At 38.5% G+C, this 144,179-nt stretch overlaps 8 protein-coding genes across 13 annotated transcripts in view; 5 read left to right on the top strand and 3 right to left on the bottom strand.

Moving 5' to 3' along the window:
* The first annotated feature begins 9,696 nt into the window (after positions 1–9,696).
* On the top strand, positions 9,697–14,297 carry six6b (SIX homeobox 6b). Its single transcript, XM_079584688.1, has 2 exons — positions 9,697–11,218; positions 12,426–14,297. The coding sequence occupies exons 1-2, from the start codon at positions 10,647–10,649 to the stop codon at positions 12,589–12,591; spliced, it is 738 nt and encodes a 245-aa protein (XP_079440814.1). The 5' UTR covers positions 9,697–10,646; the 3' UTR covers positions 12,592–14,297.
* A 17,976-nt stretch (positions 14,298–32,273) lies between these two features.
* On the bottom strand, positions 32,274–36,113 carry six1b (SIX homeobox 1b). Its single transcript, XM_079584346.1, has 2 exons — positions 35,265–36,113; positions 32,274–34,647 (listed from the first exon to the last, which is right to left on the bottom strand). Exons 1-2 carry the CDS (start codon positions 35,822–35,824, stop codon positions 34,353–34,355), a joined length of 855 nt encoding a protein of 284 aa, XP_079440472.1. The 5' UTR covers positions 35,825–36,113; the 3' UTR covers positions 32,274–34,352.
* A 5,522-nt stretch (positions 36,114–41,635) lies between these two features.
* six4b (SIX homeobox 4b) lies at positions 41,636–48,297 on the bottom strand (the record flags this gene model as incomplete). Its single annotated transcript, XM_079584345.1, has 3 exons — positions 41,636–43,316; positions 45,044–45,681; positions 47,564–48,297. The coding sequence occupies 3 exons, from the start codon at positions 48,295–48,297 to the stop codon at positions 42,844–42,846; spliced, it is 1,845 nt and encodes a 614-aa protein (XP_079440471.1). The 3' UTR covers positions 41,636–42,843.
* A 118-nt stretch (positions 48,298–48,415) lies between these two features.
* Positions 48,416–99,086, top strand: prkchb (protein kinase C, eta, b). Of its 2 annotated transcripts, XM_079584344.1 has the most exons (15): positions 48,416–48,553; positions 49,946–50,157; positions 88,135–88,198; positions 88,887–89,043; positions 89,140–89,174; positions 89,264–89,343; positions 89,450–89,579; positions 89,676–89,806; positions 89,937–90,077; positions 90,209–90,382; positions 91,688–91,842; positions 94,700–94,838; positions 94,928–95,116; positions 97,015–97,161; positions 97,998–99,085. In XM_079584344.1, the coding sequence occupies exons 2-15, from the start codon at positions 50,152–50,154 to the stop codon at positions 98,142–98,144; spliced, it is 1,695 nt and encodes a 564-aa protein (XP_079440470.1). In that variant the 5' UTR covers positions 48,416–48,553; positions 49,946–50,151; the 3' UTR covers positions 98,145–99,085. The 2 variants fall into 2 exon arrangements, with proteins under 2 accessions (XP_079440470.1, XP_079440469.1); XM_079584343.1 differs by lacking the exons at positions 48,416–48,553; positions 49,946–50,157 and adding an exon at positions 84,371–85,149 and having other exon boundaries at positions 97,998–99,086.
* A 386-nt stretch (positions 99,087–99,472) lies between these two features.
* On the top strand, positions 99,473–103,825 carry LOC307012725 (uncharacterized protein). 5 transcript variants are annotated; one of them, XM_079639701.1, is made up of 8 exons: positions 99,473–99,682; positions 99,945–99,975; positions 100,554–101,221; positions 101,319–101,364; positions 102,515–102,606; positions 102,733–102,843; positions 103,185–103,455; positions 103,529–103,825. In XM_079639701.1, the coding sequence occupies exons 2-8, from the start codon at positions 99,949–99,951 to the stop codon at positions 103,742–103,744; spliced, it is 1,431 nt and encodes a 476-aa protein (XP_079495827.1). In that variant the 5' UTR covers positions 99,473–99,682; positions 99,945–99,948; the 3' UTR covers positions 103,745–103,825. The 5 variants fall into 5 exon arrangements, with proteins under 5 accessions (XP_079495827.1, XP_079495828.1, XP_079495830.1 ...); XM_079639702.1 differs by having other exon boundaries at positions 99,474–99,682; positions 100,891–101,221; XM_079639704.1 differs by having other exon boundaries at positions 99,475–99,682; positions 100,996–101,221.
* Positions 103,826–104,009: 184 nt separating this feature from the next.
* Positions 104,010–115,024, bottom strand: LOC307012616 (uncharacterized protein; the record flags this gene model as incomplete). The annotated part of the gene is made up of 16 exons (XM_079639498.1): positions 114,774–115,024; positions 114,488–114,518; positions 113,824–113,984; positions 112,773–112,980; positions 111,846–111,921; positions 111,396–111,649; positions 111,165–111,242; positions 110,916–110,989; positions 109,509–109,675; positions 108,211–108,408; positions 107,852–107,938; positions 106,892–107,145; positions 105,615–105,764; positions 105,082–105,222; positions 104,741–104,864; positions 104,010–104,227 (listed from the first exon to the last, which is right to left on the bottom strand). The coding sequence occupies exons 2-16, from the start codon at positions 114,512–114,514 to the stop codon at positions 104,010–104,012; spliced, it is 2,217 nt and encodes a 738-aa protein (XP_079495624.1). The 5' UTR covers positions 114,515–114,518; positions 114,774–115,024.
* Positions 115,025–118,868: 3,844 nt separating this feature from the next.
* Positions 118,869–140,176, top strand: hif1ab (hypoxia inducible factor 1 subunit alpha b). The gene is made up of 15 exons (XM_079584342.1): positions 118,869–119,282; positions 129,875–130,065; positions 132,919–133,064; positions 133,151–133,235; positions 133,330–133,439; positions 133,749–133,951; positions 134,508–134,614; positions 134,777–134,924; positions 135,028–135,254; positions 136,273–136,508; positions 136,642–136,764; positions 136,855–137,186; positions 137,377–137,464; positions 137,716–137,833; positions 138,862–140,176. The coding sequence occupies exons 1-15, from the start codon at positions 119,251–119,253 to the stop codon at positions 139,014–139,016; spliced, it is 2,301 nt and encodes a 766-aa protein (XP_079440468.1). The 5' UTR covers positions 118,869–119,250; the 3' UTR covers positions 139,017–140,176.
* Positions 140,177–143,090: 2,914 nt separating this feature from the next.
* Positions 143,091–144,179, top strand: part of snapc1a (small nuclear RNA activating complex, polypeptide 1a) — a 3,644-nt gene continuing 2,555 nt past the window's right edge. The window contains exons 1-2 of the mRNA XM_079583564.1: positions 143,091–143,276; positions 143,357–143,495. Coding sequence (XP_079439690.1) covers positions 143,267–143,276; positions 143,357–143,495 — 149 coding nt within the window. The 5' untranslated portion in view covers positions 143,091–143,266. The remainder of the gene's footprint in view (positions 143,277–143,356; positions 143,496–144,179) is intronic.

Genomic DNA, 144,179 nt, shown 5'->3' with positions numbered 1-144,179 from the left:
CTCTGTGTGCTGAGCTAACTTTTTCAAGAAAACTCCCAAAATAAACAAATAACAGTCTCCGTTACTACTACATAACACATTTTCGATAAGGTTGTGTGTGGTTTGCTTTTAGCCTCCTTTGCAAGGTACAGTATCTGCAGAAGTGATTAGGCTATAATGCCCCGTTTATGGGCTTATGCCTTGAGCCACTTGTGCATCTGCTTAAGAACCACTGATCATATTAGCAAGCAACGTCTCCACTCCCTCCTTACAATCAATCCTTAAGCCATGGTTTCCATGTACACACCATTGTAAAGTGACAGTTTCCAGTCCAAGTTGACAAAAGGCATGTTTTGTGGATGTAATCCATTACAGCCACATGCACAATTAAAGGCCAGCAAAAATAAATACCACCAACAACTCTTACTGTTTTATATTTTTCTCAGTGTGCACTGTGCAGAATTATTTTATTTGTTTGTTTATTGAACTTATCTGTGGAGTATGACCATGTCCAGGGTTTTAACCATATTTTTTTAAATGGTCATTTTAGCTGGTGTGGATTACCAGGTTCCTTTCTGATTCCCATCTCCCCATTGGCCTGAACTTTATGAGTTTATAAGAGGCTCAGCAGCACTAAGATGGCATTACTCTAGGCCGCCTGGACATGTGTCACACATGAGTTCAATCTGTACAGCGTTAACAGAAGGGCAGCCAGCCACCCGAAACAAACTATTAAACACTTACTCGGCCACTGCAAGAGTCGTGTTGATGTTTTATGTTTATTCATAAAAGATATGAATGTTAAAATGTAAAACTAAATTAAAGTGCATCTACATATTCCAAAAAATGTGGGAGAACGTATCAGGATATGTACACATACTGTTTGAATTCAATTATTGTCTGAAAATATCTAGCAGGAATTCACATACTTCTTTGTGTCACAACATAATAGTTCTTGACTGAATGCAGTTGTCATGCACTTTAACTCCTTTTAATGTCATTATTTCCTCTAGCTATAGCAAGGAGCTTTCAGGGTCTCATTCTTTCACATACTGACACTCAAGGATGTTTGGCTCGAGTAGCCAGAGGTCAAACACATAATGGCCGTTCGTATAAACACAGATAGGGTATATTTGATCATTCCCTGAGAGACTTAAAACCTACTCCTAAAACACCTGGGTTTACAGTGCAGATTAGAGAGATCAACAGTGGATTACTCATGTAAGTAAAACAAAGTTAAAGCAACCTGACAAGAGGAATCTGGGATAAGGTCAGTATTGTTTAACATGCCGTTGTCTGTATTTGTGACTGTGTAGTGTGTATATATGCATATGGCCTCACATGTTTAGGTTTTTTTGAGGAATCTCACATATAAAGATCTTTCTAGAATTTCTGTCTACATTATTTTAGGTCTATAGCATCCTTGCATAACTGACACATTTCACTGATAATATCTAAAAAAGAAATAAAATGAAAACTTTATGTGTGTCCTCTATGTGCAACGGAAGCGTGTGTTTTCATATGTTGCCTGTAAGAGATCCAGGTTATGTCTTGCTAAATTCATAATAAGTCCGAGCTCATTAAGAGCATGACACACAGCAGAAAAAGAGCCAAGCAAGCACATTTATAATGTAGAAACAGGTAGCGGCCGTAGTCAAGTGGTGTGTGTGGGAGAGTCTGCCAGGGGCAGAAAGAGAGAGAGAGAGCAAGAGAGAGAGATTTGCTCATTGAAGCAGAAATGAAAGTTCACTTGTCCTCTCAGCCTGACAAGCTGACACCCGCGAGATGCTTTCGATGCTCCCTGTGCACGGACATGGAGAGCAGGCATCATGAAAGTTGCATGGGTGCCATTGGCCTTCTTCATTATTCAAAAGCTTCATATCCACACACACGGCACCTTGGTGACAGCACTTTCTTCTTTGTATTAAACATGCACACTAGATCACTGCATGGGAAGAGCATATCACAGGACAACCACAGCTTTCAGCAATCTGAAGATTTATTTGAACCCAATGAAATCCTAAAATTAGACTACACATTTATCCCACACAGACCCATGTTAACGTAGCGCGAGGATATCCTCTGTTATTTTAACGTGTTGTATGTTTCAAAAATGTCCCATGACTTATTTGTAGTGGGAAAGTCATTCCTTCCTAAAATAGATGACTTGAATCTTACTTGGTGCGGCTCTTTAATCCTGACCTATTCTTGGAAATTGGGATGTTCTGTTTATAGAACAGTGCAGTTCTACCATACAATATTTATTTATAATTCATGTCATTCACTTGAAATATACCAAACATTGGTAAATAAATCTGTAGCAATATTTCATTGCAAATATGTATATTCACCATTTAACAGCTCCTCTAATAACAAAACAAACTTTAGATGTTACTAAATTGAAAAAAATTATAGTGTATTGTATATGAAATGTAAATATTACAAATTAAATATTTTCATTAAAAGTCCATGTAAGCGATGTTTTATTAATAAAATTCGTTCTATATTTAAAATGTGTCGTCTTTTTCTTCTTCAGGTGATATTTGTGGTCGAGCACAACAAACTGTTTCAAACACTATTTATACCACCTATCATCTTTCTTGGAATCCTCAAGGGCTGGATATAACCCTAATCCCGTCTGCTCACTTCATCGACAGGCATCAGATTTGGAAACAAGGCCCTCTTCATAACATGTACCTTAGGAGTTGAAAATAGAGCATGATCTACTTTGGCGAACACCTCTCAGACTCAGCTTCCTCAAGGCTCCAATTGGATCAGCGGGCTTCGTGCGGAGTCTGAGGATGACACTGAGCTGTCTGCGTGGGTGTGAACCGTAGCGGTCTGTAAAGGTCCTGTGACCTTCAAGGTCAAGCGAGCGTGTCATTAATCTTGAGGGCAGCTTTGTACAGCTTGAGTGTATTAGACATTTACAGCTCCAACATCAATTAAGTGCTGATCTGTGAGCAATGAGGTTGAGTGTAATGGAAGAGATTGTCGCTGAGCAGGTCATATCTGAGTGTGATTCTGACTCTTTGCGGTCCACTATACTAAAGAAACAGCTTTTTTTCCACGTAATATTCCTAAATTCTAAAAGCATCAAACTAACCAAATTGTACTTAATGCAGTTTTTTAATTACGAAATTATTAGGAAGAATTAAATACTGAATAACTAAGTATCAGCATACACAGTACAGAGGTCAAATGCTCAGGTGTGTGTGTGTGTGTGTGTGTGTGTGTGTGTGTGTGTGTGTGTGTGTGTGTGTGTGTGTGTGTGTGTGTGTGTGTGTGTGTGTGTGTGTGTGTGTGTGTGTGTGTGTGTGTTATATTACTACCTTATTATATTTTGGCCCGTTGAGTAATATCTTGTATTGTCAGGTTGTTCCTCTGCACAAAATAATCACTTGATTGTTGATGATCTAAAGAACATATATTGAACATTGTAAGAATGTAAATAAAAATAGCAGTTTGCTTAGAATTTAACTAAGAAATATTCTTAGATTTACTTAATCTAAATATGCAATTATAGCAAAATAATACAAAGCCATGGCAACTTCAATTTTACATTCAGTGAAAAAACTTTTTCAGTGAAAAACACAGTTATTTTTTTTGCAGTGTATGAGTGATGTGTAATATGATTGGGTGAAGCACTAGGTCATGTTGCCTTGCACATCAAAACAACTTAACACACAACCCTTGTCAGCTTTTGCCATGGAATTTAGCCTAACTGAACTGTGGCACAGAGTCAATGCTAAGAATTAATGTAGGAATAATCAGATACAGCGCAATAAATAAAAACAGAAAGAATTACAGATTCTGATACCAATTTCACCAACACTGAACCATTAAATGAATTAGTCAGCCTTGTGTAAAAGAAGATCCTAGTCCCAACTAATCCAATCATCACTTCTTCAGAAACACAAAATCTCTCCTGCATAGAATGATAGCTTGACCCTCCGGCCAAACAAGTCATATTTACAACTGCGCCTTCTGAGCCGATTTAAAATCGTTCCCAATAAGCCGATTAGCCAGGGGAAGTCCTGAACTCTCTTGTGTCTTGATCATGACGTTAAAGATGGTTATGTAGTCATCACGCACAGACTGCTGGGAACTCCTGCTTCCTCCCACCTTCCTCCCTTCTGGGCTCCTCCAACCTGCTATTCAACAGACTGAAAGCGCACTCACTTTCACCTTGGGCTGCTTGCTTGTGTGTGTGTGCAAATGTGTGGAAGCTTGTTTCCGCCACTGTAATAAAAAGAGAAAAAGAACGTAGCCAAATTGCGACTTTCTATCTCACACTTCTTGTCCCCTCGCAATTCCGAGTTTGTATCTCACAATTCTCCGAAAATGAGTCAGAATTGCTAGCTATTTAAACTCGCAATTTCGAGAAAAAAATATCAGAATTGCGAGAAAAAAAGTCAGAATTGCGATAGGCATATAAACTCAAAAATTCTGAGAAAAAAGTCAGACTTGTGAGATAAAAAGTCCCAATTATCTTTTAAATTGCTTTATTTCGTGGCGGAAACAAGCTTCCATATATCTAATAAGGTTAACAATGTGTGAAAAGATTTATGCAATTGCCTAGGCTACATGATGTGCACCCCACGTCACTAATCTTAACCAAACGTATAATGCACACGCACCCCACACCACTACTAAACCTACCCTAACCCATGCGTATCATATGCACGTAAAAACTCATTTTCGCGTATAAATTGCACGACAAAAACACTGCGTGCTACATTTGTGACCGGGTTGGTTAGCGGCTCTTTGGGCATTTAGAGTTTTGCTCATACATGTATCAAAATAATTTAATTTTATGTGAAATCGATTAGGCTATGTAGAATAGTAGGCTAGCCTAATTTTATTTTTCTTCTTCGTTAAAAAAAAAACTAGATAAAGGTCCCTACGGAGTGGATTTGATTTATAATATTAAATTAAATTATCAGTAGGCCTATACCACCGGTATCCCTATTATTTGTCATTGTGGGTCTGAAGGTCAAACAGTGATTCCAGGGACTGCAGTTTGTTCACACTAGACGCGACACAATAACAATTTACATTGCAGCCAATCAGAAGAGCGTGTGGGCGAGCTCTCGCTCTGTAAACCGAACGAATAAATACATAATTTAATACAAACAATTGTTATCACTATTCAAAATACTTAGCCTACTCAGTGACTGATACAATCTTAGTTAAATGAATACCCTCGCGCTGTAAACCGAACGAATAACATATAGGCTTGTATTAATAATTAATACAATAATTTAAAGAATAAATACAAAACAGCTTTATTTTAAAAACATTGTTTAACAAATTAATAAAAGAGGCACAGTGTAGATCACATGTGGCTTGGAAGACGTGGGTAATATTAATCCATTTTGCAACACGAACTGGTAAGCAACAGTAATTTGCAGCTACGCTAGGCCTACAGAACTTAAAGATCCCTCTTTTCGTTTTCTTTCTTGCTGCAGATTAAATGGTTAAACTTTCTGTTTTCGCGCAGGCGCAGTGAGGAAAAAAACACTGAGTTTAGGGCAATCGGTTCGTTACTCTGTTTGCTTCAACTGTGCGATATGGCAACACGATCTCATGAAAGTGCTACCACGAATGTTATTTCTCGTAGGCTACCATTTACCTTTTTTTTGTTTGTTTTTTTGCGTGCATGTGCGCACTGAAAACCCTTGGGTTGGATTAGGGGTGCTGAGTAGCCTACACACCATAAAGTGCATATCATGCACGCGAAAACTATTTTTGGCATATAAATGGCGCGAGAAATATCATTCGTCGTATAGATAGGCTACGTGAGATCCTTCATGAGATCGTGCTGGATATAGTCACGAGGAGCGACCAAAATGTCTGACATGCCAGAAATTCATCCGATTAATTAGGATGCAATTGACCCTTCGCAGTGAGCTTGATTGACAGGTGATCTGACCAATCATACTTCGCCATCCACCATTTTGTCCGACAAAAGCAGTCAGGAGAGTTAGCAGATTAACACGGGAGGATCTGAACTTGAAAAACGGAGCCTTTCCACGGTTAAAACAACATGTCATTCATGTTTATTTGATGCTAAATGAACTAGAAGGAAGAGATGATCGGTTCACGAGCAGCTTTAACTGAGGCTCTACAGCGATCTGTCAGACACATTAAAGAGGCACAAAACGGTATTTATTGTTTAAATTTCTTTTAAAAAATGACCAAATTTGAAAGATGAAACTTTGTTTAATATGTTTAATATCAAAAGTAACCAAAACGTAACCTGGTCTGTCCTGTCTGTCAGCGTGTAGTCAGTGTCCTCTATGCTCCAAGATGTTTTTTTCAGGTGTGAGAGCTGCGTGGCTTGTCGGACATAGCGACAGTAACTAAGGTAAATATGTAAATATGCCCTCCTTAAAAGGTAGATAATTCATACCACCTCACTCTTGAATTATTAATTCAAATTATGTAAATTATTTGGGAGTTGTGCCACAACCTTGTCATGAAAAGGCCAAATTATCTGATATTTCTGCTTAGGCTTTTTTTCTTAATTTTTTTCTTTATTTTGATATTGACATGTTGATTTCTTAATTTTTATTTTCACTGTTGTCACCCTGATTTTTGTATTTATTTAAAACTGCCCCCACACACAAAACAATACACACACACACACACACACACACACACACACACACACACACACACACACACACACACTTTTTAGTGTAAGCCATATCTGCAAAAAATTGCTGTAACATCACTGACCTTTATAAAGGTCTGGGCATGCAGGATGACCATTAATGTTGCTGTAAGTGTGAGCCTTCGTGTTTTTCAGATGATGAATGTTTCCGCTGGCCTGTGGATATTAGATATTCTCTGTTACTGTACATCCGTAGATTATGGTTTATAAAAAGACAGAAGCCAGCTCTTCTAATGCTGTATGGCACCATCCAGAGCAGCAGATTTATCCACTACATTATCCTCAACTGTCCAAATGATCCTGGGATCCCTGTCACTCTAAATGCCCATTTACAGCTTTACCATTGCATATTTAGATCACCAGAGGGGTTGTTAATATGACTGCTGGCATGATACCTTAATTACAACATAATCCAACCAGAGCAATTGCTCTCTGGCCTCTGAGATTGTAGCCTGCTTTCTGAAAACGCCATGGTGCCATGACAAAATTAGGCCTGTGTTTAATCTCCTCCCTTATGGATATTTCTAAATTCACAATCTAATGGTCACTGATCCAACATGTTTGATGAATGATAATCCTTAGTTTGACTAAACAAAGCCAGACATGCACTCTAGGCCATGTGAACAAAAGCATGATACTGTGACACTAGCTGGAGGCATGTAAAGACAGGGTGGTGTGAACGAGTGTAAGTGAAAGGGATGTTTATGATGGATTCAGAAAGAGGGAAACAGAGGTAGAGAGAGAGAGAGAGAGAGAGAGAGAGCAAGAGAGAGAGCAGCCTGTGCTCACACTGCACATCCAGAGGAATCTGGGGCATCTAATGGCCCCTCACCCACAATTCCTGCTCTCTCTCTCTCTCTCTCTCTCTTTTCTTTTTTGCTTTTTTGCTGTGGGGCATGCTGTGACCCCACACCGTGGGAATCCGTGGTCCACAACGGATGACTTTAACTGTCTCACAAGAAAAAGGTTGAAGAGATAGAGCAAGGATCTGTCTCTTCCTTATTAGTCCTTTGGTTTTAAACACACACACACACACACACACATACACACACACACACACACACACACACACACACATATATATCTTTTTTTTATGGTCATGGCAAAATTATACTAGTAATTGTAAACATGATAAATTAAATTAAATAGAAAATAAATTCAAACGATAAGTTACTGGAAAACTGGAGAACCGTTTAATAAGGACCATTAATAATGTCCGTGTTGCTTGGCATTTTTCTTTATGCAAAACTCATCACAATAGAAAAAAACACGCTATCAATGACAAACAATCATCTTGCTCAACTCATGCATGCATGAAAGTAGGCCTATATAAATGTATGACTTATTTTACGTTAATTGGAATGACGCACTTGATAGGTAATATAAATTTATACCGCGCATTGAAGCGATTTTAATTATGAACTTGTGAATTTGACTGTTCTTTTTAATAATTTCAAAATTTCATCCGTCAAAGTATCTGTTTAAAATAACCTATTATAAAATGTGAAATGATTGCAGGAACGTCTGTAATTGTTCTTCTTTGAGTCTGAACGCCAGGCCACAATGGCGCTTTTTCTCATTCTTTTGAGCAGCACAAAGGCAATTATTCGGCTATTTCAAACTAACAAGACAGAATATGAAATATTAAACGCCCTTTAAATGTTTGAAGCCTAAAACATGTAAGGCCACTAAAACAACTTTTTTTCCTGTTTCATATGCCTCGTACAGCCCGCAGTGTGGAGTACATGGCAATAAGCCCACTAAGTCAACATGTCTCCGATGAAATCTTAAATGTTTTCCAGATAAGTATAGCCAACGAACCCCCCCCCCCCCCCCCCCCCCCACCCACCCCGTATTGTCTCTTGATATAAATGGTGAAATATTAATGAACCATCGAGTAATGAATAAATGCATCCGAAGACCACATGATATTTGATTATCTTTTGGCCATATTAATCATAGCCCTATAGCCTACCTCTTTTATTTTGAAATATTGCCCACATAAAGAAGTAAACGAAGTTGCTTATTGCACATTGTAATGTGTGATACATTTTTATTGTTATTATATTATTATAGCTATATTTTGTATTATTATTATCGTTTTTATTATTATTGTTGTTGTTGTTGTTAATATTATCAGGCCTATTATTAGCCTAGCTAGATGTTTGACAGATATTAGTTTCGAGTGTAACTTGTTGCTAATGTGCAGGTTAAATTGTGATTTATCATGCCATTTATACGCCAAAAATAGTTTTTGCGTGCATATGATTCGCACTTTATGGCGTGCAATACGAACGCACTCCCCACCTCTAATCCTACCCAAGGGTTTTCAGTGCGTAGCATATGCACGCAAAAAAAAAAAAAAAAAAAAAAAAAAAAAAAAAAAAAACATTTTTGGAGTATTAATGCTATGAAATAACATTCGTGGTATAGATACGCACTTTCATGAAATCGTGTTGGCAAATCTAGATGTTGATGTTGTAAAGAAAGATCAGTCTCTGTGTCATGACTGCAGTGCATGAAAATGAGCAGCTTCCCGTATACAGACGGTAGTTCTATAATCGGAGCTACGGGCAGCTCATACATCATGCAAAATGGGCCCGAAGGGTTTTCTTCAAATGAACTGTCTGGGTCTGTGGAAATAATATCAGGGGCTTTCCGTCAGAATGAACTTTTCCAATGTAGCCAGCCGTGAAATAATCTGACCCGACACTTTAAACCATCTGCGCTATCCATCCGCCTTCTTATTTATTGCGAGCTGTAGCTGATACTATTCCAGTTTTTTTTTTTAAATATATGATATGGCATCTTCACAATCTGCATGGCTGACAGGTTTGTCCATTGATACCCGTCGCAATTCCTTATCAATTCCCAAAAGAATTCAAAATATTTCAGTGATGCAAATGACAGCTTAAAATAAAAATGAAATACATATGCCTATAAATAAAAAGTAGACTAATTAAAATATAAAATAGACAATTTGTTTTGGTGAATGACCATGAAATGGTCGATTATAACTGATTATGTAAGCTGTTAATAGAGTATTTAGCATACTGGTTACCAAAGATCAGACTTGTATCCACGTGCAGCTGGAAGGCGGAATGATTTGTCCAGTTAAGACTCGTTTCATTCTAAACATCACGATATTAAATTTGACAGGCCAATGACTGTTCCGCTGAGTTGTCAGATGTTTTTTTTTTAAATTTGTTTCCTTTTTGTGTCAGTGGTCGTTATTCTTCACAAGCGAGAGTCCGGAGCTGACGAATAACTTCTTCACTGAAAATCCATGCATGATCTTATTTAACATTTGTCATTTTAATCCGAGCCATTTTCTTGTCGCACTACGCTGCGGGAACGTAGATATTTGGAATGATAAAAAGCCAATCATGTCCTCTCCTGTGCTTAGACTATAAAAAGGCAGACGAGTGAGACCTTAAAAATAACATTTCGTATAAGACAACACTGTAGCCTACTTTCTATTAGGCTTTACATTTTTCGAAAAGTTGACTTAAAATGTGCGTAAAACGCGCAGTCGAGCGTAGTAACTCGCGGGGCTTGAGTAAAAGCAGAGGTCGCTGATGTTTACATTCTGAAAGGCGCTGTCGAGGTCTGGGAGGTGCTGAAATCTACTCGAGCTCCGTTCCGCGTGATTGGCACGCTTGACAGTGATTGACAGGCGTCCGTGGAAACTACGCAACCAATCTGCCAAGTCCAATAGAAAATCAGAAGCGGGCATCACGTCTTTTCCCTCCTCAAAAAATATCTTCATTCTTGTGCTGTAATCTCGTGCCCTCGAAATCTCCAACGGAGGCAGCCTCAGACCGACAGAGCGACATCTCTATTTCTCTGCATCGTCAAGCGTTCCATCAGCTGACTCTGGAATTGCCTTTTCGCTTGGATTCGACTGGGGGGAGAGAGAGAGAGAAAAGCCACATAAAGCAGGAAGCTTTGAGGTAGAAAGGACTCCGAGAGGAGAAGAGAAGCCTTCATGTTTCAGTTGCCAATCTTGAATTTTAGTCCCCAGCAGGTAGCGGGGGTATGCGAGACTTTGGAGGAGAGCGGAGACATCGAGCGTCTCGGCCGATTCCTTTGGTCGCTGCCCGTCGCACCAGCCGCCTGCGAGGTGCTGAACAGAAATGAGTCTGTGCTGCGGGCTCGCGCCATCGTAGCCTTCCACACTGGGAATTTCCGTGAGCTTTATCATATTCTGGAGAACCACAAGTTCACCAAAGAGTCCCACTCTAAACTGCAAGCACTTTGGCTGGAGTCGCACTACCAGGAGGCAGAGAAGCTCCGAGGCCGCCCGCTAGGGCCAGTGGACAAATACCGGGTACGGAAGAAGTTCCCTCTCCCTAAAACTATTTGGGATGGAGAACAAAAGACGCACTGCTTTAAGGAAAGAACCCGACATTTACTTCGAGAATGGTACCTCCAGGATCCTTATCCGAATCCAAGTAAAAAGAGAGAGCTTGCACAAGCTACGGGACTCACTCCCACTCAAGTGGGGAATTGGTTTAAAAATCGAAGACAAAGGGACAGAGCCGCGGCCGCAAAAAACAGGTGTGTTTTTCCGATTTTAACCATTGGGGCTATATTGAGCAAATATTTTATATTTTAGCAATAAAATGGTTATTTACTAAGATGAGATATGTCGATCAAATCTAAAGGAAATTCTAGCCTACATATTTAATAAGCGAAAGGCTAGGCTAATGTAGCCTATAACATAATCTGTCAATGTCATTTGTCCTGTAACAAACACACAAATAAACAAACAGTCTTTAAATGGAAAAATCTCAAATGGGTTACTCAAAAAATGTGAACGGTTATTATTTGTAACGGAAGCCTTTAACCTAAGCGATGTATTTTTATCATTAAAGCCGAAATGTGCAATTATATTGGACATCTATCTTTATTTTTGTTTAACTTTTAATTTCGGGAAGAAAAAAAGCGTAAAAAGAGTCTACATGTAGCCTATAAAATACTGTTATTTGTCCCTTTTGACCAAAAATCAATGGCTATAGCTTTTGTGTTGTGTTATGGTTTGGGCCTTGCCTGCATCAAAAGTCCTTACAGATATACAATATAACAATTAACGAGAGCCTAAGATGTGTGACAAAGATTAAATTATGATTATGAAAAGCTTTCTTGGTTTCGACAGTTAAGCTGAAGAAATTCTACCTTGATGTTATAGGCTTTTTATTTTGTTGTAAGATGTTTGCAAAAAATGACCGTTTCTTACAGACAATAATTTACCTACTCTATCAGATTGTGTTCTATATTTTGTTGTACATTTCAATATAAAAGCTGTTATAATAACCTACCATACACCAGTTCAAAACTGGTAAAAACCGATAGGCCTGTTTTAAAACCAGCATATTGTTGGTTAAAACTGTTTAGGCCAATTCACCACGAACATATTTTTTTTTCTAAATTTGAATTATTTTTATTAAACATAGACCAGATAATAAATATAGGCTAGAGAATGCGCGAATTGGCTGCAGCCTATAGATTTTATGTTCTTCCGGGGCATTCCGTTAGTAGGCTAAACCTGAAGCCTGAGCGGAGCATCATTTCATAATGTGCAGATTTCATAAATAGAATGTGCAGTTAAATATCTTGATTTAGCCCAAATGTTTTAACATTGATTGCACGTTCTTATTTAAAAATCAAGCGGTCTGAGAACCTCTGATTTAGCTAATTTAAGAGTTTTTATTTTTTATAGAAACTCCTTCATCTAAAACCCAGCCTTTTTCTTTTTTTTTTTAAGGTTGCAACAGCAGGTGTTGTCTAATGGCTCGGTTCGGTCCTTAGCTGGAGAGGATGGTGCTGTAGACCGACTGGGGAACGCGTCGAGCCCTGAAGCGAGCCTGTCGAGCAAAGCCGCTGCGTCGGCGATCTCCATCACTTCAAGTGACAGCGAATGTGACATCTAACATCGCACCGCGGGCTATACGGGAAGACTATGAGAAAATTAACACATACGAAGGAAATCGAGACAGACAATCAGCAAGATAAACAAGCACATTTGTGCCTGCCTTAACGTATCAGAGGCCGTGTTTTTATTTTATTTTATTTTATTTTTATTTTATTTTTTTATTTGTAGGCTGTTAGCCTATACCAGCCTGGAATCTTTGGATTTATGGAATGCTTTATCTTCTTTAAAAATGTATTTATCTTTTTGTGAAAGCAAAGTGGGGGCAACCATGAACTGGCATGAGAAAAAAATATCTGAATTAAAACTACTTTTGTAAGCAAAATCGACTGCCTCAAGCAAACAGGCCCTACGGAAATGATATTCACACTTTTTGTTCATTTTGAAAAGGACTTCATGGTGAAACATTTTACCTCCCAGGTTTTCTAAAGTGTTTACACATTAAATTGTTGCTCTTATAGAATCTGAATTTCATTTGCTTGGTCATTTCAAGTCTGGTCATTTTTTGGTGGTAAACGATCGACTTTTAGAGCATGTGTGCGCCGATAGTGAAGATGAATGAAAGACTCGCCGCAAATAAAATTTCGATGATCAAAAGTACCATACAGACTTATTCTCATCCATCAAAATAGGGTATTATTTCAAATATGTGTTTATTTATGATATACATTTTCTTTATAATTAATATTATTATGATCAAAGTGTGTTGGATTTTGTCATCTTTTCTCCGGACGGCCTATTTTGTTAGCCTCAATAGCATTAACATATGTGAATGCATTCACCCTTCATTTAGGCAGACAAACCACTTGAACTTTTGCCTCTGTATTCCTGGTATAAATGGTGTGAGGTTCATGCACAGCCAGTAATCGGTAAATGTAGGCTATAGTGGTGTGTTTAACCTGATCGCTTGCTGCGTGTCCAGACGCGTTAACCGCCCCGTGTGATTGGCTTTGCCGTCATGTAATGCTTTCTGACAGGAGAAGGTCAACGAGAGGGCGAAGCGCATTGGTTTCAGAACGAGCAAGCCAGAGAGGAAAAGCATCTAAAAGCTATAATTTATTCATTTACTTGTTAATTTAAGCTTTACTTGCTTACAGAGATACTGCGAAACTGTGATCGTTTAAGAAACTGCAATATATATATATATATGCAGTCTAATATAGGCATCTAATTATTATTGTAATTATTATAATCATAAATATACTAATTTGGTGCTATTGCGTATGTTAATTGCGTTTTTTTCTTTCTTTTTTTTCTTTCGTTTAGTGTTCACCGTTAAATTCCTTTAAGGTCACTTTTGTTCAGGGAAGGAAGGACAAAGTATGTTTAAAGTCTGTTAATAATGCTTGGCTACTGTTATTGGGGGGAAACGAGGCATAGATTGGTAGGGGAAAGGAGAGCAGGCTATTGAGTTTGTAAAGGGACAAAAGCGGAAAGATTAGGTGAAAAGAGTGTTTCTGACAGTCAATAAGGTTGTCAAACTCTTCAGCGCTAATCAGCGCTAATGACCGCTTCTCAAACCCAACTGGAACAATAGTGAGCTCTTCAAAGCTCTGTTGGGGTTAAGGGGTGCTTTCTCCCCAACGAGCTCCGAAAATCCATTTTCAGTGCATATTTATTACAATATCGGAAATGTATAAATAAATGTGTGTGAGTAGCATTATAGTATAATTTTCCTTGATATCATTTCAGTTACAAAGACAACGCGAAAAAATCGTTAAAAAAAATGAAAATAAATATGGCTAATTATTTTATTTACGAAAAAAAAAATCGCTAGTGCACTGGCTCGAATTAAATTTTCATTAAATATCACTTTTAAAAATGAGCAGGGGCCTCCATTCGGTGACACAAAAATGAGGCCATTGAGGCTAAACTAATGACTAGGCTAGTGTATTCAGAATTCCTGGGTACCTATACGGTACCTATATAACCATCGCCATGGGTTTTTGTGAACATGACACAATGCAAATTTGTCATATTCAAGGCCAATCCACGAAACTGATATAGCCTACTAAAATTATGTTTTGAACATCAAACGTACATTTTATTACCGTCACGTTCTCCGCAATTTTGTCTTAAAATATGTTAAAAATATAATAACAGTTATCGTGGCAAGTATATTCAAACAATACCAACTGCATATGAGACGGGGTGACGTGATGCATAATAAGAAGCATCCCTAGAGTCCCATGGCCCGAGTAAGATGAGTAAAAACTGGTGCATACTTTGAAGATCCTCCTGTTGGCTAAAAGAGATACTGTTGTATTCCACTCATCTCCAAAAGTCTAAGATCAGATCACATGCAAACCACACAATCTCAAACTGATGGACCAAAAGTCACAAAAATAGACTACAGTCAAGTCACCTTCATTTATATAGCGCTTTCATTTATTTAAGCAGCTTTACAGTGATAATAGGAAATTAAAGTAACAGAGATTGTTTTGACTTTACATCAGCTCTACAATAAAGGTATTGTCCAGCTAAAATAAACTATACACAACATAAGCCATTATTGTCTATTCTAGGTCAAACTGGAGGTTATAAATACATACAATTTGCTTTCTTTGTATTTCACTGAATTCAGGCTGTTTTTGTTGTGAAAAGCATGGAAAATACGAAATTGTTTTCAGTCCACCTTTTTTCTTTAAAAATCGTAATTGATTTAAAGCACAATAGACGGTGTTCTGGTGATTTTTACAGGTAAAGTCGCTTGAGTGTTTTTGTGGGAAAACAATTACACCCACATATCATGTCACAGTCATTTGACAGCCCATGTTTGCCATTTGGCGCTGAAAATTGAAAACGTTTTGTCCAACGAATTTTAACAGAATTATTTGTTTTTCCCAGAACATTGTCTTCCTTTATGAAGAGTGAAACAGAAAATAATCCAAATACATCAATACAACATTGCAATAACATACTCATTACAGTGTTTATAATATGCCTGTCTGGTGATAAAAACAAGTTGTGTGCTGGCTACTGTAGGCTATATGATAATTGTTTCCAATGGGTTAAATCTTGGATCTAGATGTAGATCTAGGCTATGTCACTGAAATGATCAATGCAATGTCTCCATTCATTTTATTTATTTATTTGAAAAGGACAAGGTCCTTTGTGAGGGAATGTATTTTTCTGTCGAAATGGAGACAGGAGATGTAAATATGCTTGGATTTGTTAGAGCTGAGCGCCCTCTGCTGTTAAGAGTTGTTTGCCAATCTTCCCATTCCATGGCTTAAACAAACAAACAAACAAACAACCAACCAAACAAACAAATAAATAGGCTGTGCTTAAGAGCAGATATCAATTAGAGCACAGCCACTGCGAACACATTTTCGTTTTTGCTTATTTAGTTAGCCTAAAACTTTACATTGTTGTAGCATTCATTTGAGTGATGATAGGCTATACAAGTGATGTTAATTTATTGTATGTAAAACAGTTGCAGGATTTCATTTCTTGTAGTAGGCTAATAGGCTGCAATTATTTATATATCATCCATTCCAATTGGTCATGGGCTAACTAGTTAGCCAACCTACCATAATGTCTAGGCCTAACTTAGATAAAGGCCGCGGCATAAGCGCGAGCACTGTAGAAAATAACTCACTGCAGTCAAGTGTCACACGAGACTGACTTCAAGAATATCCATTAGATGCTGGTAAAATCATGTTTGATGTATGGCGGAGAAGAAGAAAAAAACATAAAATATGTACAGAGGTAGAGGTTAGTAAACAAACTTCAATCATTTACCCCAATATGTGTCAGCATCCATTAAAGCTTTTTGGGACGAACCGTATTTATAAGAACCAGGGCTGCGTTTCCCGATAACGTTGTCTCTTAGCGCGCTACGAAGACTCTTAAAGCCAGGTATAACTTAACTAAAGGTATAGCACTTCTAGGCGTGTTCCCCGAACCATACCTTAGGAAGCTGCTTAAGCTGCTGCACCTGCTTACGTGCGACTTTACCTGGCGCTGTCCGTGGCGATGGTGCTGAATTTGTTGATATCGATGGCTGGAGAATCAATTATTCTCTCGTGCAGGGGCTAATTCACTGCATTATGTGAGAAAGCGGTGTTCTTTAGAAAAAAAGCAATTCAGAAATTTTGAAATTGCATTTATTAGGACTCGTGGGATATTATAAAAAATAATCCAAACTATAGCCTATATAGTCTACATATTTTAAAATTGTATCATATATTGCTGCCACAATACATTTTTTACGTGCTTTCTTCTCTTTCCCATTTTTGTTCGCTGAGGTGGAGCTGCAATGACATATTGTTCTTGTAAATACTTTCCAGCATTTCAGTAATAAAATTGTAGCCTACATCTTAAGTACGGTGCTCGGCATTGATCAAAAAGGATTTAAACAGTGAGTTTTGACTTTTGAATCTCTTCTTGTAAACTCACAGATGCTATGGCATAGCCTACAGCGAATAGTTGTGCTAAATGAAAGACGACGCTGTCTACGGAGTCCTTTCAAAGGCCAGTGAAAGCGTCATTTTATCCCTATTCCGACGCTAATTGTTTCTCATGGCGCGGGTCGTACGGTATTTTAAACATTTACAGGGGTTAGTCGGTAATTGTATTGCCGTCCGAATCCACATCTCTAAGTTTACAAGAAGAGGTCACTTCAAACTTCACTGTTTAAGTCATTTTTGATCACTGCCGAGCACCGTACATACGATGTACCTTTTATTAGGCTACTGAGGGTGCTGGAAAGTATTTAGCCTACAAGAACAACATTTCATCACAGCTCCACCTCAGCGAACAAAAAGGAGAAAGAAGAAAGAACGTAAACAATTGTAATGGGCCGTTATTGTAGCAGCATCCTATATACTTTTAAAATATGTAGACCACAGTTTGGATTTTAAATAATATCCCATTAATCCTAATAAATGCAATTTCCACTATTTCTGAAGTGATAAATTTATAAAGAACACCGCTTTCTCTCATAATGCAGAGATTCTCGGAGAAAGGCCTAGCGCAAAATGCGGCATCGACATCTCCAGCAGCCAGGGACTTTCTCTGGCACCTGCCTGTACACATAGACAGTATATAAACTGGACACAACTTTCAACGGAGAAAAGTGAAGTCTGATGGCTGGGCGAACTGCGCAGGCTCAAACTGAGCTTGACGACGTAGATGTGACGTGGGCAACTTATCTGACAGCTGTAGGTCTTCTAGTAGCTGTGCCGAGGGAAATCTGAATCATTCCCTTCCGAATCTCGCAGAGACGGAGAGTGTGAGTATTAGCTGTCCATGAGCTAGCAGCATGATCAACTTTATCACTCTCTATGGGCTTCTCCCTTGACTTTAACGCACTTTATGCCTCCACGTTCCCCGATTGCTTTATAGTCCGGATAGCCTATATAGCTATAGAACAAACAATAAAAGCTGGCTGAAAAAGTCCCTGGCTGCTGGAGATGCCGCCGGAAGTGCCGCTGAGAGGGATTCTTACTAGGACTTGAGACATCAATATTAACAGATTCAGCACCATCGCCATGGACAGCACCGTAACGTCGCACGTAAGAAGGTAGGCCTATATCTTAAGCAACTTCCTAAGGTATGGTCCGGGGAACACTATGGTATTCCTTTAGTTAAGTTATAGCTTAGAGTCTCCATAGCGCGCTAAGAGACAAAGTTAACGGAAACGCAGACCTGCTAAACAAGCAAAAATGTTTTACATACATACGTTTTGTATTTTTAGAGTGACCACACCTTTTTATTGATAAGTTTTTTTTTTTTCAGTATTCGATGAATAGATAACGATAGGCCTGTAGGCTACTTTAGCCTATACGATGAGACGTCACAGAAAAACGTGAGACGTGGATTGCAAATTCGTTACCCCACAATTTTAACTCGTCAAATGACCTGTATGAGTATAATTCAGCACTTGTTTTATTAGAATTAGATAAAATAATGAGAATTTAATTGATCAAACATAACTGTTACGAAGTTAAAGTTCAGGGAAGAAGGAGGTGGACGTCAAAGTAACTTTAATCGTAAAATAAACATACACTGCTCAACAAACGACAGGAACTCTAGCGGCCTCGTTCTGCTCCCATGGCTCTCGGTTATGCCCTGCTTCATACTAGGCTACAGTAAAATTGATAAAAACTAATGTTAATAATACATTAGCTCATCCATGAGCATGATTTCTGCTCGATTCCTGTCTGATTGCTTTCCATCAGCTCAGCTGTGGAGGTGAAGACAACAACTCCCATGATTCCACGCTCATTCACAGCGTCATCAAGCTACGCCTTTGTAATTGTTTTAAAAAAGCCAACTCTACATACTAGACGTCCTCTTTACTTTTCATTTCCATCTTGGCCATAGATGGCGCTAAATCTCCATAAGCAATTTTACTGAAAGGCTTTTCTCCTCTTAATTTCGACTTTTCATCTGAGCAACAATTGTGAGATTTATTCTATTTGACACAGAAATTAATTTAAATGTAAAGTTGTACGTTGCAGGTATTTATTTAACTGTAATCCTGTGTTGTTGTTTTTTTTATATTTTACACTCACTTGAAAATGGACATGATTGCATTTCTTTACTCTATTAAAACATTTTTTAATCATCATCATCATCATCATCCAGTAAATGCCAAACTCGTATCTAAACATGTTAGTATCAGTAAGCGGACAATGTTCTTAAGGGAATCTTGTCCCTGCTATAAATTTACCTCTGAATGCAATTGAGTGCTTTACTTGATAGGTAGACATTTTGGTGGTTGTTCCCATTTTTCTTGAGCTAGAGCTGCTTCTTCAATACTTTTCTCACTTCAATGAGCTCCAAGTGGCACCTTCGTTCTTTAGAAAGTTGGTCAAAGCTTCACGGTTGCTCGCTCAGTGATCTCTTAGCTGCAAGGTTGGCCTTGTCCTTGTTAAGTAATGTAAGAAATAAGTCAAGGTCATGTTAAGAATTATAGATGTCATTTTAGAACATTATTGATGGGACTTAGAAGTCACATTGACTCCGCAGTTACAAATATAACATATGTATTGATTATCCTTCTACTGCAATGTGAAGCCACATTTATTTAAAACGTAACCCTTCCTGTAAATCTGCTCTCCCCACTGTTCTAGTTCTTTAGTCTTGTACAGTTTCAGCACCATGGCCAGTGCCTTGCAGTCTTCATATGCTTTTTTACATTTGCTTTTAAAACTGTTTACATTTGTCTAACGGGGCATTACTTCTCTTTCTGTGAAGAGGAAATCCTTGCTCAGTCAGTATTTTGACACTAAGTTTTTAAAAAAAAAAGACTTTTAATCTCTTTTGGAGAGTGGTTAGACAGAATTGTCTACTGTGTAAAAGTCCCTTAACTGTTAACTCCCAACATTTCATCTCATGTAAATCCAAACATAGCCTGCGCTATATGTAATTGATCAGGTGGGTATTACAGCAGCTTTTAAATAGATATATGCCCTTTATTATCTCTTTTCATTTTATGATGCAATATTTTTTAATCGATTACAGATTAGGTTAATCATAACTAGGGACGTTCTTTTTTTTGCTTTTCTTAAAATAACTAGAATTTGTTATATTAGATCTGGTGTTGTATATGATTAATTTTCCCCACAACTGCAAGCGTTTAGGCAGATTGTGTTGACTGGTATACAAACTCTCTCCACTAGAGGGCAGCAAATATAGCAAAATGCTTTTACCTTTTACACAATTTATTCTCGAACAAGCCTGGGTCTTTTATTGGCGTGCGTAATGTCAGTTTCACATAATTAATTGAGTGCGCAGTCAGAATACTTTATAAACTACATGGTTTTGGATTGCATCAAAGGTAATGAGTCACTTTGTTACATTCTAAAATTATATATATTATCAAACTCTAAAAAGCTCTGACTCTTGTAATGCCCATTAATAGCCAAAAGATGGAGGTCTACCAATGACTAATACACTATAACTCTTGACTGGGTATTGATGGTGGGGGATGGGAAGCTTAAAATCACGTTGCATCTGTATTGGTTACATTTTGCCAGTCTATAATTGATTTGCTAATGGTATCATTCAAACACATAAGCATTTTTGTGAAGTTTTTTTATTTTTTTATTTTTTACACACTGACTGTACTGACTAACCACATAGCCTACTCACACAGTCAGACAGATATGAAAATCCTAAATGCCTGAATGAAAATAAACAAATAGCTATTGGGGGAGAAAAGGCTGGTTTTCTCTGAATGCCTCATGAGAAACAAGTGATCCACAGTAATCCCACCTGTCGATTGCTATATTATCCAATGACAGGACTCCCCTAAACAATCATTTATATTCATGCATGACATGCATGGCGCTTTGCTCTTCATGAAAAGATGTAAAATGACTCTCTTTTTTTAGAGTGATGACCAGGAGACAAACAGTTCCCCCTTTACATAGAGACCTACCTCAAACCTGCAGTCCAGATGGCATGGCTTTAGTGCTCCTTGTTAATATGGCAGCGCATGAATGATGCAGTGACCTGTCCTGACAGCAGAATTGATCCCACAACAGATGCACTGATGGGAAATAGAACATTAGCATGCTTTTTTTCTTGTTTCATTATTGGCATTATACGCATGCACAAAAAAATGTCATGCAAGCTAATGACGTTTTTTTTTCTCTCTAAGCAAAATGTCTAGATTCCTCATGTAATGAATGGCACCAGTTAATAAGCGCACTTGTCTGAGGAGGGATGCTGACTTGAAATGTTACAGTAGAGGTTTTATAAATAACTCTGGTCTCTGGTTTCTGCAGCTGTCACCATAGTTAATTCCTGTTCCTTGTATCTCTCTGAGGACGCTCTATAACGTTCTGGGGCTCTGGATTGCTTGTATATTCATTCGAGACCAGAAAGCATGCTGTTATAATGGAAAGGCCACTGAGAGGCATGAAGAACTGTGCAATAAGACTATTTGTTGTGGGTTTGAACTTTTTTTATTTATTAATAAATTCGATCTTTGAATATATTCAAAGATTCTTATAACTGGAATCTATGTTATTGAATAGAACACTTCAATAACATCCTGCTTTTAAATTTTGAATATATTCAAAAGAGATTCAAAATAAGATCATGAAATAGGAAGGCATGGACATCCTAAACATTGGGTTTTATCTTTTAATTTTTTCTGCTTTAGATTAAACAGTATTTCTTTGCAGTCCCTGAATAGAATTGTACTCGACTACCTTTCATTTAGTTTCTTCCTGTATCCATAATTTGAAGCTTATCTTGCAATGTGAAACAGATCCTGGTTAAGGTGTGTTAAACCCTCTTGCAACCCAGTAATTCTGGTTGAGGAGCGACGGATGCAGACTGAGCCACTGAATCTCTGTCCTCTTCATTATTATCCCCGTCCCACACACTGAATCCGACGGTCCTTTAGATGAGACCGGGTGCTAATGAGGCTAAAGCGGCCTCTTCCGTGGGGATCTGAGTGAAGAACATACTAGGGCGCCAGTGGCCTGGTTTCATTCTTCTGATATTACAGTGAAGCGGCTTCCATAAATTCAGTCCCTATGATGTTAAACTATGAGGACATTGGAGGAACTAAGAATCAGATGAGGAAGTCAATTTTTTTTTATTGACATGTATTTAACAAATTGGCAGAATTTTTTTTTTTTTTATCATATGCAATCCCACTGTAAAAAATATTTTCATTTACATTTACATTTATTCATTTAGCTGACGCTTTTATCCAAAGCGACTTACAATTGCTATATATCAGAGGTCGCACGCCTCTGGAGCAACTAGGGGTTAAGTGTCTTGCTCAGGGACACATTGGTGTCTCACAGTGGATTCGAACCCGGGTCTCTCACACCAAAGGCATGTGTCTTATCCATTGCGCCATCACCACCCCATGATTTGTTCATGGGGTGGTGTTTTCATGATTTGTTATCACAAAATTTTTTTATTTTGTCAAATCAACTTAGATCATTTATGTGGTTCAGATAACATACTAATTTGAGTTTGTTGATTAAACCAATTTCCATTGTATTAACTCTTTTGTAATTAAACTTTTTAATTACAATGAACTCAAAATTTTAAGGCAACCATGTTATTTTTTTTTAAGTTATTACAGTGTATTATTAATGACAATGAAATAAATGTTGAGTCAATATAATGTACAATGGGAGGGATGCAGGTGGTTGGGGTTGTGGTTGACATTGGATGAGGTGTAGGGTTGATGGCAGGCCAGGGGATGAACAAAAGGAATGGGATTTTTTTTTTTACTGCTTTTTAACAATTAAGAATAAAAATAAATAATAGTGGAGGGGAGAGACTTAAGTGATACAATTATATTAATATGCTATAAATATATATATCTTTTTATTTAAAATAAACAGTTTTGTAACATGGCTTACAAATTTCTATTTATCTTAGAATCCTGAAAGAAATGTTTCATGGTTTCCACAAAAATATTAGGCAGCACAACTGTTTTCAACATTGATAATAATCTTTCTTGAGCAGCAAATCAGCATGTGAGAATGATTTCCGAAGGATCATGTGACACTGAAGACTGGAGCAATGATGCTGAAAATTCAGCTTTGCCCTCACAGGCATCTTAAAATAGTTTTGTTTTAAATTGTAATAATAATTCTCAATATTTATGTTTTTACTTATTTTTTTAAATCTAATAAACACAGACTTGGTGAGCAGACTTCTTTCAAAAGCCGAAAACTGAGAAATGTGGATATGTGTGATATAGAACAGATAAATAATGTAACACTGATGGCACTCAATGGACTGAGATCATTTTTCTGCATCTTTGAACTGGCTGTTGCATTTTCAACTATTGAGCTTATTTATGAAGACTTTGGGGCATCAGGCCAAACGTTTGTTACAGACTTCAAGTATTAATAAGAATTATGAATGCATAAACTAACCTTTTGGAATCTCTAATTGTCAGAATAATCCTTAACCATATTTGGATTCGGATCCAAGAGATTTTCTTTTGAGCACAGGATGATAAACTCAGGATAGTGACTGATATTTTAAATTGTTTGCCATTTCTATTAGTATACAATGCAGAGACGATGAAGGACTGGTGATGATTTTATTCCTTACACAGATCTGTCCAGGCTTGCCTCGGCAAAAGAGACGCGGGAGGACATCAAAGGTGTTTCCAGTTTGTCTTACCTTATGACTTTATGCTTTGTCACTCATTTAACTCTCACGTTATGCTTCGGTGAAGCATGACTAGCTCTGCAATGAGCAGTGACAGACAGCACTAAACATTCCAAGCAGTGGGGAACGGGACAGCTGCGTGGACGAACAGAAAAGAGAAAGAGAGCTTGCTTGGTTTCGCGACATGTGACTGCTAAAGTATTTAAGCTTTATTGCATGAAAACATCTAAATGCATCCCTTTTTTTTCTTCTTCACTTTGTCACCATCTCCCTGAGTCACCTCTCCATCCGGCATCCATTCCTCACTCCTCCATCTCACTCTTCCCTCCATCATCTGTTAGGTGAACAGTATCCGCCAGGTTTGTGAGCCTCTTTTGTCTTGGAGCAGGAGATGTTGGCGCAGCCGGATCATGTTTCAAACTTTCATTTCCTGAAATGTTTGAGGGAACATCCAGGGTTTTATCAGTGCCCGTTACACTGAGTGGAAGGGGGGAAGGAGCTCGAGTTACCTGGCCGGTCACTTAGCCATCAATGAACAAACGGCTCTCTCTTTGAGCCGAGATCAGGGGGCTCATACAGGCCCCCTCCATTATGATTCATTTTTTGCACAGCGCTTACTCTGCAAATGCAAAATGTATCATGCACCTACTGTAATAACAAGATATATGCTTGAGTTAGACATTTCAGAGCAGCAGTCAAGGTTAATAATATGGTTCCTCGTCTAAACTATTGCTTAATTTAGTCTGTGAACCCAACACAGACAAGAAGCTGCACAGTATCTTAAAGGGACAGTTCACCCAAAAATGTAAATCGTCATCATTACGGTACTTACTGTCATGTTGTTCCAACCCTGACTTACTTTCTTCTGTGGAATATAAAAGATAATATTTGGAAGAACTGTTTTTTTTTTTTTTTTCCTGGGGTTCAAAAACAAACACTATAGACATTTTACACATTATTATTTTTTAATGTTTCACAGAGGATAGAAAGACATGGAGGTTGGGAACGACCTTCTCTCTTGGACACAGATCAAGATGTTATGACAGGCCGTCTGTCAGCACTGATCACCTGTGAGTCTCCTCCCACAATGCCCCTCTTCACCTCTGTAATTGTGCATGTCTTCACCTCTGCTCTCCACAGGAAGGATCTGTGTTTGTCAAGTCGACTTTAAAAAAAAAAACCAGTGTGGAAATGTCCAGCGTGAAAAGACCACTTGGTTTGTTCAGTTTAGAGCTTCAAAATATGTGTGTAAACAGTGTTCTCACTCACCTTGAATGATCTCTTGGTGCGTCCCAATTTACATACTTGTGCACTATTCTATGACGTTTTTTGTGTAAATAGTGCGAGTAGTGTGTTCACACAGAAAATTACAAATAGAAAATGTGCACCTTAAATACATAGATGATGCACTTAATTAACTGAGAACAAGGAAGTGTGGAATGTTGGACACGTCTTGCACTCAACTGTCGCAGTTTAATAACCGGTAGGCTATGTAGCTTCAGACTACCAAGGTGAATGACAAAATAACCTTATAAAATTCATTACTTGAGTAGCCTACATAGTGCATAAGTACATTGAGAGTCATTTGGGTCATTGTCTTTGTGAGATTTTCTGAGATCATCATTATTGTTATATCACTTCTGAATGGATCAAGACCTTACTTATGATTTTAATACACATTATTTAAATTCTGTCCATGTTATGCTGATTACCGATAAATGGCCAATATTTAAAGTGTCTATAGCCTACTATTTTATTTAACATTATAAATAAAACACTGGAAAAATCAATAATTTTAGACAAGAACATTTAAGCATCACAAAATTATAATGTATGGAATAAAAAAAGAATAGCTATTCACTTCATATTTACTAACAATTCAATTTAGCGGTTTTACAGTGTTATCATGTTATGTGTCCATTATTTAAAGTCTCTAATGCTCACAAAGGGTTCATTTATCGATCAAATATACAGTAAAATTGTATTGTGCTGCCTAATATATTTGAGAAAATCTCAATACATTTTCAGGATTCCTTGATTAATAGAACGTTCAAAAGAACATCTGTATTTAAAATTATTTTTAACATACATCTTTACTGTCCCTTTTGATAATTTTACTGACCCCAGACTTTTGAACAGTGGTGGTGTGTGTATTTATTTTCTAGAAGTTTCCTTCCATTCTGCCCGTGCATGAATTGTATTTTATGGATATATATGACATTAAATATATATATATATATATATATATTAGTAAATATAGGCTATGTATATTTACCGATAATAAATTTGGATCTATTCATCACACAGACAATTCATACGCTTCAATCAAAATATACAGTAGGCATACACACCAACACACTAATGTATAGCCTATAGTTTATATTTTATATCAACTCTCCTGTGCAGGACAGGCCTTGTATTCTTGAAAACTTCTGGAAGAGAATAATAAATGTGTGGTATATAATATATGTGTGAACATGAGTGTGTACATATTAATGTCAATTTATATTAGCCTGAGTGTGCACTCTACACATCGGCGGCTCCTCCGTGGTCATCACCCTTAAATACCTGCTCTATGAACCCTGGAGCGACTGACGCCAGGCTCACAGCAAGTCTGTGAAAAACCCCTGCCCTCTTACTCTTCAGACGCTGCTGATGGAGGACTCCCTGCCTGGGTGACAACTGCCTCCACTCGTTTATCAGTGGGGCTTGGCTTTGAAACCTGAGCCTCTGTGACCGTTTGGAAGTAATCCGTTACCCAGCGCTGCAGAACAGACCATGACCATCGAGGGTGCTGGGAAAGCGTGTGACCTTCCAGTTTTTACTGATAAAAGCGTGAAGTCATGCCAAATTGGTGGAGTAATATTGCTGTCTTTTTGACAAATCTATAAAAGATAATAGCTTCCCCAGACAGGAGGCTCATCTGAAATCAGCTGTAGAGAGAGATGACGCACCGGCAGGTGTGCGGCACGGGTTTAATCGGCCTTTTATGGCGCGTGTTTGCTCAAGTGCAAGTGGTTTTCAATGCATAGGGGAACGTGGCGTGTGATACCTCTTTTTTACCTCCTACATTGACAATAATTGCCCTGTTGAGTGTACCGAAGTCTGAAGCTCTGATTATGTTTTCCCCCCACACCTTCCTACATGAGAATTACAACAATTATAATTGTATTGTTAATGTTAACGTTGATGTCATTGTAATGGAAAACAATGCTGGTTGATTGGCAGTCGTAGAAACGCGCAGTCACTGTGGTGATGCCATTAGTCACGACTTCCTGTAAGGTGATACAATGTCCTGCACTCTGCTCGTTCATCTTGCTTCATTCTTTTGTTTAGTTCAGGGGTGCAAAACAGGGCCACAGTCCTGAAGTTTAGTTCCAACTCTGCTCCACACACACATACCTGTAGGACTTGATTAGCTGGTTCAGAAGTGTTTCATTAGAGTTGATGCTAAACTCTGCAGGACTGTAGCCCTCCAGGAACTGAGTTTTGCACCATGGGTTTATAGTATGTTTGGCTGGAGAATGAAAAGGTGTAAAAAAAAAAAATAATACTAATTTAAAGCTGACTACTAATTTTTTTAAGTTGCGAAACATTTTTTTAATTATGAAGGAATAGGTCACCCTTTCTTCTGTGGAACACAATTTTTTTATTTTTTTTTATTTGGGCAATGAAATTCAATGGGTCCAATGTTGTATGGACTTTCATTGTATGGACAAAAACAGCATAAACATTCTTCAAAACATTTTCTTTTGTGTTCCACAAAAGAAAGTCAGTCATACAGGTTTGGAATGAAGGTGCACACATGACATAATTTTCTTTTTTCTTAGGAAGACTATTACTTTAATAATGAAATAAGAAAATAGAATATTATTTAATAATATTGATGGATCATATGTTTCTTTGATTTATGATTGTGTGTGGCAATAAATGTTCCATTGGGATTTCAGGGTCCACTACAGTTAATAAGGGATTCTCAGCGTCTCTCCAAGGCCATATTCTTAGACACACAACCATATGGAAAACCACTTTCACTTTTTTTCACTTTTTTGTGCAAATGCCTAACCATTCCTGAGCTTTCCAGTGATTTATTATAAGCTGTTAGCACAAACTAACATTTGCCGTCCAACACAGAACCGTCTTAATCTTCTAAATTCTAAGGTTTGTTTAAACAGTTTATGTCTATCTTTTCTCAACCATCCGTTTGTTAATTTATCATATAGCTGCTAGTCACACAGATTCCTCCATTTGATATTTCAAATCTGTTCGGTCTGTACAGCTTCCAAACATTTTATCGTGTGTGTGTGTGTATGCTGTTTGTTTGTCCCGTCTTGTAATCCTATGATGCCTCACTGAGCCAAACCTCGGGGCGAGGGATGACCTGAGCTCAGGTGACAAAAGGTAATACGGGGAAGGGCAGGGAGCCATGAAGCCCACCTGTTCTCCCTTACCCCCCCTTAACAACTCCCAAAAGTCTAAACTATTATCTGTGAAGAAAATAGCACTCAGTCATTCCCCCTCCTAAACCCCACAAAGGCTGCTCACATTACAGCCGAACCCTTTTCTTCCCACATGAGAAACACTCTATTTGTCTCATTCACGTTCAGCACAGGCCTATGCTTTGTGTGTTCACCTTGGTTTACAGGGCTGGAGAGCTTGTGCTCCAAGAGGGAATGGGGGACTGGAAACCTGAATCCTTTAAAAAGCAGCCTTAGTCCGCTATAGACCTCCAAACAACCTGCCCGCTTTTTGCGAAGTGACTATAACAGCAAACCTTGTTTTGAAAGTTCATACCATTTCTTACCATTTTTAATTTACTTACTATTACTTTTTTTCTTGACTCTTAAATGGTTGTGGCGTATTGAAAAATATCTGTACAGGTTTACTCTTTCTGTTTGGGTTCAGTGTTCAGTACGGGTTAGTTCACCCAAAAATGAAAATTCTGTCATCAATTACTCACCCTCATGTTGTTCCAAACCCGTAACAATACACAAATTAAGGTATTTTTGAGGATTTGATGATCCGAGAGCCTTCTGACCCCACATCGGCTGAAACATACTCGAGAATAAAAGTGACGAGTATACTTTTTGTGAGGAAAAAAACAACAACAAATATAGCTGCAAGCAGCGATTACGGGCCCAAGCCGGTGGCACCGCCACCCTGGTGCCTTTAGTTACACTAAAGGCACCGGGCTGGCGCTGCCACCGGCTTGGGCCCTCCATCGCTGCTTGCAGCTATATTTATATATATATATATATATATATATATATATATATATATATATATATATATATATATATATATATATATATATAAAGCCGCCACCCCGTTGCCTTTCGGGTTCCTGTGCACGACGGGCAATAACGTAACCCCGCTTTGACTGTCGAGAAGAAGTCTGCTTTAGAGCTTGTATCAGTGTGAGTCTTTCTGCTCCCCTCCAAACACACACAGAAGGGGGGGGGGGGGGGCTGTCTGTGTGTGTGTGCCCCCCCCCCCCCCCCCCCCCCCCCCCCCCACACACACACACACACACACAGAGAGAATGGCAGGGGGAACTCTGTCAGAGAGAGACAAAACCACATTCAAACCAAAATATCTGACTTCATGTTGGTCGGAGCTTATGACTGTAAAAGAGAAAGTTGTCCGGATCGATAAGCATAATATACAGACCGAGTTTTGTGACTGTAGGTAAAAATAACCCCCCCACTTTAGTCAAAAGTATCTTGAAAGTAACACACTTCCTGCTGCCAGTTGGTGGCGCTATAACTTTGACTCACAATAGTCACATCCATGTGATAGCCCTCTTACAACAAACACACTGCTGAAGTTTCATCAACATCAATAAATGTATGAAGACGTTATAACACTTTGTGTTTTTCTTTTCTCGCCATAACTTCGTTTCCTCGCCACGGCCAAACCATTCGAGATATCAAAAATCCGTCCGCAATTTAGCATCCTTAATGTCTTGACTTCATGCTGACCGAGTTTGGTGAAGATCAAATTACATTTCTTGGAGGAGTATATAAAATTCCAGGGGCGTGCGTTTTCATACAACCCATAATAGCCGACTTCCTGTTGGGCTGGCGTAAAACTTAGAGCACGAAAGTTGTTCGGCCCGATGAGATCTATATGTGTACCGAGTTTCATACTAATTCATGCAATATTCAGTTTGATATATGGACCAAGTTTTCGGACCCCGTTAAAGGGGGCGCTGTTGAGCCCCCCTGCCACGCCCGGGTACCAGCTTCAGCCCGGCCCTGATGGCCGCAGGTTCTGACCTGTGTGCAAAGTTTCAAGAGTTTTCGAGCACGTTAAGGGCCCCAAAAGTGCCCGAGAAGTCCCACACAGCAGAGAAAGGGTTAAAATAAAGCCCCCCTCCTCTCTCACACACACAGACACTGAGAGAGACTGGCAAAATTCCCATCAAATCACATTCAAACCAAAATATCTGACTTCCTGTTGGTCGGAGCTAATGACTGTAAATTAGAAAGTTGTCCGGCTCGGGGAGATAAATATAAATACCGATTTTTGTTACTGTAGGTAAAACTAATACTCCATTTTTGACTAAAGGTGGCGCTACTGAGCCCCTTACCACGCCCGTTTCTGAAACTTTGCACAAGTGTACTAGGCAATAAATGTAAAGTGTCTGTCGAGTTTCATGCAATTTCAAGCATGCTAAGAGTCTCAAAAACTTTAAAAAAGAATATTAAAGTTTGCTGCGTTGCCATGGCAACAGTATTTAAGATATCAATAATCCTTTCACAGGTCTACATCTGCCGTGTGTTTACATTATACACATAAAGTTTGAAGCAAATCGGGTAAAAATAAGAGGGTGATTTTAAAGCATTTTGAAAGTGACACACTTCCTGCTGCCAGTTGGTGGCGCTATAACTTTGACTCACAATAGTCACATCCATGTGATCGGCCTCTTACAGCGAACACACTGCTGAAGTTTCATCAAGATCAGTTAATGTATGAGGATGTTATAACACACTTCCTGTTTCCAATATTCGCCATAAATTCGTTTCCTCGCCACGGCCAAACCGTTCGAGATATCAAAAATCCCCTGGCAATTTTTCATCCTCAATGTCTTGACTTCATGCACACCGAGTTTCGTGGTGATTGGTTGAATTTTCTAGGAGGAGTATTTTAAATTCCATTGCATGTGTTTTTTAAACTACGCCAAATAGCCGACTTCCTGTTGGGCTGGGGTAAAAAGTCAGAGCACGAAGGATATATGAACCGATGAGATCTATAAGTGTACCGAGTTTCATATTATTACACGCAAGCGTGTTTGATTTATGGACCAAGTTTTCGGACCGCGTTCCAGGGGGCGCTGTCGAGCCCCCCTGCCACGCCCGGGTACCAGCTTCAGTCCGGCCCTAATGGCCGCGGGTTCCGACCCGTGTGCAAAGTTTCAAGAGTTTTTGAGCACGTTAAGAGACCCAAAAGTGCCCGAATAGTCGTAAGAAAAATAATAATAATAATAATAATAATAATAATAATAATAATAATAATAATAATAATAATAATCCGGAGGAAAACAATAGGGCCTTCGCCTTTTCAAGGCTTGGGCCCTAAAAATAACGACTTTATTCAACAATTTCCTCTCTTCCATGTCAGTCTCTGATGTTGTTCACATTGTAAACATAGTGCAGTGCTTCCGGGTTCTAAGTTAGAACGACGGCTCAGTATTGGCCGGCTCCTGCGTCAGCATGACACGCTTACGTTGTGGTGCTCACGTGAATAGCGTTGGCCAATACTGAGGCGCCGTTCTGACGTAGAACCACTAAACAGAAGCACTGCACTGTTTACAACGTGAACAGCCTCAGAGACTGACACAGTGATTATACAGTCATATAAAAAAGTCGTTATTTTGGGGGGTTTTTGCACACAAAAAGTATTCTTTAAGTATTCATAAAATTAAGGTTGAACCACTGTAGTCACATGGACAATTTTAACGATGTCTTTACTACCTTTCTGGGCGTGGTGTTTACGTTGCAGTCTATGTAGGGTCAGAAAGCTCTCTGATTCCATCAAAAATATCTTAATTTGTGATCCGAAGACGAATGGGTCATATGCGTTTGGAACGACATGAGGGTGAGTAATTAATGACATAATTTTCATTTTTGAGTGAACTAACCCTGTAACATTTATTAAAGTGATAGCTCTCCCAAATGTTACATTCACTCATACTCTCCCTCTTGTCATATCAAACCTGGCAACACGATCTCATGAGAGTGCGTATCTATACCACGAATGTTATTTCTCGTACCATTTATAGGCGTACGCCAAAAATGTTTGTTTTTTTGCGTGCATATGCTACGCACTGAAAACCCTTGGGATTAGGGGTGGGGAGTGTGTGCGTATTACACGCCATAAAGTGCGTAGCCTATCATATGCAAGCGAAAACTGCGTATCATATGCACATTTACTTGAGAAATGTTGATGTCTAAATTGGACCCCATTGGTTTTCACTGTGAATAAATAAATAAAAACCCACACAGGTTTGGAACAACATAAGGGCGAGTACATAATGACAGAATTTCGTTTTTTTTTTTTTGTTTTTTTTTTGGAGTGAATTATCTAAGTAGCATTTTTAGAAATGTTGATAGGTTTTCTTTGATTGGTGACTGCATTTGTTAAGAGCACAGTAACTTAGAATATTGTGTATATTTTCTACAAATAGGCCTAATTTAATATTTTTTTAATATCCACAAATATGTTCTCATATAAACAATGTTTCAATTAGTTTAAATAATGTATCAGTAAAATACATGAGACTATGGTTCCTAAGCCATTGGGTTTTACATGTTTTTTTTTTCTTTGTTTGTTTTTTGACATGAACAAGGTTGGAATATCCATTATATCAATATTTCGTTTTAAGAGACATCTCTGAACAATTAACTCGATTAATTAATTTCAGAAACACATTTATACATACGAGATAATAATGATTATTTTTTAAAGTTGGTCTGAGTAGCCTAATTCGCTAATTTGATTATCTAATCATTTAAACAAAATACAGAGATTAGATAAAATTTAAATGGTACCCGCGGCTGTCAACAAATGTTGCATTTAATGTCAAAATTGCACGTTTTGGTACCCTGGGGGCAGAATTGAAGTTCCCCTCTATGGGCGGTTCTGGGCCTCCAGTGCTCTAATGCGAACCTATAGCGCAAGCAACTGGTTCCGATTAGCGACCGGAAATCCTCGGTACTCTCTGTTAAAAACAATTACACTGACATGCGTGCGTGGAAGATGGGTGGGAGACTGCCTGGCTACTCGACATGTCGCTGGGCTAACGATCAGAGGTCCTTGTAAAGTATTTTTGTAAAGCCTTCAGTTTGACCATATTTTAAATAAGCCAACATTGGCCAATGCCAAATAATGTAGCCTAGCCTAGGCTATTCTGTAAGGGTTAAAGTTCGTGGAGGACATTATTATTACATTATATTATTATCATTGTCTTATGATCATTATGCCAATGAAACAACAAGAACACATGTCAGCTGGTCCCGAAAGCCATGTTTGCATTTTTGCTCAAAAGAAACTTATGAATGAAGCCACGTGAGTTTGCCTCCCGCAGCTGGTATGTCTTCTCTTTGGCCCAGAACCACCAGAACAAACATTGGGAGAGCGCAAAGTAAACACCCCACTACAAACCTAACGATGCACTGCGACCACAAAAGCAACACGCGCCTCCTGAGGCTAAAGGAAAATCAACAACTCCCCGCTTTTTGTTGACCCACAATATTAAGAGGACGTTTGTGACACGAGTAGCCTACATTATATAGAGAATTATATGAAGAAGGGCTATTATCATAAGAGGATAAATAGGGCCATCCAATATGTATTTTATATCTACTCATTTATTTTACCATGTTTTTTACAATTCGTTATTTAGCTATTGTTCCTAATTCAATTTTAAAACGAATTATTTGGTATTGGGTTTAGCTTTAATATTCAAGTTAGTCTAGGATTAACACAAAGAGCGGGAAAAAGTTATTATTTACAATCATTTCCAAGCTACTTTTGTAGAATAGGCCTAGGCTAATGTGTCAAAAGATGGATATATTTTGGGTCTTTGGTCTGATGCATGAAGATAATTCGATTGTGTGTTATTTTCACCCTTGATTTTAAATTTGACTTAATTAGCATTTGTAGCCTACTATTTAAAGGTAATGGTGTATTATATTTTGAACTATTTAGGCTACGTGTTGTGATACAAAGACATGACGCTTCATCTGTGAATATTTTTTCACCATTTAATTTTGTTATATATCACAGATTTATGGCGAACTTGTATTTTAGTTTCCCACTTCATCTTCGTATTTTATTGGTGCAAAACAGTGTGATGAAATGCTAGAAGAACGTCTTATGAGTTTTGAAGAAAAGAATCGCTTTATTAACTGCTTTTGGTTTGTCTTCTGACCAGTTTAACGACTTGGCAAATGTCAGTCCGTAATAGTCTACCACGGTAAAGCGTACCACTGAGTATTTCTCTGAGAACCAGAGAAAAACTAAGGATTTTTATTTAGATTTATACTGTTCATTTTTCCTTTATATATATATATACAGTAAAAGTGGCAGATCTCAGTCTATATTTGGTACAAAATAAACAAAAATAAATAAAAGCTCAGTCGTAATCACTTAAGAACCGAGGTCCACTAGGCTTGAAGTTAAAGGTCCAAGTAAAGAATCCTGGAGTTGATGTGGGTGTCCTTGCATGCCGTGTACCGACTGCGCGGCGCCGAGGCCGGTCATGGAATACGCGGACGCGCCAGGGTGGCTCATATTACCCTGGAGCAGGAGCACGGAGTTCTGGTCAGGACTCTGCGGGGGCGAGAACTCGTCCTCCGAGCTTGACATCAGGGACTTCCCGCCGTCCAGCGGTGAAAGCTGGTTCTGTTTGTTAGCGCCCGTGTTATTGTTTTCGCTGTTCTCTCTGTCAAATATAATGAGATGAGGGTTACGCAGGCACATTTCACAGTATATTGTAGATCAAATACGCTGTGTAAAATATAATTTCGTAGTCTTCTCAAATATAAATCTAATTTGGTCATGACGGATGACTGTGCAAGAGAAAGAACAAATTGTCACACTAAAATGTATTTATACTGAATGGCCATCGCTTCAATTTCATCTGAAAATATTGAGATTTTATAATTAAGTTGAAATGATTTTCGACTGCTGACAAATATAAAAATGTAAAAAGAAATGATCTGGTAACTCAAAAAATGTGCTCCATCTGCTAACATATGCTAAAATAAGAGGTTTTATCCAAGTCAACAAATAGCAACCCGATCGTGACATCAACCTATATTTTTCTAAGAGTTATATCAATCAGAACTAGATCCTTAATGTAACAACTGTACGTTTTAACACTGATACGATGTTAATATTTTAAGGACTGACCAAAAGCAGCGCTCTTGGAATCAAACTATAGCCTAGATGTGTCAACAATAGCATCAGCAGCAGTCAGATGTAAACTAAGTGGAATGAAGGGCCGATTTGGCTGTATGAAACGCGTTTTTATTTTGTTCTCAGGTGACTGGGGCTTACCTTTCTTTTGCCTCCGCTGCGCGATCCCTCTGCCGTCTGTTTTTAAACCAGTTGCTCACTTGGGTGGTGGTCAGCCCTGTGGCCTCAGCCAACTCCCTCTTTTCCCGAGGAGATGGATAGGGGTTGTGCGTGTACCACTCCCGCAGCACACCGCGGGATTTCTCCTTAAAACAGTAGCTGGTCTCCTCGCCGTCCCATATTGTGCGTGGCAGAGGAAATTTCCTGCGCACTCGGTATTTCCCCACCGCTCCCAGCGGTCGCCCCCTCAGCTTCTCAGCCTCAACGTAATGGGCCTTAAGCCACAGCTGCTGCAGCTTCGGGTGGTTGTGCGGAGAGAACTGGTGACTCTCTAGTATCTTATAAAGTTCCCTGAAGTTTCCACGATGGAAGGCGACTACAGCCTTGGCTTTGAGGACGCTCTCGTTCTTGTGGAGATGGTCGCAGGCCGGAAGAGACCACAGAAAACGGCCGAGACGCTCAAGGTTCCCCCCTTGTTGCAGCACCTCACACACACACGCGACTTGCTCCTGAGTAAACCCGAAAGAAGGCAGCATTGACATGACGTCTGACTCCCGCTACCAAACCGCTCTCCTCTAGATGCTATAAAGGAAGCGGAATGGGTGACACCCCGTTTGCCTTCGTTCAATGGGAGCGATTAGGTCGCTTGACAAGATTTTTTGGGGTTGGAGATGTCCTCTGCGCGCGCCGTGAAGTTTTGGGTGTTTGTTGAAGACAGTTTGTTCACTATCGACTCATGTCGCGCTAAAAGAGCACTGCGCGACTGCTGATTGGCTCTCCAGCTGCCCTATCCCCAGCAGCAGTGCGGAGAGAACTCTGCTTCCATTTCCTCCCACGGGGACTCGGTGGTCTGAAACTGGATCCCCCGTCTCCAGTTCTACCTGAGGGAGCTGGGCACCTCGATACTAATCAATTAGCAACTGTCTGAAGGCACCCAAAGCCATTAAAGCGCTTATATTTAATCCTAACATTTTTAATGAACAATATTATGTTAAGTAAACCGAGTCAAATTAAAGACATTATATTCATTTATTTAGTTATGAGGAAAACGTCGTTCATCAATTGCATATTAATATTAGAAAATTCTGATCCTCAGCAAATAAGCATTGCAATCATCAGTTGATTGCTACAGTTATTGACTCTAATTGTGCCATTGTCAAAGGCACGCGCTCTGCGCAACGTCTAGATGCGCGCGGAGATATTTGGAGTTCCATTAAAAAACAATCAGCCTCTCGAGCTGGTTAGATAACATTATGCTAATCACTAGATAAGCAGCACCCCCGGCTCTTCAAACTATTCGACTGAACATCCAAGGCCAGTAAAATCACTGAAATGGCGCTGGTTACACAAAGATGCAAGATTGCATTTATTTATAAGGATAAACTTCAAGTTAATATAAGCCAAATCCAGTTAATATCAATAAATTACCCGCTTCAAGTGCTGTTGAGTTCAACAAAATCGGTGAAAAACAAAAATTAGAGAAATTTAATATAGTAAATCAAAATTTACCATGCTGTTTTTTTTTCTATTTTGCTTTTCTGCTTTTACTCTATTTGAACTTGAGATAAAAACATCAAACATTGCCTACAACACTTAAATTATTTGTATTCTTTAGGCTCAGAAAAAAATGCATTCTTTCCAGCTCTTTCTAGTCCTCTCCCCTCTCTCTGTACAGTGAAATCTAAAACCGATGCATTAGTAAATGAGTTCTGTGTTCGTCGAGGTCTTTGCCATCCAGACGCTGTTTTAAGGCATAGATCGCGTTTCTTTATCTTCGTAGAAATCTGCAACCTGACACCGCGGCGACGCGAAACTCACAATCACTCACCCAGAATGGAGCACCTCTTTTAATTTAATTTGAGACGCGGCGTTCATTTTTAAGTCGCTCTTTACGCATGGGCCAGTTAATGTAGACTACTCAAGGAGCCTCCACTGTTCCCTCTATAGGCTGAAATGATCTTGCAAGCCTCAAGACACTGGGATAAAACGAGGACTTAATCGGTTTTAGCAGCCAATCCGTGCACCTGTGAAAACAACTTTTTGTCCACTGTCTCTGAAGGGTCAGAGGAGCAGGCTAATGAAAGCTGCCCCGTCCATCTGTCCTGAGGGATCACCCAAGGCACACACAAAAAAAAAACGTAAACGCTAAAGATGTACCAGTAAATATTTTCTGGGCTCGCAATTTATTTTAAAATGCAAAATAAATTGTTGTAGCCTATTAGGCTACATTTTATATTTTTAGAAGAATAAAAAACACGCTTTTGTGTCATTGGTTCACTTTAAGTTTTGTGAATCATTTTGTCTCATTTTACAAAATTATTATTTTTTTACAAAACTTTAAACTATTTTAAATGCGTATTGCTAATTCATTTTTCATATGAATGTACTGTAGCCTAAAAAATATATATATATATAAATATTTTCACGATTTATCTCAACTTTTTTATTCCTTCAAATCAACTTAGATAATTAATGTGGTTCAGATAACATAATATTTTGAGTTTCTTTTTATTAAACCAATCTCCTTCATTGAATTAACTCAATATTTTAATTTAATTTAACAAAAAAAAATTAATGTAACCAGGTAACTTACTTCAAGTTAAACCAACAATATTTTTACAACGAGGGTCTTGTAAATTATTTTGACTGCTCCATCACATAGCTATCTATCTCATTGGATTAAATGACGTTTCATACGTTTTTAACGGTGGTTTCCCAATCCATAACCAATTTTCCATTGCTGTATGTGACTAGACTTTATTGAATTTAACGACATTTAGGTCTATTTCGTCAGTAGGGTCAAGTATCAGCGTCAGTGTAACAGCACACGGGCCTGTGATTGACGGCGCTCGGGTTGTCGTAATGTCTCCAGCACATTGCCGCGCGCCCCCTCCTTAAACCTCAGAAATCGAAAGGCCGTGCCCGTTCTCAGGCCTTGATCATTTCAAGATGTGCTCTTTTATGGCCTAAAGGCGAGGGTTGGCAAGGTCGACGCGAACTCCGGCACACATACCAATGGTAAACACACCATAAACTGCTTCCCTCAAAAAAGCAATCACGGTAGGCTATACAATGAACAACAATGAGGTCATTCTCTTAAAGTAAGGTTCAGTCATGTCCATAACTCTCCAAGCGTATTAAACAGAAAATTTAAAATGTAAAAAATTATATTAAATCAGTTCGACGCAGAAATTTCGTTCGTAAACACGTTATTCTTAATTTGCTGCATGGTTTAACTTTAGACTAGAGTCTAACGTGTTGTTAATGCGATGTGAAAGGCTAACATCAAAGCAATCAAATTTTTTTAATTAATCAATCTGAATTAATGATCAGTTAAATTAAAAATAATAAAACAACACGAATCTAATTTTGGTCATTGGTAAGGAGAGAATCAAATAATTGGTTTGAAATGTAAAGTGACATTTACATCTAATTATTGAAGTCATAGGGTGAGTAAAGGTAATCTGGGTAAAAGTAGGCCTACATTGGGTAATTTGAGGCATAGGCCTATGCTCAATAATTGAATAATTTTAATAAACCTCTTGGTTTATGAAAATGAGAACCTGATACAGAGAACCTTTATATTATTTCAATTATACATGATTATTTTTGTACTTATATTTGATTGTTTTATTTTTTGTTCAGATTGTTAAAGCAGAGTTTAATTTATTGTACAAGAAAAACTTTTTTCCGTTGTGTCCTTAGTAGAGGACATCAGGACTGTGTGTGTGTGTGTGTGTGTGTGTGTGTGTGTGTGTGTGTGTGTGTGTGTGTGTGTGTGTGTGTGTGTGTGTGTGTGTGTGTGTGTGTGTGTGTGTGTGTGTGTTTTCATCTGCTGGGAGACACAGCAGATTAATTACATAGGCCTACTATTTTTTTAAATTCGTATGAAATAAGATATTTCTTTCGAACTCTCTTTTTTTTACTTTTTTTTTTTTACAAAAGTGATTGTGTCATCTGTTTATTATGCCCTAAACACTACTTCGACAATAATAAATAAATATAAATAAATCATCAAATAGTTTTTTCTGACTCCCGGTAGGACATGATTAGGACACTCATCATTTTGCTTGTCACATTGTTTGAGTGTCTTTCCCCATTCTAATCAGAAACGCAAATGATAACAATACATGCGGTTATTTCAGAAAGTAGCTGGCACTTGCTATCTGCACAAGAATGTGAAAGAACAAGTTTTTTTCTAGAGTTGTATTTTAAAGCTTTTATGTGGTGTGGTATCAAGTCTTTGGTTTCCTCATGCCACAAACCCATCAGCATTCATGCTTATATTTTTCTACTGAGGTAAGTTTGCAAAGTCAAAGCAGACCCATGCCACAAAGCTCTCAATACAGCATTTAAAACTATAGCTTATGAGCATCCCTTACATTTAATGGACTAGATGTTGAAGTCATTCTGCTGACCCCTGCTGGCTTGGATTTTCTAGTGATATTAGAACACATATTATAATATTATATAATATATATAATTATATTTTGAATATGTATTATATATATATATATATATATATATATAATATATATATATATAGTATTACTAATTGTTATGATTCCTTTGCTTAGAATGATGTTTTTATTGTATGGAAGTATTTGGAAGTACTTGTTCACTCAGTGTTTTCATAAAACAAACAAAGATTATTGTTCTGTAGATTGAAGAGGGTGTGTGTGTACAGAAGTGGTGGGTCTCAGACCCAGTTGCCCCTTGACCTCACATTAGCGCACAGTATATAGTGCTGTGGTGCAGTGGGCACAAGGGTCCGGTTACATGTGCTTCACAGTCTGCTGTGCTTTACTAAATGTCACACTTTGAAACCTCCAGAAAAAGTCAGGGGTCAGGTTCTTTAATAAGCCCACTTCTGCAGGGTTTCTTATTTTTTATGGCCTGTCTTTCCCAGGATTTATGAACATCTTCACTTTGTTTTAATTTTTTTTTTCAAATTGCTGTCTTCTGGAGTGTGGATCTTTTATTACTTTCTTCATATCTGCTAAACCATGAATTTTTTTTGATGTACAGTACTTTTCTCATGATATATATAAGTCTGTGGTTGACACGAAGTTCCTTGTACTTTACATTCTTTTGGTGAAACTGGATAGCGAATTAAAAGAAAGGTGTTTTTTTGTTCTCTTCTGAGCCTTTTGTTATAAAAGATGAACCATCCCATTCACGGTACAAGGTGATGGAGTGACGTATTTTGTATTTAAATAATACAGAAAAGCAACATAACACTGCTTCCCATGAAACACACAGTGACATATAGTCTGCCAAGGGGAAATTGGGGACATAAAACACACATGTCCCTCTTTCGTGCGCCCACCATTTCTTTGCTTAAAGCCCCAGACAATGGTGCTTTCTTACCCTGCAGTATTCCAGGAGGCGCCACCTGATACCTGGCAATCAGCTAATCTGGTGCCCTAGGCGACAGGGTCACCTTTGGGCAGGTAACAATAGATTCTTTACCCAATGTGCTTTTTTGTCTTCTCCTTTGTGCGAGGGAGAAAATCCTACCTGGGCGCCATTCAATTAGCGTTGACTCACACAGGCTGGTGTAGACAACTGCGCGCCAAGACAAGGAAATGTTCCCACGGCAGTAAACAGACTTTGGACATTCTGGCTCCTACTTTCACACTTTCTTGAACAATCAAACTTTGCATAGATACCAGTCTCATTAGTTAAAATATCTGCTGCCTATTGTGTGCTACAACACGTTGATGTGCGATATTAAAATCCTGTTCAATAATATTAAGAACAGAGTATATATCTCCTATCACCCGTTCATTATCTACCAAACGATGAGCCTGCATTTTTGCCCCGGAGTCCTAGCCAAAAGTCTATTCCTGCTAGATCATGTGAGGACGCTTCAGGAAATCTAATAAGGATATGTAACTTCTCCGCATACACTCTGGCTTTTTGGATGACCTTTACTTTGAGTAATGTCATGACAGGTACCATATGACACTTTAAGAGTGAGCGGGGCTTATTCAGCTGCCAGGTTTTGGCTGGAGATCACAGAGGACGCCCCTGGTGAGAACACAAGCTTGATCTCCACCGTCCTGCATATGTGTACGTCCATGCATTAGTAATGTCTGAGATCACCGCCAGCCATCCAGGGGGTCCAAGTTGTAGCCTGATCTGGTTAAATGGATAGTCTTGGATGTCCTTTAGACCGACATCACGCCTGCCATTGGTTAAAAACATATAGCCGACTTACCTGGTGCTTCCAGTAAGAGATGATTCATTGAAAGTGATGTCATTCCCTTTACTTATTGAATTATCTGGCTAGGACTCTAATGTGAAACACCGGTGTCAGTGACATAGACAACCCTCGGATCATTCATTATATATGTACAAATATAAATATTTAATAGGGTGGTTTAGAAAAAATAGTTTTTTCAAGCAGGACTGACGGTTTAGGTTTTCTCATGGTTCTGGAAGTATATGTACAGAGCTCACTTTTGGTGTAAAGGTGCAGTCACTTTAGTGAAATCTTAGCAACATTTGGAGACAGAAAATGTCATTTGTCAATTCTCAATTTTGTAGCGATGTATGAAGTGCTGAAGTCACTTTCAAACAAAGCAGCTTTCTGTTGGTCAATGTAGCGAATTTGCGAGACTAATTTGAACCTGTTGTGAAATCTGTGAGGGGAAACCTTTCACAGAATGCAACATATCCCAATTGTGGATTCCTACTGAAATGACGACATTCCGATTCCAATGAAATTTGCTGAACTACAATAAATGTGACCACACCTTAAGAATATTCTTCTTGTCCTGCAAGGTTTACAGAACTCAGCGCCGGGCATTTTCTAACGATAAAGTAAATGACAGCTTATGCCCAAATCATTTTAAAACAGTCTGCACACAAATCAAGAAAAACAAACACTCATACTTCAGTTATTTCTCATAAATCCTACCAAACAAATGTCTTGTTTCCTAACCTAGCTTCCTAGTATATTGACAGTTTATGAAGAAGGCACATGTGACCAGTTAATGGTCAAGATTATACTTTACAAAAAAAAGAAAAAAAAAAGAAAAAGTCCACACTGGGATGCATAGAAAGAGTTGTATGTTTGAATCAAAAATTCTGTAACATAAAATTCCTCAAGTCAAACATAACAAAATAAGCTTTATCACATTTGCATTGTCACACTCAAAGAATTTAAATACAAAAGACCATAAACAACAACAACAACAAAAATCTGTGCTTCAGTAAAATCTTGTAAAATGAAAAAAGCTGCATTTTTGTGTGATTCAGAGCACATTTGTTTTGTGCTTTTTAATGGGTCTTTTCGTACATGTTTTGAGGTGTGGGTAAAGACACTGCAGCCAAATAATCTTCAAAAGGTCAGTGCATTGCCTGGTACATTCTGCAGCCCTCTTAGTGCAAGTTGGGATATCTGAGGACAGGAAGGCACAGTTCGTATTTTATATCCATCGGTAGGGTTCATTCGAGAATGATATGTGCTTACAGAGTCCGTAAGAGCACAATGTGGTGAGACAAAACCGGTCCAGCACGAGTGAAATGCTGCTCTTCATTTTTAATGACATCATCAGAGGTCGCTTCCATCATCGTCCATCTGTACAGTCTGCAGCTTGGCCAGCTCTTTCCCTTCCATGTCCAGATCCCCACAAACAACCCTGACTGGGCCTTCTCCTGCCCTAGAAGCAACATGCATGTTGGGCAGCAGGACATCTTGAGACCTGTAGTCTGAAGACAGGGCTACACTGTTCTCTTGGAGACCACGTCCAGCTTGACTCAGAGCGTGATGTACCTCGGTGCTGGAGAGGGCAGAGGTGACTGTGGCTGTTACGGTAGGTTGAAGAGAACCACTAGAGGAGGAAGACGAAAGGAAAAGGGAGGCTGTGTAGCCCAGGTTGCCTCCTTGGTCCAGGGGCATTTCAGAATGATAAGTGTAGCTTCCAGACACATCCAAAGGCTCCTGCTTCACAGTCTGCGTGTAGAGCAGGGTTTGGCTCGAGTGCTGGGAAGAGTCACTGACCACATTGCCCAAAGGAGCAGAGCCTGTATAGAGGATAAAAGAGAAAATGAAATCCAGTTCAGTAAATGTAGTTCTCCATCTCTGGTAAGCTTCTATAGAGACCTTTTTTTCCCCAAAAGGTGGACAGTTGGGATTTTAATTCTCCCTTTTCATTCAGTGCATAAAACACATGGTCAAAACGACTCAAAATAACAGAGTAGTTCACATAGGCTATTGTGCTGTGACATCAAGGTAAACCCAAACACTTTTCCAGAATGGCCTGGACAGTTTAATACAACTCGTTTGAGAATGGATGAGAGAGAAAGGACAGCGTGAAGGTGTGATCTGTTTATCCAGATGGGACTCCTTTGTTGCTATCTCAAGAGGTTCGCATCTTTCTCTCTCTTTCTTTTTAAGTCATTCTTTCAGTCTATCTTTTTGTACTCCTTTTCCTTCTTTTCGTCAGAACTTTTCAAGTGAACTGTAAAATGAAACACCTTTTTCATTTTCTGTTTGCGGTTAGACTCGCTATGATTTCCTTGTAACTCTAGAATGTGGTTCTTGGCACATGTCTCTTGCAGTGACAGCCTCTGGCATTCGGCCAGACACTTTTCTTCCATTAGGCTTGCACAAATGTCTGATAAATAATCACAGAGCCCAAACTCCTCCTCCTCCCCTCGCTATACTAGCTCACTTTCTGAAACTAGAACCAACGTTTTCTACAAGGTTTCTGTAGCTTCCCGCAGTCATTGCTTGTGAGGGTGGGCTGTTGTATAAAGGGGGTCAGGAACATATTTTCCTTCCATCTGACTAGTACATTTTGAACAAAATCTGAAATTACATCTCACTAGTTTTGGCTTCGTAGACAAGAATGGCACTGCAAGGAAATTGCTAATGTTTCTTTGTATTTGTGAGGCACTGGAGATCAAACTTTGTGTTTTTATGAAGACATATTTTATTGAATTGCCTTGAAAATTATGGGCACAAGGATACAGGGTTTCGGCTAAACAATTTTAATATCGTCTTTTTCTTGCTGGATCGTTCGGGCCCAACTGTTTTCCTTCTAAATCAAAAGTTCAGCCAGGGGTGGGTTTGTTTTTATGTGGCTCGTAAACTGCATATTAAAGGATAAAACAGACGAGCGAGAGAGGAGCAGAACGCAGCTAGCCTTGCTGTTATTGATGTGGCCATAAAATATTCATGGAAAGAACCATTAGTGAGCGGTTAGGGCCATGAAGGGGAGGTGGGGACCGTGTTGAGAGGCCTGCGTTTGGTATGATCCTCTAGCCAGTTGACCTGGACCCTCACATGTCTCTCACAGTTTTACCCACAATACACTCCAACTGCCCGTGACCCACAAGCCTCTCTTGCAAAACCTCTGCTCTTTTGCATCTAGCTCTGCGGTCACTTTTGGCAAGCTTAACCGCATAAATGTTCAGTCTTATTCTCCAATGCGATGATGTAATTACTCTGCCTCTTATGAGCTCACTAGAAGTGCTCCGACTACTTTAGGTATTGTTGTTATTGTATCTTCAAAGACATATGCATGAGACGCAGAGGCGCAAATCAGACGTTTTAAACTGGAAGTGGCAGACAACAACGTTGTTGACATTCATTGAATGCGCAAAAAGACACTGAGACAGAACAAAATATGTTCCTTTAGTGTTCTGCAGAAAAAAAAGTCAGTCATACAGGTTTTGTAATGACACAATTGGTATTTTCGGGTGAGCATCCCTTTAAGCATGTATCTTAATGAATAAGATCCTCCTACCGTGAGTGGATGATGTTGAGGATGGTGGCAGCATTAGAGGAGGAAGACCCATGGTGGTTTCATTTCCTTGGAGATTGACCACACTGTAACTGCTGAGATGAAGGGCTCCTGAGGTAGTGGATGGCGTGGAGGGGGCCGAAGCAAAGGAGACCACTGAAGAAATAACTCCATCTTCAGCATTGGAAACTAGAGTCTGCATGGCGTCCAGCTTTCCAGAGGCAGGTTCAGAAACCCCCATTGGGAATGGAGCATAAGACACTGAAGACCCACCTAACAGCCTCTCCTGACTGTGATGGGAGACCCTCTGGGGATCAAAGGTCAAGAAATGGCCGCTTGTGGTGCCAAGTCCATTCAGGAGAGCATTGCTACTGTGTGATTGAACGTAGCCTCCACCGTTGATGTAGTGAGCATTCACGCTCGCTAGGTCACCGTTAAAACTCATTCCTCCAGCTGCGTGCGAGGGCATTTTTACATCTCCAATTTGTTGGATGACGGTGGTTGTTCCTCCATCCAAGTAAACTGTAGGGGGGGCTGTTCCATGTGCGACTGAGCTAGAAGAGCCGCTGGAGAGGGGACGTGGTGACAAGTCCTCCTGGCCTTTACTGGACTCATCTTCTGTACTGTGATTATCTGACTCACTGAAAAAAAAAAAAAAAAGTTTAAGAAATAGACCTTTTGGTGTGTGTGTGTGTGTGTGTGTGTGTGTGTGTGTGTGTGTGTGTGTGTGTGTGTGTGTGTGTGTGTGTGTGTGTGTGTGTGTGTGTGTGTGTGTGTGTGTGTGTGTGTGTGTGTGTGTGTTTATTTATTGCTTTGGTGCTGAAAATGTGTTTTGCATGGAAATAGCTTTTTTTCCAACATAGTCATCCACCATTTGCCCTCTTGTGAATTTACTCTTTTCATTTTTAATTGTTGTAGTTTACTTAATATTTCCCAGAAAATTTGATAACAATAAATTAAAAAAGGTCCAAACTCATTTTATAAAGCCTTATCCCTTATGTGTTCTGTGTGTAACATTTCTAATATATCTCTTAGTTTATTTGTTTCTCTGTTAATCAGCAAATAAAAAAAATAAAAAATCAGTTTCAAAAATTAAAAATTAAAAACGTAAGAAAACCATTAGCTGCTTTATTAGTGGCAGTAGCCCATTTGCACTTGTGTAGATACACTTTAGGAAACAGACTTTATAAACCAATTGATTAACTTGTAAGCACATTGAGGCCACTGTAAAAGTCAACCTCTTGTGCGCTTCTAAAAACAGACCGCTATAATAAAATCATTTTCTGTAAATATCTCAGCCATCATTTCTAAAGTTGACTTCTTGCCCCCGGGGGTCAAAAATCAGATAAAAGGATCTGAGCTCTTGAAGGCATTTGGAGGGTCTCTTTACAGACTATGACAGCTGCGGGTGGATCGTTCAGAGTGAGCATCTATATACAAAGATCTTATTGACACGACAAATCGTTGATCTTTTATGATCCAAAAGGCTCGCATAAGGAGTTCATGGGCATCTTCGTTCGAACAATGAATAATTATCTTTGTCAGGGTGACAGTGCAACATCAAAGCTAACACTCACTGCAGACTCATACGGAAAAAACTGACATCCCTTATTTACGAGATTTATTATTTATGATAAAAGCAACATTTTTGCGGGCGGTATGGTTAAGAGTTATTTCCACCGCAGCTTGAAACTCTGTCATACAATCAAGGTGCAAGCAAAAGTTTACAAAGAGCTGCTTCTTATCTGCCTCTGTTGCCTCAAGCTGTGAAGAGGATTTTGGCCACGTCAGGAGATTGAGTGCAGATCCCTCTGACTGATTATCAGGGTGGGACAATGCCTTTAAAATCCAGAAACAAACATAGACAATGGCTATGGTAATGTAATGGCTGATCATATCTAAAATAAACCGATGGCCTGTTGGAAAGCAACTACACACGTCTGTTAAAATGTTTGTCAGCTCTTTGTTTGCTTATCCAATTAATGAGACCCTTTTTATTTAAATCTGTCAATTTATAAAATGTCTACATCGTTAAAAAAAGGCTTAGTATTAGTTAGCTAAACCGACTCAAAATGTTGGTTTTAAGAACTTTAAAACTATTCTTCAAATAACGTTTTATTCTAGCCTATAATTAGTTTGAAAATCATATGTACTTCAAAAATGCACTTTAAAATGGCTTTCAACGGTTTCAGAGACGAATATAATCTGAACATCTTTTTATACAACATAGGCTAAATAACTTTTTATGATGGCCAACTCAAAAACCATACAGCCAAAATGGCTTTAAATAAGAAAATTATTCGTTGAACACTATGTGACTTCAAAGAACCACTGAAGAACCTTATTTTTTTTAAGAGTGAACGCGTCACGGTCTCCACGTTCTTTAAAACTACACCTAGAAGCGCTCAAAGCTTCGTATTTCAAAACATTGATGAAACGTGTCCTCCATTCGGTCTCGCGCATTCCATCATACGTGTCCCCCTCTCAGTCAACGATTTAGATACAACTATAACTGCGTCCTACCTTTTTGACTGCGCCTCGGATGGATTTCTGTCCCTCTGCCTCCTGTTTTTGAACCAGTTGCTGACCTGCGTCAGAGAAAGTCCTGTCATTTTAGCCAGATTTCGTTTCTCGGCTGGAGATGGGTACCGGTTCCGCTTGTACATTTCCTTCAGCGCGTTCCTAGACCTCTCTTTGAAACAATACACGGTCTCCTCTCCGTCCCAGATTGTCCGAGGCAGCGGATATTTCCTGCGTAAGCGATACTTGTCCACGGCACCCAGCGGTCTGCCCCGCGCCTTCTCCGCCTCGGTGTAGCGCGCCTTGTACCACATATCCTGCAGAGACGGGTGGTTTGACGGACTGAAACTGTGGTTCTCCAAAATGCAGTAGAGCTCTTGGTAGCGGGCCTGGTGGAACGCGACTATAGCTTGAGCTTTCAGGATGCTCTCGTTCCCCTGCAGCAGGTCACTCTGCGGCAGTGACCAGAGGAACCTGGCCAGGCGCTCCACGTTCCCACCCTGCAGCAGCGCTTCACAGACGCACGCGACCTGCTCTGGGGAAAAGGCCAGGGAGGCCGGCGAGCAGTCCAAAAGTTCGGCATTCTCCATCTGCAACTCCGCGGGGTCCAGCACTGACAGCTTGACACTCCCACGATTCTCCCTCTTGATCTCATCGGCACTAATGACCTCGCTTGAGGAAGAAGACATTTTGAACGCGTCCTGATAAGTCACTCCTCTGGGTTTCAGGCAGCACATCAGGCGATCGGGTTTCGCCCCTCCATCCAAGCACGATCAGGTATCTGGCCGCTGTGTGGTGTGGATAAGATCTGGCGTCCCCCGTTCCACTACAAGTTTAACTCCACAGCCCACGTTGGAAAGGAGTCCAAGTCCTGAGCGCATTTTGATTCGCCGCTCTGGCCCTGCGGGGTGGGGCGACTGGGATGTGAAGACAAATGTTTGCGCTGGGAACGTCCATCAAGGGTGCCATTTATAACGCGGGTACCTGCTCAAGGTAATGCAGGCTGCACTACGTCCTCACACAATACAAAGAACGAGTTTTCACATTTTCATATGTACAAAGTAGTTGCTTCCTGTTCAGATTGTGTAATCACTGACTGTTATGAGGCCAAAACATGCTTTTTCTTGTAGAATAAGTAGTAAAAGCAACTTAGAAATTAGCTTAATATGCGATATCACTACCTCCCGGAGGTGATAAGTTATATGACCCCCCCCCCCCCCCCCAAAAAAAAAAGTAGTGTAATTTTATGTCATGCTCTGTTAATTAATATTAAAAGATATCATCTGAATGAGCATGTCTGTATGCTCAATTAAGAAAACTTCGCATTTCAAGTTGACTAAACTTAAACAAGTAGATTGGACAATAAAACAAGTGAAATTAACATATAACTTAAGTTAGGACAACTTTACCTTTCAAATTGACTGAACTGAAATGATTAATTTCAGTTGTTTAATAGAGACTAGTCAACTTTATTCTTTATAACTCTATATTCTTTATTCTCTATAACATTTTAACATTTTAAGGCAGCACATCAGTCACTAACATTTACATTTTTAAGTTTAAACAAAAATCTAAATTTCCAGTTCAGATTAGGTGTATATATATATATATATATATGTTTTTAAAGTTGTTAGCCTGCTTTATGTATTTATATTTGCATGCTATTAAATTAAAATATTTATTTAATATTTACTTTTTTTATTCAAATGTTTAAAGTGAACTGATTTTGATTACCACAATAAATGATTCATACACAAACTTTAAAACCCCATTGGTTATAACAACAGGACTCTTGACATTTATTTTTCACAGTTTTGAGTTAATTTATATATTTACAAATTGCTTTAATTTATAGCAGATAAATATGGGAATATTATATCAAAGTTTGAGACACAGAAAGCTAAATAAATAAATAAATAAATAAATCTAAGTTGCAGAAATTGAAGCAAAATATGCTACAACACTCCTCTAAGCCAAAACAATCTCTGTTACCTTAAATTTTCCGTTTATCACTGTAAAGCCGCTTTGAAACAATCTACATAGTTAAAAGCGCTATAAATGAAGATGACTTGACTTGACTTGACTTGACTTGACTTTTAAATCTCAGAGTCAATGCTTTGCTCATTGTCATACTCTGATTATGTTTACGTTTATTTTGTAGATATAGAGTATTGTCTAGAAGGCTTCACCTTTAATTTAAAGAAATGAAATTAAAGAAATATGAAGAAATAACTAAATTATGCAATGCTATTTATTTATTTAGGTTGTGTAAGAAACAAACATTTTCTGAGTCTCAAATATTGCACTGCAACTTCCAACTGTTTATGTCTGTCCATTTGTCAGACAGGCACTGACAATCTGCCTCTTGATTGCACTTTTTTTCAGTTTGTCATGCTGTTTACTGGAAACTGAAGGTCTGTATGGGAGCCAACAACCACAACAGCTGACAGGAGGCCCCAGAAGCCTCTCACAAAAGCAAAGGGAAGTTTGATGTGATTGCATCCCTAAAATTAAACCTAGTAACAAACAGAATACCTGGCAGAAGCTCTGTGCACAACCCTGCATTCACATGCTCTTGGTATGAAGGTGGAATGAAGGTACGTACCAGACTTTATACTGTCCAGTGCTTATAGAAGCCCAATGCAGGGGAAAGGCAGTAAACTATGTCTGGGATGTTCAGCCATATCGGGAATGGACTATGTAATGAAGTGAGCTGTCATGAAGTTGTGTTATGGTGAATTACAAACATCAGGATAAGACCTCTGTATAACCTTGGGAGCATGCAGCTTTATAATGGCCACAGTGCTACCTTTATCCCTTAGATTTCCCGTTTAGATTAGGTGAAGTGTTGCCTGTTGTTGTGGGCATGGCTTTTGTTAGCTGATAATTGGTTTAAATTGTCTGTTAGAAACAATTAGAGACAATGGAGGATGATTTATAGTTTTTTTTTATTGTTGTTGTTGCTGAATATTTTAAATCACTGTTATAAGCACTTTGTCAATCTCTACAAGGCTTGTTGATAGAAATATCAACTTTTCTTTTCCTCATTTCTCTTTACAATGATGTTATCTCTATTCAGGGTATGGTGAAATGTTTTGAAGTGTTTCTTTACAATCCATCATTGTAAATGGAGCATTTTGGCTTGCGCACATGCACATCCATATGTGCACTCTGCTAAGTTTTATGTGATTTATGTCTTGGAAGGGTTTTTTTTTTCTTTTTTTTCTTTCTTTTTTTTACAATTTAAAATAGTCCATTCTCATTGTTAGTTTCTGTTCACTGCTTGGGTGGCTTTGTGTAGATTTCCCTGCTTGAATCAATGTGTAAGAGTGGGATGATAAGTTTGTCATAGGGGGCTGGGTGTTGGAATTCAGCAGAGAATTTCCTGCCAGTTTAAATCCTCAGTATACCTGGAGCTTCAGCAGATGATCCAAAACACATGCAACCAAATCCATCACAATGCTTCAGTCGAGAGAGAGAGAGAGAGAGAGAGAGAGAGAGAGAGAGAGAGAGAGAGAGAGAGAGAGAGAGAGAGAGTTCATAATTCACTGAATAACTGTTTTCATTTATTTATTTATTTATATGTATTAATGTAGTCCGTTTTTAAAAAAAAAATGTTTTGTTGCTTTTCCCATTTTATTTATATATTTTTTATACCAGATTAACCATAATGTCAAATCGTTTTAAAAGGTTTAGATATGCTCCTCATTCATCATTCATTGACTTTTTATGTCTTGATATCAAGGTATAGAGAGTGGGTCCCTATTCCTCTAAAATATGTTCACCACCCGCTCTCTGTTTCATTGCTTGTGGCATCTCCACATGTCCGACACTATAGCCATGAATGAATCCTTTGTCGCACTGCAACTGCACAGAAGCAACCCACCCCAACCCTTCTGCAACCTCCATCCTTCCCTCCATATGTTCCCAATACATCTAAACCTGTGGCCTGGGGGGCTTCCACTAAGCACCTGCCCCTGTCTGGGCTACAAAGGGGGCTATTCTTCATGATGGATTGACAAGCTAAAATTGACGAAGACATAGGAACATCAGCTAGATAGGAGGGAGTGGGATATTATGTCTACTTTCATAATGTTTCTGAAGGTGATGGTCTGCGAGAGTGCCGATGTGTGCACGAGCGTGTGTTTGTCTATGTGCTTTGTGCATCTGTTTGTGCATGTCTTTTTCTTTGGTTTCCCCCATGTCTGGTTTTACCAGTCTTACAAAGGGGAGTTTTTTTCAGTTTGTTCGCACCGCGCAGTGAGCTGTTATCTGTGAGATCAGTGCATGCTAAATGTAGGATAAAATGTCCTTGATTTGACTGTAATGCTGAGTTTCGGATGGAATGTAAGCAAAACGAGTCAGCGCAAGCATTTTTTATTTCTGACAGAGGTTTGGCTCATACTCTGACATGCTTGTCTTCAAAAATGATCAATTTAACTTGCTTCACAGTTTGAACAGAGTTCAGCTTCCTCACTTCGCCAGAAATTACATAATCATGGCAGTAAGTATACGGTTGGGCGTTCTGATGGTTTTCATGGAAATGCCAGGTTGAACAGATGCGTTGGTTGCTGGGATGTTTTGCGTTCATTAAAGGTCTTTCACACCAGGGAAGATAACGATAATTATATCGTTTTAAATTAATAATCGTTCTAATTCTACGAAAATAGGGATGTCCAGATCACAGCTATAACACTATCGCTGGAATCACTTTAAGAATGATTTTTTTCCCCCCCCCATCTGATGAACGATAAAAACATTGACAGCCAATCAGAATCCAAACAATTTTAAAGAGACACGACATAACTGAGGAGCGCTAATAGAGTGTTATTTTGCAAAGAAATTTCTCCAAATTTTTTTGGGTGAACTATGCCTTTAAGAGTGTGCATGCTATGTGCATTAGCAGGATGTTTGCATTAGTGTGTGCGTATGCTTAGGACCTGTTCAATAGGTAATTCTGACAGACAGGGAAATAAACAGAAACTCAAAATACCACAAGGGTAAACACACTAATTTAAGACGAGACACCCCACTACAAACAATTTCTTCCCCTTTGTCTTGTTGTCAAGGTAATGATGACAACTATTTTTGAAGACTGATTGCTCTGTATCAGATATATTTTGTAGGCGTTTAATGTAGGTGTTACATTTCCCAGCCCTTTAATTGAGTTCTAAAGAAAAAAACAAATGTCTTGTTGAACGCTGCAGGCAAACTGTAATCTTAATGCTCTGATCTCTGGGCCTGTGTGGGGCAGGCATACATGTGTTTAATTTAGTTGTCACTCTGCTGGAGGGGGGAAAATGATTTTAACCTTCTAAGAATGATTGACAGTGGGACAAACCATTGCCTTGAAGAATGTGCTTTTTGTTTCAGTCATATTACCTTGCAGTTTATCATCAACAGCTAATCTTGCACTATGTAGTATATCAAGTTAAGAGTATTGCTACTTATTGGCAAGAGTCCTGCTTTCTGTCATCACTAAGTGACCCTTAATAAATATAATTAAATGCGTCTTATCTGCGGATAGAAAGGTGTGAAGTTAGAGGTCAAACAAAAAACATTGTTGAGTTAGTGGAAAGGGAAAATCACTCTAATCAGTCCTATTGTTCAGCCATATCGGATTCCACCAATGAATATGAACAGCCGCAGATGAGTTATGAAGATTATGCCTTTGGACACTGTAATGACATACACTGACATACATTCATTGTCAAATTCAGTGATCCCCCCCCCCCCTCCCCCCTGTTGTTACTTATGGCAACAAACAACGCTAAAATATTAAAATGACAAATATGACACTTGTATTGTAGTGACTTTGTCATCTGTGATGACTGTGCAGTATTTTGTATTGCCAACAAATCTTCCATTCCCAGGCTTCTCTGACCAGGGTGTGTCTTAACCTTGTGTACTGTCAACAACGGAGGAGGGTCACACACAAACAAAGTTTGTTTTGCTATACTTGTGAGGACATTCCATAGGCGTAATGGTTTTTATACTGTACAAACTGTATATTCTGTCCCCTTACACTGTCCCTATCCCTAAACCTACCCACACATGTCATTATACAAATTTGTGGCCTCATAAATCACATAAACAAGCACACACACACACACACACACACACACACACACACACACACACACACACACACACACACACACACACACACACACACACACACACACACACACACACACTATTCCTGCATAGCAAGTTTATAAGTTTTCTGCTGAATAACTAAATATCTATGTAAATTAAACTAGTGGGGGAAAATAATATTTCACTATAAGATGAATCCTATTTTTCCTCTACATTGCTTGTTTTTTTAATATTAATGATATTGATTAATGTTATATTATAATACTAATATAGCCTAAATATATTAATAGTATTTTATTATTAATAGTAATTAAATAAATGTTTTTCCTGAAATGTTTTGTGCATAAAAATGAATATCCTACATGAATTGGTTTATAATAATAATAATATAAATTAATAAAATAAAATAAAAACTGGAAAAAAAATATTAGGCCCTCAGTTTTGTGATTATAATTGGATATGTGTCAAATCTACATTAAATACTGATCCCGCCACTCACATGCACACCCAGTCTGTGTACATACACCTTCACACCTTCACAATGGATAACAGCTAAACTGAGGTTTTGTTGTTTTTTGTATTTACTTCGAAACAGTGTTGCTCAGTGAAGGAGCTTAAGTATGTGGAGTGGACCTCTGTGTGAGAATATAATGCTTTGCTGACATACAGGCTTTTAAAAGACAGAATATTAAAGATGAAGGGAATGAGGTGAGAAGAACCACAAAAAGGTGAACAATCAAGATAAAAGTGCGCTTTCACCTTCAATATATTGATCAGGAAAGACCTCTGAAAACTCCTTAAAGCATCAGCTCAGTAGTTTTCCTTCTAGCCCCATCAATGTGGGAAATGTCTTGTCTTATCTTATCAGCAGTTGACTATCTCTTTCTCCCTGAGTTTGCAGTGTTTGCATAGGGGCTGCTGTGGAGAGCTTGCAGGTGTGAAGTCTGCTCCGTCAGGGCTTTAGCTCCTGGCATAGTTGGCTCCTTTCGCTGTATTGTTTATGTGTCCCACCCCCTGGCATCTCTCCATCTTTGACGGGTATTTCTCTCCATCGAACGTCATTATCAGGCATTATTGCTAAAGAAATGCTTGAGAAAATGTGTTTTTCTTGGCCTCCGTCTTCTCCCCTGAAGAGAGGAACTCAAATAAAGAATGATCCATATCCATATCTCTCATTCTGCAACATTTTGACACTGAAAAGAACTAATGAAAGGCAAATTAGGTCTTCTGTTGTCATGTATAAGAAGGTTTTAATCTAATTAAACAGGCACATCAGTCCAAATAGCTTTAAATAATAACATCAGAATTGTATTTCTTGTTCTTTGAAGGGATGACGAACACATCTGCCTTGACTCCAGTCGGTCACGTAGTGATCAAACCCGCATTAAAAGGAATTATGGATGAGTGCCTGCATGCTCCCCATGAGGATGATTACTCTTCACCAGTATGTTACATGTTTACATAAGCAAAGCAGGCCCACTGTTTGACAGAGCCTCCTATGGTGATAATATTGACTAAAGGGGAGTTCTACTTAATTTGTTCCTCAGAGCACCTTTGGTTTGGTACCAGTGTTGCCAAGTGCGTGTTTTTCCCGCCGAATTGGGCTACTTCTACAGTGTTGCCGCAGGTACTTTGTGGGTTGAAGCGACTAAACTATGTATATCTGTGAACATACAAATCAGCAGCTGATTGATTGGGGAAGCTTTTGTTCAAACGTTTGGGATCTGTAAGATACTTTCAGATTTGGGAAAGAAGTCTCTTATGCTTACCATGGTTGCATTTATTTAAACAACACAGTAAAAACATTAATATTGAGAAATATTCGAATGTAAAACATCTTTTTTTATTTTAATATATTTTAACATGCAATTTATTCATTCTATAAATCAGTTGAATATGCTGATTTGGTGCACAAGAAACATTTCTTATTATTATCAATGTTAAAAACAGCTGTGCTTAATATTTTTGTGGGAACATCATCCTTTTTTTCAGGATGCTTTGATGAATAGACAGTTCAAAAGAACAGCACTTATTTGAAATAGATATCTTTTATAACATTATAAATATCTAAAAGTAATTAATTAAAAAATCTTACTGACCCTTTTGAATGGTGTTTATATATATATATAATATTATTATTATACTCATACTTTAGGTATTGACATAAACTCTTAAATCGAATTATTAAACTTTAATGCGTAACTCATCCTGCTATTACTTTTTTTAAGTAGTTAGATGTACACATTTTGCCTGATTGATTATAAGCATTTAAAAACCACCCAGCACATGCGTGTTACATAATCAGATTACTTTTTCAAGCAACTAAAGTAATGCACAACTTTTAAAATATAACAAAATATCTGAGTTACTTTTTCAAATAAGTAACGCAAGTTACTCAAAAACAATAAAAACTGTAAAATGCAACCTCAGAATTATATGCAAACCTGCAATAATTAAATATGTTCGATTACACAAATATACTTTATGTATTTAATCTCACTATATTATCCAATGTCTTTGCTGGTGACCTTCACTGATCCAATTCAACCGATAAGCAAAAATTACTTTAGACAAACATCACAGTTTCATTAAAAAAATTATTGGTGAAGTAACTTTAACTTTCTTCAGCAGCACAGCTGAATGGTTTGTTTGAACTGTTACAGTTTACAGTTTACAGTTACAGTTGTTTGTGTAATGATGAGGAAATTAGGCACTGCACCTTTAAGCTTTGCTTGTGACTCAAGGGTGCATGGCATTGTTTTAGTAAAAAAAGGTGCTGCATTTAACGTATAACACACGCATGAACAGACTTACACAACAACGCTGTTACAGTAATAACCTCACAGAATTCCTGTTTTAAAGGCCATGTTATGTCCTCATGCCAACCTTAATCTGGCTTGCTCATTTGTTTGTGATCAATATTATTCTCCAGAAGGATGAGAAATGGTCATTAGAGAACTGGGGAGTGAGTGCTCTCTTGCCATTACTATTGGCCATTATCTCTGCCTCCAGTACTTTAGCCTCACACACACACACACACACACACAGAGAGAGAGAGAGAGAGAGAGAGAGAGAGAGAGAGAGAGAGAGAGAGAGAGAGACTCACTCTTTTCTTGGCAGGTTTTTTCTGTCAGGTTTTTATAATCCAGCTGCAGGGGACTGACATCGGCTCATCATAAATCACCCAGCGTATTACAGTGTGAATATGGAACTTGAACCATAGATGTGGCCAAGGCAGCTGCCATTACTCGACTCTGTTTATTATACGGGGACAACACTTGTCCTTCGATAAGAGTCGAAAAGAAAAAAGTTTGCGGTTAAAGTTTTTTTGCACAGATGCTATGAACAGGTGTGTGTGTGTGTGTGTGTGTGTGTGTGTGTGTGTGTGTGTGTGTGTGTGTGTGTGTGTGTGTGTGTGTGTGTGTGTGTGTGTGTGTGTGTGTGTGTGTGTGCACGCCCTGTAATGTACCGTCTGTGGGCCGTCTGGTAAACCGTATGGTGACAAAATGTCCCCACAAAGATGTCAATATCTGAAATCCTTGTCCTTGTGGGGACATTTTTGGTTCCCATGAAGAAAACAGCTTAGAAATCATCCTAAGTGATGTTTTTTGAAAATGTAAAAATGCTGAAAGTTTTCTGCGATGGGTAGGTTTAGGGGTAGGGTTAGTAAAAATCACTATGTCTATAAAACATGAAAACACAACGTGTGTGTGTGCATGCGTGTGTCAGTGTGAAAATGTCAATCATGTCAATTCAAAGAATGATAGTTCAGAGACGTCACTGGTGAACACCAGGATCAATCCTTGTCAAATCAATGTTATAAGTTTTAAGCCTATAATTATTGAAGTGGAAAGCATTATGTTTAAATAGTAATATGCAATCTATTCACATCAATAAGTGGTGCAAAATGACTTTGAGTGCCCTGACTCATTAATTCTGATTTGCTGAGTTCTGAATTTCGCTGTGTGAGTGAATGTTTTCCTTACGCATTTCTTGGCAGTAGGCACCATGTGGTGTATTAAGGGAGAAACAAAAAAACTCAGAGAGTTTACAGTGCAGTTCCTCAAACCTGAATTAAACCTCAAATGCTGACAGCAAGAGAGAAAGAAAAAACCAGTGAGCAATCTTGCTCTTGTTGCTGTTGGCACAGCGTAAGAAAATGACTTCATCTCGGAGAGACGCAGATTTCTCAGCACTAACTGGCAATCAGGAAAAGATTCCAAAGACTTTTTCCCCTTTTCGGGTTAATTGGTGGGATACCCAGAATATTTTCTGCTCATTTGTTTTACCAAGGAGCAGTTGTCGGGAAATCATCTCTCATCATCAGAGGAAGAAGAGAAGGACATGAGTGATGAGTGATGAGTGTTTAGTGCGCTCCCACCCTCTCTCCAAGCAACAGCAACATGACGACAAAGCAGGAAGTTCAGCCTCTGTACACCCTCCTTATGGACCTTTGGGAATCTGAGTGGTTGGAAAAGGTCATGATTAATAATTTAATGTTTATTAGTTTAGCTAACGCCCTTGCTTCACTAACAGGGGGAGTCTCAAGTTGCTAAACTCTCTGTTTAGGACCCATATGATATACAAGGCACGTGGTTAGACCATGTTTTTGTGAGAGGTTTTTTTATATTAACAACTTGTGATCTACTACTACTAGTAGGACTAGTAGAAAGGGGAATGTTCTCAGAACGTTCTGGCAAGGTTCGCTCAAAGTTATCTGGTCTTTAATAACATTCTCAAAACGTTAACATGAAAACATCATTTATACAGTGTTCATGGAACGTTTTTTTAAAAAACATTTTAAATGTTACATTTCTTTTTTGAAATATTACTAGTTCCTTTTCAAGGGAACTCGCGCTGCGTCAATTGATGCTAAGGGAACGCTTCGCGTGATGAAGTCTTGAAGCACATGTAAAATCAGTCCAATGGTGTGACGGATTGTCAGAGGCGGGTGACATCATGAGCCTGGAAACTATAAAGCCTGCCCAAAACAAGCTGCACTAGCTTCTGTGTCTTCAGTAGCGCTCATTGTGAAACTGTCCTTGTCTATTTGGTGTTGTTTTGTCTTTATATCCGATATATATATAATGTCATGGCGAGCAAGCAGCAGTTCAGGATGTGTGTGCACCCCTGCCTGCATTATTTAACAGGTGGGGACACACACATTCTTTGTGTAGCTAGTTTGGGTGAGGAGCATACACAGTCAGCGCTCGAGGGTGCTGGCTTTGAGCACTGTGATGTGCTTCCAATGCGGACACTCCGATCCCGCCTGGCGTTCCTTAGGCTATGTTTACACGGAAACGATCTGAAGAGAAAACGCAAAAGTGGTGTTGCGTTATCACTTTTTATTCTGCGTTTAGACGAGCGTTATGGGGGGGGAAATCTGCGTGCATGTGGTGACGCAAAAGTGTGTGAAATTCGATGTAGTATGCACTCCAGGCGGCTAGGTGGCAATGTGGAGCACTGAAAGTGAAAGAGACGCTGACACTGTTTTTCATGTTTAATATGCTAAAGTTGCTGCTTTAACCCTCCGTGCTCTTGACAGCGCAAAATGACAGTTTTTTTTTTTTTTTTTGTCAATGAAATTAATACTATATTTTAGTTTGATAATGTTTTGTTATTTTCCTGTACTGGCGCATGCCTGTGACGTAAACGTGTACGCGACGAGAGCAGATCGGTGTCTTCACTGTCTAGCAGACTTTTGCGTTTTTACCCTTTAGACGGGACCGTGACGGTGGAGCGTTTTTAAGATTTCCACTCTGAAGGGTGGTTTCACTTTTTTGCGTTTTCAAACCCCAAAAACGCCTAAACCCCATCTAAACGTAAGGAACATCTGATACAATATTTTTACGTTTTCACCCGCGAGCGTTCTCGTGTAAACAGGGCCTTAGTGAGGACACAGCCGAGGCACAGCGACAATCACAGACATGGGGTTCGCAAATGGATCTATCAGCGGGGTTAGAGACGGGCCTAGTCTTATCTCTGCCTTCACCTGATAGATCCAGTGCCTTCTCTCAGGGTTTGGAAGTACACGCTTTATCTCTTAGGGCCACCAAGGAGACGACTAAATCCATCGGCCACTCTATGGCAGCCCCGGTGGCCAATGAGAGGCATCTGTGGCTCAATCTGAGTAATATGAAAGAAAAGGACAAGAGTTTTCTTATGGATGCGGCGCGTCACCTTCTGACCTCTTTGGCGACGCTGTAAATTCAGTCGTCGAGAGGTTCCAGGAGGCAGCCAAGCAGGTGGCCACTTTCCAGAAGCTCCTCTCCCATCGCTCTCATGTCTCTTGGGGGAGCAGCACCAAACTTCAAAAGCCAGCTCTTCACACCGTGCCACCCAGAAGCAGAGCGTTGCCTCCCGTGCTCCTCCACAGAAAGGCTGGAGACAGGGAGGGCGCTCTCACCCGCAGTCTTTTAAGGGTAAGACGGATCTGCGGACCATCATTATCTCTAAGAAGGCTGCGGGGAAGAGGTCCTGACAACTGAGGGCTCAGGCCAATGAGGGTAGTTCCCCCAGAAGCAGAGCGGTCAACACCTCATTATATGGTGCCCATCTCCTTTCGGTGCCCTCAGGGAACCGTTCTGCCAACCCTGACACCTCATGTGCTTTAGGGTGCAGCGGCCTCCGGCGAGCACATATCTCAAGGACCACCCGGAAACGTTGTGGCCATGGGATGCCTTTGATTCTGGCTCAGTCGCATCAGTTGGCGGTTCGGCATCGAGATGCCCACATTAAAGAGTTGGGGTTACGGCTAAACGCCAAAAACAGAGCCCCTGTACAAGACTCTACCTTTTCCAGGCGTGGTGTGGGACTCAATGTTGATGCAGGAAAGCCTGTCACCGTCGCAAGATGCTAACTACAGATGCTAACTACAGATGCCTCTCTCACGGGCTGGGGAACGATCCTAGAAGGACGCTCGGCTCGGGGTCTGTGGAGGGACCACCATCTCTCATGGCACATTAACCGTCTGGAGATGTTGGCTGTATTTCTTGCTCTAAAGAATTTCCTTGCAGATCTCAGGGGCCATCATGTGCTTGTCCGCACAGACAACACATCGGTGGTCGCCTATATAAATAACCAAGGGGGGTTTGCGCTCGCGTCCACTCTGCAACTGGTGCACCAAATCCTCCTGTGATCCTCCTGGGGCCCAGAATATAGGAGCAGACATCCTGTCGAGACAGGGGCTGATGCCTGGGGAATGGAGGCTCCACCCCAAGGGGTGGAGACATATGGAGGGTGTTTGGCCAGGCACAAGTGGATCTGTTTGCGTCTCAAAATTCATCTCACTGTCCACTTTTTTTGTATGCATTTCCCCCTATCGCTCTGCTCCTGGGAATTCTGGAAAGGGACCAGGTTCACCTACTTCTTATAGCCCTGCGGTGGCCGGACCAGTATGGTTCCCTGATCTAGTGTCTCTCCTCGATGTGCATCCACTGGAGTTACCCGTCAGGAGGTACCTTCTGTCCCACGCAGGAGGCTCGATTGTTTACCCCTGTCCAGAACTGTGGAACCTGTGGACTTGGCCTCTGAAGGGGCCCAGCTCATACGGATAGGTCTCTCAACTGAAGTTGTAGAGACCGTTCTACATTCCATAGCTCCCTCCACGAGGAAACTTTATGCCTTGAAGTGGAGAGTTTTCACTTCATGTTGTAGTGACCGTCAGTTGGACCCAGTTAACTGCCCGGTTGGTACAGTGCTGGAGTTCCTGCAGGAGCAGTTCACTGCAGGTCTATCCCCGTCCACCTTTAAGGTTTATGTGGCGGCCATATGTGCTTAACACATTCCTTTGAGTGGAATGTCTTTGGGTAAAGATCCCGAATGTCTTTGGTATCTCTTTTCCTCCATGGTACTCTGAGGGTGAGCCCTGCAGCTTGTATAAGGGTGCCGACATGGGATCTGTCCATTGTCCTTCAAGGCCTTTCCCTGGCTCCCTTCAAGCCACTGGAGGAGGTTCCGGCTAAGTTCCTGACCCTAAAAGCTTTGTTCCTCCTCGCTATCACTTCTTTTAAAAGGATAGGAGATTTGAAAGCACTGTCGGTTTCGCCCTCATGCTTGGAATTTGCACCTGGCATGGTTAAAGCGTTCCATCATCCTAGAGCAGGTAATGTCCCAAAGGTCCCCACTAATGTGGCCAGATCTATCATGCTGCAGGCCTTTTGTCCTCCTCCTTTCCAGAACTCGGACCAGGAAAAGAATAATCTGCTATGCCCAGTCAGGGTGCTAGATGCCTATGTCCACAGAGCTGCCCTGTGGCGTAAATATGAACAGTTGTTTGTATGTTTTGGAGAATGAGCAAGTGGGTGGTTGAGGCTATCTCACTTGCTTATGAATCGGTCGGACAGCCTTCACCTATGGCTGTCCGTTCCCATTCTACTAGGAGTATGGTGGCCTCCAAGGCCCTTAAGACAGGAGTTGCTATCCAAGATGTTTGTGATGTGGCAGGGTGGTCCTCACTGCACACATTTGTAAGGTTCTACTCTTTGAACTTGGTGCTCTCGTCCTAGTGCTGCTCCTCGCGATTTCACACTGGACAGACACTTGTCCCTATGGTGGCATTGGTATAGACGTTCCCATAGCATCAATCGACGCAGCACAAGTTCCCTCAAAAGGGAACGCCTCGGTTACGACTGTAACCTCGGTTCCCTGAGATATGGCTGCGTCACCTTGCGTCACCTTGCCATATCTCCTACGTGCCTGTCAGCGACTACTTCAGACTTTTACGAAGCTAGTGCAGCTCTGTTTTGGGCAGGCTTTATATTTTCCTGGTTCATGACATCACCTGCCTCTGACGTTCTGTCACACCATTGGACTGATTTTACATGTGCTTCAAGACCTCATCACACGAAGCATTCCCTTAGAGTCAAGGGCAGCGTCTCGTTCCCTCTTTAGGGAACTGAGGTTACAGTCGTAATCGAGGTGTTTCAGAACGTTCAGAGAACTTTCAAATCTAATATTCCCATAATTTTTGAAGAATGATAAAATGGAATGCACCTTTATTGCATAACCAAGAAAAATGTGTTTTGGTTCAGAGACCATTCAGAAATTATGTTTTTATAACTTAATGGGAACATTCTTTGAACATATTTTTGTTAGCTGGAACATAGAACATAAGTGTTGTAACAGATATCATACAACTGCATTTGACCTTTTTGCGTGTTCTGAATCAGATTTTCTTCTTTTTCCAACCGTTCAACCAGATATCCTGAATGCCTTTAAAATTTTTCTCTCTAGAATAAAGTCCCTTTCAGTGTTTTCCCTCCCAGTATATTGCACTCAACACAGCTGGGAACTCCTGGATCAAGTTTCACACCAAAGCATCATGATCCCAACACTACTTATTCTTAAAAGGGAGGTCTTCGCACTGACAGCAATTTGCATTGACTAAGCAACAGATGAGATCCGGTGATTTCTGATGACTTGATGTGGATTTATCCAGTGATGTGACAAAGTTAAGAGAAGTTTACCATCATTTAAATGATCAGAAACTTGATGCAGAGGCTAGGAATGGGAGTGAAGTCACGTGATCTCCTTTCAGTCATTACCTGGTCCATTTGTATGATTACTGTATATCACATTCAGTGATATAATAAATAAATAAAAATCAGTATAAACCCTGTTAGAAAATCCATATAGACAAAAAATACAATGGAAATCAATTGGTTACCAACATTCTTAAAAATATTTTTTCAGTCTCAGTCACGTTAGGTTGAGTAATAACAGAATTGTCATTTTTGGGTGAACTATTCCTTTTATGCCTAAAGGTTAATCACACATTAGACACTTGACTCGCTTTCTTGAGCAACATTTTTGTGTCTCAAAAGGCAAAGAAAATTATTTAATTTGTATCATCAAGTACCAAGTTTAAAAGTTACAACTTTCAAGGTTGTAGGATAGTTTTGTCTTGATGTAAAGACTATTATTATTTCCATCTGTCTGTTGTCAAGTCATTGCCTCCAGGCACTGCAAACTTGAACAGGTATGCATGCAGTCCAGTCAGATAATGGTTTCATTTGCCTCTTATGTCTCTGTCAACCATGTCACATCAAACAGTGAATTCAACCACAGCCACAACTGAAGGGAACTCATTTTTAATTAATTTATATATTATATATTGTATACATATATATAATATATACATTTCATATATTATATTATATATTCATATATTATATATAAATATAATATATAATATATATATATATATTGTGTTTGTCTTGGTTTATATTCCCATGCATTGTTTTTATGTAATGTCAGCTCTCAAGTACCCAATCTAAATTAAACAGCCACATAAACAACAGGACAGGACACTCTGTGTTGTGACACACGTACACAGAGAAGCCTGAAAACAGAGCTGTGTGAGGAATGTTGGGGGTGTTCAGGGGTGGGCAGAGGAGAGTGTGATTGGTGTGGGCAGCTGAGATTTGGCCCCCAGCTGTAATGACAGATTACTCAGCAGGTGTGCCACTCATCCCTCACAGTAGAGCTAATACAAGTGCTGGACTGCACAACTTAGCTCTCAGACACTTTTCTGGTTCTGCATGCAATATATGTACAAAAACATATTGCATGCATGTGTGCCCTGTAATATACCGTCTGTGGGCCGAGATCCTGGGATAGACTCCAGGATCCCAACAACCCCTAGAGTATAAGGCTGTTTGGAGAATATTTCTATATATTTAATATGTATTTTTAATAATATATATACATTATTCAGATTTCAGACTCCCTCTGCAGGTTACGTTGTTACACCAGTGTGTAGCAACACATAACTGTCTTTACGATTGAGTCACTGAATCATTCACTTAACCGATTCGGTCAAAAACAAAACAAGCCTGGCCCTATCCCAACTGGCATTCTAAGCCCTTGCAGTCTTCCTCTGAGTCCACACTTGTAATGCCACTTTGACTGTTAGGTAGAAGAGTTCACCTCAGTGTGGGCTCTGCAGAAGTGTGCATCAAGGGCACATAGTGGCCGCAAAAAGGTCGTGAGCACCCTTCTGAAACTTAAAATGTCAAATGGAATACCCTGTACAGTCTTGCAAGACCATGGGCCCTGTTTTAACGATCTAAGCGCATGGTCTAAAGCGCACAGCACAAGCGCACTTAGGGCTTGTCCGAATCCACTTTTGCTAGTTTAACGACGGGAAAAGAATGGTCGGCGCGCCCAGCACATGGTTTAAAATGGTAGTCCCTATTCTTAATGAGTAATGGGTGTGTTTTGGGCGTAACGTACAATAAACCAATTAGAATCTCATCTCCCATTCCCTTTAAAAGGCAGTTGCGCTCGCACCATGGTGGATTCTATTTACATGGCGGAATTTGCAAGCGGAAAGACTGAACGCTTCTCCAGAGAGAAAACTGTTCGTGCGCGAGGTTAAAGCGTGCAAGCAGACCATCTACTATGGACAAGCCGGATTCCACCATATCTTTATGTACACAAAATTAATCTTTCACATTGTAATCCTTTTGTTTTTAATATTTGGCTAGTTTGTGTGCTGCGGGTCCCTGTCTGTGTAATAATAAGCAGAGTGTACGCACGTTGTGGACCCGCCAATAGGCGCATATTACTAATGAACCCTTTAAATAAAATAAAAAATACTGCACCATTGACTTTAGACCAGGTTTTTGTTGGTCAATAGTGCAGGCTATTTCAGTTGCCTCAAAATAGCAACGCGCCAAAAATGCGCCTGCCCTGAACACACCTCGGATTCAGACCAGCACGCAAAGAATGTCCTGATATTTTCATATCAGTCAAGCACATTTATTGATTGTGGTTCTGCTTGAGACACAAGTACAATAGAGGGAAAACTCAAGTTTATGTCTTCATGCAGACCTGCATTTGTGTTTGTGTGTCTGGACTCTCTCCAGCCCCTCATATACCCATTACAGCCCCTTCAGTCTGTCACACTTTCGTTTGATGGCTCTTTACAGCAGGGCGGGCTTATGCCGCAGGGGGGGAACTCAGCCTTTGATAGTCTTTATGCGGAACACATGTGGGACAGAACCTGAAGCAGCCCTGCTGAGAAGACCTGGCCCCCAAAAGTCACTCTCGTGTTCATCACTTGCCATCAGTCACTCACAGGCTCCCATCTTTATTCTCAACACTTTCCATTAAACCACAACCTAAATCCCTCTGTTATAAGGCCGTAAGGAATTTTTAAAAAAGCATTTTGTGAAATTATTTGGAAAATGATAATTTGTGGATCATATTGGCAACGCAAGTGGTACTCAGAGCTGTGAAATGCTAATTATCTCAGCGAGAGATCTGTATTCCCTCAGCATGGCATTAGGACTCAGCCTCACTGCAGTGGGATTATGTGGATGAGTGGGAGGGAATGTCTCCACAATAGGATTAGATTGATTTGTATCTTCATTATGTCCCTAATGGAGCTTGAGAGTGTGTCTGCTAATGTGGGGCAAGACGTACTCTCTTTGTTTGAGTTAGACGGCTTCCTATAGAGTTGCTCATTCTCCCTTTTACAGTTTAGACTGAAAGGCAATGTAATACACTTTAAATTACACTTTCGATAAAGTATGTCAATAACTACCAAAACGTCTTCATGCAAAAAGATCCTAAAAAGCTATAAAAAACACTTTTCATTTTTCTCTCTCCTTGAATCTTCTCTCCTCTAGTGCCCCCTGTAGAACAGACTGGACATGGCAGGAGGCCCTGTATTTATCCAATAACAAGGCTCTGCTTGAGGGCCCAGATCAAGTTGCATCTAATGCTATAGCAAGGACCTGCTGCTGAGAGACATTGCTATTTGAAACGGCTAAGGTTTCAAGGTGCCTAACAAAGCCTGTGGAAAGGAAATTATATAGAGGGAGAGTTGGGAAATAAAAAGGGAGGGCAAACGTAGGGAGGGGGGAAAATATGAAAGACACTCGAGATGGAGGGAATGGATAGGGAGGCGAAATGATTTTGCATGAAATAGTCTGTGAAACTGAACATTGGGAAGAAGAATTAAATGTGAAGAATATAAGTGGAAACAAGAAAAAACAGGACAATGGCTCAAATTTATGTGTGCACAAATGTGTGTGTAAATATGGTTGAGTTGGTATATGGTGCACATAATTAAATTAGGATAGTTTTGAGGAATTTATGGAAATAATTCCATGACAAAAATACTGTATCTAAGATATTTTTTACAATCATATTAATGTTATTATATTTAAATGTAAAATATTAGATACATAATTAAACATTTTAAATACCATTTATTTATGATTACTGAGAAATGCCAAACATAAGATAATCTGTCTCACCTTTTCCTTTTTCATCCATAATGTACACACACACACACACACACACGTACTGGTTTTTCAGGGGCCCCTGTTAGTATTTGGTTACACATTGCTCTCCATTTTCTGGAAGGAATGACCACATCGGTTGCCTGGGGGATCAGACCAGGAAGGACAGCCGCCCGTGTTGAGCTGGAAATAGCCTTGAAGCTCTGACAGAGGAAAAAAGAAACTTCTAGGCAAATCAATACGCTGATGGCCTCTCCGAGATAATCTCCTTTTAAGTTCTGCTTACCTTCATGGCAGCATCTCCACATGTTCGATCATCGCACTGGTATAGTCATCCGTATGTGTTTAGCCCGCTCTGTCAGTATGTGTTCTGGAATTCCCTCACGTCTATCTGCGCTAGGAGATGTGCAGTAAGGAACACAGGAAGTATTAGTGTAATTTGAGGTCAAAGGTCAGCTGTTGTCTGGTTTGGATGAGGTGAACCCTCGGTTTGATGTGAAGCATGTGGGGTCCCTTAGCAGCATTTGAGCATTATTCTTATTTGCACTTGTAATGTTAATTTTTATATACACTCACATTTAAGTTTATAATGAATTTGGTAGCGCTTGTTGTTTATATGTTATATATTGTAACATTAGTGTATTAGGTCTCATGATAACAATAATAAACAATACTTTATATTTTAATATTTTAATTCATATTAAAATAAAATATTATTATATTATAAAAAAGATATTTTATTATTTTTTTATTTTTTATTTTATTTTGTTATATTGGATTGTAATATAAGATATATTTATCTTGTTGTTATTCTATTATATGAACTAAGATCAATTACCAAAGACATATTGCATATTTTTACTGTTAAATTAACAATAACTCTATGATTTAACTAATGAATTGAACTTCATTGTAAAATGTTGCCATGTTTTTATAGTTCATGTCTGGGAACTCTTTATCTGGTAAAGCTCAAATTTTCAAAGACCCCATTTCCAAGAAAATACGTATTAGATTTATTTAAACAATTAAACCCAGATTTCATATCCTGTTTCTGTAGCTATTTCTTCTGTACTGTTTGCTTGTTGAGTCTAGGGAATAACTGAACGATGATTATTTCCCAAGGGACATTGTCCAACTTTGCTGATCCGTTGTCTATTTTCTTTTTATGCACTCACGATTTCTTTCTTTCATCAGATTTGGTCACTAAAAGACATTTAGACAACTCTCAAGTGAGCCAATTATGATTGTAATTTTACAATTTTATCAAATTGATAATATTTATTATCTTTTGAGAAATTAACTATAAACGATCAACTCATAAATAAGAGACGTTGGGATGTTTATTTGAGATTTTGAGCATGTATTTAAGATGTCTTCTGCTGCAAAGCTGCATGGGCAAAAAGTGCCAGCTTTGGTTCAACTCCATTTACACTGTACCATGCTGTTCTCGTCTTACTGCATCACCCTGTCAGCATTTTCTTCTCCCTCTTCTCCCTCTCTCTCTCTCTCTCTCTCTCCAAACTCTTTCAGTTGTCCTTCGGAAGGGCAGCACAGTAACCCCTCTATCCCCACATGTCAATAATTGTAAGCTTCAGAGGGCAATCCTTGTGAATGCTCTAAACACACACTTCCTCAAACTTGGCAAGGGTAGAGTCCCAAAAAAGCCATTGCTAAGCCTCTTACTCCCTTGCGGATGGTAGCCATACAGAATATTTGTCTGTCAACGAGACTAATAACACACATCCTCCAAGGAGAGGTTGTGATAGAGGTTCTTTTATTGTACAACCTCATACCCAATTGCCAATGACTGGTAGTTGCTACACACTTCAGATACGATTCAGATGAAGTCTTTCCTATCATTTTCACAACTTTTCATTGCAAGAAATAAAGTTCGCTGCACAAGACAATCGAAAAGGTCAATGAGGGAAAATTGTCCTTTGGAGATGGATGAAATATCCAGCTCCTTATTGATTATACTTTGTACTTTGTCGACTCGAACAGAAGCCTTATAAAGGCCACAAGCTTTACAGTTCATTCTGCTGACTCATTAAAAGGTCACCTACCTAAAAAAAAAAAAAAAACTCAGAAAGCTATCCCTTCTTATTGAGATGTGGAGATGAATCAAGCTCAGTTATGTCAAGGAAAAAGATGGAAAAGAAATCCAAAGAACCTTTTCTTCAAAGTCAATTCCTTTGGGCCTCTGAAAAAAATGGAAGGAAAAAAAGACACTGGTTAGTTATTCTGCAGTCATCAGAATTTATAATATGATTCATTTGCTGACTTACATAAACAGAAAAATACTGAACGTTGCAAAACCAGGAGCACAGAGGGCATTTCAGCCTATTGTTCTCTCCGCTCCCAGAATCCCCTTGTTCTCCTTCTTCTCCCCTGCTCCTTATAAGCTCTGCCTGAAGAATTCCTCTTCTATGCTTTCTATTTGACCAATGCAAAAATGACACACAGATAAAGGTAATCAGATGTAACGTCACGTAATCAACAAGACACCACAAGCAGCCTATCCTGTGGAATTATTGCACAATAACCCCATACCAAGGTTGCCCTGCGTGTGCTTTGCCAGAAAGAGCAGGTGTTGTGCTGGTCCGGATCTGTCCAGTTAGAGGAGGATCACTAAGTCATTCCACCCCAGGCACACAAGACAGCTGCAGGGGAGCTCGGGCCCACTGTTGGCCCCACAGCTGTCACTGTTCCCTGGGTGGATGGAAAAGAGCAGCCCTGCCAACCAACCATAGTGATACTGAAATACATTGTTTAACATCATTGTTTACTATTGGTGCCATTAGAAAGCTTATACATACATCTCTCTCTCTATATATATATATAGAGAGAGATGTGCGATTTACACACACACACACACACACACACACACACACACACACACACACACACACACACACACACACACACACACACACACACAGCAGGGTGGATTCAGAATTCTCAAACCTCACGTCCCCTCAGGGCCGACCTGCCACCATCAGCCTGGGTAATCCCTAATAGCTTTACTGCAGACCTATCCCAAACTATCCAACAACAAACCCACCTCTGCACTTCCATCTACCAAGCTTACCATATGCCATACAATTAGCCCATGTTGAGTAAACATCACTTAACCCAGTTTAAAGCTGATGAGCTAATTGAGTTTAATTACAGTCCCACTGTTATGGCAGGACAGCCTGGAGGGAAGGCATTTGTTCTAATTAAAAGGCTGCTGTTTGAGGTGCTGGTGTGTCATGAATTCCACTGCTGGGATGAGGACCCGTACAACACTCTGAGAGCTATTGTTTTATTCATTTGATATCATATAAGGACGTTGCTGTCATCTACAGCGGAATCAGAAACAGCTGAGATGTCTTTGCCAAACAGTGAAATACATTTGTTTCATACATGCTTTGTGCACTTATTGTTCTTAAGCTTTAATAATCAGATCAGAAAATTCTATCATCACCCTCATGTTAATTGATGTTAAAAAATAAAAGACATGAAATTAAAGAAGATATTTTGAGTGTTTTTATTTGTTTGTGTATGAAATGTTTAATGGTAACCAAACACTATCAACATTAACATCTTCAAAATATCTTCTGTTGTGTTCCAGAGAAGAAAGAAACTCATACAGGTTTGGAGCGATAAGAGTAACGATGTAACGAGTACTCGTAACGCTAAGTAGTAACGCTAAGAGTAACGAGCGATAAGTAAACGATGACAGAATATTATTTTTATGAACTATCCCTTTAATAATCTGTTTATTGTTGTAGAGAAGGCCAAAAAATGACACAGAAAAAAGTATTCAGTGCAAGAAGTAACAAAATGTTTTGAATTATGTTGAAATCAAAACAAAATATTTATAAATAAATATAATAGTTAATGCTCACACACATTAATTGAAATGTTCAACACAGGCTCATTGGAAAAACGTACCTGTGTCAACAGTTTTGCAATACACAAAATACGTACATATCACTGCAGTTTCCAACAGAAATAAAGACTAGAGGCTGTAAAACAGCAAGCACTTGTAATCGTTTTCACACACAATTATGATTACAGGGGCAGATTATGGATTTATAAAGACTTCTTTTCACACGGCTCTTTGCACAATTATGTTTTGAAAAGTCATTTGAGAAAAAGTAGCGATTTACTTTGGAAAAAGTAGCGATTCTTTTTGGGGAAAAGTAGCGATTCATTTTGGAAAAAGTAGCTATTCTTTTTGAAAAAGTAACAAATCTTTTTGGGAAAAGTAGCGATTCTTTTTGGAAACACTATCGATTCACTTTGGGAAAAGTAGTGATTAACTCTGGTCAAAGTATCGATTCACTTTAGAAAAAGTAGCGATTCTTTTTGGGAAAAGTATCGATTCACTTTTGAAAAAGTAGCGATTCTCTTGAAAAAGTAGTGATTCTTTTTGGAAAACGTATCGATTCACTTTGGAAAAAGTAGCGATTCACTTTGGAAAAAGTAGCGATTCACTTTGGAAAAAGTAGCAATTCTTTTTTGAAAAAGTAGCGATTCACTTTAGAAAAAGTGGCTATTCTTTTTGTGAAAAGTAGCGATTTACTTTGGAAAAAGTAGCGATTCACTTTGGAAAAGTAACGATTCAATTTTGAAAAAGTATTTATTCTTTATTCTTTATTGATTCTTTCTTAAATAAACCATAAAATTTCGAAAGTGGACTATTGAAATGAAATCTAACCGTAAAATGTATAAAGTGGACTATTGAAATAAAGTGTAACCAAATTGTGTACCTTTAATCTCTCACTCTTGCATTTTACATTTTCAACATACAAGTTTTTTTCTTTTTTTTAACTTGTTTCCACCATTGTGTAATTGATGTCATTTAGGTCATTCTGCAATGGCCTTGAAACACAAACCAGGTCCAGATTGTCTGTGCTGCATGGTCCCGTGGCTGATAAGATCCCGGGGCGGCAGCTGGGCAGAGGCTGAGCTGTTCGAGAGGGTCCGCCCGGCTCAGTTTACAGTGACAGCTGGCCTGCTGATGGTGGGGGAAAAGGGAGAGGCCAGGGCGGGAGGGCTGTTTCTGAATGGGACAGTGTAAGAGGACTACTTGTTGTCTAAGGCCGGGGATTACCTTTGCCGAGACCTGGAGTAAAACATCCCTGAGGGATGCTGTGCTGTGTTGTGAAAGCTTAAGGCTCATGGATGACGTGTAGCTGGGGATAGAGCGAGAACTGCCATCTAATTATGGAAATATGTGTACAGTCTCAGTAACAGCAAACAAAGTGAATTAATAAATCTGCAACAATGCAAAAGAAATGCTGGGAGATTTATGTTATAACTTGCTCTATCTCTCATAAAAAAAATTGTTCTTTCTTCCCCTTTCCCTTAACTCCAGGAGAGGGAAGAACAGGAAGAAGCGTGAACCCTGATGTCAGGGTTCTGTCACTTCTGTCTGGTCTATTTCTTGGTTTTGTGACAGAGCCCTGACACTCCTATGTTGTCTTGTCTGTATGCCTTGTTTCATGTGCTTTCATGTCTTGTACTGTGTAGCACGCAGCTTGTGTTTTACACTAGCTGTGTGCTTTCATGTTGTCACGTTTTGTGTGAGCACATGGCTTGTGATTTGTTTTACAGGCCATGTGCTTGTGTTCTAGTTGTGTTTGGTGTGAGCACATGGCTTGTCATGTATGTTTCTTTTGTGCCATGTGCTCTCCAGTTAATTGTCTAGCCCCTTCCCTCTTGTTACCTGATTATTGATTTATTTGCTCCACCTGTCCTCCCTCGTTACCTGATTTATTTGCTCCACCTGTCCTCTCTCGTTACCTCCTTTGTTTGTTCTTCCTATTTAATCTCCTTGTGTTTTCAGTCCTGTGCTGTTTCGTTGTCATATGTACACCGTGTGTTTCCCTGCTGTCGAAGTCAAGTCAAGTTGAGTCAAGTCTGTCTTGTTTTCCCCCTCGGGGTAGTTTTTGTTTGTGTTTTGTTTATTCTTATTATTAATAAAACCCATTCTCCTGCAATTGAGTCCTCGCTTCATCTCATCAACCCCAAACCCTGACAGAACGAAACAGCCATCAGAGGACTCAGCAGAGAATGGGCATCTTCTTGTTTCCATCTCCCAGCCCTTGCCCCTCCACTCGTCAGACGATGGAGCGCTATGGCAAGCTCTTTTCTCTTCGTCAAGGGGAGTCTACAGTGAAGGAGTTTGCCCACCAGTTTGTCATCACTGCGGAGGGGCTCGACTTTAACAACACGGCGCTTAAAGACATTTTTAACAGCGGCCTGAACGAGCCTGTCCGCGCCTGGGAGATGGAAATGCTGGGGATACTGTCTTTCTGGCAGTTTGTGGGGTTTGTATACAACCGTGGAGAGGAGGGTGGCCTTCCACCTCTTGGCCCACCTCCCATTCACCTCACATACTGCCACGTCCCCAGTCCTCCGATGACCCCTTCGGGGAGAGGGAGGAGGAAGAGCGGGTCTACCTCATCTACCACCTATCCTGAGACGCCCGTGATTGCTGCAACCCACCCAGGTGTGTTTAAAGATGCTGCAGTTTCCCCAGAGGTGGTTGTCTCCACATCACCTCGCCCCCGTAAGCGCAGGAGGAGGGCTCCTGTTGCTTACTCAAGTCCGGTGGTCCAGGAGGACCCGACTTCAGTGGTCACAGGTCCAGTGGTCCAGGAGGACCCGACTTCAGTGGTCCCTAGTCCGGTGTTCCAGCAGGACCCTACTTCGGTGGTCCCAAGTCTGGTGGTCCAGGAGGACCCGACTTCGGTGGCCATAAGCCCTGTGGTCCCAGAGCCGTCCGCTCTCCCTGTCACGCCCCCAGTGGTGGCCGAAGAGGCTGCTGCGCCGCTTCCCTTTCGGAGACGGAGGAGGAGGCGGAGAAGGGCTTCCTGCGTCCCACAAAGCCCGGAGTCTTTTCCAAAGCCTGCACCGCCCAAGCGCCTCGCCCTGCCTGCGCCGCCCAAGCGCCTCGCCCTGCCTGCGCCGCCCAAGCGCCTCGCCCTGCCTGCGCCGCCCAAGCGCCTCGCCCTGCCTGCGCCGCCCAAGCGCCTCGCCCTGCCTGCGCCGCCCAAGCGCCTCGCCCTGCCTGCGCCGCCCAAGCGCCTCGCCCTGCCTGCGCCGCCCAAGCGCCTCGCCCTGCCGGCTCCGCTTGGGTTGTCTGTCAAGACTAAGTCTCTTCATGTCGTGCCTGCCGAGCCGGAGACTGTTCACACCAGCTCAGCCGATCCTGTGTCTTCGAAAGTGCCGGATCCGCCCAGGCCCCCTGAAGCGCCGGATCCGCCCTGGCCCCCTGAAGCTCCGGATCCGCCCTGGCCCCCTGAAGCGCCGGATCCGCCCTGGCCCCCTGAAGCGCCGGATCCGCCCTGGCCCCCTGAAGCGCCGGATCCGCCCTGGCCCCCAGCCAGGATTCCAGATCTGCCGGAGCCTGTCTGGTCCATCCCTCCGGCACCGCCATGGTCTTCTGCCAGGACTCTAGCCCTGCCTGAGCCTCCCTGGCTCAACCCTCCCTGGTCCCTTCTAGAGACTTCCTGGACTGTCTTGCAGGCTCTGTCTTGGCTCCCCTCCCTCCCCACTTCCCCACTTTGTCTCTGTTGACCTTCACGTCTTGTGTTATCTGTTGTTGAGTTGTCATGTTCCTGTCTTGTTTTGTGGTGTTCCTTGTTAGGGACGCCAGGTGGCGTCCCTTTAGAGGAGGGGTACTGTCAGGGTTCTGTCACTTCTGTCTGGTCTATTTCTTGGTTTTGTGACAGAGCCCTGACACTCCTATGTTGTCTTGTCTGTATGCCTTGTTTCATGTGCTTTCATGTCTTGTACTGTGTAGCACGCAGCTTGTGTTTTACACTAGCTGTGTGCTTTCATGTTGTCACGTTTTGTGTGAGCACATGGCTTGTGATTTGTTTTACAGGCCATGTGCTTGTGTTCTAGTTGTGTTTGGTGTGAGCACATGGCTTGTCATGTATGTTTCTTTTGTGCCATGTGCTCTCCAGTTAATTGTCTAGCCCCTTCCCTCTTGTTACCTGATTATTGATTTATTTGCTCCACCTGTCCTCCCTCGTTACCTGATTTATTTGCTCCACCTGTCCTCTCTCGTTACCTCCTTTGTTTGTTCTTCCTATTTAATCTCCTTGTGTTTTCAGTCCTGTGCTGTTTCGTTGTCATATGTACACCGTGTGTTTCCCTGCTGTCGAAGTCAAGTCAAGTTGAGTCAAGTCTGTCTTGTTTTCCCCCTCGGGGTAGTTTTTGTTTGTGTTTTGTTTATTCTTATTATTAATAAAACCCATTCTCCTGCAATTGAGTCCTCGCTTCATCTCATCAACCCCAAACCCTGACACCTGAGCTTTGAGGCATCCGGTTGAGGCCTGGATACTAATACTCTAGGCTTTCCGAGAGATTTCCTGAATGTGCTGGCCACTCTGTGAATAAGATGCAGAAAATGTGTCTTGGCTTAAATTCAGATTTTTTATTTTGAATTTTTTCAGATGATGTGTTCTCATTAGGTCTCAGAAGAGTACCCTTTTTGTTTTGGAGCAAGCACGTCAATTATTTTAAACATGTCCCTCATCTGCAGTGCTCAGTCTTCCCAGAAATAGCCATTCACCCTCAGGCTTGCCCTCTCGGCCAAACTTACTGACCACAAATCCACAGGCAACTTGCTTACCTGCCTTCACGGTGAAGAATTTGTCACTGGAATGTGCCTTTCCATCTGGGGTTCATAGTAAGCCGCTTTGTGAAGTCGATAGGGCTTGAGTAAATTGTGGTTAAGGTTTGCTATGCAGTGTGACTGTGATTGGATGTGTTTGTTTTCACACAGAATTTTATCTAATCAAAGCTGAGCGGCTCAGGTTCAAGACTTATTGGTGTGTGATGCTGTTTATAAAATCACAAAAGATTCAGTATACAATTTTTTTTAAATAAAATGAACTATTAAAAATGATTTCTTCTCTTTTTCTGGTAATGTTTGTTCCGTCTGTGGATTAGTGGTGCTGATTTTTCTGTGAATCTTTGGGCAGGTCAGCGGGTCATTTGAATCATTTATTAAATCAATGATCAATGATTCATTTAGGAATGCCACTACTGTGTTGCTTCTTGCTTTTACAAGGCACACAACCGTTCTGCAGCGACTTTGATTGGAACAATTTTCATTGGAGGAACAATGTAAGATACTCAATATTGTGTTTAAAATGTAAGATACTCAATATTAACTTCTTGTTTATTGAACTGTTTTAATCGCTAACAATAGCAAAACCACAACGATGGACAAATTCAAGTCCCGCCCTACATTTTTTCAAGAAGCCATTTCTACGGTGGCCGAGAGAGCTCAACGTGCTGCAACTGAAGAAAACACATGCAAATAGAGAAATACCCGCAAATTAAGAAAACATCTTAACCAGTTTCACAACACATGTGTGCTCCATATACTCACAACACAACCAAGTACAGAAACGCACTGCAAACAGCACAGACCACAACGGAAATGTTTCCAGGGGAGCACAATATGTGACGAACACGGCTGGGACTATTGCTCGTGAGCATCGATATGCCCTACTCCCTTCGAAGGGCAGACGGCAGAGCCCTTGTAGGCACTTTGGAGTGAGCAGGGCACTTGTGTGCCATTATGTAGCCATTTGGAACGCACTTGATGAAGGGAGCAAAAAAAGACAATGTAATTTTCACCTGGGATGTTCCCATGACAACGCAGCACTGTGTCCATAAGCTGAATAGCTGTTTTTACCAGAAATATCCAGCCCGATCTCATGAAAGTGCCTACAAGGGCTCTGCCGTCTGCCCTTCGAAGGGAGTAGGGCATATCGATGCTCACGAGCAATAGTCCCAGCAGGGTTCGTCACATAATGTGCTCCCATTTATACGCCAAAAATAGTTTTTGAGTCCATATGATACGCACTTTATAGCGTGTAATACGCACCCACTCCCCACCCCTAATCCTACCCAAGAGTTTTCAGTGAATAGCATATGCCCGCAAAAAAAAACGTTTTTGGCTATATATAAATGGTACGAGAAATAACATTCGTGGTATAGATACGCACTTTCATGAGATCGTGTTGCAAATAGCTTATTATTGCTTTTAACATAACTGTTGCAAATAAATATACATTTTATACAAAAAAAAGATATTTTTTTAAAATATGTGTTATATATTTATCACAGTAAAAGGCCACTCTAAAATGTGCAGTTTTGGAGATCTAAAATGGCGTCTGGCACTTTGGAGAGGTGTTCTCTTCACGGATGAATCCCGGATTTCACTGTACAGGGCAGATGTAGTCTAACACTGTAGAAAGTAAAGCCTTCAAACATTTTTTTATAGATAAACTTGATTTAATTAATGATAAATGCTGTAACGAATCGATCAGATCTCTTTTTTGTCAATATCTCTTCTCCTCCATCTAAATTTGTTTGGGTTAATATGTTTCCTTCTTTTGAGTGGGAATTTTTGGGGAGTTCTTAGCCGGTATTGTGTAACAAATAAAACCAAAGAAGTGTCATTTAAAATTGCTCACAGAATATACCCTGTGAAAGAAACATTAGAGCGTTTTCATCTGGATATTGATTACAATTGTAATTGTGAAAGAGAGTCTATTGTGCACTTTGAATGTCCCTGTTCATCAATCTTTTGGTATGAGATGTCTCAATTTCTAGGTGTTAAAATGAACTGCAACCTACAGTTATAAAGTATCTTACTTTATACAAATGAATATGACTTTTCCAAAAGTAAAAAAAAAAATGTTATCGATTTGTTTTTGTTATTATGAAAATGTTATATTAATCAAACTAAATGGAGTAACTCAAAACTCAAATTTGATCATTTCAAAGCAGCCTTTAAAATGTATTTAGAGTATGTAAAGTTTTTAAACTTTATCTCTGCTGAATTAATTTAACATGTTTGTGATGCACTTTACTTTTAAGTTCCTTTTTTTGTTTGTTGGTTTGTTTCTTTTTATTTAAATTATTGTTGTTTCAAGTTGTACTTACCAAATGTGAAAATGTGTCAAAGAAATGTGTCAAGAACTTGATATTGAATTCTGTAATTTTTGAAAAATTCAATAAAAAAAATAGTTTTTAAAGAATGCCTTAACACTCTAAATTATTCTCTTCTGCTGGTTCACTGTCTAACAGATATTCAGAACAGCAAACTTGCTTGTGCGCTTTTGCTTAATGAGTTAATTTCCAAAAATGAAAATTCTGTCAATAATTTATCACCCCCACGTCATTCCAAATTCGTAAGACCTTTGTTCATCTTCGAAACACAAATAGATTTTTTTTAATGAAATCCGAGAGCTTTCTGACCCCACATAGACTGCAACGTAATCACCACTTTAAAGGTCCAGAAAGGTAGTTGTGGCGAGCTAGCAGGACGAGGTTGACGCCGGTGGACTGATTACTGATGAGCGACACCTGTGCGACACACACACCAGTCTCGTATCTCTCACGGAGGAGCTGAAGCATAGAGGAGCAACGACAGTGAAGGGCGAGAGAGGAACAGGCCTGGACTTGTTTTGTTTGTTTTATTATGTGACAGCAGTCGTCCATGAGGGACTGCTGTCTTTTACTTTCGTTTTGTATTTGTTTATTTTATTATTAAATTGTGTGTTGTTCGCCGGTTTTCGCCTCCTTCTTCCCATAACATCTAACTGCATTACAGTAGTAAAGACATCCTTAAAATATCATGTGACTACAGTGGTTCAACCTTAATGTTATGTGATGCTGAATGAGTCGCCGTTGTGATGTAGAACCCTGAAGCATTGCACTGTGTTTACAACATGAACAGCCTGGGAGACTGATACAGAAGAGGAGAAATTGTTGAATGAAGTCATGTCATGTTTTTTTTTTAGCACAAATGTAATGTGTGTATTGTATCAGATCATTAAATCAATCACAGTACTGCAGTGAATTACAGTTTGATCAACAGCAAACCAAGGAAGAGCACTAAACCAAACACCATATCTCCAGGATTTTAGCACACCTTGGGATGGGGAAAGGCTTATTGATATTCAGGTTGAGAAAATTATGTTTCACTCTCAGTTTCTCCCCTCTGGTGAGAATGAGTTCATGCAGTGAGTGGTTGAAGCCTCATCCTCAGAGTGGCGTGTCCATACAGCTGGGCTGAATTATACTTTAGTGGTCAAATGTTTTCCACGTGTTCCACAGTCACAGGAATACGGCTTCATCTCACAAGCGTGGAAATTGTAGCTAACAGTAAAGAAACGCAACTTTGGCTTTTAAAAATATGACCTTGCATATCCACATCGTTATATTCGAGCTCTGGAGTCTCCACTTCAGTTGAATCATAAAGAGGATTTGGGTTTTAGCTACAGTTTTACATTGTCTGGGCTGTTTGGTACTAACACAAATAGGCTTTAAAGTCATATTAATACAGAGTTACGCGCTTGCTTTAGAAATTGAAAACAAACTAAGACGGATAGTGATACAGAATTCACTACTACAGGTTTCCATTTCATGCTTACTGTATGTGCCTGTGTTTGTATGTGGTTGTGTGTGGGTCTATGTGTGAGTGCTAAAAGCAGAAGTCCATGAGACATAAACCTCTTTCTTGGCGTCTGCAAAATTTGTATATTGATTGTGCACAAACTCTCATAATAATTTTTTATTTAATCATACCTCTCTCTCTCTCTCTCTCTCTCTCTCTCTCTCTCTCTCTCTCTCTCTCTCTCTCTCTGTCACACACACATAAGCTATAGTACACACACAATCTTATTTGCCCTTGAAGGAAGAAATGAAGAAAAGAGACAAAGCTTTTATTGGGCACTCTCAATCATCTGAAAGAGCAGCGGGGAGCTAGGGTTACATGTGTCCGCATTATTTCCTAAATCGGATCCTTAACATGCTGTTTTTCTTCCTTCAAAGGTGAATTGTGGTGACCTGGTGGAGAGCTTATAGATGAGGTCGATAACTTTCAAATGGGACCACTTTGTATCAGAAGCTTCCTATTAATGTGATCGGCTGTGAATCATTGCCTAAAGGTCGAGTGTGACAGAAATTACTGTCATGTTCCTTAAACAAATAGAAGGTGGTGAGAGTAAACATCATTGTCCACATAAGAATGACATGCAAGGTTAATTATAGGCCTGTTGCAACACAATAGATGGAGAATTAACAATACTACAAGTTTGTACATGCAGCATGAGTTATTTCAGCCAACTCTAGACACAACTATCTAAAGTCAATTGTGTTACACATATTTGTAATAATGTGCAGTCATTGTGTTGGAGAGAAGGTCAGGAATATCATCAGTATAATTATTTTTATTTTTTTGAATGTAGGCTACTATTATGTTTTTGTATTTTTAGGGGATTTTAGGGAACTAAAGTACATTTATGCAGTAGTTATATATTCAATTTATTCAATTTTTGAGCATGGACCTGGAAATTAAATTTCCACATTTACTTAAACTGTCACAAATCTTGAATGTTTTGGAGCACAGACTCAAGGTCTCTTTTTAAAGAAGATTATTATTGAAGTGATTATATAGGCCTATATATATTTATAAAACGGTTAGTTCCAATCCTTGATTCGGATTAGTTAATAGCTGTGTTTTATTCACGATAAAACACGGCTATGACCGATTCACCCAACTGTTATATGTATCACTACACAACACCCCTAGCAACCACTCTTAGCAACTTAAACACATGTTTGATCTCATCGATATTGTTCATTGAAGCTAACGACGTTATAGTAGGCTAAGAGTATTGTGAGAGATCGAGTAAGCGAGTCTAAGTTACCTGCATTTACAGTAGATATAGCATTTTCCTTCAGGTCAGTCCTATATATTCATAATAAAAATAAAAATAAAAGTTTGAATGTCCGCTGTCGTGCCCATAGTCATCTGTCCGTTAATTGCGTCTTCCTTCTCATTGATCACAAGTTTGTTTTCTCTACTGACTGACTCACTCATAAAGACAGTCTTTGCCGCCATCTATTGGCGAAATAATGTGTAACTTCTGTTGCTGTTTACGGTCAGGGAATGTTTTTTCCAGCGGAAGGGAGGCTTTTAGTGATTTTACTTAATGAAAGTTGCATAGATACATATTTTTCGGCTTTAATATTTAATCGGCTTTAATATATTCAATATATAGTGTGGTAACGTTAACCGTTTTATAAAAGCAATAAGGTAGCTACTCGAGGCCAGTGCTGTATCGTGAATAAGTCACGGATCTGAAGGGGTTGCAGGTATTCAGCCGTGACTTATTCACGATACAGCACTGGCCTCGAGTAGGCTACCTTATTGCTTATATATATATATAGGCATTTTTTTCCCCCAAAACGTTTTATAACATAAACAAGTTGTGTTTCAAATTTGAGGTTGATATAAAAGAGCTTTCAGTAAGATTTTGTTTGGGCACAGTGGTTTAGATTAAATTAGTTTCCCATTAATTTCCAATGCAGCCATTTAAGTAGCCTACAAGTGTGACTCTTTTTTTTTCAGGACCTTTTCAAATTATGTCCACGATTTGTGTGTGTGTTCACATAGTGAACCAAGTTTCACCAAGTTCACCTTGGTGAACCTTTACCAAGTTTCATACCATTCCAGTGAATTAAAACATTCTAAAAAACCCAAATTGTATAGGGTTTTATACAAAAAAATATTATTAAACATGAATCAACCTATACATTTTTACCAACAAAAATCAGGTAAGAATTAGTTATTTAAGGTAGCCTAACAATTGCAGGTTACAACTTTTTACAGTGTAGTTGTATGTAGGCAAATGGGTAGCAGCTTGCAGGTGGATATAGTTCCTCTCATATCTAAGTAGGCCTACCAGCAAAAGCTCGGGTTTGGTTTCAAACACCATATGGCACAATTAAAACTAAAGAACATGCATGAGCAATCTGAGCAGTCGGCTCTCATGCCACTTAAGAAACATATAGTCGATTCCTCAAATCAATATGCCCGGACATAGGCTATACGAAGGTGTTTGAGAGAGGCTTTGTAAATCTGCAGTGTCTATTTTTATGCATGTGGTTATGGTGCACGTGTTCCCTGGGGTTCTTCATGGAGCATGATGAATGAGGTGCTATTCACAGTTTGAGGCCTGACTCGTTCGGCTGCCAATATAGAAACTCAGTAGCCCACTTGCTGACATTCACATTGCAGGGCTATGGCAAAGCAGGTGTTGTGTTTTCAGTTTATTTATTTTTTATTTTTTTGTCTGTTTAATGTCACATTAACAGTGTACTTTTTAAAGTAATGGATTACTATATTGAGTTACTGCAATCCCAAAAATTAGGGATTACAATTTTAGGCATTACAAAAATTGAGTGAAAATAGTACAGCAAATTTTTGTGGTGTATTGACTCTTATTCATTTTAATATTCTTCTTTTTTTACACTTTTAATTTATTTCCATTACTCTCATTCATGACTTGTGTAATGCATTTTATGAATCTCCATTGTGTAACTTTGTGTAAATTTACAAGGTAGGCCATTCGACTTTCAGTGTGGGCCAGATTGTTAGGCAAAGATGAAGGTGTTTGCCAGGCTGGGCCAAACTCCTGAATTGTCCAAAAGCCCAGCCCTAGAGGCAGTGGCAAATCCTGGCATAGGCAATATAGGCATCCACCTATAGGGCGGCAACAGTGCACCCAGCTTTCTTCTCTTCTTTATCGTTCATCTCGCCCGGATATTGCGTGTGCGCGAATCTCTTGTGCTCTAGAATTCTCTTCTCTCCTGGATTTAATGTTGCCAGAAGCTATCAACCACTTCCACGATTGACTGATGAAATATCAGAAATATGAAGACTTCAAATGCAAAAGCCTCTAAGTGCCATCTGAAATCTTCTTCTAAAATGATCATTTTTATCAAGCTTGTATGTTTATGTTCAGTTATTTCACTTTGAAAATGACCTATTAATTGTCATTAAAGTGAAATTACTGAACTTAAATATACGAGTTTAATAAAAATGATAATTTTAGAAGAAAATTTCAGATGACACTAAGAGGCTTTTGCATCTGAAGTCTTCATATATATAATGTGGGGGGGGGGGGGGGGGGATAATGTGCATTAACGTAGCCTACTATTGGGGAGGTGGTGGTGTTGGAGGGGTGACATGTCTTATTTCGCCAAGGGCACCAAATAAGCCAGAATCGCTACTGCCTGGAAGAGCATTTTAGAAATTAGAAACCTAAATTGGTAAGGTGACGTTTGATGATGCAACACTGCCCTCTTCTGGACAATTTAGCATAGCACTACTGCATAACTCTTGTTTGTTTGAAGCACAGTTATGCAGTAGTGCTATAGAAGGCAAATATTGTATGTAAATTCATCTTACATACAATATTTGCCGGCTATCAAAGGGGTCCATTGTTGTTATTGTTAACTAAAACATTTAAACATTTTTGTTAATTCATTGAAATAAAGATGATATGAAATATAAATATCGGATCGGCCTGATTCTGAATTTATCTGATGAGTCCAGTTTTCAGCTTTGCCCAAAACCTGGTCCTCTTTTGGTTAGAAAGAGACCGGGGGAGGCCTACAACCCAGAGTGTCTTGAACATGCACCCACAATTCAATTTGGTGGTGGGTGGGTGACGATCTGGGGGTTCTTCAATAAGGCTAGAATCGAGTAGATACATCTTTGAGAAGGGCGTGTGACTCAAGCCTATCCTGTAAGAGAAATGTTCTGACAATGTTCCCCAACTCGAAGGATTGGTTTTCCCGCAAAACAATGCTCCATGCCACACAGCCAGGCCAATAAAGGTGGATTGATCACCAGATCAAGACCCTGTCCCAGCCCGATCTCCAGGTCTTAACACCACTGAAACCCTCTGCAATGTGATCAAGAGGAAGATAGAAGGTCACAGGCCATCAACCAAAAGCTTGGATTTTTGTGCAAAATGAAAGGCTGGTATACGCACGAAAGCTGTGATTGGAAATCAGGTTAATTCCACAAAATATTGAATTCTTAACCCTTCTGTGGTTAAAACATTAGTATTGTGTTGTTTAAAAATGTTTTCTTTGCATTATTCAAGGTGGCATATAAAAAAGGCATATAGGCCTGCCCTACAGTAGGCCTATATATAATGACCATTTTTGTTTTATTCTATAAACTGGGCGTATATGCACATATATTGACCCTGTTGTATCAGATATTAAATTCAGTTGCTGACATTCACATTTAACATTTTTGTGTCACAAATGATATATCTCTGTCTTTCACTTTCACTTTCCTCTGGTGCTATAGCTGACATCTTATTAAAAGTTGTTCTGCTCTGTTTTCTTGGGAAAAGATGTCGGTCTGTTACACAGTGACAGTGCAGTTAATGCTTATGCTCCTGTTACATACCAAGAGAGATTTAATGTTTTGAAGCTTCATTATAGACATCAGTAAAAATAGTAGCCTAGTTGTGAACTGAAAAAGAAAAAGAAAAACACTACTGGAGTCTAGCCCTGCTAATTGTGATTCATTCTAAATGGATTTCCATGTCGTCTGTGGAGAGTTGGTAGGAGAAGCACGGAGTCAGGTGTGTCTTTGTTATGCTCGCATTTTCTGCATACTTATACTTGATGACGGCACAAACACGGAATGTATCTATTCGTGACGCTTCGCATAGCTCAAACTACACAGAGAGAGAGAGAGAGAGAGAGAGAGAGAGAGAGAGAGAGAGAGAGAGAGAGAGAGAGAGAGAGAGAGAGAGAGAGAGGATTACTCTTGACAATTTTATGAAGGACGATCTCAGCACTCATCTGTGGTTTCGCTGTTTCAGGTTTTTGACTGTCTGTGACTATGTCAGTTCTATGTTTCTTCAGAATGTTTTATTTTGTAGTTTAGACTAGGCTATGATGATTTCGTGTTAATTGAAAAGTGAATTCTTTCGATTTATTGCCTATTCGCCTTATTGCATCGAATATTAGCCTAAATAGCCTACTGGAGCTACAACTATGAAATTCAACGGATATTTGAGGCTGCGTATCGGGGAGGCAGTGGATTTAAAACCAACAACTTTTTCAACTCGCCACACCTTTCATAAGAAAACCCACCTGGATCCTTACATCGTTGTTAAAGTAGATAATCTGAAAGTTGGACAAACCGCCACAAAATCGAAGACCAACAAGCCGAGCTTCGATGATGAATTCTGCCCATACATATCGAATGGCAAAGAGCTGGAACTGGCTGTTTTCAATAACACCCCTATAGGATACGACGATTTTGTCGCAAATTACAGAATCCAGCTTGACGAACTGATAGTGCCATCAAACACAAGACAGACTTTTGAAGGATGGGTGAGTTTTCACTGTTGTTCCTTAACTAGCTATATAAAGAGGTGTGGTAACTTGGTATTAAAAAAACACACACAAGAGTATAGGCTAGCCTAGTTTTACAATAGTTATTATGCTAATTTAGGACAGACATGATATCACCATAATTTATTGTTTGACGATAATTTTTTTTTTGATAGACATTGATTGATGTATACAATTGTAACATGAAAAGTTATTTGTTTTATCGATAAATTATGAAAGCAGCTTTTGCTATGGTTAGTTACCTCCTATAGCCTACTTAAAGGGAGTCCAAACCTTTATGAATTTCTTTATTCTGCTGAACACAAAAGAAGATAGTTTGTAGAATGTTTGTAACCAAACAGTTGATGGGCCCCAATTGACTTCCATTTTTGGAAAAAATACTATGTAAGTCAATGGGGCGCAGTTTTAACCACATTCATCAAAATATCTTCTTTTGTGTTCAGTAGAAGAAAGAAATGCATACAGGTTTGGAAAAATTTGAGAGTGAGTAAATGATGAAAGGATTTTCTTTCTTTTTTTTTTTGGTAAACTATCTCTTTAAATTTTATATTCAGAGTCATTCCCTGAACATGATTGTTTTACTTTTGATATTACTCTGATATAATTTGCATACAAAATGCAGTGAAATGCAAAGTAAGAGAGATGTGGAACATATCGCTCCCTTTTCTTTGTAGTTTTTGTCATGACTGCAGGCCTTTCAGTGTTATTGTCAGAGGGTCCTGTCGCTTTCGTTTGTGCAATAACTAGTCGTGCTCACTGCTCAGAACCACATGTTGCACCCCAGCAGCACCATGCATCACGGAAACTCTCAGAGTTGTCACCTCCTCTTGCATCTATTGGGTAAACGGTGATGTGTGGTTTGACATACTCGTGTCTGTTTTCCCTTTAGTCCAAGTGATAAAATGTGGTCAAATAAGCCCTTTAAGCAGTTGGTTTTCTCGCTGTTTTGAAATCTGATTATGGTGTTTTTTTGTGGGTGTTTTAGGTTATGTTTACTAAAACTTCTGAAATGTACATTTTTCAATGTTACAAATTTGGCAGAACATGATATTATTTTTTAGTAGGCCTATGTACAGTATTTGCTTTAGGCTTCATTTGGATGGTATACAAGTTTTAAAATATGGTAACACTTAATTTTGATGGTCCACTTTAGACATTCTACTAAATAACTTTGCAACTACATGTCAACTAGCAGTCATTAGAGTATTAGTAGACTGTCTGCTTAATATCTGCTAATATCTATACTGTTACTCCCCAACAGGCATTCTACTGACTATAAGTAACTCTGCAACTACATGTCAACTTATTCTACTTTTCTGAACCGTAAAACCTAACTCTAACATAACAGTCTGCTATACTCTAATGTTTATTAAGTTGAAATCTAGTTGCAAAGTTACATATATCTAAAGTGGGCCATCAAAAAAATTGTAACCCTAAAATCAGCTTCATGTCCTAACTTTTACTGATCCTTTTAAAATTACCATTATGACAATATAAACTCTTAAAAATACTTTTTTTATTGGCATTGATGCTTCCATGAAGAACCTGTAACATCCATGGAACCTTTACGTTCCTCAAAAGTTATCTTTATAGTGGAAAAAGGTTCTTTAGATTATTCAAATGTTCTTCTCACTAAGAAAAATAATTCTTCAGTTCACTAAAATGTTCTTTGTGGGGGGGAAAACAACTTTTGGAACTTTTATTTTGAAGAGTTTAGGTTGCAGAAAATGTGCTGGTTATTTTGCAAATGTGGTTTTAGTGTGTTTGCGGGGGACGCGCTTGCAAACTCACGTACCACCAGTGCAGACATGCTGCTCAACCAAACTAGCCAGATTCCTCTCTTTGACCCATATAAACCTCCCATATGTTGTAAATATTAAGCTTTCCACATGTACAACTTGCAAAAGCATTCATCAGAACTCAAGTTGACGTTTTGTAATGATTTGATTTCTATTCGGCTGAGTGGTTTGGTGTAATTTTAAAGCCAGCTGCCAAACATAACTGAGTTGGTGGTAGGTTAAACCTCTGCTTTGGCTTCACAGCTGAGAGTTTGTTAATCTTTGCATCTGATATGCAGTTTCCTGGCAACCTAGATAATGTGTACCGGTATATGCAATATGGAAAACGATGTGCCTTATGCGTTGCTGAGTTTATCTCTTTACATTTTATACTTTTTAAATACTTTTCAAGTGCCGTGGCGTGGGTCAATCTTTAAACCTTCCTATCCCTACACACTTGTTGTGATTCATGGTGCGTGCTATGGATTCAACTCCCTAAACCAGCTAGTCCTGCTTTCCTCGTCTTGCCTCGCATTACAGGAATTCCTCCCACTTTGCAGGGCAAGCTAAATGATAGGAAGCGAGAGAATGACTTAGATGGCAAGATCGAATGACTGAGATTGTGATAGAAGGTCAGTGTGGAGAGAGAGAGAGAGAGAGAGTGTGTGTGTGTGTGTGTGTGTGTGTGTGTGTGTGTGTGTGTGTCTGTGTGTGTGTGTGTCTGTGTGTGTGTGTGTGTGTGTGTGTGTGTGTGTGTGTGTGTGTGTGTGTGTGTGTGTGTGTGTGACCTGTCATGGTCTTAACCACATCAAACAGTATAGCCACATCCTTTGCTCTAAAAAAAATCTAAAGCTAAATGTATCACCTTTAACATCAGTGTTATCAGCTTAGTGGAAAGTCTGGTGTTAAAAAAAAAAATTGGTTTAAATATTTTCACTTTGTGTGCAGGCTAGCATGCTATTTTTGCAGTTTATATAATCTCAATGTGACCTAGACAAGTATTTTTGTTGTTGTTTTTGTTTGTTTTTGCAACTGCTAAATATTGAACACAACTGTTATAAAGCTCTACAGGATGTTGTATTTGATATAAACGTGATATTTTATCATAGTGTCAGCACTTACAGTAGTTTTTAGTGTGCTTTTAAAGTGTAATATAATGTATCTCACCGGTTATCTCCTCTTCCAGGTGAATCTGGAACCAGAGGGAAGTGTGTATATAACCATCTCTCTCACCGGCTCCTTTACAGATGGTTAGCTGTTTTCATTAACTATAAATATATGTTTAAATATAAATCTTGGTCACACTTTAGATTAGGGTCCAATTCTCACTATTACCGGTAACTAAATATTAACTACAACTTTTGCCTCAATAAACACCTAGTTACGGCTTATTAATAGTCAGTGAGGTAGTTCATAAGTTTATGTATTGGGTAGGATTAGGAATGTAGAATATGGTCATGTAGAATAATGCATTAATATGTGCCTTATAAGTACTAATAAACAGCCAATATCCTAGTAATATGCATGCTAAAAAGCAACTAGTTAATTGAACCCTAAACTAAAGTGTTACCTAAATCTTTATTATTCTTATATAAAAATAAATTATTGATGTGTAATTATAATATAAAATGTTTGTTTATGTGTGTGTCTGTGACAAATCTGCCATGAACATTTACAGTAGACAGTTAAGATATAAATTGAACATGGTGTGCTGTTTTTCTTTTAGACACTGTTTCATTTTGTATGTCTTTTAATAAAGATGTTGTTATATTTTTGTCTTTAAACATAGTTTTCTTTTTTAAGTTTTATTCTAAAAAATCATGACCAGCTTTTCATAATTCTTTGTAAATGTCCCACTGGCATGTGTACTTATCCAACTTTACAGTTCATTTTGTTGGCATTTTAATTGTGCTGACTGAGTGTTGCCATCAATTTCAGAAGAAGCTGTGAATGGATCGAGACCCCATAAAAAACTTACAAGAGAGGGGCAAAAAGCTTTGAAGAAAAGAAAGGTCCACCAAGTCTACGGTCATAAGTTTATGGCAACCTTCCTTCCCCAGCCTACTTTTTGCTGCCATTGCAAAAACTTCATTTGGTGAGACTTACATATAACACACCTTCATGCACATAGCCTCAATTAATGTATGGTATGCCTATGCCATGTGGTTATAAAAATATAATCTTTTCCCAGGGGTGTTATTGGAAAGCAAGGTTATCAATGTCAAGGTGTGTATGGTTACTAATATTAGTGGAATGATCATTTTACATGTATACACAAGGAATAGCAACATTCACTTTTTGCCTTACTGTTCTAGTGTGCGCGTGTGTGGTCCATAAGAGGTGTCATAACTTGATTGTAAGTGAGTGTCCACGTATGAAGAAAGATTTAAATGAGGTAAGAGAGTGAGTGTGTGTGCATGTGCGTGTGCGTGTGTGAATGCATGTGTGATGACATAGTTGTATTGTGGATCCATTTGACATGCATATTATTCTGTGTACAGGGCCAAAGTCAGGGCTTCAGCGTCAACTTACCCCACCAGTTTAGAGACCACAACTACAAAGTTCTCACATACTGTAACCACTGCGGATCTCTCCTGTACGGCCTGATGAAACAGGGTCTCCAATGCAAGAGTAAGCATATATTTACTCGACCTATTGGAATACATGTGAATATGCCTGCTTCGTAGTCAAAGATTGTTGTCATGTGTGTGGTGTGGATTTGTTCAGGTTGCAAGATGAACATCCACAAACGCTGTGAACAAAATGTTGCTCCCAACTGCGGAGTGAACAGTTCGGAACTGGCCAGAAAATTGTCAGAGATTGGATTGCTCAACACACTCTCCAAACGAAAGTCTGAGGTATCTTCATAAGAGCCATCTCGAATATCAATAATATTTGCTTTGGTTATATCCACATTTATTGTTTTTGTGAGATATTTCTCCAAATTTGTGTACATTGAGTACATTTCTCCGTATTTGTTCTCCATAGAGTTCTCTGCACGTGACAGGAATAAAGGGTCAGAACTCCATGAAAGGCATGCCAACAGCATTTGAGGAGGACGACACTGTTAAAGTTGGTCTGGAAGACTTTAGTTTCTTGCAAGTGCTGGGAAAAGGCAGCTTTGGGAAGGTATCACACATGCAACCATGCCTCATTACCAAGATTACATTCCCTTGCATTTGATCAGAATAAATTCTCAATATGTCTTAAGAACGTCCTGGCACTTTTAACCACAGATGTGTATATATGCGCATCTGTAGGTGATGTTGGCTCGTCTAAAAAGTGACCACAGGGTCTTTGCTGTGAAAATGCTGAAGAAGGATGTCATACTGCAAGACGATGATGTCGAGGCAACCATGATTGAGAAGAGAGTGCTGACTCTGTCCCACCAACATCCATTTCTCACGCAGCTCTACTACTGCTTTCAGACTGCGGTAAGAGCCCTCAAATGGATTTGAGGTGCTAATAGCATGTCATATGATGAAGAGGGGTAAAATAATGACAATATATTTGATAAATCCCATATTCCATATATAGGCCTTACCCTTGAATTTCCCATTACACTGCGTCATGTTTTAGGGTAAAGGAAATGTCCGTAAACTTAACAGATAATGTCCTCACAGAAAATTCCCAGTATCATTTCTTACAGTGTACATTGAACTCTGATAAAGGAAAGTTGGATTCCTTGTTATATAAATTCATTCATAGGACAATAGAAGAATCTAGAAATGCTTCTCAAACAGCTTTCGGGAAACCAGAGTAAATGCCGTTATCCGGTCAGGGGTGAATTCTGTTCAGTGTGTGATTTGTTGACATGTTATCGAGTAGATAATCTGTAATGTGAGCCTAGAAGAAATCACGCTAGACTTTGCAGTAGTGGTAACTTATGTCATCACGGGCTAGTGTTGTTGAATGTAGACACTCCATTTCGCTCACTCAACCAGGAAACACAATGCTTTTTGGTAAAACCCCTTGACATCATATAAAAAAAAAGTGTTTACGTTCCTGAAATACTTTGGCTTTATCTTCAATCTCCTGAAACATACTTCAGTCTCCTGAAACTTCATGATAATATTTCCTGGGGTTAAATATCTGACAGCTGAATAGCATTTGGTCCATTTAATGCTATCAAATGCTACTGATACTTGATACAGTCCATAAGATTACTGCTCTTTCTGAGAGCATAATTTAAAATAAAAGCCCATCTTTAGAAATAATCTAAATGAGTGATGACAGTTGCAATACCCAATGTAAACAGTAGATGGAGCGTCTTGGTTTGCAATACCCAATGTAAACAGTAGATGGAGCGTCTTGGTTAGTAATAGTAATCACTTCCTGCTCTCAATACCGAAAACGTTAACAGGAAGTGATGCAAGTTTTTTGTTGACTTACACATTTGATCATATGATAAATTGTTAAAAAGTGACAGTTAAGACATTTATAAACTTTTGAACAGTTGTGTATTTTAAATAAATGTTTTATAATTGCAATAGATGTATGTGTAAAATATAATATATAAATCGTTGTTTTTAGACATTTTTACATTAATAGCATCAATGTCTTATCACACAAGTTCAAATACTTTACATATTACAGGTTTACATGTTTGTTAATGCTGGAGGAAGTAATATAATGAATATTGAATATATTACTTTGTATTTGACTCTTTTATACTTTATAACACGTTTTTCCACATTATTGTTCTCTGTATTTGCTAACCTGTGCTCTTCATTTCCCAGGATCGGTTATTCTTTGTCATGGAGTTTGTGAATGGTGGTGACCTCATGTTCCACATCCAGAAGTGCAGGCGTTTTGATGAGCCACGAGCACAGTTTTATGCCGCGGAGGTCATTTTGGCCCTGATGTTCCTTCACTCCAAAGGCATCATTTACAGGTGAGGAATACTGTGGATCATGTTAATGTCACACATTTCCTCTCATGTTTGATCTTTTCTCTCTGGTTTAAATTTTGCTACATTATGTTTGAGCTAGCTGTCCAAGTTAGCTTATCTTTCCTCACGGTTTGAATGTACAAAACATGTGATTCCTTTGTCAGAAGGAAGAATATTTGAAATTCATTATGTTCATCTGAAACTACTGTAGATTTTCACACCCTAGTGCAACTGCCTTTCAGTTGTTTGCTTTGACATGCATGTGATCAGTCTACGCATGTCCTGACGCATTTCGTCAGATTTTACAGACAGTCTCCACCCTAGACTTAGTCTTTCTATTCCTTGTCATAACATTGTGCTCTTCCTGGCTGTAATCACATGACCTTTGTCTACCTGAGCTTTCCGATCACCCTTGTAATAGAGCCAAGCCCAAATATAAACAGATCTGGCAAACTGCTTTCCCATTCAAATGAGGCTCGCAGCATTTACAAGCTTCCCTGTGGAGTCTTTTCTGGAATTCCAGTGAACTTTGCTGACCCTCTGTCGTCTTTACAATCATATGGACCTCTTTATGGCCACTCTGACCTTTCCTTTCGATTTTATTGGGCTTTAAAGCTAATTATTTTAGGGTATTTATAACGCTTCTGTGAAGTGAAGCTTATGGGGAGAAGAGTAGTGTCCTGGGAAAGATGGCAGTGTTGTATTGTAGGAGGTCCATGGGGACATTTTGAGTGTGGACTTGAGCTGACGTCACAGTAATGGAGCTATTATTACATAAGTTGTTTACTCAGAAAGACAGAGAGAGCAAGGGAGGGAGAGTGAGAGAGCGGCCTGTGCACTGCTCTGGTTTTATCACATGACTCTTTTTCTGTTACAAAGTGCAATATAGCATAACATGCACATATATTATTCTGAATAAATATTAAAAATCTCATCACAATATTTGAGCATTGATTTTGCAGGGCCAACGGGAACACACCTATAAAACCAGCAATACAACGATTAGTTGACCTCTGTGTCGTCAAGCTGTTCCTCTCCACTTCACCTTACTTAACCCTGATCTTATATTAGATGCTGTGTAATCTGGCTATGCTCTAATCCGAGGACTAGACTATACTGGATGGACAGTGCATGAAGGAAGTGAAGAGTTCATTAATGACTTAACTGTTTAGTCTCACTTCAGCCTGTTATACCCGGAGGCTTGGATAAAGTCAAAATGCAGAGTGTTTATTGACCGCTCAAATTGTTCCACTGTAAATTATATCTGGTTCCCAAAAGGGCATCAGAAATTACGCCCTTTCCTTTGTTTTTGTTTTTTTATTAAATGATAAACCTTTTTTTTTTTTTATCAGAATACTTGGTGTTTGAAGACTTTTTGTTGCAACATTGCAAGAGTCTTGGGTTGTTTTACGTAGAGAGGAAAGCATTCGGTTACGTCAATGATGGTTAAGCAGAAGAGAGATTTGCCCATTTTGCTGGCTCTGCAATAGTTCTGCCAGTTCTCCAGCTGCAGATTCGGGCTGTGGCTGATGGCCAGGCTTGTGAGTTTGCCATGCTGTTATTTTTGCCAGCGCCAGCCCTCTGAAACTGTGAGCGTGAGTCTCTGCATGTCTCTGTGCTTGTTCCCTTAGGCATGAAGTAAAGGAAGTTGGTACCTTTTTGATTTTGTAGTAGTCTCTGTCTTTCTTTCTCTTTTCCATTTGTGTATATTACCTGATTCGTAACACTTGAGAATAACATTTGTATAAATCATTTGAGAAGAAACAAGAAGACACAAGTTGCCAGAAACACACACACACACACACACACTCACACACACACGCATTGTGTTTTAATGTTTTATGGGTACTTTCCATAGACAAAGTGATTTGTATACTGAATATTGCCATCTTTGTGGGGACATTTGGACCTGCTCCCCAGGTATTCTCAAGACAGAGAATGATTTTATTAATGATTCACACAGAAATGCTCCTGTTTCATTAATGAGGCTCCAGTGTTACCCTGACTGAACGAAGTAATGGGAGATGGAATAACACGTGTGCATAGTGTTGTTGTAAAACACTCTATTCTTTGTTGTTTACTGAGTAATGCGGCACAGTCATGCACTTTTAACAACACAGTAAAGAGGTTACCTCTCAATGTGCTCTCTGTTAATTGTTTTCTAATGAAATTAGACAACATTTCCTTGGAAACCTTTGGCCACAAGAAGCTGTTAATCCAATTTACATTCCGTCATTCTCTTTTCCACTGGATCAATATGGCCTTTCCTTCTCTGATGACAGGAGACTGAATGATGCTCCTCATGCTGATTACTCTACACACTTGTGTCAAGCATGCAAGCATTGCAGTACACGCTCATTTGTCATTGTGCGTCAATAGCATTTGAACTCTGTGAACCTCATTTGTTATTCTCTATTGTATGTTTGCGATATTTCGTTTACATTGTTTGTGCTACCGCAGGCTGTCTTTCAGCTTGTTATTTATGACTTATGTGTAGGCACACATAAATTACAGCTGTAATGTCTTTCATTCATAAAATTATACAAATCCTTCCGCTGTTTAATAAAATATGTTAGCTATGTAAAGCATTCAATAATGCTTTTAGCTTCCGATAAGAGTGGATTACTTTATGCTTCATTTGATGCATTTTAACGGTTAAACCCTTTCAGCACAATTGCACAAATGTTGTCTCAAAATAAGTGAATAAAGTGCAGAAAACATCTGTAATTAACTAAAGTAAAAAATTGTAAAAAGTTAATTATTGATATTTACCTTGTTGTCACTTACTTGATGGTTACCCAGAGCTATTTTACTATTTATTAATAATTTGAGTTTTGTCATTCTGTTTTGTGTTTTAAAGGGACCTGAAACTGGATAATATTCTCCTGGACAGACATGGCCACTGCAAACTGGCAGATTTTGGCATGTGCAAAGAGGAAATCTTTCATGGAAAACTTACTAGCACCTTCTGTGGGACTCCAGATTATATTGCACCTGAGGTGAGCATCACGATAAGAGGATATATAAGATGATGGTTAATGTGTTTTCTCTTCACATGTAGATGTTTAACGCTGTGTGTCTCTCTCAGATCATCCTGGAGGAGCTGTATGGTGTATCAGTGGACTGGTGGGCTCTGGGCGTGCTGCTTTATGAGATGCTGTCGGGACATGCTCCATTTGAAGCGGAGACTGAGGACGAGCTGTTTGAGTGCATCCTCAAAGAAGAGATCATTTATTCATCCTGGCTCAGCAACGAGGCAGAGGACATCCTTAGAGGAGTGAGTCCAGATCTGCTGTCAAACAATCAGATTGATTACACATGATGACTTAATATAAGTCAGACCAAAACAATTTGTCTTTATAAAATGTCTGTTCGTAAACACTGCACGTTTACATGCGCGTTCTTAACCCGATAACGCTTAATAAGCCGACAACGTGTGTGGTCATGTAAACACATTAAACCTTTTTCCTTTAACGCCGTAAGGTCATAAACAGTTTAAGCTCATTGAAGTGTTCATGTGTGATATGTGAGAGAAATACATCCTTATATGGCAGATTAAGCGCATCCAGCCACAGCGAGCGTTTCACGGTAGGGGAGTAAACTCTGGCTTTTTCTTGACCCAAGAAGTATAAAAAATGTGTTCTCATCTCATGCAGCCAAAGGACAAGTGGTACAGTTGTAGAAACCTCAAATACTAGAGGAGAATGAGTCGTTCCCGCTGACATTTTGAAATACTCTGAAATACTGTTTTTTTTTATGCTTTAGTTAACGTCACAACTCACATAATAAACAGAGTGTAATACATGGATGCTTGCGTTTTGACGTCACCACCAGGCAGGCAATAACCTGTTTGTTTTTTTATACAGTCTTGTAAACACGGTTACGTGCATTGGCGGGTTATTGATTTGCATGTAAATCAGGTATTTTAGTTATTTCAGTTGTTTACACGTTAATTGGTATACAATTGGCCTAAGCACATGCTCCAAACAGAGGTGAGATGCATGTGAATATTTGATTATCTAGACTAGCTCAATCACACAAAGGCCTTTGTCAATTAAAGCTTTAATGTAAGCGTACTTAAAGACGCCACTTGAATCGAATCCATTGTTTTGTACTACTGCAAGTACATTTATCTGACTTTTACTACACCAGTTTCTCTACATGTACTCTGAGGACACAACCCAGAGTCTTGACTTGCATCTCAGGCAGCTATGTTGGGAAATCTGTGCCTTTCCTGGCAGTGACGCCTTATGTTTAAACCACTCTCTTCCTCTTCCATTGTGAAAACATTTCATAAAAAAAGAGTATCTACTCGAGGCCTTCATGCTGAAACCTGATTCTGTTCTAATCTTCAACAAGCTCTGATTCTTCTTCTCACCAGAATAACCTCAAATCTGGCTTCATTTAAAGAGCTCAGAGTGAACATGTTTCATGGCTGTTCTGAGGGTCTTGGCCAGTTCTATATAAGCACCAGTAAAACATGATGAGGCTAATAAGGAGCAGAGAGCACAGCCTGTGAGCAGACCCCATTGCTGCGGTTTGACCCAAGATGTCACTATCACAGGCTATCCCTGCCCTTTGTGCCTCGTTACATAAGCACCATTGTGCCCCATGAAGGGTTAAAGAGCTGTGTCATGGTAGAAGGATTAACACCATGTGACTAAGTAGAGGTATTCTCGTATTAGTGGAGTAATATCCCAATATCTCCTTTCCAAGGGCTTAAGTCAGTGATCTGATCTATCCAGTACTGTGGACAGTAAACTTTGCAGACCAGTATGACAGAGACCGGTTTGGCAATGTAAAAAGACAAAGTTGTATTTTTCCAGTGATTCTAGTATTTGGACTTGAAACGATGTTCTTGCATTAGATAACAAAATGTCAAACCAAGTGCATCTAAAAATGGTACCATCTAAATTAACTGGTTTTATTCAAGTCTACAATGCTATTTAACATAACTGAACCAACCTATATACAGTAGGCCTACATTCATTTATAGCAAAAAACATTATCTGTGAAATCAGGTAGAAGTCCCACTCCACTCTAAGGTAACATTTGTGACCTTTTTTTTTTTTTTTTTTACAGCAAGGCAGTTATTTGAAAGATTGAGCAAGTGCACTTTTCAAGCACTGTGTTCAAAAGCTTAAAAATGAAGTTTTGTGTTTGCTATCTACCCAGTTACTCACCAGAGACCCAGCGTGTCGGTTAGGGTGCATGGATAGAGATGGAGGGGAAGAGGCCATCACTGCACACACGTTTTTCACAGGACTGGACTGGGAGAAGCTGAACAAACGAGAGATCACACCACCGTTCACACCTCGAATAGTAAGCCTACCTCTGCACTTCTGCTGTTTGATTCTCTTCTGTGAGCTGTAGACATTGACCAATATTGATTCAGTTATGGACTTTCTTTATATTGAATAATCAGAATAATACATTTTTGATTACTGATTTATTTTAATTTATTTCATTTTAATTTATATAATAAAACACTGGTAACACATTAATAAGCGTTCATTTGTTGACATTAGTTAACATTATTTACCATGAGCTACAATGAACAATACATCCACAGCATTTATTGATCCTGGTTGATGGTAATCTCAACATTTACTAATACATTTAAGATCAAAAGTTTTATTTGTTAACATCAGTTAATGTATTGTAAAATAACACGAACATGTACATTTTATTTACTAACTTTAACAAAGGTTAATAAATGCTGTAAAAATATATTGATCATAGTTCATGTTAACCAATGCAAAATCTAACACTGCCTGCTCACACTGTAACAAATAGCCTTGATTATTATTATTATTATATTTACAAAATTGTTTGATAGAATTGAAGACATTTTACAATACTTGTATTAATATATTTAATTATATAAAATTATATATATATATATATATATATATATATATATATATATATATATATATATATATATATATATACTTAAAGTAAACGTTTATGTAATTTAAGTAAAATTACTTTAGTTACTTTACCAGTGAAATACTGTTGTTGAGTGCTATTCTTCATAGATGCACCAAATGATGCTATTTATCAGCTGATGTGACATTAAAGAACCAATATCCGATTAATTTGAAAAGTGTGAATATTGGTCAAAAATAATGTTTTGGTTTTGGTTTGGTTTGTAGGAATCTATTGAGGATGTGGCCAATTTTGACCCTGACTTCACCCAAGAGGAACCCTGTCTTACACCCATTGAGGACAGCCTTTTCCCTTTCCACCAGGATCATTTTAAAGACTTCACTTACACCGCTCCAGAGCTGCGACGAAACTAACATTAGCCAAGTCTTATTTAAATTATGTTACTTTCGCTTATCAACTCTCTCTAGCGAACTTGTTGTAATACACTCCGTTGACAGACTTGTTGCTAAGACACAAATATGGACATATACTTTAGAAGAAGGCAATGCTATATACTCCACAGCACCATCCAGTGCTATTGTTGTTGTTATTGAGTCATTGTAATAAGTTAATTTATGTATTGTAAAATATTGCTAACTAAAGTCTTAGTAATAAACTTGAAAAATCCTTTTGTAACAGATTGCAAAGAAAATGTTGGTTTACCTAAACCATGTGACACTTATCACCTGTCCAGTATTGAATAATGAATCTGGGGATCTGTGGCTTGAGATAGAAACATGAAATTTTCATGAGAAAAACAAAACAATATATCGTTTACACGTCAAAGACAAACAGAGCTGCGGTCGTGTCACATTTCTCTCTAGGCGTGCAAATCCTCCATGAATTATGTATTACCCTCGATTTATTTGTTGTTCTCACGAGCTCACCCTGTATTTGAAGCAGCGTTAATGCACTGATAATGCACAATAGTGCTGCACACCGGGATGGGATTAATGAGATTAAGATGCTATTATGAACATCAAATATTTAGAGTCAGGTCGATTCGACACTGCCAAATCATTTCCATTTCATTCAGTGACCATATATACAACTGGACAGTCCCATTCGTCTGCTTTTTTCCTTTTGATTGTTTATGCTTAAATTCCATGTCTGAAAATTTGGTAGACGGGATTTTTTTTTTTCTATTCAAGCATTCTATTGGTAAAAGTGACATGGTGAATTACCCAATACGGGGTTTTACTATGAAGGTATTTTTGGTGCAAAACTACTGAACACATGTGAGAGCGGAATTTGTAGCTGTAGAGCATACCCACACATGTGTATCAATAAATTTGAAGTCACAGAGATTTTTTTTTAAACTTGTAGATTTTTTTCCTCTCCTACAAATACAACACAACAGTTACACATTCTCAAATTCTTCATTGCAGGTGCACAAATCGCATTCTACAAATCACAAATTAAGAAATTTGTACGCTCACATTTTTGCTACAGTTGCTGCAGTGAATATGGTGCAAAACGCATTCACACACCTGTATAAAAAATGTGAAGTCACGGACCAATTTTGCACACCCGTAAATTAATATGTGAATCCATACAATGAGAGTTGCACACTTGTGGAATATCTGGTCACAAATGCATTACTTTTCTTGGATAGTTTTCTGACATAATCACAAGTCAAATTACTACAACTGCTGCTACGAGTCTCAAACGCATTTTTTTCGCCTTTAAATGACAAGTTACGCGCGCTCTCACATTTGCACCATATACTCCGTGAAATTGGGAGCAAAAGCAATTTGTGCATCTGTGAGGCAGGGGCGGGCCCTGTTCAGAGAGCAGAGAATTTCGGCCAATCAGAAGAGCTCGTTTGAGCCGCCGGCGCGCGACCGAGAAAGGGGAAAAAAAACCGTGACCATCTTCCCGCGCTGGATGTGAAGGAGAAGGACCAATAAAGGTATGTTTATTTTCACCGTTCACCGTTATATGTTTGTTTAAGTAGTTTTAATATGTGCTCTGGTCGGCTAAGTTGATAATCATTGTTTCTTATTGTTTCACGAAATGACGTTAAGTTAACTTACACTAACGGTAATGCTAGCCTAACGCATCTGTACTATTAAGTTTGCTATTCAATCGTCTCATAATTAAAGATAACAGCTAGCTGCTACTCTCATATTAAACAATGTATTCCTTATATTCTCTTCTGCTTTACCTTCTAGAAAAATGACAGAACAGGGTGGGTCTTCGCAGGTCAGTATCATATCAAATGTGTACAATGTTTTTCTTTCTTTTGGTTTGTTTTTGGTGGATGATAACAGTTATAGGAATACCATAGTAAAGTAAAGGTATTGTATTTGCCCAGTAGGCATAATTGGAAGCTACAGTGAGTCACAGAGTAGGTTAATTAACATTCTATAAAGCCTATGCGATTTAAAGCACGTTTTAAATGCAAAATTCCCGTTCCATGAAATATATAATCACTATTTACATAGTTTAAGAATAGTTAGTTCACTCCCATGTGCCCTGCAGTGTCCCAAAATCAGCTGACCTGCAACAGATGCTTTACCACTTAGAAACAGGCACTGCCTCACAAAACTAAGCTAGACGTGCAATATTTTTTGGTCATATTTATCATTTTTTTCTCTGTGCCATGACTATAACATAATTCCAATATTTTTATTTCAGGTTTGATTTATGCAAAACGTATAAATTATTATAGTATAATCATGTTTGTTTTAATAATTGTTTATTGGCATAATATCATTTAGGCAGCCAACATTGTTGAGATGCTAGAAGGATTGTTTTTGTAATAGTTTTGTTCTCTCTAGGAAATGCTACTCAGTCATTTACTTGACAGGCTCTTCATCAGACTATCAAGTTGCCTTGATCGTGCCCCTCTGGATCTAGATTATTTGGAGTTTGTATGTTCACAGGAGCTTGTTGTACTCAGTGCAGTATCAAGCCAACTTCAGATCCCTCAAGCAGTGTATGATGCCCTTACGGAGTTACATCACCTAGTCTCTGAGCAAAATGACAAGGAAACATGTATAACAGTTTCTCTGGAGAGGGGAAATAGTGGCCGCCCCAGAGTTATAATATCCAAGGAATATGTGGCTGAGCTTCTTAGTATGGGCCTATCTGTGAAGTGCATTGCCAATTTTGTAGGGGTTTCTAGGTGGACGCTGCAGAGACGTATGAGTGATTGGGGATTATCTGTGAGGGGTCTGTACAGTGACTTAACTGATGAGGAACTTGACGTTCTGGTATCAGACATTCACTCCAGCAACCCACATGCCGGATATCGAATGATGTTGGGACTGCTGCAGGCTCGGGGACATCGAGTTCAGTGGCGGAGGGTCCGTGCATCAATGCACAGAGTTGACACTGCAGGGATTGTATCAAGAATGTCAGAGTTGCGGTGTGTGGTACGCCGGACATACTCTGTCCCAGGCCCCAGATCACTGATGCATATCGACACAAACCACAAACTTATAAGGTTGGTTGTGTTTTTCAAACAAATCTATTGCAGGGCTAGTTCTATATAAAAGTAAGATTATGGATGTTTATACACTTTTTTCACTTTCTCTATTAAGGTACAATATGGTGATATTCGGAGGAATTGATGGCTTCTCCAGAAAGGTACTGATAATTATTTGATGCAGGCCTTTTTTTGTAGTATATCTTAACAGTAGCATAACAATACTTAACCCCTTAACTTGCACCCCGTTTTTCACATAGACATGAAAATAAAGTAGCCTATCTAAACTTAAATGGGTGAAATTCAAGCGTTCTTTGTAATATAGACATATGGTTGGTTTGGTCTTGTTTTTAAGAAGACATTTGGCAGATAATTGTAGAAGTGGAATAAATTATGAAAAATATATATATATATATATATGAACATATACAATGTAAAAATATAATTTTTATAATAAAATATATATTTTACAAAATATGTTTGACTCTAAAACTGAAAATCAAAGCCAAATATCTGAACAAATTTAAGGTTGATATCTCAAAAAATGAGCTTTTAGTGAGATTTTGTTTGGGCGCAGTACGTTTTTCACTAGATGACATCCAAGCTCCATTGATGACCATATAAGGGTGCCTCCATTGCTATATATGGTTTGTGCAATCGGAACCATATGTAAGGAATAATTGACGACAGGCCGTTGAATTATTAGAAAAATAATGCACACCCGAGGTGGTAATGCGGTCACGACGCGAAGCGGATATATATCCATTGCTATATATGGTTTGTGAAATCTGAACCATATATTTCCATAATTTTCTTACAATTTATGAAGTAGACATCCTATTCAGAAGTAGTATGGGCAGTTTGGAAGTATTTGATTTGAACTTAACCTCTAATAAACGCATAACCTATGTGCGTTAATAGCTCACCGCATCACAAATGGATAATATATATATATTTATTTAAATTTAAAACATTTTCAGACATGTTTTTCTCAAAAATGTTTTATAAATGTTATCTTTTAAACGCTTGACATGAAAACAAACCGACATTTTTTACCAATCTGTCATGATTTCAAAATTAAGTATGAAAATATTCTTGTTGCAAATTGATAAATTACTGCCCTGTAATTTGTTTTGAAAATCAGACTAGAGATTGTAAGCTTTCAAATGATATATATATACAACTAGGTTTTTTTAAGATATTGTTTTAAATATGTAATGGCAGTGCCACTTATTTGGTTAAAGAGTATATATAACTTAATCAAACTTAAAAAATTAAAAGGTTTGATTTTGTTCTGTATTATTCCTGTAGATAATGTATCTTGGTGTTGCCAATAACAACAAGGCCTCCACTACCCTTGCCTTCTTCAGTGAAGCTGTTGAGAGATGTGGCTTACCACAAAGGTCAATATTATAGTTAAATGTATATATTTACTCTTAACTGTACCACTCTGATTGTCCTTTGTTTAAATGGCCTCTTATATCAACTGAAAGTTGCAGTCTTAAATTCTGGCACATTTACTTCTTAAGGGTTCGTGGTGACCATGGTGTAGAAAATGTTGATGTGGCCCGCTTCATGTTCTCCATCCGGGGATCCGGGAGAAACAGCTTCATTGCAGGGAAAAGTGTACATAATCAGAGGTAACCATGAATATATGTGTATATGTATATATATATAAACGGGTAAAATGTTTACATATGCTTTATTTTTTAATACTGTGTTATCTGGATGATCCACAACTTTTTATGTTTTGTTAAACCTTGCTAATACCAAACCAAGGTCAGGATTAGAATCCTCTTTCACCTCAATTGCCTAACACGAGTACAGTATTTACTTTGCTCTTACTGATTAAAAAAAGGACTATAATATTGCATTAACCATAGTTTTTGATTTGTTGTAATAGTCCTTTTTTTATTTGCATGCTACAATTTCTGGACAGGAATATTCTAAATGCTGAAATAAATGTATGTGCTTTTAACAGAATTGAACGTCTCTGGCGAGATGTGTTCACAGCGGTCACATGCCACTTCTACAATGTGCTTCACCAGCTGGAAGAGGATGGTCTACTTGACCTGTCCAGTAGTGTTCATCTATTCTGCTGCCATTATGTTTTTATTCCCCGCTTGCAAGCCCAGCTTGATGGATTCAGAGATGGCTGGGACAATCACCCCCTTTCAACTGAGAGAAATCTCACTCCTAATCAACTGTGGCACATGGGTCTACAGCACAACTCTGAAGAGTACAATGATGAGGTACATGTTTGTTAATTATACTCAAAACAGCATGCATTTGTGGCAGATGAAGTATTGACAACTTATGTTACAGGATTTGCAGATCCCTTTGGTTGACTGGGAAAGTAGTGGTCTTATACCCTGTGATCCCAACTCTGGTGTCCATGTCCCTGAGAGTGACTGCCTTTTGAGACCTGATGGCCTAGCTGGACTTAGTGCTGCTGTGGACCCAATGGGACCCTCAACATGCATGGGAGTAGATAAATATTTAGCTGCGCTGGAGTATATGCACAGCATTGGCTATGTGTAGGGTCATCTGTATGAACTTTAATTCCCTATGAAAATCAAATAGACACAACTTCATGTTTTTTTTTTTTAAATCAAGTTTATTGTAAATGCATTTGTACAACTGTACACAACTCTAAACCGTTTCAATAAAACCCAACATTTCAACGTCTTGGAACATTGAAAAACTGATCAATGCTTAACAATGGTAAGATTCTTCAATTATTAAGCTAAAATTTAATGGAAAACAATGAAATGAGATAGCTTGTGAATTCAGAGCGTTCCACTTTCTACAATAATCCAAACCCACTGTCATTTGTGGCAATGCAGTTCTCTAAATGAACACTAAATTCGCTGTAACTCTTGTAGTAACCTGGCAAGCGAAGCATGCGGTAGCATGTGGATGAAGTGGGATATTCCGCTCTAACCACCTCCACTTTCATGTTAGCCATGGGTATCTCCCATCCAACCCAAAACTTGACAAGTTGTTTCAGCTGCTCTTGAGACACTGAAAATAAAGAGAGCCAAAGCACAAGAAAACTGAGTCTCTAACCCTACATGTTGCAGTAAAAAAAATATTTGGCTAATTTGCAAGCATGTTAAGGTTAAAAGTCTAGTGTACATGTTTTTCCTATGGTGTCTGACATGTTTGTATAATTGAGTAAATACGCTTTGTTGATGTGACTTCACAAGTAGGACAAAACAAGTGCTCAGCATGGCAGAGGAACAGATCTTATAATTATTTTATTTCTTCATGCGTTGTACACAAACAGACAACGCACCTTCTCAATAGGTGTCTATAAACCAATAAGAATTATTCAAAATCAAAATGCATAGAATTTTTTTAATGAACATAATTTATTCCTCCATAAGGTACCTTTACAAAATCCTTATATTAAAGGAAATTGTATGTGTGTGGGATGAGTGAGGTCAGGTGGATGCGGGTAGTTGTTTAACACTAAAAGTGGAAAGCACTAGATGGGACATTACATAGGAAAACGAATATCAGTATGCAATTTACCTGTTTTCATAAACTGACGCAAGTACCCCATAATTCTGCATTTGATGTCAATTGAGTACCCACTGTCATCTCCATCATCCTCCAACCCTCCTTCATCAGGCCATTTAATGTGGTCTAGAATAACCTAAGAACAAGATGATTATGACAACTATACACATTTTATAACCACATGCTGGTTTCATTATTTTGTGGCTTAGTATGTGTTGTGTCCCATTTATTTGCATTTCTAACTGCTCCAATAACAACAAAAAATATTCCTTGATACTAAGATACATAGTTACAAAAATTGTCAGATGGCACTTTTTCCGATTAAAATTACTGTTGGACAAAAAGTGGAATACCTCAGCACTGCATTCAGCCATTGACTGACGTGGAAAAACCGTTAACACTGTGTCAGGTCGAGATTCCAAAAGTGGCAAAATCAATGATTCCCTCAATCCCTGCTTGAACTGTTTCAGCTGGCGTGCATTTCGTCCAAGAACCTCAAAATATCAGAAGGATAAAATTAGCGTTACCTTGTCTTTATGTGCTCACAAAGTTACTGAGTGCCCTGTTACAGTGTTTACTTCCTTTTTATTCTCATGTTCATATATTTAAACAATTACTTTATTTGTGGGAAACATAAATTTACTCATAAATTACTGCACTGGAGATGTTGGAAAAGGGTTAGAGACACAATTAAGCCCTTTTCAGTTGCATACAAACTACGAGAAAAAGTCAAATTACCACTAGGCCTGGAAAAGTAACCAGGAATGTACATTCAAAAAAAGAACAAAGCATGTCTGAAATATGAAAATGTCCAGTTAGATGGGACAAATATACACCCAAATGACCAAATCCTTCATTTTTTTAAATGTTGGAACTTTGGACTTACTGCATGTTGAAGCAGATTGTGAAGAAGCCAAGTCCTGTTGGTTTTTGTTAATACAGGGAGATCCCATGCCAGTGCCAACTCATTTACAGCTGCCCTCTGATCCTCAGTGAGTCCACAGCATTGGTTCTTGGATGCTTCATCTTCAAAGAGCTTTCAAATCGATATGAGACCCATCACAATTACATATCAATTGTATATACCACTTAATATAGAGCAGTCTAAATTATTTTTACAATGACAGCTTTGTTTTGGCTTATGGAATGCAACATATTTTACGTTCTCAGTAGAAGAGACTGGTCAAGCTTTAATTTTAAGGTACATTCATATCTGATGAACTCTGTTCGAATTATGAACCTTTTAAAACATTGACCCACTTTACAGTGTCCAAGAGTAAGTGATCAATCATCTGATGCCTGATGTTTGGCTAGTTGCGTTTAATTTTAGTTTATATGAAAAAGTATAAAAGTATTTTGTTGTGCTGTCTTTGACCGTGATATTTGCTCTGCTGCTTTTTTTTTTTGTTGCTCTGATGTACTGGAGGATCCCCTCGAAAACGAGATGTTTCATCTCAAGGGGTAAATCCTCGCAATAAAGATATGTTAAATAAATATGAAAAAATCTAGGTTTGATTCCGTATGTGGTGGTTACATTTGGAATTTGTTGCAGTTGTAACTAAGTCCAAGGTTCCTACAAAAAGGCGTACTTTTTTCAGACTCAAATTTGCAAACCACTCCGAACATTTTTCAGACCATATTTAACATAAACAGTTCTAATATCATTACTTTCAGCATTATATCTAGTATTTAGTAGTCATCTGTAAATATTTTTATTTTCTTCTTTTTTTTAAATTGCTTTTCTGAAACCTAAAATGCTATATATATATAGGCTATATAGTTAATTTAAAAAAAAAAAAAATCGGTGCAATAGTCTGGTAAACCATTTTTTATCATTCTGACGTACTTGTCCAGACCAGGAAATTACTAAAATTCTTTAATTTACACAAATTACTCGAATTCCATACTTTTTCAAACTGTGTTTTCCATACTTTTGCATAGGAACCCAGTCATACATCTCATGGTATCAAGATTCTATTGAATTGTCTCATTAATTTTGTTAAGATAAAACATGTGTACTTAGAATAAAATGACATGCAATTCCCACACAGTTCACCTGATATGGATGTACTCTAAAATTAAAGCTGACAATATGCACTTTCACATCTGCAATTAAAAAAATATATATATATACTGGATTGCATTGCACTTCTTGGAACATACCGGTCTGATGGTCTCCTTGATGTCTAGATCTGCCACATCTTCTAGTGTGATGGTGGCTGTCTGGGGTGTTCCACCTAACAGCACATGAAGAACTGCAGGGCTAAGACCTGTCAGACGAGGTCCACCATGCAGAAAAGAATGGCCAATCATTCTCCCTGCCATGATAAACATTTCATTCTGCGCCAAAACTTGTGAGGTGGAAGGGATTAGATGGTCAGGTTGGCCCTCAAAGAGTAAAGTGCCGCATGCATTTCCTACAGGGAAATAATCAAACCATAGATTTAGTTAGTATGTAGTTAGATTTTTTGACAGTCCCCAGTTTAAAGGTATACAATGAGTGATATAAAGAATCTGTATGTGCAAAAACAGCATCTGATCTAACATCTTGTCTTTTTTAAAAAAACTATTATTACCTGTAAACAAAAACACACAATGTAAAATTTTGCTCTGAGGTGAAATTACACCTGTAGTGTAGTTTGATTAGTTTGTTTGGTCATTTGAACCACACCAGTTTGTTTAGAAGTGGACTGAGACTCATCTTTTCAGCGGTCTCAGTCTGCTTTTTTGATGCGCACCAGGGTTCAGATGGCAGCGTTCACACTCATACAAATGAACTGCACTAACAGAGCAATTGAACCAAACATGCCAAGTGAGAACATGTAAACGAACCAAGACCAGGAAGATAAGACCCTAAAAAGGACAGAATGCTCACTCATATAATTTCTTTCTCGTCATTGTCACAAGTTTGCCCATCACAGTTCGGTACATGCATCAGAACCGCGTATCCATGCAGCAGATCTGTGTTTGTGTGTGTGAGGAATTCATGTTTTTTTTTTTTGGTCCAGACCAAACATACCAAGCGAACCAAGCTACAAGTATGAACACACCCTAAAAGAAATCTTTAAGAACTTAATTTAGCTAATTTATTATTTTTATGCCAGATTTGTCCAGTAAACTTACCAAAATCAACAGTAAAACCATGTTGCAACTTGTGCATTACCATACTTAAAAAGTGTCGATTCACACCATCCCCAATAGCCAAATCTCCTGAAAATACAAGAAATTACAAACACAAAGTCAAATGAGTGCACTAATATACTGTACAAAAATGTATTGATCATTTTCTCCAATACTCTCCCCCATTATGTGAAAATATTAAATTTAGGCAGTATATGCTCAAAATGTATTTTAGAATATGATCTTAAGAAAGGGAAAAAAGCATGAAAGCAGTGAGTAGACAATCAATGCTCTTATACATGTAATTAAACCAATAAGATGTACATCATATGTACAGCGTACTGTCTGTTAAGTTACAGTACCCTGTAATTTAGCTTGGAACGGTCTTGCCCAATCAATGTAGGGAGCCTTGTAGAAGTTGAGGATCGTTCCCTCTTGCTCCTCTACATCTTCTCCGATGTCTAGTTTAATTTTCAGGGTAGGCTCGTCTTCTTTTTTTTGCAGCCACTGTCTTCTGTAGTGGTCTGCAGCCAGTTCTGGACTGACAATGCCTTTCCAAGCTGGAAATGAAAGCAGAAAAGTTGTTTAAAGCCACAGTACCAAGCTGTCTGAATCAACATGGTCTGCAACTCAATTGAGTCAATAAAGTCTCCATGAGATAATGTACTGTAAACCACACAGGCTCATACACTTAGATGGTTAGTTCACCCCCCAAAAAATATTTTCTGTCATTAATTCCTCTCCCTCATGTCGTTTCAAACTCGTAAACCTTTGTTCATCTTCGGAACACAAATGAAGATATTTTTATGAAATCCGAGAGGTTTCTGAACCAGCCGTAGGCAGCAACATCATTGCAACTTTCAAGGCCCAGAAAGGCAGTTAATACATGTTAATACATGGTTAAAATAGTCATGTGACTCCAGTGGTTCAACCTTAATATTATGAAGCGACGAGAAAACTTTTTGTGGGCAAAAGACAAACTAAAATAACAACTTCATTCAACAATCTCTTCTCTCTTCTCCTAAGCTGTTCACATAGTAACGCTGGCTCATTATTGGCACACGTGTCGTGGTGATCATGTGACCAGCCTCGGCCAATAACGAGCCAGCGATTTGACGTAAAACCTGAAGCGCTGGACTGTGTTTACTAAGTGAACAGCGTAAGAGAATGAAGCTGAAGAGAAGAGATTGTTGAATAAAGTCGTTATTTTTGTTATGTTTTTTTTGCACACAACATATTCCCGTCGCTTTATTACATTAAGGTTGAGCCACTGGAGTCACATGGAGTATATCCCATGTCTTTACTGCCTTTTCAAGTTTCAATGGCTGGTCCAGAAAGCTCAGAGTTCATCAAAAATATCTTCATTTGTGTTCTGATGATGAACAAAGGTCTTACGGGTTTGGAACATCATGAGGGAGAAGAATTAATGACAGAGTTTACATTTTTGGGTGCACTAACCCTTAAACAACACAGTCTGCATGGCTACAGCGGTCTAAATAGTATGAATATATAAGAACTGTGGACCAGTCTGAGTCAGACATTTTGCAATGTCTACATTGTAGATTGGGAATTTACATTTCACAATTACAGCATGTTTCAAAATAATGTCCAACTGTATTGAGTTAACTTATTAAGAACTAATGAATAAATCAACACTAACCCAAATCATCAGTTTGTACAGGTCTGGACCCTAATGGCATATCCTCTACTGGAAGAGTAGCTGATGTGCTTGGTCTTGTGTGAAGTGTTGAGTCGACAGAGAAAAAAGAGGCACCAGCACTGCTTTCAGAGTCAGGCAGTGTAGATGTGGAAATAATATCTGCAAAACTTAACATTAAAACATAAACACACATGAACAATCTATATAACAAACAAAATTACACTTACACTCACACTCAGATTATTACACAAAAGATATTTGCAAACATGGCATTGTGCATGTGACACACCTGATTGCAGTCTGTATGAAGCTAACCTATCAGCTACCCCTCAAGCATCTGAAAGCATTATGATTTCTAAAAGCCCAGTAATGTATAACTACAATCAGTAAATATGATATGATGTGCAGTCTACAGTGAGGACTTTTAAAGAAAGTTAGAATTGTGTAAGCATGACATTACACCAAATTAAAGATTAAAGTATGTCAGTTTTTTTTTAGATATATTAAATAATGTTTAGATGTCTGAATGAAAATGTAATTATCATTAAAATTATTACTGTAATTGCCCTACAGTAAACTTTATAGCCATTTCTGTCAAGATCATATTTTTAAACACAGCTGAGCTGTGACGTCAGAAGAGGGAGACGTGCCAACAAAGTTCTATTCAAGTATGGAGAGTTTTGAGTCTGAGGAGATCCGAAATCCCCCTCAAACCTACGATGGCCCACAGACATACAATTCTGAGCCTCCCAGGCGTGAGACAGATGAGGAGCCAAACAGAAATTTAAATAATTCCTATCGAAGAAACATAAATATCTGGTCTGAAGAGAACCAGTGGAGAGTTGGTCAGGTGTCTTAGTAAGTATAGGGGTGGAACGGTAGCCTACATGTATTCGGATTGAACCGATACGGGTTCGGTGCATGAATATACACGGTACAAAAATAAATAAAACTTGCGTGCAAATTAATTAATGCGGAACTACTGTTAGATACGCGGGTTAATTAGGGACGCCTAATCTGTAGCTCCGCCTTAGCTCTGTGGCTATAATGAACAGGCTGACAATGTTTTTTGTAATAATATGCTGGGTGATATGAAAATGTAATTATTATATAAAAAAAAAAAATCATGATTCACAAATTATATCTAGATTTCCTTGCTTTTCACTAAACATACTAAACAAATAGCAAGACATACTAATTCAAAGAATTATTTTATATCTTATAAGACTACTTTAATTAGTCTGCCAATGGGAGCAATACAAGTTGTTTTAAATCTGGATGTTACAATTAAGCTTTTTTCACCTTTTCAGAAAGGAAATTTAAGTGAATCAATTTAAATTATTGATATAACAGCACTGGCACTGGTTTTTTGTCTTTGATTGTTGATTTACATCATGCTTGCGATACCTTTCACCACATGAACTTGCATGGTATGCAACGATCTCTGCAGGAAACTGCTTTCCACAAATTGGACAGGAGTCCTAAAGGCCAAGTGGTCATAAAGAGGTATATAAAATTAACAAACCTGAAACTGAAAATACTACAGTAGTATATGAACCGAAGAATAAAATATACTGAAGTTTGTGATATCAGTCTGTGTAATTTGTTTCTGGATTGCAGCTTTAATATTAACCTGAAACATCATTGATGGCTTACCACACAAATAAGGTCTGACTCCTGTTCTGCTGGATGGTCTACTACTGTCTGGTCTGCTTCCTCTTCAAATTCATCTTTCTTTGAATATAAAACACAAAAAACAACCCTTTATAACAATGACTTGTCAGCTGAAAACTGAATTACACTACAATGATTCAATCAAACCATAGCCGAGGACATGAGGTGTTATATTTATTTTATAAAACAACTAGAATTTAGAAGACAACTTACATTATATCCACAGGACTCAATGTGGAACTGTATCAGTGGCAGAGGAATTAACTTGCCACAGGTCATGCAGGCATTTTTCGGCATTCTTGCGAATTCTGCAGCGTCAAATGGGAGTGGGGTGGTATCAATTTTCTCTTGCAGAGGGACAATGTATATAACATTTTTTCCATTGTTTGATGAACTCTTAAGGACTTTGGCAGTGTACCCTTCAGCGCCCTGGGGCAATGGAGTGGTTTTTCTTTGTCCACTGCCCCCTTTGAAAACATAAAACATTTTAGTAGCTCATTCAAATGACCTTTTCTTCCTTTGTATGATGGAATATGATATTATTGAAGATTACATTTATTAAAATTTAACACAAAAAAAACTTTTGAGCTTAACTGATATATAACAGGTCTAGATACTTAACAGGTCTGGATGTTTTCTTTAACAATGGAAAAAAAAACTCACCTGAAGCCTTTGTAAGCAGCCAACCACCACGCAAATCTCTCATCTTGGGAAATTCTTCCAGCAGCACTCGGCTTATCTGTAATAAATTTTCACTGCTGTCATTGTGAAAATATCAGTTCCACCATCTTTTCAGTCAATTGAAACAACTGGGGCATCAGTTAACATGTAATCAATATCATCAATAGCATATAGTCAGGATTTGGTATCTTTACGACCAGTGTTTTTGTGTTTTATGAGGTGAAATAGTTAAATGATGACTGATGGCAGTTATCAGATAAAGTTAGATGTTGATAGTTTGTCTGATCTGTACCAGCTGCAATAAAGGCTGTTTGGTTCACCCGCCAATCTGCAGGTCCCTGCCCTACTATGTACAGTGATATTTGCAAAAATCAGACTGATTAGCTTTCCTGTAGCTCAGTGGTAAGAGCATTGCGTTAACAACGCAAGGTGTGGGTTCGATCCCAGGGGATTGCACATACCTATGTATAAATGTATAGGATAATGCAATGTAAGTCTGCCAAATGTAAAAATGTAAATGATTTCATACACCTCCATAAACCAGGAATGACTGAAAGACTTTCAGTCATTCCTGGTGTACGGAACATGGTGTACAGTCCAGCTGTTGCAGATATCAATCTACAAAATCACAAGACAGCAGTGACAGGCAGAGTAGGGGATAAATCAGAAGAGATAAATTACAATGTGTATGGATTAGACAGACTGACAATGAAATCACTTAAAATGTATACCACAGTTACACAGTTCTGTGGCATGATCAAAGCAATTGTAAGACATTACAATATGCAGATGTCAAAAATTGACTGCCAGTATGGCGACCACAACAGAAATCACATGATTTGAAACAGTAACTGAAAAATATCTGTCTTGAGAGTTGATTTTTTATTATTATATATTTTTAAGGCTAACCTCTGTGTGATCCACATTTTCATCCATATTTATGGTCCTCCTTCCAAGACCTGCTTGCAAGAGCACTGCCTCATCCTTTGGGGTTTTGTCGGTGTTCTCAGGTTGCAGGCAGAACTGCAGTTCCATAAATTTTATAGCTGATACACGTGGAGTATCCGATGACTTTCTTTTTCGTTTCTGGCCTCCAGAATACAAAGATGGGAAACATCTTGGAGGAGGCATAGACAGTTATTAAGCAGTGAAAATCTAAATATCAAAGTAACATTTTATTAATGAATATAAAACGGTGTTGAGTTGTTGTTGTGTAAAATTGTGTTACATTGTAACTGAGTATTTCTTCTTATTAAGTAAGGAATAATTGATGATGGGCCAAAATATTGCACTGGAGTTAATTATTCCACTCATACAACAGTCAACAATCAATATACAATATACAACAATCATTGTTCAGATATTGTATTTCAAGAAATTTTTCAGGTTTTTGTCCTTAAAACGCTCGTGTGTAGGACTCATTTCTTATGCATCTCATCCCAAGCCTCCATTGCTTTCTCAGTTGTTCATGTTAACTTAAGACATAAATGACTAATTTTACTTGAAAATACATGTAACTTTGACTCATAGGTATGTGTATATAACTGTTCAAGCTCAATTAGTTAAGCACTCAGTTCAGTTCTTACACAGTTCTCTTTTGTTTTGTTTTTTACTGTTGAAATCTGTTTGACCTTTGAAATAATTGAAATCATGTGGCGAAGTGATATGGAACTGTAATGCGTTCCAGACCTGCCTGGAACTACTTTAGCCGTGCATTTCCCTAAAAATAATTGCACACCTAGAATATTCATCAACCAATCAGATTCAAGATTTCAACAGCTCCATTGTATAAATAAAGATAATTCAGAACAGCACACAATATTCTTATTTTACAACAGGGCTGAGTGATTACTGGAATGTTTCCTAAGTTGTGTTAAGTAAGAGTGACCTACTTTTTGACCACAATAATTGTGGTTATTTTTGCCAAAAGCAAAATTTAGTTTGGCTAACAATCACTTACCTTTGCATCTCCGTCTGCACTGTGGCTGGTCTTACAGGTCTGCTGCTGGTAGGAACAGTAGCAGTAGGCTGAGCAGTGGTGTTTTGATGTGACGGAGGTCTTTCCCTTTCACTTTGTATGCAGTTTAGAAGTACACGGACTGCTGACTCAATGTTTGTCTTCTGTTCATTTAGAGAGAAGTCTGGGTTACATTTAATTAGATGTACTTAGAAAATGGAATCATGTAAATTTAGTCTTGATTATATAGACAAACGATTTGTCTCTGATGCCTAAACCAACATCATTTTAATTGTCAAGAGTATATAAGATCAAACAACAAAGTAAGGAGGCAGTGCCTGTTTCTAAGTGGTAAAGCATCTGTTGCAGGTCAGCTGATTTTGGGACACTGCAGGGCACATGGGAGTGAACTAACTATTCTTAAACTATGTAAATAGTGATTATATATTTCATGGAACGGGAATTTTGCATTTAAAACGTGCTTTAAATCGCATTGGCTTTATAGAATGTTAATTAACCTACTCTGTGACTCACTGTAGCTTCCAATTATGCCTACTGGGCAAATACAATACCTTTACTTTACTATGGTATTCCTATAACTGTTATCATCCACCAAAAACAAACCAAAAGAAAGAAAAACATTGTACACATTTGATATGATACTGACCTGCGAAGACCCACCCTGTTCTGTCATTTTTCTAGAAGGTAAAGCAGAAGAGAATATAAGGAATACATTGTTTAATATGAGAGTAGCTGTTATCTTTAATTATGAGACGATTGAATAGCAAACTTAATAGTACAGATGCGTTAGGCTAGCATTACCGTTAGTGTAAGTTAACTTAACGTCATTTCGTGAAACAATAAGAAACAATGATTACCAACTTAGCCGACCAGAGCACATATTAAAACTACTTAAACAAACATATAACGGTATACGGTGAAAATAAACATACCTTTATTGGTCCTTCTCCTTCACATCCAGCGCGGGAAGATGGTCACGGTTTTTTTTCCCCTTTCTCGGTCGCGCGCCGGCGGCTCAAACGAGCTCTTCTGATTGGCCGAAATTCTCTGCTCTCTGAACAGGGCCCGCCCCTGCCTCACAGATGCACAAATTGCTTTTGCTCCCAATTTCACGGAGTATATGGTGCAAATGTGAGAGCGCGCGTAACTTGTCATTTAAAGGCGAAAAAAATGCGTTTGAGACTCGTAGCAGCAGTTGTAGTAATTTGACTTGTGATTATGTCAGAAAACTATCCAAGAAAAGTAATGCATTTGTGACCAGATATTCCACAAGTGTGCAACTCTCATTGTATGGATTCACATATTAATTTACGGGTGTGCAAAATTGGTCCGTGACTTCACATTTTTTATACAGGTGTGTGAATGCGTTTTGCACCATATTCACTGCAGCAACTGTAGCAAAAATGTGAGCGTACAAATTTCTTAATTTGTGATTTGTAGAATGCGATTTGTGCACCTGCAATGAAGAATTTGAGAATGTGTAACTGTTGTGTTGTATTTGTAGGAGAGGAAAAAAATCTACAAGTTTAAAAAAAAATCTCTGTGACTTCAAATTTATTGATACACATGTGTGGGTATGCTCTACAGCTACAAATTCCGCTCTCACATGTGTTCAGTAGTTTTGCACCAAAAATACCTTCATATTATACACACTTGCCGTAAACCAGTTTAACTGCTCTGTGGCTCGGCCTCTGACACATTTTCTTTGGCATCATGTACTGGTAGACAATATTAGTGATAGGGAGTTAAATAATGACAAACATGTTTGCACTTCTGAGATAGTGAAGAAAATGTATTGGTCTGCTTGTCTATTGTCCAGCACTTGGTACTAGTTATATATATGCCAGATTCAAGGAATATTGCGGGCAGGGGCGCCGCTAGAAATTTTAGGCCCTATGAAAGAATATGAGGTTGGGCCCCCCACCGCACCCATTCCATTATATTATAAAATCAATCTCTGGGGGCCCCAAAAGTGCGTGGGCCCTTAGAATCGTCCTAACTTTTCCCCCCTTAGCGGCGCCCCTGATTGCGGGTTCAGTACAGGTTAAGATCATCAGTCAACAGCATTTGTGGCATAATGCTAATTGCCAGAGAAAATAATTTTTACTCATTTTCTGTAAAAAAAAAAAAGCAAAGAAAAACCAGGTTACGATGAGGCACTTACAATGAAAGTGAATGGGGGCATTTTTTGGAGGATTTATAAAAAAACATGTAAAGCTCATAATTTTATAAAAGCACATTCATTATTTTCAAATTTGAGTTTCATTTGAGCTGTAAAGTTCTCGACAATTTTATGATTACATTGTCGTGGCAATAATGTTGTAAAATTGGATATAACTTTACACAGAATAGATTAGATACTATACATTTCTTAGCACTAAAGTCATGTAAACATGTATATCATTTACTTTTTGTGGCTCTATTGAAACAATGAGTATTTTAACATTTACGGATTGCCCCCATTCACTTACATTATGTTTCACTGTAACCAATGTTGATATTGTTTCCAAGCAGGCCATACAGTATGATGAAATCTGAATCTTCAGTGATGGTGTGTGAAATGTTTTGACTTGTAGTCAGGTGCTCTGGTGATTTTCCCAGTTAGGCTTATGGTGTTAAACTGCCAAAAACCAGCCATGTCTGACTGGGTGGATGCTTCATGACTCAGACCATTCATTGAGTCAGTATTGCTGAGAAGTTCACTGGGTTCCTAGTAAGAAATGTGCCAATTGTATCGCATTTATTTTTAAGCAGTTCAAATTCAAAAGTAATAGTTTTGGCAAGGAGACTAAGCTCTTACTGGAATTGATATATTTCTCAGCTAATTCAGGGGCTTGATGTTTTCTGTGGTCTTCTGTAGAGTTTGGCTGCTCACTTTTCCACCTTCATTTCAAAAACAAACATCTTGGTCAGTTACAGTCACTAGCACATAATTACAGAAGATGACATTACTGGGAAATAAATGAATTATAACGGTGTTTACAGTGTTATTTTGCAGTAAAAGATGAGCTGATTGTTTTTGATGAAACTTTTCCCATGGCAGCAAGCTGATAATTCCTCTAATCTTTCCTGAATTGCAGAGAGAAAGCAACTGCTTATTTTTAGAGCCTTAAAGCCCTTCACAGCCCACTTTGACGGGTGAAAGAGTTTAACACCTGCTAAAGCAACTTCTTTGCTTAAAGGTTTGACCAAAGCTGCCAGGTGCTGGTCGACTGAAACTTAGTTTAAAACAGCAAATTGACACACAAGCTCCAATCTTCTCTTTCATATGGGTTAAAAACATGTATCGCTCTTTATACAGTCAGGTGATCTTATCATATATGTTTTCAACAATTTTTTTTCTTTAGAACTTTCATAGGACTTCTCCGTGGATAATAACTCATTGTATGAGTTTGGTCATGCACAAACCATTAGGTAATTTCAGTTTCGTTGGTTTTTCAGTCATGTTGTCCATCTATTAGAGTTATGTCTATCAGTGATCATGAGTCAATAACAGTCACTGCCTCCACATCAGAAACCTTCCATATGACCTTGGCTGGATCTGACACTTAACTCCTATGATGCTGTATCCACTGACAGTTAAACAGCTGCTAAAAACTATTTTCATTGAATACTGGAGCAATTTTATCTTTACGTGAATTTGACAGAATTGTGGGCTAAATATGTGCATTTACTGTACATGTGAATCTAAACTACCATAAATAACCATTAAAAGGACCTGAGGTTACACTTTATTGTAAGGTGACGTAGTTACATTGTACTTACTCAAATAAGTACTGAGTAATGTACATATATAGGGTTAGGGTTAGAGTTTGGTTTAGGCTTAGTTACTTGTAATTATGTTTAATTTACTTTTACTACTTTAGTGAGTACATAGTTATACGTCAACTTAAAATAAAGTGTTACCGGACCTGAATATAGGCCTATCATTTAGATTGGTGATATACTGAAAGGAAATAATAATTGCAAAATAGGCTAACACTAACACACTTAAGGAAACTGCTGAAATTTCTGCAAATCATTTCACCATCAACATCAGTACTTCCCTATACAGGCAGAAATTTCGCAGGAATAATAAAGGTAACTATAACAGTAAGTTGGCAATACCAACGCACACCAGCTTTCTGTTTAATATGTCTTGTAGTCTATAAACCTCTTTAAATGCTTGGGTGAATTCTGATCGTCTGTCAATGCTTTAGTTTTATCATACATCAGGTGAAAATTTTTTTTCTGAAAGTGATTTTTGTCAGTTCATAGGATTTATTTAAATATTTAAATTATGTTTAATGAATCAAGGAATGTAACCTGCCTTAACTGTGTGCATTTTTAAATAAAGATAGGCTAAAAACAAGGTTTGTCAAGAAAAGTTTTTGCTGGCTTATCTGACCATTTAAAATACTTTTAAAAGTTGAAAGCTTTTACAGTGCTGTACAGTCAGATAGAAAAGATTACCATGGTGTTACTAGGCGGTTGCAAGAGTGTTCTGGTTGGTTACCAGTATGTTCACTGTAAAACAAAAATCTGCCTTATTTTTTTAAGTGCAATCAACTTGACCGTTTAAGTCACTTCAACTTAAATTACATTAAACTGACTTAAAAATTAGTGGCTATAACTTAGATTTTTAATTTTGATGAGTTCAACCAATGTAAAAACGTTGTCAACTTATTGATCATATAATTTTTTACAGTGTTGTTAAACAGATTCTAGGGTTATTAGATGGCTGGTGTTTTGGCTGGTCGTTAGGCTATTTTAACTGGTCATTGGAGTGTTTTGGCTGGTTGCTATAGTGTTCTGTGTGGTTGCAGGCAATGTTAAGGATGTAATTATTTTGGAAAACAACTGTCGTCAGTTTCCTGACCATTATTATAATTAAAAAAAATAATAATAATAATAAAAGATTAGACTTTTTACATTAACTGGACAAAAAAAAAAAAAAAACTTGTTTGTAGGAAAAGCAAATAATTGTAGTTTACTCGATCTGTGGTCAAATCAATACTGGTGATTACATCACACAGTGGGGGTCGATTGAACTGCTAGTTGGATTGATGCCCCATCGGTGTGAAAGACTTTTTGATGCGACACCGCCGTCTGTGCGCACTCCCGTCAGCGCCTCGTGAACGCGCGGGCCACATACTAGAGTAGTAGGAGGCACGGCTCTTTGTACCGACCAGAAGCTGCACCGATTGGGTGCCAGACAAATGATTTGACCTTCAGCGAATCGGAGGGTTGATCTCTACCGTTCTAACTCTTTCAACACACCATACCGGACTCGAATCGGATCATTTTATCGCGTTTGCTCGTTTTATTTTAGAAACATATTTATTTGTTTGCAAGAGGTGGCCACGTCCTTGATTTTCTGGCCTCGCGGTTTGGAAAAACCTAACACATACTGAGTGGTTTTACCCAGGAATGGATACTGGAGTTGTCACTGAAAAGAAAAGGTAGGGGTTCCCGTTTCTGTTTTATAGAAAGTGGTTACTGAGCGGATTTTGTTATGTCTATGTAGCAAACAGGCAGAAAGATCTTCATCCCCCGTCACAACCGAATGTGTCGCCATTTTGTGTTGGATGGCAAACCAAACATTTACGAGGAAGTTTAAAGCGCTCATGAAGGCTATTTGTTTTTAAAAGCCTATTAAATATTTTACAAACAATAACAAGAGTGATATTTGATGCTTTGTAACGCAATATCTGGCTTTATTTGAGGTAACAGAGTGTCTATGGAAATAGGCTAAGAAACTAGCGGTATGCTAACTTAAACTTCCACTGATGTATGGCTTAAACAATTATAAACAGTTTATAGTAGTATAGACATATTTCAGTTTCATTGGGAGTGTATAAACAAACTGATTATATTGGCAAAGACATCTTTGAGCTCAAATTAATGCTTGCAATAAGCACAAAATACAGTCTCCGCTTCTTTTCCCATAGTGAAATGATCAGACAGCTGTAACATTAACGTTACGTCTATTATACTAGAGGAGAAAGTAAATGGAATAATCTTTGTTCTTAGTTCAGTGGTTTGTACATGGTATCTTGGTATTGTGTACTTAAGCTCTCAATGTTTTGATGCCGTTTATTTGTGAGATAAAAGAGCCATTTGCTAGTAATATGATTGATCCCTTCTTCACCCCTCAAACCACTTGACCCCACGGGTCACACTAACTCGTTCAGTCAGCTCGTCTGGCATATTTGTTGAAATAGAACTGGAAGCTGGAATTCCTCCTTGGATTCTGCTGACAGTGTCTTATTCTTTGTGTGGCCTGTCATCAGTGTGGGCTCAAATTTTAGATGAGATGGAAATAATAAGGGTTGTCATTGCTAAGTCTGGAAATAGTTGCATGGTTTTTCTGTACTAGTGAATTCACAGGAATAATAAGATTGACACTAAGATCCAGTCACAGTGTGCCACCGTTTATTTTATGTTATGGTGTCAATTGGACCCTTTTTTTTATTTTTTTTAGAAGTACTGGTTGATGAACTTACGATTTATATAGAAATAATATTGTTACTTTTGGGTTCATTAACATGCCAGGAAAGTGTCAAACACATCAATCTCATGAGTTTGGTATTGCACCTTGACGCACCACAGAACTGCTTCCACATGCTTTCTTCTGTTTAAAATGTTACTACTACAAAAGTAGTTACAGTGCTGTTTATAATATTAATTATAGTATTATTTTTTGTAATGTGTGAAGGAATATTAATGTTAAAGGTTTGATGTTTTTTTTGTCATAATGTGATTTTTGGTGAATTGTATTCAATCCTATTAGTGTCAATTTGACCATATGAATCATACCCATATTTTTTTAACAATCTTATTTTTTCTTTTTAGTTAAAACAATACTGTGTGATAGGCCCCATATAAAGTGAATAATATCCTGTTTTCAGTGGCAATATTTTCCTGACATAAATTTGGTTGGCATCCAAGTTCAAGCAACTACATGCTCTTCTCTCAAATCTTAATCACTCTCAGCATTGACGTCAATGCAACTTCCTGCCCAGTCTTGTGGCAAGACAGCTGCAAGTCCTCTCTCAGTATGAATGTTAAAATGGGTCCCTCTTATCATATTTTCTTGTTTTGGAGAAGGGCTAGGCATTAAAACCATAATTATTATTATCGAGATGTAGGTAATTTTCCTCGATAAAACGATAACATGAGTTCGATAAATGTTAGAAATAATGTTTAATTCTAAACTATCATTTTTTTGGCCATATCACCCACCCAGCCCTCTTTTCTTTTTTTGTTGCGTGATTTTAAAATCCTCGGGTCAAAGGGATGTCTATTGATTCAGTCATTGTGTCTCAACAAGGTCTTGTATGTGATCTATATGAATCCAATTAGACTGGGAATCATGGAATAAAACGGACACCTTTTAGACTGGCATCAATTTTGGTTTACTGATCAGTGGTCAACAAGGTATTTTTAGGAGCTCAAAAGCCCTGTTCTTATGGTTGGTAGGATTAGGCCTAATAGCCTATACGTTATATACCATAAAGACCAACAGTATGCTGAGCAGTTAGGGCGTGCCAAGTTGCCAACTAGTCAGTAATTTGCATTATGAAGTCAGAATTGCAATATTAATTAACTCGCAATTCTGACTTTTTTCCTCAGAAATGCCAGTTTATATCTCTCAATTAATTCTGACTGTTTCTTATTTTATATAACTTTTTTTTTCTAGATTATAACATTTAAATATGTTCTGACTGTCAGACCTGATTTGTCAGAGTCTTGTTGGCAGTGCTTCGAGAGAGTTCGGGTGTGTTTCGGGCGACCTGAGTTCGAGTCCCAGCTCGGGGTCCTTTCTTGATTCCAGATAGAGATGTGACGGTGAGGAGTTTTCCCCTCTTTTTCGAACTCACTTTTACTGTACAGTTCGTGTCCACTGGCGCAGAGGAGAGTGAGCAAGCGTTTTCACTTAATTCCTCTGGAAGCTCTGGAACTTCCATAGGAATGAACTGAAAACGCTTGCTTCGCACCAGTGGACACGCACCATAACGAACTCCCGTGCAGAGTATTAGCGGCAATTGCTTGAATGGTGGGTTCATTAATAATCTTAACTCTTCCGGGTCACATGACCAGTGTAAGACGTCGAAGCAGAAAAACAAAGTCTCGTTGAGCGCTGCCGTCCACTTCTGTCAAAAGTGCTGGTTTGAAACTCTATTCTACTTTTTGTTTTGTGTTGATAGACCAAGTAAAAATGGTGATCATATAAACTTTATATAAAAAAATATTGACGCGTTCGTAAAATAACGCAAGATGGGATGCGACAGGCGTTGCATTTATTCAAATAACTTCGTCGGCTTTTGTCATAAAACAAAACGGAAAAAAAAGTGTGAATCTGCTGACTCTGCTCTTCAGGCTGCACATTTTAGGGAGTGGAGGTGGAGCCAACTGAGCAAAGAAGCGAAATTGAAAGGCAGAGATTGACGGAGTAGACAAAGAGAGACATATATATATATATATATATATATATATATATATTAGTGGTGCACGATATATCGGCCGCCGATATAATATCGGCCGATATGGTCATTGTTTTACACATCGGTATCGTTCCGATGTCAAAATAGGGCCGATGTGAACAGGCCGATTATCATTTCCTGTGTATTTGACGTGCGTGTGGGGGCGGGGATGTTTGTTTTTACACGAGCGCATTTCAGCTGTGAACAGCGCTCGTGTGTAGGGGCGCGCGCTTTACAGAGGGTGCACCCTTTATCACGTCTCTCGTCAGAGCGAGGGGAATAACTGATACTGTGGGAACTGTTTTTATGTGTAGTGGTGCGAACTTTATAGTGGGCACACGATCAACATTTGTTATATCACCCGTGCTGGACGGGGCGAGGTTTGAACCCGTGTTTGTGTGTAGGGGCGCGCACTTAATTGTGGGCGCGCGAACTAGTCATTACACCGTCTCCTAACCACACGCGATGCCGCGACACGCGATAAAAGGCATCTTTTCCATGTTAATCAGAGTTTATGTCCTAACCAGCCGCGACGGCGACATGCGACGATTCTATTTTAGAAACTGTTTATTTTTCCGAGACGTCGCGCTGGAACAACAAAAACAACGTGTGGCGATGATAATCTCAGGCATTGTTTATGTGCTTTATTTAATGTTAAAAGCGTGTAATGTGACTTTGAATATCATTTAGTGCTCCCAGCTTTGTACGTTAGCTGTAAAAGCAACAATGGATAATTCACCTCAGATCTTGAAATTAAACAAATGGAAGGAAACAAGAACGTTCAAACTGAAGAAACACATATATTATTTGACAAAGATTAAGTAACTCCGTAGCCTATGTATTTGAATACTGTTTAAATGGTGTAATATTTGTGAATTTGATTATGTAGCTACTTATCCATTTTCTTGCGATTGCCGTCAAGATTACTCTCTGGTGCTGTGCACTTGACGCGAGAGCCTGCCCACACGCTGTTCTGATTGGCTCTGGGTTTTGATTGATTTGTACGCATGTCGCGTCACGGCTAGAGTGGACAGACAAATTATTTGTCGCTGGATCTTATCGCATCGCGTCTGGTACACACAGGTAAAGGTGCCCAATATCAGTCATTTCTGAAAATAAATTACAAAAGTAAAAAAAAAAAAAGTGTTTTGGAAAATAGCTCTTTATTTGATTATCATAAAAATGTGTTTTCTATACAGAGATATCGACATCGGTAAATATCGGTATCGGCCATAACAGCAATATTAATATCGGATATCGGTATCGGCCACAATATTCACATCGGTGCATCACTAATATATATATATATATATATATATATATATATAGAGAGAGATATTATTGCTAGTTTTTGGAAGAGTTTGAGAGTAGTTTAGGAGTAGTGTAGATAGTTTAGGTAGTTTAGGAGTAGATTTAGAGTTTTTTGTGGAAGGAAAATGAAAACCTTAAAAAAAAACCCACCTGATATTTGTTGTAAATAGTTGTATGCATAAACAATATGCAGTTGTTTGATTTTGTGTTAATTTTACCCTTTGTATGGTATATTTGCACTATTTAGGAACCCCTCTTACTCAAGGAATGAAAGCCCTGTAATGTAGCTGTCTGTGTAAATGTACATTAAGTGTTTTGTAGAGTTCCTAAGCAAAAAAAGAAAAGAAAAAATGCCTATTGCCACACCTGCTTTTTGCTGTATATATAATATAGGGCTGCATCTAACGATTATTTTTGTTGTCGATTAATCTATCGATTATTTCTTCGATTAGTCGACTAATCTAACGATTATTTTCCCGATTAATCTAATGCATATTCTTGGGATTAGCCGATTTATCCATTGGCAAACTTTCCAATAAATAATAAGTACAACTTCTACATTAGTATTTCAAACTTTTATTAATTCATTTTCTGAAAAATACTTTGAAATTTCCCAGTATAAAAAATTCAGTTATGCTAAAGAATGCTAACAATATATCAGCTGTATTTTGAAGAGGGTAGTGCATCTGTATATTATTATAACATGAAATTATGAATGATGACAAAAATAAATTTTGTATTTCAGAAAGGGTAATGAAATATGCGAACAGGAAGCATTTTAAACTTTATTTTTAACTAATGGTACTATTTCGTAAGATGTATACAGTCACAGGTCTATTTAGGAAATGTGTTTACTATAGCTCTGTAATTAAGTACCGTAGTGGGAGTATGATTTACTCAATTAACTTGTCCGAAAATGCACTTGTGTTTTTTTTGCAAAAAGGTTCACATACACTAGATTACAGACTAGGAGGAGATTCCATCTTAAATGCTTCTGATTGGCCATTGCGTTCAAGAAATCAACACATATGTCTGTGATAGGCTACACTGTTAAACGCTGCAAACATGTTATAAATAGATAGACTCTGGCCTGTAAATCGTTTCTATTTTGTTTTAGTTGTTCTTGTTGCTTTTGTGCAACAGATGAATGACAATTTATTTGTTTTGAGATGTTCAATTTATAGATTTCTATTTTGCGGGAGTCCCGCGAATCGTTTTATTCTCCCGCAACCAGCACACACACACACGAGTGTATTACCGCCCGCGCCCGCACTCGGCCATCAGATCCCGTGCCGCACTCTGTTGTGTTGGGTCCCGCGGGAGTGCATGTCTCTAGTCTACATGTGCATACACAACTTTTAAAAACGGGCAATTTAAATGCACTGAAGGCTTCGTTGACAGATTTAAGTTGAAGTTATAAATGAAAGTCGTTTTGAGTTCGCGGAGTCACAGGATATCCTTTTAAGATGCTCGTTCATAGCAGTTGTGCTGCCATGGTAACGTTATGACATTTCCGCTTTGCATAGTAAACAAAGCATCTTTCTGTTCGGCTGTAGTTTAAAGTATTCCCATACTTTGGATGATCGTGGATTGTCATTTTCACCATGAGCTGGAGCAGAAGCCGCCATTACTTGATATTTAAACGTAAATAATGAATGTGACGCGTCGACGCATTTCATGCGTGTCGACGTATTTTCATAGTCGACGTAATCGATGACGTCGACGCGTCGTTGCGGCCCTAATATAATATATAGTTTGACTTTATCTCAATTTTACCTTTTTTATGTTGTATTTGCACTATTTGGGAACCCTCATACTCTAGGAATGCAAGGCCTTAAATATAGCTCTCGGTATAATTGTGTAACTGTTTTAAAAAGTGACAAAGCTAAAAAGAAAAAAAAGTCTATGGCTACACCCGCTTTTTTTGTAAATCATATTTTGTTTGTGTATAGCTTGATTTAGCCTATATCTGAATTGTACCTGTATATGTTGACATTTACAACTTGTGTTTACATTTTAAACCTTTTAAAATGCTTTATTGAGCATGTTTGTGTTTTTTGTAGTAAAAAAGCTATCATTTTTCTATTCGGATTTTTTTTTTTTTTTTTTTTTGATTTTGGGTCCAGTATGTTGATATAGTACTTCAAAGTGAAAAACTAATTGTCTGGTCATATAGGTGTCGATATTGTGCTGAAAAAAATTATACAGAACATTGGTATGGTAAACATTTGTTTGCTCAGAAGAGTCCAAACTCACTTAAATAGGCACTTTTATATTTCGCTAGTTTGAAACTAAATCTTCCACAATCGTTTTGTCAGGAAAGAGTTACACACACATCTGACACATATTTTCTCAACTCTTTACTTTCAGACTTAATTGAACTCATTTGAGTTATGCCACTCTTTCTATGCGCACAAGCCATGTGTGTCACACCGACAGGAGATTCACAGACACGCGCCAGTACTGCACTGCATCTCTCTTGTGTCTTATCGCGCTTGAATGGTTCAAAAGCGTTTGCATGTATAAGAGCGTGATCATATATTGACGCGCTAGCCAAAGGATGATGGAAAAAAAGAATGGATGCAGCGTTAATTGTCATATTTTTTACGCGTTAAACTGAAAAATAAAATTAATTTTGACAGCACAAATTAAAATAATATTAAATAACAATGTATTATTCTTTATTCAGATATGCAACAGAAGCAGATTTAACAGATTTATTTTTTTGTCATTTTAACAGAACTTAGGCCTGACGGCGTTTCTTTAAAAAAAAAAAGAACAATATAAAATCCTCTACGGTCGGATTAGCTGATGAATATTAATCATAAACTGATTAGCTGATGAATAATAAACACGTTGTCTGCATTTGCTCAAACTAATTTGCTGAAATTAAAACAGGGACAGTAATAGGTGATTGCTAACCAATGACATTTCCATTTGCGCGTTAGTTCCGCCCACTACAGAAGAAATCGACAGTGGCTTTTGCTTGCTTTTAAAGGCTGAACTCAGTTATTTTAACAGGAAAATACAACAGAGTATAATTTACATGTAGCGTATAAATTCACACTAGAGTTTAACATTGCATCAAATATGATGCGCATCCATCGAGATGAATTGGCAGTATGAAACTCTCAAGTGCTCAGTCAGAGTGTTCAGCGAGTGAAAATAATATATTAAACGTAAGTAAGGTTATTATCAGTTTGCTTTATTTTCCATCTTGTCTTTATGATGAGAAACACCCGTTCCAAAGGAAACTCTTGTATTGTTCTCTTCTTATTGCATTTTAAAACCATACAATGAATGCAACCTCATGCATTTACATAAAGCTTTCCTTTGCCAAAGGGGTCTTCCAGCTACTCTGAAAACAGTCAGAAATGTAGACATATATTATTAAGAAGTCCATACATGGAATTTACATAAGACAACCATGTACTGCGCTCAGACACAAACAGGCTGAAAACTGCAATGAAATGTGCATATGAACAACCCCTGTGCACAAGGGTTTCCCTCCCTTTCTGGCCAGATGATTTCCGCTTTACTTCAGAGAGCGCTTTGATAGGGAGGATGGGAGCCTTCTGTCTCAAGATCATGTTTTTTCCTGCCAGATCACTAGGCTGTCTTAACCGTTTTCCTTCCTTTGTTCCTTTTTTTGTTTCAGTACTTTTAAAAATACTTTTAGATGCATTTAAGAGCTTCCCCTAATGTATTTTAGACTATTCTTAGCTCAACTTCCATGGGAATTAATTGAAAACGTTCGCTATTCGCTCTGCTGTGCACCGTTATGAATGCCCATGCATTTATCATTTGCACATTTTTTTAAGTCTTACCAATTTAAACATTCAAGTGATTTTAAACTATTCACTACCCACACGCTCTCTGAAAGATGGTTTTCTCTGCGGACATACATAAGCCACCTCACAAACAGCTCGCGAGTAACAGAACCAAGTTATTTTTCGTGTATTATATTGCTTTACAAAATTGTCAAAATTCTGTTCCTGACGAGAATCCTCATAAACGCAATCGGTTATGTCTTAAATAAACAAACAGTTGATAAGGAAAACAAAACCGTATAATGGATCCGTGGACTAGCTCTTAAAGTGACAGCAGTCTAATTCAGTCTAATAGCCTGGAAGATCATACACGGGTTGCTCGGATGCCTCTGAAAGCAGTTTGAGAAAACCGATATGGTGGCCAATATATCGTGCATCCTAAGAGCATTTTATATTTATTATTGGCCAGACAATATTTGGAAAAAGTTCAAAGTTCAAAAATAATTTTCATTCTGTTCATGATAATTCATGCAGACAATACTATAGGGAAATTGACAGCTCTTGACCCACTGCTGTGCTGACATTGAGGTGCAAACACATGGTGCTGTGCTGTTTTTCAGACATTGACGTCCTTCTGCTGTTATTGCTAGTGTTGGGTCCGAGTCCACCTTTGTCGAGTCCGAGTCGAGTCCAAGTCCTTAACAATCAAGTCCGAGTCCAAAGAGGGCAGAGTCGGACTTGATTCCGAGTCCTTAACGTCCGAGTCGAGTCCGGCCGAGTCCACAAAGATTTAAATTATTTGAAATTGACCTTTCACAAAGACTTGCCCCTCTTAGTTACTGTTGCTACAGTACGTCCGACAAGCCATTCCGCTCTCACTCCACATGTTCTCGGTTGGAGCAAAGAGGACACTGACAATGCGCCCACAGACAGGACAGAGCAGGCTACTTTTGGTATGAAATAAAGTCTCCGCTTTCAAATTTTGTCATTTTTATGAAATTCAAAGAATAAATACTGTTTTGTGGTGCTTTAATGTGTAGGCCTCAGTTCAAGCAGCACGTGAACTGATAATCTCTTCTAGTTATTACACAAATTAAATCAATACACACCATTTTTCAAGTTCAAGTCCACTGACTTTAATCTACTAACTGGTTTGGTTTGTGTGTGGTACAAAAATAAACACTGAAGTTGTCCGCACTGCACAGTGAATCTCTTATTTATATTGCGTTTGTTGTTTATGAGGGGATTGCGAAAGGATAAAGCTCATGCTGATTCTGAACATACATTTTGGGATTTTTTTTTAAAGATAAAAACTGAAAGAGTTGTCTGTAGCTTGGTGATTACATTGAATTCGAGCGACCATGGTGTAGTTCCTTTATAGCCCACCTTTAGCTTTTTACTTGCGGGCATTTTAGGCTTCAAAATTCGTAGAAGTTGATAATCAGTGAAAATTATCTTGATGGACAAAACGTGCAAGTATCATAAACTTTTGTTGATCACAGAGCTTGTTTTTTGCGATAATCCAAAAGCCTATGGAAAAATCCTTTTGTGTTTTTGTCAAGGGAACCAGTGTGATGTTGACTGCCGTTTGGCCAACAAAAGTGATGTCATACCTGCACCACTCTTTATCTATGATAATAGGCGTTAATATACTTTTTTTATCTTTGTTTTAAACCACTTCAAGTTTCATGTGAAATTCTAAAAGAATTAAGAAAATACGAGTTTATTCTGGATATTTAGTCATTTTTTCTTAATGTCAGCTTTTGTTAACAGTGAACAGCTTTCTATAACAGTAAATCATGAATGAACACCTGAGGGTTTTGGTGTGTGTAAGGGGACTTTTGTTAAAGGGTGTGCATTACATAGCCTAGTTGCTCTTTGTTGCCCATAGTTTGGCTTGTTTTTTAGAGCCCTCCATTCTTGTATTTAACTGAAATGTGTTAAATATGTGGGAGTCTTTCTTGTAGGTCCCAAGGGTAATATATATGCTTCTTTAGAAATCATGGTGAGATAGACACTCATTTCAGCAGAAAACTTTTTCATGTTTTCATGGTGACCTATTTGTTAGGAAAGGGTTTGTTTTCTGGCCATGAACCGTTTATTGTACAAATCCTAACCTTGCTTGTTTGTAAGAAGACCAGATGTTTTATGGTGTGTTTGTGTGTTAAAGTTTGTTCCTTGTAGTGCATCGAAAAGTTTATGCTGGGAAATTTGAAAACTGTCAGACATGATGATTTACCACCGTTGGCTGACCTCCAAGGGCTGTAACTGTGTCTCTCACACTGTGTCCACACCCCTTTCACCAGCCAGTCACATTGGGACTATCTGTCTGTCCTTTGACGCTGCCAGTTTTGACGCCATGCAAATGAGATATTTAAAAAAAAAAAGTAGACCTTGTTGCTATCTTCAAGCACTAGCGCAGGATGTCTCTCTTTTCACAAACACAGAGCCAAACTAATGCCGCAATCTCCTCCCTTATTTTTCCAGGGTGAGCTCGGAGCGCAGGAAGGAGAAGTCCAGGGATGCAGCGCGATCTCGCAGGGGAAAGGAGTCCGAGGTGTTCTACGAGTTAGCGAACCAGCTTCCCCTGCCACACAATGTCACCTCCCACCTGGACAAAGCCTCCATCATGAGGCTGGCCATCAGCTATCTGCGCATGAGGAAGCTGCTCATCTCTGGTCAGTTCGCTGATATGAATATTTGTATCTAGAAGCGCGTAAAATGTACACCGCATGCAAAACGTAGTAACAGTAAACATGAAGCGAGGAGGGAAGTATCTATAATCTGCAGTCACTGGGGCAGTCCTCAGAGGGTGCATATTAGTACTAATTTGTATCTTTTAGATATATGTATGTACTAGGGCTGCATGATTAATCTAAATCAAATGGCCAAGCACGATTATAAACCGTAATGTAATTAAATACACTAGGGCGATGCAATTTGAGGAAAATATCTAATTGCAATTTTTCTGACAGATATTGTTAATTTTGTTATTAATTTAGTAAACTCAAGCTTCAGCTCAATATTCTCAATAGGCCCTATGCACAGCTTCACTACTTCCTGAACTTAAGCAGGGACCTTTGTTTCCTGTCTGCCAGGATTGGCCAAACTGATTAATCCAGGTGTGTCTGATTATTGTTGTTGGTCAGACACACCTGGATTAATCAGTTTGGCCAATCCTGGCAGACAGGAAACAAAGGTCCCTGCTTAAGTTCAGGAAGTAGTGAAGCTGTGCATAGGGCCTATAGTGTGCAGCACACAATCTAAATTAAAGGAGTAAAACATGCCTTTAACTTTAGACCCCTCCACTACCTTGTAGTCTAGCAGATGCTGTGTACCTTTCTTTTAGTGTTCATTTTGTCAGCTATTTTTTTTAGTTAGTCTTAGTCCTGTGTCAAATGTACTTTTTAGTTATCATATTTTGTCAACCATGTCCTGTATTTTGCTTAACTAAAATCATATCTAATAACTATTATTGTCATTTGAGAGAAATGTAAGCCATTTCATCAGAATTATTGCACTTGTCACCTATAAGCACAAATCAAGAGAATGTCAACCCATACACATGGTTTATTTGACCTCATCTAGTTTCCTGATTTATTATAGGCTATTTATCACAACTACTGGTAGAACAGTGACATTTCCAGTAATCCAATACATCTAAATTACTTTAATGTTTTTCTAAACAACAGCAACAAAGACTTATTGTCATACAGCGCTGCATAAGTGCAGTTATTCAGCAATCACAATCTATATGCTATAGTCGAGATCCATGTTAGGATTTAGTGCAGTCCATCACCGAAAAGGTTAAATCACAGATTTAGTCGCAGCAAACACGTTGTGTGTTTCAGAGTAAAGGGCGGCACTGTGTTCCTTTACACATCTGGTGTTTTCAGTGTCTCAGAGAGACTGTGTTTGCAGTAAATGCTGCGTTTGGGTCGGATATAATGTGCCGGTATTCGGTAATATGATATTTCACGATAATGAACATGCACAATATTGTTATCGTGGGCACTTAAAAATATGGTGAATCATTATTCATTTCTAATATTCCGATTTTTTTGAGTGCATTTTAAGAATACCCATCAACCGTTTAAAATGCACAACACTGCTGTATGCGGTGTCAAAGAGGCATGCACGGACTGATGTTAACAAGCACAACACGCATGAGAAGCACATGGCGGAACGAGTGAAGAAGATGCGCACATTCATTCTCTGACAGCAGAGGCGTTGATGGAACAGCAGAAATGCAGCGGTAACCCCGTAAACAAAGCAGCTGCGCTACTACAGTATTGAAATGTTTAAAAAATGTTGCATTGTATTTGCAATGGTGTTCATCACAGCACCAAATACTTAAAGATATTTATTTTCAAACTTAAACATTTTGACATTTTATAACATGCCCTAGATATTGATTGAATAAAACTCTGATTCTTTATTGCTCCATTGTTTAACATTAGTTTATTCATTAGTTAACATAAATTGACAATGAAAAACACTTCTAGATTGATGTTAATTTAATTTCAACATTTATGAAATACTTTCTTAAAATCAAGTTGTAACTATTATTTAATGGATCTGAGCTAACATTAACTAGCATTTGTGTTTTAACAAAGATTTATTCTTTAACAGATAATAATAACTTCTGTAGCAAATGTAGTTCTTGCTCATTGTTAATGTGTTAATGCATGAACTAACATTAACTAATGAGACCTTATTGTAAAATGTTATTGTTTTAGGTAAGCTTTTAATGAAATTAAGACAGCCATAAATATTAGTATTGTAATTTTACAGTTGTACTGTAAAAAAGTTTTTAAATACTTAATTTTTTTTATTGTTTAGTAAAATATTACAATAGTAGTATTTCTTATTTTCAATTCACATTTTTGTGAAGCACTTTTCACAATACATAGTTTCAAAGCAGCTTTATAGAAAATGCATGTCTACATTACAATTTAGAGTGATCTGGTAGCAGAGGTGACTGGGTCTAATTATGTATTTCAGAAATGTAGGCTACATATAATTACACAGTTAGCCAACATTGTATTAAAGGCAGAAAACCATGAGCTCATTAATGTAGTGAATACTATGTTGTTAACAAATGATTAGGATATGGTCTCGTTTTTTATTTATTTAGTTTTTAGTTGTAATAATAATAATTATTGTTATTGCCAAATTGTAAATTATCACAAAATAAATAAAAATTTCCCCCACAAACTGCAGCCCTATTATGTGCCTTATACGGATGCCTATTAGTACCAGTATGCACCCTTTAGATTCTGTGTAACTTATCTACCTCTCAAGAGTACATATTAATGCTAGGTACTATAGTGCCCCCTTTAGGTATTAACATGTACCTTATCTTCCTCTCAAGGGTGCATTACAATACTGGTATGTACATTTTATGTACTAATATGCATCCTGCTGTTGTAACTGTAAAGGTGCCATATTTTCTGAGAGTGTGTAAAGGCATAATGTGCCACTATGACTTTTTACATGGTTAGATTTATTGCTGTTGTTTGATTGTGCAGATGACACCGATAAAGAAAATGAGCTGGAGAGTCAGTTGAACGGCTTTTATCTGAAGGCCCTGGAGGGTTTCCTCATGGTCCTATCTGAGGATGGAGACATGGTTTATCTCTCTGAGAATGTCAGCAAGAGCATGGGCCTTACACAGGTAGCCAGGTGTTTACAATGTATTCTCTGCTGTTTAGATTTAAAGCTTATGGTGTAGCTAACTATCTCTGCACTCTTTTCTCTCAGTTTGATCTGACCGGTCACAGCGTCTTTGAATTTTCACACCCATGTGACCATGAGGAGCTGAGGGAGATGCTGGTCTATAGGATGGGTGAGTCAGAGTCACGCATGGTAAAAAAAAAAATCTCTGCAGAAAAATGCATTAATAACAAATGCATTAACTGATTTTTTTTGTCCATTTTTAGGATCCAAAAAGACCAAGGAACAAAACACAGAGCGCAGCTTCTTCCTGCGTATGAAGTGCACACTCACTAGCAGAGGACGTACTGTCAATATCAAATCTGCTACGTGGAAGGTGAGATGTCTGAATTGATGGAGTTTTCTCACTAATCTCTTAGTATCCACAGCTTATATATGGTTTTCCCCTTTGGCTTTACCTTTCACTGGTAGATTTTTAGGTAGGCCTATTTGTTTTAGAAGATAAGATTGTATTTCCTTGACTTGATTTTAAATGGTTGATTAACTTTGGTGACATTACAAGAATACCTAAAATGTAACAAGGAAGAAGGAAAAGAAACTGGCTTGAGTCCTATTGTGCATAGATCATCCTTTACATTATTTTCATGCATGTCTGACAGTTTCGCCCTTCTCTCTCCTGCTACAGGTTCTTCACTGCGCCGGTCATGTCCGTTTGCAGGAGCGCAGCGAGAGTTCGGGAGACTCTGGCTTTAAAGAGCCCCCTCTGACTTACCTTGTGCTCATCTGTGAGCCCATTCCTCATCCCTCAAACATCGAGGTGCCTCTGGACAGCAAGACCTTCCTGAGCCGTCACACTCTGGACATGAAGTTCTCGTACTGTGATGAAAGGTTAGCAGAGAGATGTCATCTTATATACTCTTATATACACAAAACTACAAACAAATTTCCCCCAGATTAGGTGGTAGACAGATTGGCATATATCATCTTTTCTTTCTTTCTTCCCTTTATTTTGTTTTAGTGCAACAAAAATTTGCCTTCCCCACTTCACATTTGTCTTTTCTTTTTGTGTTTGGGTTTACCTTGATGGTATCTATACCTAGCAATGAATGTTGTACATACCTACAAGTTGTTTGCATCTCTTTAAATAAAAGCAATGCTGCAGAACTGGTCTAGCATGTCAAAGAACAAAAGCCTGTATTCTGTACTTTTATGAATGTAATTATCGCCACCTAGTGGCAGAAGCCAGTGTTTTGTTTTAAGCCTCTGCTAACCGTGAAGCTGTTACAGTGACTCGGCTTCGGAGCTAGAAATGCAGAACTGTTTTGTTTTGAGCAGTGTTGTTGTTATTCTTACCTAAAACTATTTACTAAACATTCAATTAAATGTTTTAGTATGTAGCTACTAAATTCACACACAAGCATCTCATTCTGACTCTTTCCCAAAGGATCACAGAGCTGATGGGATATGAGCCAGATGATCTGCTGAACAGGTCAGTGTACGAATACTATCATGCCCTGGATTCAGATCACCTTACCAAGACCCATCAAAACTGTGAGTATCTGGATTTAGACATTATTGGGCATAGTTTACTAATTTAGTACAGGTGACAATGTCTACCTGATCATGTTAGAGGTTTTACTTTTACATGCAAAACTGCTAAAAAAGATGTCTTGTGAAATAATTCTAATTGGAGAATGTTTTTTTTTCCCCCAGTGTTCGCAAAGGGCCAGGCTACCACAAGCCAGTACCGTATGATGGCTAAGAAAGGTGGTTTTGTTTGGGTGGAGACTCAGGCCACCGTTATCTACAACCCCAAGAATTCACAGCCCCAGTGCATTGTGTGCGTCAACTTCGTTCTCAGGTACGGATCCAGTTTTGTTTCATTTTAAGTGGATCAGCATTTTTATAGAAACCAAAGTGCGTCTGTGATCATATCTCTAACTTAACTGTTCTGTCCCGTCCAGTGGCATAGTGGAGGGGGATGTTGTCCTGTCCCTTCAGCAGACCATGACAGAGCCCAAAGTTGAGGCCTCTAAGGTGGACATCCTCAAACTCTTAAAGCCAGATAGCCTCAAGTGTCCCATGGAGAGCTCTGACCTTTATGAGAAGCTAAAAGCGGAGCCCGAGGCCCTCACTTTGTTGGCGCCTGCACCAGGAGACACCATCATCTCTTTGGACTTCAACAACTCAGGTGCTTTCTGGTGGATGGTTACATTTTTAAATAACAGATTAAGCTTTGCTCACTTTGACAGCAACTTGCTGTCGAATAAAAACATTCACTTTTATTGAGAGCTGGCGGTTCAAGTCAACTTGAGCAAAGAGCGAGTGTTTATTATTATATTTATATTCATTTTATTTGTTCTCATCTCTTTTAGCCATAAGATGATATTCATGCAACTTATATGAAGAGTTAAAAAAGTGTAATAGTCAAAATAAAATGACATTTATGATATATGGTTTGTGACCTGGAGTTATGCTACCTTGTCCAGCTCACAAGTACTGTAAGACAACCAGAATTTGAAGAACGCGATCGACAGCTAGTTGGTGACCAACAGTGCCATGTGTACATATACTACCATTCAAACGTTTGAGGTCAGTAAGATGTTATTTTGTGATGTCTTTGAAAGAAGTTGCTTATGCAGTTATGCATTCTCAAGGCTGTAATTATTTGACAGTAATATTATGTCAAATAAATATAAAACAGTAATATTATGACATATTATTTTAATTTAAATAAAATAACTGTTTTCTATTTCAATATATACTTAAAATGTAATTAACTCTGAAAGCTGTTCAAAGCTGAATTTTCCGCAGCTATTACTCCAGACTTCAGTGTCACATGATCCTTCAGAAATCATTGTAATATGTTGATATTTGGTGCTCAAGAAACATTGCTTATCAATTTCGAAAACATTGAACAGCCTTTATTCAAAATGGAACTCTTTTGTAAAAGTTATTTCCAAAAAGAATATCTTACTGACCCCAAACCTTTTGAATGGTAGTGTACATTACATAACCAAATGTGTTTTCTCAATGGCTTTTTAATCCTTTAAAGACAGAAACATGTATAAAGACATTAACTAATCCTCTTAGACTGTTTGAGAAATATGGATTCATAATCTTATTTTTTGTAAGAAATGAAATAATAAATATACACAAAATTCCTTGGTGTGCTGCCAATAATAATAAACAGTATTCATTCCCTCCAGACTCTGACATGCAGCTGCCGAAGGAGGTGCCCCTCTACAATGATGTCATGCTGCCCTCCAGCAGTGAGAAACTGCCCATCAGTCTGTCTGCTCTGACACCCAGTGACTCCAGCCCAGTTCTGTCCAAACTAGAGTCCGGAGAGGACTCTCCAGAGGACTTCCCTTTCAGCTCGGCCTCTGATTGTGTTCCAGACTCCACAAACAAACTTTCCTCATCTGGACTCATCTCCTCGGGGGTAAAGACAAGTTAAACACTTGCTTTTATTTAAGCTGGTATTGTTATTCATTTCAAAATGATTGCCTCCTTTTAAGGGCTAATGAGATTCTGTGTCTCTCAAAGACTTGCTTTAGCTGTTTTTTTGTTCTTAGCCCAACAGCCCCATGGATTACTGTTTCCAAGTGGACTCCGACGTCAGTTCTGAATTCAAACTGGACCTGGTTGAAAAACTGTTTGCTATTGATACCGAAGCAAAGACTCCCTTTACCTCCCAGGTAAACCTTAATCTGCCATATCTATCTCTCTCTATGTGGTCATTTATGCATTTGCATAAACTTCAGAACACACATTTCTGTGACACCTAGGCCATGGGGGATCTCGACCTAGAAATGCTGGCTCCATACATCCCAATGGATGATGACTTCCAGCTGCGCATCCCCTCTCCACTGGATCCACTCCCCTCCAGCTCTCTCTCTGTTTCAGCCATGAGCTCCCTGTTCCAGCCCTTACCCTCCCCTGCATCTCCAGACTCTTCCTCCAGCAGCGCAGTGACGCAGGAGCCATCATCACGTGCCCCTTCACCTCTGCATCAGCTGCAGGAGGTGTGCAGCGCTCCTGTCTCGCCCTTCAGCGGCAGTCGGGGCGCTTCCCCGGCTCGATCCCCCACCCCGCAGAGCAGCAATCAGCTCAATAACAGGTAAAGCTCTCGTTGGCGCCACTACCTGCTGGCATCATTAACAATCGATTTGCACAGGGATCAGATAGCTGATCCGTATTAAACTGCAAGTAGATTGGAGTCGAGCCAAAACAGCTTTGATTTGGACTTCCTTTTTGATGACAATAATAGTAGATTATCTGATCTTCTCTCCGTTGCTCCACTTTCTCAGAGAGCTGTCTCCAAAGATGTTAGCCATCCAGAATGTCCAACGTAAGAGAAAGCTGGAAGTGACATCTCTTTCTGAGGCTGTTGGACTGGTCAGTATGCTATTAGATTTTATACACCGGTTGTATGTAAAGATGCATATATAAAAGTACTTTATTTTGTTAAATATTATTTTTAATATTAATATTGTATTACATTTAATTGTTTGATGCACTATACATTCCTTTTTTTTTTGCATATATTTTTAACTTAAAGGGAAGCATGGTTGATAAATAAGTGATCTTTTTGAGATCTGTTTTCTATGTAACACCCATGCTAATGGCCACTCTACTTTTTCCCGCAGGGTGCTTTGCTTCAGAGTGTGGACAGTGCTATAGAGCCTGGAAAAAGGGCAAAGGTTTTAGAAGTTAAAGGATCGAGTGTGCTCGGGGGGAACAAAACCATTCTTATACTGCCCTCTGGTGAGTGACGAGACCATCACTATTGTACCATCTATTTCATGGAATTTTAAAGTCGGCATGAAACTGAAGTTGCGATTAGTCTTTTCATCCTTATTGTAACATATATCGGAGTAAAATGACTTCTGGAATGAGAAAAAAAAAGTAGGGCGAGACTTGATTTTGTCCTTCAGGAAATGATTGGAACGTAGGAAGTTTGCAGTCAGCTGTGGTGGATATGTAGCCCCACACTTCACGAGACATGCATCATGAAAAGAACGACGTCATTAGGAGGTGGAGGGGAGGTTTACATTTTTATTTATTTAAAGATTACGAGTGCACATACATTAAATAGGATAAATTATTTATAATAAACTCGGACCATTCATTTTACAGAATGTTGTAATTTTGGTCCATGGTGACTTTAAATGCGCTCTACTAATAAAAGCAATACTATTTTGCCGTGTATACACAGTTATAAGTTGGGCTGTAACGATTCCTCAACTAAATTTGAGTAATCGATTTTAAAAAATGCTCGATTGAAATTTACCAGTGTCGAGGGACCAGCAAAATACCGGAAGTGGTGCATTCCACAGACGGGAATCCATGAACCGCCTCATTAGACCTTTTTAAGACTGCACTATATTAAAGCCATTTAGATCATAATATAGCATAGTGCTGTTATTAATTCACAGGCTGCTATTCAATTAAATAAATATATGCCCTGCTGGTGTAATATGCACTTTATTTATATGCGTGTAGGTAAAAAAAAGAAAGAAAAGCTGTGTATGTTTTAAAAAATCGAAAGCAGTATTGTGTAACCAAGATGACGAAAGCCATTGTGAGAAACACAGGAAAGCCATATTCATGATCATGATTTAAATCTCAAGATATTTGTGGGGGAAAAAAGCTGTATATTTGGTATGGCAAATATTTTGTTACTTTTTATTTGAAGGTAACACTTTTTACTAACACAATTTTTCTTTGAATCTTAGCGTGTTGTTATACAGTTGTCAGTAAATCAGTTTGTATTCTTTCCCGTCTGACTGTAGATGTGGCCAGTCGTCTGTTGTGCAGTTCTTTAGAGAGCAGCAGCGGGCTGCCTCAGCTAACACGTTATGACTGCGAAGTCAACGCTCCTGTGCAGGACCGCCATCATCTGCTCCAGGGAGAGGAGCTCCTGCATGCTCTGGACCAAGTCAACTAACCCCCACGATCCCTGAAATCTGCCTCCATATGTCTCCTTTTATTCCACACCCCATTTAATGTAATAAATGACCTGCACCTTCTATTGATCCCGTCAGTGATGCGAAGAGGAGCCCAGAGGGAGTCCATCCATCCCAGTGTGTAGAGGGCCTGGAGACAGAGAAGTGTAATGTAACTACAGTGGCATCACAAGAGTTAAGAGCCTTAATGTGAAATGCACAACTTGCCCCGACACAGATGCGTGCAATCTCACACACTCCCTCTGGATTCCCTACTTTCACCTAAAAAAACCTCCCGTTGTGTTTTAACCCCCCCCAAAGTGTGTGTATTGTAGCTACAGTCGCACAATAATCTATTTTCTTAAGACAGAATACCAGCAGTCAATGCAATATACAAATCCATTTTTACAAATATGTACTTTTAATGAAAGATTGAACAATTTATTTTTTCTCTTCTCTGTTTCGTTGTGTAACGGTTACGTAAGAGCTCTGTGTGTGCACTCATTGGCTCAATGGTTAAATGCTGTTGGATGTTTGTGAGTGTTGCTTTTCATTGCATTGATATTTACTTGCATACCTTTCAGTTTTCTTTTGAACAGCACATATGAATTGTAAAAGAGACATTGAAAGTAATGGAGAATGCTAAAAAAGGGAATTTACAATCATGGTATGATGTTCTCATGATGGGTTTTGTCTCAAAGAGGTTAAAACAGATTTATAGTTTAATTATGCAATAGATTTTTATATTTTATGTGTTCATTTTTTTATTTCAGTTTAGTTCCTTATGTAGAAGATGCTTAATTCTTATAAGAAGTCATAGCTGGTAACCATTTTTCTTCTTCATGAGGAATTTTAGATCATGCAAAGCTGATGTGTTTTTGTCCCAGTTTTACAAGTATTTATAATGGCATTAGAACACAAATGCTTAGTTTTAAGTAAGACAATATTTGTTTTCATTATGCTTTCAGATTAATTCAGCCTGTTGACAATGTCCTGCAAGTATTTTATAAACTTTTATCTTGTTTTTCAATAGGAAAGACATTTTCTTTTTATGTTATTGTAATCTTCTGTTCATTTATCTCTGCAGTCTTCTTCTTCATTCTCTTAACACTAAATGTATTGTTTATTGCATAAATCAGTAAAAGACAATTGTGGACCAGAATTTTGTGGTGCATGTTTCAATTGACATACCACTATATCATTTTTTATAATCTATTGTTATTCAGAAGTACATTCAAATATCATTCATACAGTATGTGACTTAAACACTTCTATGATGAATATTCCCTCATTTTCTGAATTATTATTATTTTTAAATTAAAAAGTTATTTTAAAATGTAATTTAATTACAAAAATGTACATCATAAAATATGAAATTGTATTTCTTTGCGTTTAAGAAAAGAAAAGGAAAGGTTTTTAACTATTATAATCGTAAATATATGCTGGGAGCCATAGTAAGAAGTACTGGAAACTTTTTTTTTTGTACAATTGCATACAAGGCCATTTTTATAATACAGTTTTTCACAAACGCTAAACTCCATTCTCTGAACCAAATTCTCAAAGGCCTAAACTGAATAAATCACCCTTTCTGTAAAACCTTAAACAAGTGCAGGCAGTTAGACACCATTTGCAATCTCATGCACTCTTCACAAAACTAAACACATTCTGCACTGGTATGCCTGTGTGTTGCAAAACGCTAAACATGAGCAGCAAAAGTTCAACACAACTACAACACAGCTGTCACCGTTTACACACAACGGCTCAAAATTGTTGTTTCTAATGATGTGATCAAACCAACTGTACAAAATATGAGCCTGCAGGCAGGTGCACTGAATGTTGATACCAACAATAGAAGGAAACAATCTGAAGAGGAAGAGCAAAGTGTGGAGAGTGTTATAATATGTTATATAAGTAATATACAGTATATGTACGTTATTTTTTTATTTTGTAATTTCATCTGAATATTAACATTTGTGAGATCTAGTCAGCCGAAACAGTTTTGAGATTAATGCATTTAATTAGGAAAATAGTGATTTATGACATTGCATTATGTTGAATTTCAAAGATTGTTGTGTCTATTTGTTAATGAGGGATTTGTGGACACATCAATGTTTTTGGATTTGTGGAGTAATAGCCTAGTTTGTATTTTTAAAGTAAAAAGATCAAATTAGACCCTTGGGGTAATAATATACCCCCCCTAACAATTTTTACTTGTGTTATTATTTTTATTTATTTAATTTAAGATGAGGGTTTCATCTTAACCCTCTTACTATTTTACATTTTGTGTTATAGCAACTAAAGTAGCAAATGTTTCTATTTATTTCCTATAACACATTGGCTGATGCATCATCATCCTTCACATGATAAATTTATATCTAAATATGTTACAGTTTAAAAGTAAATTCACATGGTTCCTAAAGGGAGGCATCTTCCCTGTTACCCTATATACTGTACTGTACGTGTTGCAAAATTACCACGAAAACAACAGAGAACCATCCTCATCCGCTTGATGTCTCGCCTGTAGATAATTGAAGAAAAGAGGCAGTGAGAGAGGAGAATAACAGGTGGTATCCACTTTCATTTTTTAATTGAAGCTCTTAGATATCACTACATTCCTTCATTCTAGTGTTGATTGGTGATTCTTCAATTAGAGGGACTCTTTTACATTTGGTCTTTTTAACAAAGAATCATTGTTATCACACCAGACATTTTGAGACAGTTGAAAGATAAGAAATTAAATTAAATTGATTTGATCAAGAAATCTATTGATAGTTTTCGTAGGTGTCATTGCCAAACTAGTCAATATTTTAGTACACAAGCATACTGCCCTCCAGAGTATTTTTGACATGGGCAGGTACCACACAAAACCAGCAACAGTGTTTTCACTAGACGTACTCCTGTTCCTGTCCAGCAGCCTGTACCTCATCTGGTCCCAATTTGTCTTCTCGCAAGGTGAGATGTTCATCAAAGTGTAAATCTCTTGTCCTCCAGGTATAATACTTGTATAATATGTTTAATGGTGTAAGATTAAAAATATGATAAACGTGATGTTATATAGTGCATAAAGCACTAAAAGCATAAAGCAAAAGGCTCCTCTCTATGGTGTTGAACTAATATGCTGGTCATTGAATGGCTTTAGGTGACATTTTGTTCTCCAGCTGTTTTATTCACGTCTTTCCACGTTTGAAACACTGATTGAGCTGACATGTCTGATTGACATGAGACATACATTTCAGAAAAAGCTGTATCTTTCAACATGTTCATTCATGTTTATTTGGTGCTATAACTAGTAGGCCTAGCCTAATAAAGAGCTCAGATTGGTTCAGGAGGACACGTGCCTTAACTGAGGTACTACAGCGATGCCACATTAAAGAGCGCCTAAACTGTATTTATTGTTTGAATTTTGTAATAACACTGAGATCATTTGAAAGCTTAAACTTTGTTCTATATAAAATGAACTCTCTTTTGCCTAGTCGCGAGTTAGAGTCCTCTTTTCTACGCGTTGTTTTTTCACTGCACTGAGAAAATGGATGATGAGAGCATGCCTGTGTCACGTGACCTTATCATGTGCAACATTATGATACATTATAATAAAATATTGCTATTCTATAATGCTGCAAGCAACGTGTATTCATATGAATATATTTTGATTATATAGGGTAGGTCAGAATTGTCTAAAAAAACTTTTATTCAAATTTGTTTAAACTGTCTTTATATACCAATACATAATTAAAATGCAAGTACTCTGAAATAGAGAGTATAAAAAACTGAGTGACTCTAGTGTATTTAATCTTCAATAAACACAGCTCATTAATTCTATTCACTCCCACCTAAAAACGGGTGCGCGACTGCGCGCACGTGGGCAGAGCCAATAATAGCGGCGGTAGTCATGGCGACGGAGAGTGACAGTCGCGCAAGCCAATCACTTGTTTCGTCCCGAATGGAATTAATGAGCTGTGTTTTTATACTCTTTTTCAAAGTACTTACATTTTAATTATGTATTGGTATATAAAGACAGTTTAAGGACAATTTTTAAAAAAGTTATTTAGACAATTTTTACCTACACAACCTTTAAGTTATATTTTCCAGGTTTGAACCATATTCGTAAGCTATAGGCCTGACTGACTGAACGCACCCACGTTCGTAGGCCTGGAGTATCACCTGCTCGGTTGTTAAATCACCGCGCGCACAGTCAGGTCAGGTGCACCCACAATCACCATTCTGTAAATAGGAAAGTTCGAGGACGTAAGGAATGGCGCAGAGTAAGTTACTGTAAATATGATTTCATATGTGGTTGCTTGATATCAGTGCAAGGTTCTCACGTGAGTGTGTGGTTGAGTAGAAAAGCAGTGCGAGTACTACTGGGCTCCTTTCAAAAGCGACTGCGAGGAGCTTCTGGGCCGCTTCCAGCAGACCGAGACGGTTCGGTATGAGGAGTTTTCTGCCATCTGGAGGGAGATGGATTTCTCTAGTGTTTTTTTGTAAGTCACACAGTTACAGCACTGCACTACGACATTTATTGTACCAAACGTTATTTGTTAAGTTGTTTAAAAGGTAATTAAATTGACTTATTGCTTATCAAAATCTGCGAATCAGGCGTGCATTTGTAGGCCTATGGTTGTTAATTTATTCACTGCTATTGAATTCCCAAAGGTCACCCGTTCAGTCACTATGATGTTTTAAAATGTTGGCCACAATGAAAATTGTCATTAGGGCTACTCATGTTGTTCCAAACACCACTAAGTTACTTGTTGTCTTTGGAAGAAAAAACTAAAGGAGAATTTAACAAACATTTAATAAAGCACCCGATTGTGTGTGAGGAACAGACTTCACCCAAAAATTGTAATTGTCATGACATATTTACACGCCATAATGACTTCAATTCATCTTCTGTGGAACACAAAAGAAGATATTTTGAATAATGTTGGTAACCAAATTTGTGGTTACCACTTCATTTTAATGGGAAACCACTGAGGCATTTCTCAAAAAAGTCTTATTTTATGTTCCCCAGAGGAAAGTCATCCAGGTTTGGAATTAAAGGTTGGTGAGTAAATGTCAGAATTACATTTTTTGATAGAAGTATCCTTTAAGTCAGCTGAATAAAAAAAATGGATCAAGCTGATTCTGTCAGCATGAAGTTCAGCCACTCTTGCTGATTTGAAGTC

The sequence above is a fragment of the Phoxinus phoxinus genome (assembly GCF_949152265.1).
Source record: "Phoxinus phoxinus genome assembly, chromosome: 16".
Classification (NCBI taxonomy): Eukaryota; Metazoa; Chordata; class Actinopteri; order Cypriniformes; family Leuciscidae; genus Phoxinus; species Phoxinus phoxinus.
This window is presented reverse-complemented; position numbering and strand designations above follow the sequence as displayed.

Bases quoted from the DNA above. Each gene is read 5' to 3' on its own strand.
- LOC307012725 (XM_079639701.1), top strand. From the start codon at position 99,949: ATGACAGAACAGGGTGGGTCTTCGCAG. The intron at 101,222-101,318 runs GTTGGTTGTGTT...TTCTCTATTAAG, and splicing joins ACAAACCACAAACTTATAAG to GTACAATATGGTGATATTCG. The intron at 101,365-102,514 runs GTACTGATAATT...TTATTCCTGTAG, and splicing joins TTGATGGCTTCTCCAGAAAG to ATAATGTATCTTGGTGTTGC.
- six6b (XM_079584688.1), top strand. From the start codon at position 10,647: ATGTTTCAGTTGCCAATCTTGAATTTTAGTCCCCAGCAGGTAGCGGGG. The intron at 11,219-12,425 runs GTGTGTTTTTCC...TTTTTTTTTAAG, and splicing joins GCCGCGGCCGCAAAAAACAG to GTTGCAACAGCAGGTGTTGT.
- prkchb (XM_079584343.1), top strand. From the start codon at position 84,808: ATGAAATTCAACGGATATTTGAGGCTGCGTATCGGGGAGGCAGTGGAT. The intron at 91,843-94,699 runs GTGAGGAATACT...TGTGTTTTAAAG, and splicing joins TCCAAAGGCATCATTTACAG to GGACCTGAAACTGGATAATA. The intron at 97,162-97,997 runs GTAAGCCTACCT...TTTGGTTTGTAG, and splicing joins CACCGTTCACACCTCGAATA to GAATCTATTGAGGATGTGGC.
- six1b (XM_079584346.1), bottom strand. From the start codon at position 35,824: ATGTCAATGCTGCCTTCTTTCGGGTTTACTCAGGAGCAAGTCGCGTGT. The intron at 34,648-35,264 runs GTAAGCCCCAGT...TATATTTGACAG, and splicing joins GCAGCGGAGGCAAAAGAAAG to AGAGAACAGCGAAAACAATA.
- hif1ab (XM_079584342.1), top strand. From the start codon at position 119,251: ATGGATACTGGAGTTGTCACTGAAAAGAAAAG. The intron at 134,615-134,776 runs GTGAGTATCTGG...TTTTTCCCCCAG, and splicing joins TACCAAGACCCATCAAAACT to TGTTCGCAAAGGGCCAGGCT. The intron at 137,834-138,861 runs GTGAGTGACGAG...GTCTGACTGTAG, and splicing joins CATTCTTATACTGCCCTCTG to ATGTGGCCAGTCGTCTGTTG.